The sequence below is a fragment of the Megalops cyprinoides genome, chromosome 6 (assembly GCF_013368585.1).
Source record: "Megalops cyprinoides isolate fMegCyp1 chromosome 6, fMegCyp1.pri, whole genome shotgun sequence".
Classification (NCBI taxonomy): domain Eukaryota; kingdom Metazoa; phylum Chordata; class Actinopteri; order Elopiformes; family Megalopidae; genus Megalops; species Megalops cyprinoides.
In genome coordinates, this window is record NC_050588.1 from 27710262 (window position 1) to 27845275 (window position 135014).

At 41.5% G+C, this 135014-nt stretch overlaps 3 protein-coding genes across 3 annotated transcripts; 1 reads left to right on the forward strand and 2 right to left on the reverse strand.

The window, feature by feature from the left end:
- Positions 1 to 1151: 1151 nt before the first annotated feature.
- Positions 1152 to 50017, reverse strand: iars1 (isoleucyl-tRNA synthetase 1). The gene is made up of 34 exons (XM_036531362.1): positions 49976 to 50017; positions 49056 to 49179; positions 47643 to 47799; positions 47372 to 47491; positions 45913 to 45995; positions 45135 to 45252; positions 44714 to 44861; positions 42797 to 42884; positions 41578 to 41638; positions 41069 to 41164; positions 39544 to 39666; positions 37227 to 37318; positions 32235 to 32333; positions 28005 to 28131; positions 26247 to 26320; positions 25015 to 25209; positions 24818 to 24904; positions 24485 to 24568; positions 22375 to 22519; positions 21781 to 21901; positions 21382 to 21473; positions 21011 to 21088; positions 20678 to 20796; positions 18681 to 18783; positions 18262 to 18345; positions 13700 to 13874; positions 12226 to 12338; positions 10546 to 10641; positions 8535 to 8711; positions 8330 to 8450; positions 7873 to 7998; positions 5510 to 5653; positions 4204 to 4356; positions 1152 to 1868 (listed from the first exon to the last, which is right to left on the reverse strand). The coding sequence occupies exons 2-34, from the start codon at positions 49172 to 49174 to the stop codon at positions 1786 to 1788; spliced, it is 3801 nt and encodes a 1266-aa protein (XP_036387255.1). The 5' UTR covers positions 49175 to 49179; positions 49976 to 50017; the 3' UTR covers positions 1152 to 1785.
- A 1764-nt stretch (positions 50018 to 51781) lies between these two features.
- Positions 51782 to 56098, forward strand: LOC118779369 (troponin C, slow skeletal and cardiac muscles). Its single transcript, XM_036531439.1, has 6 exons — positions 51782 to 51878; positions 53632 to 53662; positions 54583 to 54729; positions 54991 to 55105; positions 55192 to 55328; positions 55875 to 56098. The coding sequence occupies exons 1-6, from the start codon at positions 51855 to 51857 to the stop codon at positions 55904 to 55906; spliced, it is 486 nt and encodes a 161-aa protein (XP_036387332.1). The 5' UTR covers positions 51782 to 51854; the 3' UTR covers positions 55907 to 56098.
- A 5044-nt stretch (positions 56099 to 61142) lies between these two features.
- rpl29 (ribosomal protein L29) lies at positions 61143 to 62917 on the reverse strand. The gene is made up of 4 exons (XM_036531440.1): positions 62869 to 62917; positions 62336 to 62387; positions 62158 to 62222; positions 61143 to 61347 (listed from the first exon to the last, which is right to left on the reverse strand). Exons 2-4 carry the CDS (start codon positions 62370 to 62372, stop codon positions 61252 to 61254), a joined length of 198 nt encoding a protein of 65 aa, XP_036387333.1. The 5' UTR covers positions 62373 to 62387; positions 62869 to 62917; the 3' UTR covers positions 61143 to 61251.
- Positions 62918 to 135014: the final 72097 nt, after the last annotated feature.

Consider the following 135014-nt stretch of genomic DNA (forward strand, 5'->3'; position numbering starts at 1 on the left):
ACTATTTCATAACATGCTATATTTGTTGAAATATGGAAAGTGGAAACATTACGTTTAGGTAAAAAACAGGTATGTGAAATTTGGATGACTTGAATAAACAAGGAAAGAGGGCTGACAGTTGCAGTAGAACTTACAGGCCTCACCACTGCTTAATTATTTTTGATGCCTGAAGACTGGACACAGGAAGAATGAAAAGGTGGTGTGGTGGGTGGAACAGCAGATGGTTGACTGGTCGTTCGCTGGCCTGTCGAATAGGTCCAGTGTGTGTGTGTATGTGTGTGCACGCGTGTGTGTGTGGTGCATGAACAGATGGGGGAAAGGTGTAGTTAATATTCACTCAGCAGCGCGCAGCCATGGTGGTGAGGAAAGGCCAAGTCATCGCTATTCAAGCATGTTCTCTTAGACAGAAACAGTGGGCTTTGTTCAGACTCCGTGTCCTGACAGGACAAGCTGCTTCTGACCTTACAGTGGGATTTTAGAGGTGAAATGTGAGAGACAAGACAGGGGGGGAAGAAAAACACTCAAGCCAAAGAATGTAATGTGCTCAAACAGACCATTATTAATCTATACTGTAATTAATTATAGCAGTGTGAAAGATGCATGTTAGTTGTGTTCCACAAACCTGTTCATTTTTGACTTGCTTTCTCCAAGATGTCCTCAAAGATGTCTGCACTCAACCTACTGGCGTTTACTGTACCCTCTAACAATGTGAACACAGACCCTCTGCAACAGCACCACCAGCTGCAGCACTGATGAACTGCTGAACTGGCTTGCACTCATCACTCCTTTCAATGTCAAAAAGGTGAAACACTGAAATGAACCTTAATCACTTTACGTAAACAGACACTGCAGGCTTTTTATGTATTAATGCAGAGACTGAGCATGTTTGTGCACTTCCCAGGGAAAAAAAGAATCACAGCTAAGACTGAAATTGTAACTACAGTAGCTCAATGACCTAAATTCTATTTTGAGTAGATCAATATTTTATGCTATCTGGGAGTCAAATTAACTGGCCACAGGGTGTACACTTAACTTACCAATGAGAACATTCCTCTGAGCTGGGAATAAGAAAAAAAATATCAAAGAACTGAAAAAACATCACGAACCACCATTAGCTAGATTTGATCTTTAAAAGTAATTTTATTGTGCATTACCACCATAGAACAGAACACCACGGGTGTGCTTCTGTTGCTTTTGAATGAACACGTATCAGTTATGCAAAGGTACCAGAGGAAGAATCCTAAGACACAGACACCTGTTCTATCTAAAGGACAACTTAAGAACTGGATTCCGTGTCCCTGGGGAAACAACATCTGGCAACCCATCTGAGTTTGGCTTTATATGTAATGGTATCTTTCCCCAGACCTTCAGTATAAATCCCAAGCAGTGGAATGGTACAGTGCAATTCCCTTTGTTACTCTGAGAAGTTAAGTTTACAAGAGTTGCTTGGAGGAAGCTAACCATATTCACCCAATTTCAATTCCATGTAATCATACTCAGATGTTGCCATTTCTGTAAGTGCTTCACAGCAACAGTCTGAACACAGACAGAAAGAGCCCTTTACAACTTCCAGGCCACATCTGAAGTGTGGGAAGTTCTACAGTAGGAACTGGTTTCTTGGATTGTTGAGACAGTTATTTCAGGTTATAAAATGAATAGTAGGATGACAGGTATTCAAGGATCCAGGACAGACAGTGAGGATTTGTACTTGAATTCTCAACACCTATTAAAAGTTTTGAATGGAGTTGCAAGCAAGGCAACATTTCTTCCCAAATCATCAACTCCTTAAGCTTCCGCTGTTGTCGGTAAAACTTTAACGTACAGCGTCTTCGTGTTCAATGTCTTCACAGGAGAGTTTTCTGTGACCTCTGAAATAAATACATGCAGAAATATGATAGATTACATCTACAAACTGTCATTGGAAATCACAGCAAAGGGCATACAAATTGGCATCCAAAAATGGAAAAGGTTTCAAAGACTATACTACTCAAAAAGGGGACAGATTGTCCTATTAACAGTGCATTTGAACGAAAGAAAGCAACCAACATTAAGGCTTTGCTCAAGGGTTAAACTGCCATTAGAGGGGGTCAAACTGCTGTTAATGCAAACATCAGCCGATGACTGATATTGAAATGATGCACAGTTGTTTTTGTGACAGAGGCAAAAAAATCCTTGGCAGAGCTGCTCTGGCTAAAAATAAAATGGAAGATGAACACCTGCCATTTTACAGGAGTGAAACTCTGAAGTGTGTGAGAGCCTTCTCTAGCATGGCAGTGCCACTTCATTGTCTCACATGTCAGACAGGAGAGCTGCAGAAGCCTCAGGGATATGACCCACTTTCTGTGAGTCTGAGTAAACAGAAATAAACTATTAGGTAAATAGTTTGGACAACTTTAACATGTTTTTGATGGCGTACACCGAGCCGAAGGCAGCAATCGATACCCGTCAGTCTTGGGAGAGGCGTCTACTCGATTCATTTCTACACAGACGCGATTGTGTACACTTCTTTGTGAGACACACAGACACACCCACGTCAACTTTTAGTACAGATTCTAAGAACAACTGTACGTACAAGTCCAACTGTTTGAGACTTTGAAAACGGCAAAGAAAACAATATGAAGCAAAGATAAAGAATGTCTGAAGCAAAGCCTGGTCAAATGCTTCATGTTTATCCCTGTGAGGAATTCACACACGAGTATGAAATTGTTTATTTATGACTACTTGAAGAAGTGAAAAAAAAAAATACATTTGTCAACACAATAAACATCAAGCCCTTGATGACATTACTCAGTGTGACAAACGCTGCCAATGTGGATGGGAGGGCTGTAGTGTAACCGGATTCACTCAGTGTGATAGGTGGAGACAAGCTTTTCAGCACCTGCAGTGCTTTCTACAGGGAGTGCTCTCAAAAACTGAAGGCAAGTTCAAGAGGTACAGATGCCATGAAATTACATAAAATGGTGTTATTTACCATAACCACAAAAAATCTTTAATTCTCTTATGTGTAGGATTGGTTGTTTTTTACATGAGCCCCCTTATTACAGGACAGTTCTTCCCTTCCCATGAGAGTATCTGACAAAATTCAATAAAATACAAACTCTGATATTATACACATTCTGCATAAATATTAAATATTTTCAATTCTTACATATGAATTGAAAATTAAACATATTTTGAAAGAAATGTATACCAGGAGACCTTTTTTGCAGTGCACATTAATTATGGATTGGACTGATGTTTATAACTACACTGAAGCTCACAAGTCACAGAAGGTTAGTGGGCTACTGCGGCGCAGTGGGCAGATTAAGTGAGTGGAAGAACACTCTTGCAATATTTGTAATTAAAATCCCATTATGCATGCAAACAGCCCACCAACGCCTCAATAATTGACCTACTCTGCACCCTTGGCAGGAGCATGGAGAGCCATCAGCCACGCTAAGGCCAAACCCAGCGCTCTTTCCTTTTTTTTTTTTTTACATCTTTTTCCACAACAAACGCACACTGAGAGGCCAGAGTTACGCCGAGGGCTCACAAACACGCACGCAAAGTCAGACTGAGAAGAGGACACGATGTTGACACTGCTTTAGCCCGGCATTTGCGGCAGATAATTGGAGGGGGATTTATTATCTCACAGCGTTGCTCAGCGAGGTTCAAGGTCAGCGGTGCAATCTCCCATCAAGAGATTAAGAGCCAGGGTTCACTCACGCGGAGTATGTTTAAACATGTGGCGGTAAATAACCTCTTGCCTGCAGTGGCAAACTACGCGCGGCAGTGCTAAGATTGATGGGAAAAGGTACAAAGTGCCTGTAATGAACCCTCGGCTCTCGTACTATGAGAGATGAACAGCCCAGGCTAACACTTAGCTTTGACGGTCCACGTAAAAAGGAAATCATCATATTCACAAGTTACTGGACCGTTCTGAATGATGTCAGAGATTACATGATTACATTGCACTTATTTCAGGTGCAACTTTAAAATCTGTCGCAGTCAGGAGAAACTAACGAGCCTAATTTCACAAAAATATTGTAGGGTTACATCACAAGTCTATTTTCACACCCACTGAAAACATTCCGGTTTGCACATCTCAAGAGAAATAGCAAAAAGGATCTTAAGAGAAAAGAACATACGCACAGACAAAACTGTTCCAAGGACTCTAAAAAGAGAAAAAGAGGAGGGCTCTGCCAAAGGGAAAAAAAAGCTCACCTTCACTGAGGGCCTCATCCAGGTACAACCGGAGTCTCCTGCCCCTGAGTCCAAACAGCTTGGCAGTCTCTTTCAGAAGGTCTGCATGCGACAGCCCATTCAGACCCACTGGGTTGGCTAGCAGCATAGTGCCCACATCGCCGCTCTGGCATTCTGGCAGACAAGGAAGGGAGTTCAGTCCACATGGCAACTGAATAATTCAGCACCTTCCATCATAGATGTTTTGGACAACTTCGGTCATCTCCCCGTATGGGATCGCCTAATACTACGTTACCTGATATGACCTCCAATTAGCAGTAGAAGGACAGCTTTCATTCTATGCTACACAGAATGTATATGTATAAAGTGTATGTGCAATTTAACAGTGCAATATAATTTCTGCAATCCCAGTACAGAATCTCAGTACAATTCTCATTTTGATCACAAGAACTGGTTGAAAGATTACAGCTTTGGAGTCATCTGTTGGTCCTAGACAACTCTTTAATTAATACTAATTTGCTAGCTGTGGGTAAGGTTATGTCTTTTAGGACTTTTTGGTTTCAGTTTTCTTGAGAGTTTGATGAACATTTTTATAGTTAGCACAGAAATTAGAATCCCTACCATCACTGAGATCTTAAACTAGTCTCACTGTTAATGGTATAAATGGATGCTTTTGAGAGGAAAGGACATTTGCCCTCTGAAAAGCGGAATCATTTAAGGTAGTGATGATCTTTAAAGAGAGAAGTGACCCCCAAACCATCACCCCTGTGCAGTGACATTTAAAATCTCTGGTGTTGTTGAAAAGGACATGTTAATATGACCCGCAAAACTATGACAGTCTGGGTATTAGGGAAAAGATGAGGACAGCATTTTAGTTGCATCCATCTTTGATTTGCTGTAAGAATACAGTGTCTTACTGATGTAAGGAACAGATGAACATTAATAAAAACAATGGGTGTAATGTCTTCAGTTTTCCAATAACATGTTGATTCTAGTGCAAAAACTTGCAACATGACCAATACTTTTCCCATTATTTCACTGAAAGATTTCCCACCTCAAACTTGACACTTAGTCACTTGTGGAAGTGAGACATTCTGCTAAGTGAGAGTGCAGGGCAGATGGAGGTGACAGTGTTTCCCAGCACCACACCATAGAGCAGATTACACCGGTAAACCACACAGCAAATCTGTCAGCGCCCTGCTCGTTCTCCACACAGTCCTGCTATGGGTTGTGGACATTCTGCTGCTGCAACCAGATCCATGACGCTGCAGAAGCCCCTACTACAGCAAATGTAGCGTTGGCATCAAACACGCAGGCGGAAGCCTACCGGCTGGCTGGGCGTTGAGCAGCTGCAGATTGACGTAGGGGCAGAGCAGCGGTTCCCCGCTGGGGGCTTCTGTAGGACTGCCTCCTGAGGTCACAAACAGTGTCTGTCCATTCAGGGCCATGAGGTCGCTTTTCCTGGTCAGCTCTGGGAAAAAAAAAAAAAAACAAACACAGAAATTATTTAGCACGGTAAAAACGACTGCAACCAGGGACAAAAAGGACAAAGGCAATGTTAAGCAGCACACAGAGGAGAGGGGCTGAAATTAAGTATAAACTGAGAAATGGGGTATAATAAAGGTGTGACTGGCCATTTCAATCTGTGCACTCCTTTCCAGAAGCTACATATCACACAGCACACTCCTTTCCAGAAACTACAAATCACACAGTGCACTCCTTTCCAGAAACTACAAATCACACAGTGCACTTCTCTCCAGAAGCGACAAATCAGCGTCAAATGGTAACTGGCAGGATTTTATTTATTGAATTAAACTGAAAACTGCGATTCTCAACATCAGTTCTCAACATATATTTTTTGGTGTTGAAAACACTGTAAACTTGGGTTTGCACTTCTGTTTACAACAGCACAGTGTCAAAAACCTGGCCCGCAGATTTGAGTGCCTCATGGACTTGATGCTTGGGAATGGTTAGACATAATTAATGACTGAGTTAAAAGGCATCCATCAAGTTTAACGCCAGACCATGTCAACATCCCCCCGGAATCACAGCGATAAACACCAAATGATTCTGATCATGTTTATTTGGATTAACTGTGCCTTTCTGTGATTAGCTATTGATGTCCTCACATCTGTTACTGTTGTTAGATTCTTGAACAGATTTTCGAACAGGTCTTCAATCAACATTTCCAGGGTGCCAGCTAAAATTCCACTCCCTTCCGAAAGGTATCAGATGCCATGAGGTTGCCTTTTGAAGTGCAGGGTGGCGGGGGGAGCGCTTCTTGGAAAGGAAGAGTGTGACAGATTGGGACGGGGAGGAGTCTCCTGAGACGCTGCTGCCCCTCCCCCGGGTGCACCAGCACACAGCTCTGCCTATCCGTTTCACTGGAGCAGAACAGTCAGCAGCCAGTCTCGGCGCACAACGCAAGGCCAAAAAAACAGCATCTGGCCAGCAGAGCCGTATCCCAACAAAGCCAAAGAGCTGTGCGATTGGAGGGAGCGCGAGGGGTACAACATGGCCGACTCACGAAGCCCAAGGGAAAGGGCGAGTTCCTGGAGAAATGCGCCCGCCCACTGCCGAGGCTGCAGCGCTACCTGCCCCAGCGGCCCGACGTCTCAGTCTCAGTGTAATTTCAGAGACCAGTCAGATGTGGAAAGTGCCATCTGCAGCTCAGGGGTGATTACCGCCTCAATCAGTTCGCCTGTCTGACGCTCCCCCGGCACGAGATAGCGCCACAGGCCTCCGTCTTGACCGAGCGGGCCAGCGGTGACAACAAACACCTGGAGAGCCCGGCTCGCGGCTAATCTCCTCCCTCACACAACAGGCACCGCTGCGCTGCTCCAACAGCCCTTCACTCAAACCGCGTGGCATTATGATGGGCCCGGGGGCTGCGGGACCACAGATCTCACTGTCACGGAGGGACACTGCGGTGTTTAGTCTCAGCATGTGTTTCATTCTCTCAGGCCTTGAATGAACCCTGAAAACTCCCCCCATATTGCCCTGCATTACCTGCTAAATCTAAAGCTATAAACAATCTAAACTCTTTAAAAAAAAAAAAAAAAAAAACGTACAGTCTCTCCCTGACACAAATAACCACTGGGTCATCTTAACTGTGTTATTTGGCAGTCGATGGGATAGTCTTATCAATTTTGCCGTGTCACGGCAAGCTGGGCAAACAAAAGTTAAAGTTTGTGAGCGATTTTTTTCCACTGTGTTACAGAGTGGCTTGAGTTGGTTAACAATACATAACAAGGATAAACAGTCACACTCAACAGCGGCGTGACTGATCAACATTCATGGAGTGCCTCTGAACATTCTGTCTCTACTGCTTTGTCACTGAGTAACGCGCAAAGAGTCACACTTCCTGTAAATAGGACAGCAACATCAAAGGCAAAGGCCTCCTGGGGAAAAGCATCATTTAAGCAGAAATCAAAGCCTCAAATTAAAGTATTACCATGAAACTGAGAACCACTATTTCCAATGGCCCTTATGTACACTAGCAGGACACTGTTAGAGATTTTCAGGGCAGATATGCTTTGAAAATTATGGGAAGACCTATCTGCCAATTTCGATGCCGGTACCTATGCACCAGGAACCTTCATATTCAAATGCAGTTTTCATTTTTTACTTCCTTTTTGCACAAAAAAGGAGTTTTTGCACTAAAAATATCAGTGTCAGTTGGTCACTCACCTGTCTTCCCATTGAACACAGACAGCCTGGTGTTCTGAAGGCCAAAAACACTGGCACACACCACTTTCAGCCTGTCCACATCCAGCTTGTTGTCTCCCTTCGGATTCTCCAGCAGAATCACTCCCTCTTTAAAACAGGGTAGGAAGTAGGAAAAAAGTATTCAGACGAAAATTTACACATTACATTATTGTCACCTAGCAGACACTAAGAGCGACTCACATAGCTTACAATGCATACATGTTATTCATTTATACAGCTGTATATTTACTGAGGCAATGCTGGGTTAAGTACCTTGCCCAAGGCTAGTGCCCCCGCAGGGAACTGAACCAGTAACCTTTTGGTTACAAGCCCTGCTTCTTATCACTTATGCCACACTGCATTCCTTCCTCTACTCTTTAGCATGGACTACCCTCCCAAACATACTCAATAACATGTTTCACCCTGAAGCGCAGCTTACCTTGAGGTTTATTGTTCACCTGCACCCTGAGATTCACATAGGCACAGGAGGGTCCAGAGAGAGGGGTGCGGGAAGATGACCCCCCCTTTATGATGGTGAGATCCAGATCAGAGCCCTTCAGCTGCAACCGCATGACAGGAGGAAACGGTGAATAAAAGCACCCTCTCAAGAGATCTGAGGCGATTTCAGCAGAATCAGAGGTTACCTGGGTTTTCTCCTGTACGATGACACTGGCATTCTTGGCCACAGGATAGGGACTGAGAGGAGCCTTGATGGTGGCCAGGATGAAGTCTGTATGGGCCTGGATAACCTTGTCCAAGTACTCTCCAGCTGGCTGGGAACTGTAGTACACCGTTATCTCATCTGAAGGAACCAGGTGACCCTGGCAAATGAGAGACACATACACAATGTTATGCATACAATGCTTCTTGTAGAGGGAAAAACTTGAAGACTGATGACAAAATATACTTGTGCACCCTTAATTATAATTCCTGACCCAGTTGGGTTTATGTGGCAAAAGACTCAGTAAGTCACAGAAGAGTGATTGGTTTGGAATGTATCTTGCTTAGAGGCGCACACAAAGGATAAAGATGTGAGAGAAAATTCATACAAAATCCCACGCTTTTCAGTGTAATGTACTGAATAGAGTCATACATCCACAGCACTCCCATTTTGAAGCCACCTTATGAACATTAGGCTTCGGAAAACCTTATGCTGTTCTCCATGATAAAACTTGCACTGGAGAGGGCTGACTGAGAGCATTTCAGGGCAGAAGGTCACATCATGCACCCGCCTCTTGATGCTATCTTCCAGATTCATACCTGTGGGGTGCCCCCCCGGGGTGCCCCCCCCATTGCATATTCCAGTGGCAGGGCCATAGCAACGGTTGCCTCCTGTTCGGGCAGCCCTAGCCTTGACACACTAAAACACATTGATCTTTTCTTAATCTACTCAGGCACCAATTACAGCCTGACTCAAGGGCAAAAAATAAATAAATAAGTACGCTCAATCAATGAAGGAGGGGTTTTATTGCCTTCTTGCCAATTCAAGGTAGTGACCCGAAAGCTGCTGAAATTGCTTCGGAAAAAAAAGCAGCGGCATGTGTGTGGTGCACTCCCTATCTAATGAGACAACAGCTCCCCTCATCTCACATCCCTTCTTACCAATGCCCCCCGGTCACCGCCACTCATCGCAAATGTTAAAAATTAATTCCCAGAGATGGAAAATTCCTCCCAATTTCAGTTTTTCAATAAGAGAAGAATTTACCCTGGCAGCCAGCCAACCCCTTTCTCTACACATATACCAGGGCCATGGCTCGGGACGGAAAAATGTTTGTTTATTAAGAAAACCAGTAATGGAAATCCTTCTTACTTTCTCCTTTCCGCCATACTTCAAAGTCCCCGTTTTGTTTGAAATCTTGTTCTCAATGATTAAGCTTATTAAGCCTGATTTATGATTGAACCATTTCTCAACGTACTTGTTATTTCAGGGCAGAAACAATGTGAGACAACACAGACAGGAGCCCGGGACACTCAATGACTTTCCTGCCTGATCTGCCTACGAGGGGAAGAGGACCTGGTACAAAATGTGTGTATGGAGCTGCCACTCCGTACACGCAAACTCCAGAGCCTGGTTATTTGGTCTCCAGGAGACAGGGGGAAGATGATGAGTCCAATTAAGATGAAACAAACCTTGCAGCTATGTGGAATCACTGTGCTAGCATGACCTTAATGTAAGTACACTCAGCTTACTGACAAACAAACACACTTCATGCAGAACCCTGACACAATGCGCCCCGAGCCGGGCTTCAGAATAACAGTTTTCAACTAAAAATTGGGCTGCAGTGCTGGTTAGGGGGTTGGCTAGATTTCTCCATTAACAGTCCAGTCAAACAAACAGCTCCCAAAGTTACCTTTGGGAAAAAGAAGTGCTGTCGAGTCTAATGAAAAGTAAACATCAGTACAAAGAGGAACACAGTGCATGGATTAAACAAGAATTTTGCCTTCAGTGAAAAACGTACGACTTTTATGACTACTGAAACTTTATATGGCCACCTACAAGCAACAACACAAGGTCATCCAATGACAAAATGGACTATGGACAAAATGGACTCTTATAACTGTGCTGAAATTACCATTAGTCCAGTACACTTCTCATTATAGGGAGCAAGAAGACCAAACCTTTCTTGGACCACTGCATGGGTCACTTTATTTTACCTTTTTGCGCAGTTTTTGGATACGATTGATCACTTCGCGGGCCACACCCTCATCCACCATGGACTGGTCTGGAGTGATGTCCAGCAGAACGAGGACCTGGGGAAACACATCACAGCATGCCACACCTGAGCTTAAAAAAACGGTACATGTGCTTAGTCAAGGTCTAGCTGCTTCACCCTATTGTTAATTCTGGCTTTCCCAAAACAGGGGCAGAATTCAGCTGCAACAGATTTTGCACAGGCCAGATAATGGTGAGAACAATAGCAGAGCGATCAACTGAGCAGAAAGCCACCTTATGTGTCATAACTGCAGACTTCCAAAAGGCATGACCCAGCAGTGGCCGAAACACAATTTAGAAAGCGCCTCACACACCATTGTATTCTGACAAATGGCGCTCCCCTTATCAGCGGTCTTCATAAAAAGTCATCACACAAAGCTTGTCCACAATGGCATGCTGATAGATTTTTTTTCAGGTGCCAACTGGCATCCAACAAGGAGAACTCCTGTCTCCTTTTTCAGTTTCTGTTGGCTATGGACTGAAGCCAAGACATAAAAAGGATACCCATTTGACTGAAATAATAAATTTATAATGCAAATAGAGTCCTTTTTTAGTGGACAATTGTCTGGGGTCCAGTTATAAACTGATTATATCACTGAGGATTCCATACAGTGTGGAAACTAAATGCTCTGTAAAAATATAATACACCATATATGCAACAATGAAAATAATTGACTGTTAGGATTACATAATAATAGCAGTAATTTTGTCATTATAAAAGCTGAATGTCATCATGATGAACATTACTGCCAATGCAGCTAAGCTCATTGTGTTTTTGAATTGGCTACAGACGAGCCCCTATGTAGTTAAACGTCCCCACCACCTCCTCTCTGCTGGACATGTGGTCAAATGAGCTGCCCAGAGTGGTGAGGACAGGGACAGGACCGAGACAGTGGTGTGGCCATCGTCCATCACAGACTGAAGACCCACCTCTTCAGGTTGCAGCTCCACTACCCAATCTAAACCGTCCCTTACTCCCTTATCTGTATGCCGTTTTGGTGTATTGCTCATTTGTATTTGTGCAATGCAATTACAACTTGACTGCAGCATGTATGCATTGACATTACATTACATTGATTGAGCAGACACTATCATCCGAAGCAACTTCCAGCACAAAAGAGCAGAAGTGTATCCATTCAAGCTGAATGAGCAACAGTGTCAGACCAGGCGAACAACACTCCCAGACCAGTGAGTGTGAGCATTTACGTTAGCAGTAGTTATTGCAGCACTGTGTGAGGGATCGCTGCATGTTCTGGTGTGGTCGATTGTGCTCAGCGTGTTATGTTGTTCCTGCCACTATATAAGCACGTTATACTCCTATACTGTAAATCGCTGTGGATAAGACCGTCTGCTGAATGAGTAAGAATAAATAAGTAAATAAATGTAAATATATACAGTACCAGTCAAAAGTTTGGACACACCTAATCATAGAAAGGTTTTTCTTCATCAACTTCACTATTTATATTTGTCTAATAAACAAATCTCAAGGATTTAAGCATAAGTCAATATGTCACTGAATGCATGTTTCCCATTATCCTAATCAGGTGTGTCCAAACTTTTACCTGTGCTGTACGTAAATGCAAATGCAAATGCAAATGCAAAAGCTTCGGTCCAGTGCGCACCTGTGCATCTGAGTGGGCCTCGTACTGCGCGGCCGTTCCTGACGTCTGATCGAAGGTGTACATCAGACGCAGGTCCTCCTCATGAAGCTCATGTCCTTCCACCACAATGGATCCTGGAGAAAACCAGCAGACACAGAATACAGCAGATGCAAAAAAAAAAAAAAAAAAACTAACTTTTCAAATCAATACTGCATTAACAGCGGCCTCTCTCATCTGTGTAGCACCCCCCAGATGCATATGCACTTCTGCACAATACTTTGATTTCAATAAGTCTGTCAAATCCTATATTCGTCATTATGTGTAAAAGTGTTTTAACGTTTTATCTCCGACAGACACACTTACCATTTCAATGCTCTAAATCAAAAGCATGGTATTGCTTAAAGCCGAGGGATAGGTGGAACATGGCTGAACACAACGATCAGATCATCACACTCTGATCCAGAATTTCCACACTTCCCTTTCTTCCTCTTCACTCTCACGCCTGGGGTCTCCGGTTCAATATCCCAGGTAGTTCACGGGCATTAAAAGCTACCGCCCACTTCTGCAAAACCTTAATGCTCTCTGCCTACAATCGAAAAGCATCCTCCTCCTCATTTATTCCCCGGACATCAAAGATTCTCACATCCACCTGACCCCAGAGCGAGGGCCCTTTCATTCAGCGGAACACATTAAATAACTCAAACCACAGCCAACTCCGAAGCCGAAAAAAGCCACGCTAAGAATGCTTCCAGTGCAGACCTCAACAGGCTACGAACACCGCCGAGAGATCAACAGTTATATATGGGCACGCATATGGAGAAGGGTACTTAATTTAAAGGCAACAGTTAAAAGTTCATACCTTTGCGTGAATAAGTGAACTTAATCCTGGTCTACACTGACTAAATAACATTCTATCAAGCGTATTATTTACAGCACCATTTGATACTTGTGTATTCAACGACCACTTTCTCTCCGAGAGTTGCAGGCTGAAATGTGGAATTTATTGTCACTTCAGCACCTTTAGAAGTGTGTTTGTACGCAAAGGTTCTGTTTGGCTCCTTTGTTTGGCACAGTTAAGTTTGGAAGATTTATCCCTCTCTAAGGAAACAAAAGACAATGTTTTTCGATTGGTCTTTCTAAATCCAAAAGAAGTATTTACAAATGAAAATTAAATTCACCAGAGAGGCTCCAAAGCTAGGAATCACTACCACAATACCCAAAAACAGAACCATACCCATTTTCCGACATTGTTTTTATCCTACCTACCCCTATTATGCCTTTTCTTTAAAGGTGAAAAGGTAATCAGTTCTCTTCACACATAACGAAAAAATACTGACATTTACCCAGCAACAAAGAAAGACCACGAGACAGAGAAGAAAACGGGAGGAAGGAGAGACAAACATGCTGCATCTCTCTACAACTGTGCAACTTCCTCAGATGGTCATCCGTGCACACACACACACACACACACACACACACACACACACACACACACCTGTCTTCTGGAAGACCTCCAGCTGCTCACTCTTCAGCTCCTTGATGGCCGCCATGACAGACTTGAAGGCCCCCTTCAGACGCTTGCCCAAAACCATGTGATCGGGCTCCGCCCTCAGTCTGATGCCGTATTTGTCTTTGTCTGTGGACAGAGTGAGCTGGCGAACGTTCAGTTCCTGGTAGACAAAAAAAAAAAAAAAAAATCAATTAGACATTTAAAATTGGTTTTAAAGCCTCTCCCTCCGATTCACAGCCAATTTATAAATGGCTAAAGTTGACTAAGATAAATTATTGGCCTCAAACTGGCAAATCACTTACTGCCCATTAGAGGACAAACTGTATCTAAGCAAAGACTGTTACATTGCTTTAAGTGCACTTCCTGCAGTATGGCTGGTTAATCACCCGACTGTGCTTTAAGCAGTAGCTGGTATACAGTGCAGAATGTCTGAACAGTGCAATTCTACCAATCCCCTAAGGAGAAGAGCAGCTAAAGGCCCTAACTGAATCCTTTATGAGACATTCCCGATTAGACACTTAAAGCACACCTCAGACAAGCTGACGGGCCCTATTGTCTTGGGGATTTTTGTTGGAGAGAAAAAAATAAACCCACTGCTTTAACAGTGAAGGCTTTCGCCCTGCCCACCAAACTTCTAGGACAAATTTCTAAAATGTCAAAGTCATGTTAATGAAACATAATCACTAATGAGCCCACACCATGGATGGGGCCTGCTAGAGAAACTCCAATAAGCTGCCAGATCACCCTTTCATCTCTTCGTCAATGGAAAACACACAAACAAATTCATATGCAATTCCATTATCAATTCAAGACTACCAGTGAAGGGGAATTCTCCTGGCGGTGAGAAGTAACCCAGTTCTGCTTCTCATGAACAGAAACCAACATGCTGACAATACTGACTTTGCCTGTAGTATTACAGGAAGGTCCTAAAGGAGCGGTTCTCTTCTGCTTGTCTACTTCAATTTGACATGGAGTGTAATTAATCAGAGAGATCATTCAAAATACCATTCAAATAAATGCACATTCAAACAAGAACACTGCTAAAGGTTTTTTTTCCAGTGTTGTGAGCATTGAATTCCTGAGTGAATTCCTTTATTTTTACAATTCATTGTGTTTTACTGTGGGCTAAAATCATAGATGATTGCTGGCAGCTACTCAATATACTTGGTCACATTGCCGCTTGTTTACAACACATCTGATCATTACCCCAAGTGTCATGGCAACAGACACATGCAGTGTTCCCAGTAATGGAAAATAGAGACTGTACTTCACACAACAGGTACAGTACAGCACTAATCTGAGCAGCAACCACTTGGAAACCACTGCCGGTCCGAAGAGTTTCCTCTGGCCTGAAAGGTATTATTTTTAACTGAAGCTCAGCCACAGAAACTCAGATGATTATTAATCCAAAATAAAAAGTGTAAATAAGTCAATATTTACAAAACAAATATTTCCATGAGTAGGTTACCTATATCTCTATCTACCTATGTTATCTACTCCTACACAGTGTATGGCAGCATTATTATTAACTTATTATTTAAATATATTAGTAGCAGTGCATTTGTCTATTTCTGTTGAGGTTGCCTTGGTTTAAAAAGCCAAAGGAAAAGCAGCTGATTGTAAATTTCAGAATTAGACCGAACAAAAAACTATGTTCTGGAATGCTTTGATAGGCTCGATGGTTATTCTAGTTGCTTTGATGCAAATAGTAGCAGTATTGCACTCAGTATGCCTGTACCTACATATGCTTGAAATGAGTAATTATATCTGTCACTTGATAATTGCAGAACCTCACAGGGAGGTGCAGTATATTGTTTACCTATGTCTATCATTAAAATTAATTTTACTTCCAAACAGACTCATTACTACAAATAATAGCTTACTTGCAATTTACTGCTCTCTACTTACGATTGCAAATTTTTTGCACTAAACCATTATGCAAGGGAAATTAATGGTACGTTTGTCCTTTGCTAGTTGCAAATGTACTCATCAATTCATTCTCGACTGACAGGCACAACCTTGTCCTACCGTAGCCCACGTATTGAAGTATGTATCAAAGTGAAGGTTTTCACCATTGCAATTTACATGGCTTGACACTGCAAAAGCTTTGCTTGCTCTCTGCGATGAGAAAATTTAAATGCTATGGTTAGTCAGGCAGATTTGCTATTCTTCTGAATCAGAGAACAAAAGAAGACCTGCAGGCAAAAACTGCAGCCGGATTGATTTTGGAACACTGAATTATTACGTACATGGAATTGCATCTGACTTTCCCTGTCTGTCCTGGAGAAAGCACAAATTGTGTTTTAAATATAAATGAGCCTGGCTGTGTGCTGTGAGCACCTGTGCTGTTGCCCTCTAAGATAAGACAGAAACAGTGATCAATCGCGGTCATGGCTGGGAGCACGCCCATCCCTGGCCCGTTTCCTCAGTGGGGGGGGGAGTCAACCATGTCTGACGTAGCAATGGAGGTGCTATTTTTAGCTCATCGCCCCGGCCCTCCCATCAATCTCCCTGTTCATGGCTGGGGGATGAAGGACAACAGGTTGACTGTCAGCCATGCGATTCCTCAGCCCCGCCTGTTAACCGCGCTGAACGCCCATCATGATGAAGGGCGATGGGGTGGAAGTATTTAAAGCACTGCACAGCCACAATTTAGACATCTACATGCGCACACAGGCATGCACTGCAGGTGACAGCCAGGGAGAGCCGAACGTTCCTCTGCACAAAATGAAAACAGAGGAAGACCTTCACATTTTCTGATGCACACAGAAAACTGCAAAGTACCTGTTTGAAAGAACAGGTCTGCACTGCTGAAGCTGAGGCTTATTTGTTTGTTTGCTTAAAGCTGAAATTGCCCATCAGGTTTAGTTTTTTTTTTTTTTCAATGCTAAAATCCATCATCAGATCCAAGATCTCGGGTTGGTTACGCGCCTCCTGCACCACAGGGTAGTTTTCCCAAGGTTTACATAAAATACAATCATGTTCTTCATAGTCAATTATGTGTTCCACACAGCTCCATAAATCATTTTCCCTTGTGCTCAATTGCCCAGCTTCGAGCAATTTCTGTCCTGTTGCTTGGCAATAGATTAGACTAGACAGACAGATAGATAGAGCCAGACCCGAAGGAGAAACTGGGGGAGAAGACATTTGGTGATTCCCTTCAACATGAACACCACAAAGCCTGTGGCTGCCTTCTCAAATTGTCCAAAATTCATTGATCTGTGACCAGTAATTTACGTTGTACTGTACTGTCCTGGCCATAGTGGTTTTGAGGTCAATAAACCCAGCTGTTTATTAACCAAAGCACTGATTGACTTTCAACTTGAAATTTCCCCAGAGACTAAATGATTTTTAAACATACAGTGTGTATCATCCAGGACAAGAAGCAATGGTTGTACTGATAAACCTTCATATAAGAATGTATCCCAAAGATCCAAAAGAAGCGCTTGAAAAGCAGGATATTTTTTCCTTAGAAGTCAATTGTTTCCTTTAGATAGTATCATCTTGGGGAATTAACAGAGTCTAAGCTCTTCAAAAGCTGCGTTACCCACTTTGTGTTTGGCTGTTAAATAATACAACACAAAATTGCAAAAAACAGACAGGCTTGGCTACAGGGGTCAATTGCAGGTTTTCAAGGCACCATGCACAATAGTGAACAATCGAAGAAGGAGCACCAGGTTTCAACACATGCTGCCCATATATATCTGATTAATTACATTTTCAAATCACTTAGCAAGGTTCATACTGTGCCATATACATACAACAATGAAATCATAGTAAATGTAGAAGTAATGTGAAAACAGATCACTCTGTGTAATCAACTCAACTTTGGCATAACCCACTGTGTACAAATTTCATGTTTGTATCTTAAAGTTTGAATAATTGAATCAGTTAAATGCTGTCATCACTTTCATAGTCAGGCTTCATTCAAAGACTTTTAAACAATTGTTCTATAGCAAGCAGTCACGGTTTTGGAATCTCACTAAAGACCATTGCATTCCTCATTATATTAGGTGATTCTCAGGTCTGTGGAATGTTTATATTCATCGGTTTAAATTTTGGTGAAATTTACTAATTACTACAAGATGTAAGACAGGCCAACAGGTTAATTCACTATTCAGTAAAATTTATTTCAGTTTCTCATATGGGGCAGCACTGTGGTACTGCGGTTGAGGAGCTTGGCTTGTAGCCAAATGTAACAGTTTTAATTGCAAGGTGAAATAGTTACAGTATGTTACTGTACTGAACAGTAAGTTCAGTACAGACTGAACCTGTGCTGTTCCATTATATACCCATAGGTATGGATAATATAAAAAGGAAAGTACAAGGTGAATAAACAGCAATAACAGGTTTCTACTCAATCTGCTCAAAGCAAACTGCATTCCTCTGTCATATGCATTACTTTGTTAGCTCATTTTTATTTTCCATTGTCCTACGCTCATATTTCACTGCTCTGTAAGGGGATGGAGAAAGTCTCCCACCTTTCATACAAATAAAGAATACGCTACAGGAAGAGAGGGTCCCTTCCGCTGTATAGCATCACTCACCTCCAGAATGTATTTCTGCAAAGACTGGATATCGCTCAGAGCCTCAGGGTCCTGATGGATAACCACCACCTCCTTCAGGGGATACTAAAAATACCAACAACATCCCAGCTGTTATCTCACAGAAAAGAGCATCTACAATGACACAGAGAAGGCAGGAGAACCTCTTTGTGTGTGCCGTCTCTTACGTAAATATCCCTTAACATGTAATGTTTGTCACAGGGAACCAGCAATGCGAGGTCCAGGAGTCAGAGGAAAAATGTGAGTGATACGGAAATATGAAAACAGTAAGACAGCAAATAAACCCTTTTTTACTCCTTACGACAGAATCTGTGGCCGGTGGACATAATACTAGGACTGACAGAGGTGTGGCACTACAACAGTGCCCTCATTAGGAGGGGTGTGGGACAACGGCCCCTTACCTTGACGGGGAGGGTCTTTCGGTCCCTAATGACCCGGCCCAGCTCAATGACCGACTGCATGCGAGACACTGCGTTCTCAATGCGCTTGTCAATCAGTGACTCTCTGAAATCAAACCAGATGGTTAGGGTTAGCAGCACATCCAAAGACAACTGGGTAGAACGCACACTTTTGAATAAAGGCAAATGAACATATTAGTTGTACTAAGAAACACTAGGGTCAAATTCAGGATACTCACTGAGGCAAGATAATATGGACTGTATGTGATTGATAGCACTTCTCTAGGATATAAAAAGATTGCTAACATAAGATCATTATTGCATGTATGCCTTATTTAAATAGGTAAGGAAGTCCTGCAATGTCAAAATGTCATATTCTTTCACACCACACATTTTCTCAGACAACTGCCACTGTTTATCTTTTCTTAGTGTTTTGAATTGGTTCACTGTAACTAAAAATTCATAGCATCAAACTTTATTCAGTTAAAAAAGGGCAGAAAACTGAGCCAAATCATGGATTGCTAAAATCGTGATGAAATCCTGTGGAACCTGAATTCTGTATCTGGGTTATAATTAATAATATATGAACAAATATAGGGTCTGTATCTTTTTTAATTAAATAAGCATCTGCTGCTGTTGAGGCAGCTCGGGCCAATTTCGCTCTTTCAGCCTCACTACTGCTGAATGATTTCACACCAAATAATCCTACACCAGGCATCTACTGGGCAAACAGGAGGAGTGGAACTGAGAAGCAAGCTCAAAAAAACCTGCAATAACCAACCGCAAAGCGCAAAGACATGGAGAACAGCCAATCCAATAATGAGTTTATTTCTAAAGGGCTGGTCTGCTTGCTTATGATGGAAGATGGAAGGTCACCTTCGCAACACCTCCAAGTTTTGTGACAGGACACTAAGTGATACAGACAAGCAGCACAATATGTGGTGCTCTACATGAATTCCCTGGACAGGCAAGGAATCGTAGGATGGAGGCAGAGCTTCATAACCCTCGGCTCTCGTGAGAAGCATAGAAATTAGCTTGAACATGCAGCTAGGTGAACATGCTGTAGGCTTTCAGGCTAAATGAGTTTCAGAAAAGGGTAGTATACAGTACCACAATTCTTATAAATCTGTTCTTATAAATGTATTATTTGATATAGGGAGTTAATCACAATTTTACCAATGTTTTACCAATTAATTTTTTTTGGCTTTTGGATCTAAGAGTCTTAAAGGTAGAAATCTACAATCACGACATCCGTCAGATGTTTATTTTCACAGTCCATAATATGTACAAATGACAAATATCAAATTTATTTAGTCTACTCAAAATCGGTCTTTAAAAAAGATACTAATTTATTGGGTTTTCTTACATGAACAAAAAATGACTGCCGTTTGATCAATAAGCTTGTCAGTGTAGCACCACTGTTGGACAATACTCCAATATCCTTTACTAATTATACAGAAGTTTGCAAAGAGCCTTATCTAAACAAGATCTCCATGCATTTTTCATCGATGTGCCAGAAAATAAACATCTGCACTTCTAAAAAAGCTTTTCCTCATGACTCAATTTAAAGTTTTAATGAACCCTGGCAAGCTGTTTTAGAAGTTTTAATCAGAATGCTCAATATTATTTGAATATCTGTTTACCTGTAGGGGGGGAAGGAAAAAAAATTAATTCCTCAAAATAACTGAATTCTCTTGCATAATTCAAAAGTTTATTGACAAGCATTTGGAAACAATCTAACTAGTGCTTCTCTGTAACTTGTTTGAATTGTGTAAGATTTTCAAGCGTGACAGAAAGGGAAAAAACAAACAAAAAGTAAACATCATTTCAAGCTGGAACTGCTGAAGGCTCCAGTGTTCAAACAAAGGTAGTGCTGGCTGTCACATTCAGCCGCATTCGCATTCAAAACAAGCCTTTCCTAAGCACCAAAAAGTTAGGGAACTCCTCAGGAGGAAGTAACAAGCTGGAAGTCTGGCAGGCAATAACCGGGCTCCGCTCACCTGACTTGTGGAAGCATTAGGTAGTGGATGCTGCCGCTGTCCTTCTCTGAGGAGGCAGGGTCGATCAAGTGCTTCAGGTTCTGGTACATCATCTCCGTGATGAACGGGGTGAAGGGAGCCTGTGGAGTCGCAGATCTAAGTAAGCACACCACTGCAGCCTGCTGTCTACACCTCCAACTTCCCACAAGTTTGAGAACTTAAACGAAACCATGTGAGCACAGAGCCCAGCTCTTTCTGAAACAGCACGGCCCATCAGCCAGGACCATAAATCTGAGCAGGGCAGGTGAGGTAGGTATACCTTCTCTAAGGCCCAAGCGTGCAGGTGTGACTCACCATCAGTCTGCACATGGAGAACAGAACACTGAACAGGGTCTCCAGAGCCCACACGCAGTCCTCGCTTCCATTCTCACCCTGAGAGGCGGAGACACAACACAGCACGTCACACTCCTGGACAACTCCCATGTGCCAGCACACCCAACGCAGCAACTGCCTCAGGCCTCTCACTAATAAACCTCCCATCACGAATCAGGCCCCTTTGTTTACGTTCAAATTAATACCGAAGATCTCCATTAAAGCAATGAGTTTACATATCGCTTGTTCCGGCTGTATTTCCCAACAAAAATAAATGCAAATGAGGTGCTCCTCTCGCATACCATTGTATTACACTTTCAAACGGTCGGTCAAAATAACTGCAAACGGCATACCTTCAGTCGCCGGCGGTTCGTCCTCACATACCAGTTTGTGAGCATGTCGACATACTTGACCAGTTTTGGGACAACAGTGTACAACCGGTAAGCTGCAATGAGAAACTCAGATATTGACTTCTGGAAAACCAAGTGAAATGCAGTACTGCTTTATATCAAATAAGGAAATTCCGCTGTAGCACTTGACCTTAACTTCTCAAGGCTACAATAACAAGGAACTTGGCTGTAAACATCTCTAACTAGTTTGATCTAAATCTACATCTGTACTTGAATACAATGGTGACAAATGTGCCTACTTATAGACAGTGCCTATGAGGACTGTATTCATGCTAACATGTCATGAAAAGGTATGTGAGGTACATTCTTTCCTCCCTGCACACCCTGTGACCTGACCCTCACCGTCCATTTCAGCCTTGAAGAACTGGATGAGCGACTGTGTGAACGACTGGATCCATTTATCCATGATGTTGTCGCTCGCCTTGGCCGTGTTCTCATTGTACAAGAACTGAATATCCTCCTCCTAAAAAAATAAACGAATACAACAAGCAAATATTTACACTGTTACGATTAAACTAGCCATACAGTGACAGCGGTCACAGTCAGTTCTAAAACAATGACATATCCCTTTCTGAAAGCTGTGATCCTACACCGCCTTGGCATTTCCTACTGTTGCACTTGCGTACGTAAACTTTTAGGCTTCTGTGCATGCAGGCCATTGGAATAATAGCTAATTACAGCAGCAGTTCTGTTTAAGTAAGCAGGGTACATCAATAAGAGGGATAACAGTGAGCGTGTGCATGCATAAAGAGCGGGACTGCAGGAAAGAGGAGGTGCTCGCCCTCTCCTCCATATGCACACGGGTTGCCTGCAGTAATCAAGGCACAGCCCCAAGTGGCTGGTGGCTGCCAGCAGCACAGTGCGCATGTGTGCTGCGACTGAAGCCCTTCCAGCGCTCCGGCCTGTCCAGATGTAGGGGGAGGGAGCCCCGGGTACCTTGTGCAGCCTCTGGACGTTCTGAACCAGGAAGCGGTAGGCGTTGTACCAGGGCAGGAACACGTCCTTCAGCACGTCGCGCACCCCCTCCTCTTTGAAGCGCAGGTTCTCCGCTCGCACCACGGGGGAATTGATCAGGTACAGCCTTGGAGAGGACATGAAAGGGAATGCGCTGAGTGAACACCGCCTTCTTTCCGTCACCGAGACAGGGGAGCGCGGCAGACTCTCATCAGGGTAATGGTGAAATAGTCATGGCATTCACAGAAAAGGCGAAGGAGTTTCATGGTCAGCTGCAACACAGGGGCTATATTCGGAAGCGATACAAATTTCAAAGTTGTTCAATTACAGTTCATTAGTTCAAGACAAGCGAGTTTAGTAATTGGACACCAGATCAGTAAAACTATCCCTTTAAGAGAGCCAATACTTTTTTTGTTCTGAAACTGCAGCATAGTATTCCAACAAGCTCCTCCTCAGATGAGTAAGGGCTATAAAATCAGCAGCATTCTGCAGTACTAGAGTCTAACGTCACCACAGCGATCAGGGAATACCATTCCCTGGTGAGGCCCATCCTCGTCTATGACAGTCAGTCCTGGGCCACCCCAACCATATGATTTCACTCCAATGACTGCAGACCTGGCACAGGCAGAGCCAATGCCCCAGAATGTAGCAAGAAAACAGATGGGAACAGAACATAAAGCAGCCAACGACACTGGCAAGTACAAAACATTGCCCTGAAATCCCCGCCAATGGAGAATCATGACAACTGCAGATCTGGGAGCAAAGAACAAGATTAAAATGGCTGTTTCCCGTGTCTAAAAAAAAAAATAGGCCAATGCAAGTTGTAATTAAATTTGAGAGTTGTCCTTGATATTGTTCCCCCATTTATTTTGACAGCTTGACAGCTGCTGAGAAGCAGGTTCGTCAGAACTCAATCGCACACTTTGTTTCCAGCAGGAAACATTGCTGACAGCTGTGCTGCTAAGCAGCTCCATGCCATTTATAAACAAACACACGCTTATGACCCGAGTGCAGCTCGGGTATAACGGCGTTCTGTTCTGAATCAGCAACTTCTCAGCGGTTCCGCTCGGAGTGCCACCAACGTACCACTCTGGTGTCACCTCAGAACAAGTCACGGGTTTCCATTAGAGACTGATTAGGACCAGAGGTGGACACCCCAGCTCCAAAAAGTAAAAGTCCTACCATGTATTTGTTCTAGCCATTCACTAAACAAGGCGATTTCACAAATTAGCTCCTCTACCTGGCTGAAGAGTTGTGCTAATAAAATTCAGCTGGTGTAGTGAGTGGGTGGAACAAATACATGGTAGGACTTTTGCTTTCTGAAGCCGGGGCGTCCACCTCTGATTAGGACTGCAGCAGCACACCACTCAACTCAGCGCAGTAATGCAGACAGAATGTAGTCAGAAGTCACCAAGACTCCAATTACAGTAGCCTCACAGGACACTGCATATCATGTCATGATTTAAGTTATGATTATTAATTGCTCTGAAGACGGTTATGGGGCATTTACACTGCATTCCAATTTGCAAGACATCACTGCATCCTGCTCATAATTTCAGTAACTCAGTCCCACTAGAAATGCTTCCTGTTATGTAATTTGATTTAATACATAATGCACAAGTCGACTGACATCCTTGATATTTACTCTGATCTCAAATGGACAATGAACATCACCAAATGAGCTGAAAGTATTTAGAGATTAGAAAATAAAAAGTAATGTTTTAATACGGTAACACTATCCACACCAGCTTGTGAGATAAAAACTGTGACAGCTCAGATCCTTGCAGGCAAAAAATGGTTAATCAGATATTGTTCAGAAGAACTGCTTTGACCATATGGATCAATAGTACTTTGTTCATTCACCATATGGCTTGTTTCACTAGCGCTTCAGGCTTGTAACTAAAATGGAAAAATATAATTTATCAGTTCCAATTTTCAGACACAATGCCTTTGTGCTGATGACATGTTAATTGTTTGTAGAGCAACTGCTATTTTTTTTTATATGCGAATGTGTTTCCCATTATGCATGGTTGTATGTTAACAGTGGAATCTGTGCCTGCAGAAGGAAACTCTGGGTCAGTGAGATGCTTACCTGAGGGCATCAGCACCATAGTTTTTCACTATCACATTGGGATCTGGGTAATTCTTCTTGCGTTTACTCATCTTCTGTCCATCGCTGCATGAAGAAGCACACAAAGAGATACGTTTGATATTTAAAGTAGCCAAGTTCTTCCAGGTCACTAGGTAATTAACACGTGAGCAATAACAGGCCTCCGTTTAGCCTGGGGTTCAAACACCATTCTATACCATATGAATGGCCTTGGGGTAATAGTCAAAGGAGGTTACATAAAAGAGGCTTTTGGGCCACTAGTCTCATCGCAATGAATTTTACAGGACATTAAGCTATAGAAAAATGGTGTCTTACCTTGCAAGGACCAGCCCGTTTACGATCACGTTCTTGAATGGTGGTTTACCAAAAAGGGCTGTTGACAGTACCAGCAGTGTGTAAAACCTAGAACACAGCACAAGGGAGCCATCAGAAACTTAGGAAATTAAAAACAAGCAAGCAAATGAAGTCAAAGAGGGTGGCTGCTCTGGGCTTAATGCTGCTCAACTCCTCACCATCCCCTGGTCTGGTCGATACCCTCCGCGATGAAGTCTGCCGGAAAGGTGTCCTCAAACTCCCGCCGATTTTCGAAGGGGTAATGCACCTGGGCGTAGGGCATGCTCCCGCTCTCAAACCAGCAGTCGAAGACCTCCGACACCCTGCGCAGCTCGCCCTTCCCGGAACGGGACGGGATGGTCAAGTGGTCAATGCTGCAAATTCGAAGTTGACAGGCCTCCTGTTACCTCTCCCCCATCTTCAGTGGTGACTCACAATTCAATGGAACTTACAAACACAGACTCTGAAGTCAGCCCTCCAAAAAACAGCATAGATGCCTTGGGAGCCTTTGGTTCAATATCGGAGTATCAATTTTGAAATCATTTCTGAATAAAAATTTGACAGAAAAACTAAAATATTCCTAACTCTATCACTCCACATTGATCACTCCATGTATACCATTTATTTAAAATGAATACATCACAGTAACAGAAGCTGATAATTTCACACTGGAGGAGTGCTAAAAAAGTAACTCTATGCAGCATATTTGTTTGTATGCAAACCCTTTTCAATGTATGGTATTCACTAAGGGTTAGTTATTTGTATGCAACTTTGTATTTGTATGTTATTTGTATGTTTTTTTACAAGCTTGAAAATCAAACGAATTACAGAAATGTACTGGTAAACATTAATGTGCACAATATAATCCAAATGAAGATGAAGCTGGAGGGTTTTTGGAAGGGTAGCACAGAGCTCCATTTCCCACCTTTCTAGTCTAGTTCTTTTCCTGTAGTTAAAAACTTTTTTCTTATTTCAGAAATTTCTGTTCATGCTCTGACCTTTATACATTATGCACCTTTAGTGGGCCATTCTTCTCAAGTGTCTCATTTCCGCCACAGGCTAAAGTACAAGCTGAGCATCACTCAGTATTAAAAGTTCTCCATCTGTTCTTAAAAAATGCGGGGAGTCTTTATACATGCAACGTTGCTGTGTACACATTTAGCACAGTGATTCATGCTACTCCAAACAAGAGGGTCAGACAGCGGAGAAATCAGTAGTTCTGTCTGCAGGAGATTAACTGTTCCCTCCATTTACCGAATGAGGGTGGCTGGTTCTCACAATTAATTAAGGATAATTAAGCGCTGAAAGCGATCCCGTTGGTTTCCGGACTCGCCTGTTGGGGTTACCGAGTAGTTCGGAGGAAAGGAGACTGGGTGAGGAGCAATCTGATGGCAGACAGCGGATGACTCACCTTTCCCGATGAAGATCGGTTACTTTCACTCCTGTGAGCTCCTCCAGCTCAGCCAGTGACCCCACGCACACCACCTAAGAGGAAGGAAGGGCCAGGCTCTTAGTCACAGCACATTATGAGGGCGTGTCTCACCGCATTAGAACGGCGGCTCCTGGGTGCACTGAGAGGGAACTCCAGCCCTTGCCTTCTAAAGAGCCTACTGACAGAGACATGCACTGAAAATACCCGATTACTTGATAAATGAGGTCATTTTTACCAGCAGATGAAGAAAAATAGATCACTTAGAGCTTCTCGGCTGACTCACTGTCTAACTGGGTCAATATGGCCACGTATGTAACGTCTCCACTTTTCATGAACAAAGAACATTAGAACTACTAAAGCTAGCCATGGCATATTTTCAGAGGAAAACAAAAAAATATCTCCAACACTGTGCCAGTGTCCTCTTTCCCAGCTCCATCCTAAAAAAATGCTCCAATTTTCTACTGCATTCCACATGCTGACAGCAGTATGAAATTCATCTAAATCGATATTCCATGTTAAAAATACATTTTCTAAAGTGGCTTAAACATAGTTCTAAATTTTGCCTCAATTACATTCAAATAAGACCACTGTGCCAGGTCTAGGTAATGAAAAGCTACTGAGGTTCCAGTATCCCACCCTGTTTTCTGAGCAATTTTCTATGTGGTGGACACCAATCTCAATTAAATCTGAATGTTTCTCCCACACCTGTGATTGTCCTTGCGAAGAAAATAAAATGCATCTTCATTGGCAAAGCTTCATGAGCAATATATTTCACTGACCAAACAGAAGCTACCTTCCTCGAACGGCTCCCAGTGAATTATCTAAGAAATCCCTCAGCTCAGTGCTTTTAAACTCTCTGGTCCTGGACTGTCTGCAGAGGAGAGCTCAGTATTGAGCAGGGGGGAAGCTCAATCCTAGATCACAGGGAGAGGAATGCAGCCAGCAATACAAATCAATCTCAAACTTATCAGGCAGGAACAAAGTTATCTGGCACTTTCGCAAAAGAGCGTGTCACACTTCTTCGAGTAAAAGCAAGCCCCCCGTTCTAATTCGGTGACGGGCTCAGGTAGTTGTCCCAGATACGGCCGCCACGGCGACTGGAGAGCAAGAGATCCATTTTCCTGGCCCTGCACAAGCTCAGGGAGTCAGGAGGCACTCAGGAGACCGCTGCCTGGAAACAGTCATTATGCTATTTCCAGGAAGCAGGTCACTGTCCTTCTTTATTCAGTCGTTCATTTCATTTTTCAAAAGACTGAAACAACCCAATTCCGAGGGCTATATTAAGTTTGTCTTTCATGAGCTCCACGGCTAAATGGAAATTTCTGTAGTTTATCTTCATATGAGATCGGTGGGCCAGTCCAAACTTTGTCAGGTTTCTTTCAAATTCTTGTTCAAAAGAAGCACAGCTTCACTGAAAAGTAACTCACGGGCTCCTTTAACAATATTTAGTCACCTTTTGCATTTTTGCAAACATTCATTGAGCAATACCACTGCACTATAACACCATATTATTGTATCATTACTGTTTGTATGTAATAGCAAAACAGCTGCCACATTTGGTGCTCTGTTTAATCTGCTAATAACAAATTATAGTAGTTGTAAAGATAAGAGTAGAAAAACAAAGACATCTTATGAAAAACAGCAGCACTTCTCCACATCCATAGAACAGGCATTCTGTAACAGCAATGCCAGGGTAGCCCTCTTTCTTAAAGTTTGAGAAAGATGACAGTCACTGACCTCCTCAAGGTCATCACTGACCCACAGGGGAATGGGGGTGCCCCAGTAACGGTTCCGGGACACCGCCCAATCACGTGCGTCCCTCAGCCAGTTCCCAAAGCGCTTCTCCCTCACAAACTCAGGGACCCTGAAAGGGATGAGTCATAGAAAAGAAAAGAAAAAAAAAAAATCAGTGCTTGTAACTTCGTTGGAGATCAATGATAAAACTGAAGAGCTTCAAATTTAAACACTGAGTTATCCTGTGTCTAGGGGGGGAAGGAGCAAAACATTAAACATGAATCTGGCAGGAACAAAGTGTTATACAAGACAGCTTATATAATATCCTTTAACACGCCGCACATCTGTCAGAGAGAGCCGTTGATGGGCAAATTATTCCAAGGAGGGCGAGAGAGAGAGAGGCGAGTGCCAGCAGCTCTGCCCCAGAGCTGGTGTGAGCGAGAGGCTGGAGCTCAGGGCTGGGCCCGGGCCAACAGTAGAAGCCATGTCCACCCCTCAGCCACACCCAGCCTGCGGACAGCGAGGAGGCTCTCCCAGGCAGTTTCAACCCCCCTGCATAAATCACTGGGTAAGAACAAACACACACAATGCCCCCGACCCCTCCCGGCAAGCTGGTAATGTGCCTGCCTGGCTGTGGTTACGTAAACTCCTCTAACCTGACAGGTGCTAATGACAGCCCGCCCACAGAGCAGGGGAGGGGAGAGGGAGACCGGAACTCACCGCGGCGGGAGAGACAGGCAACCCACCGTCTCAAACCAGATGAAGACAAACAAAGCTTCCCGGCCCGCCGTTATTAAAGGGGGTGTCTGCATCCAGACATTTTGCTTATTGTGACACCAGCATCCACTACAGAGTTTCCTCTCGCCTGTGTTGCCGAGTGTAACTAAGGAAACAAGCCTCGCGGTGATTCCGAACACCAACCTCAATAAGAGCAAACTAAAAGTAGGGATAGTAATTATTAGGTAATAGGAAATGCTTATATGTCCAGTTTTATGTGATTTTCTCTGGGTTTTTCAAATATTCCTGTCAAAGTAATTAGCATATGATCATTATTCATGATTAGGAATAACAATGTTGAAAAATAAATCCCATCATTAGCTGCATCTTTTATTTATATTTTATTTATATTTTTCTACACTTTTATATAATTTTGTTGATGCACAGCCGACTTTCACTCTGAGACACATACATAGGAGGTATGTTTATGAGACTGCATTACTTGACCACACTAGCAAAAACAAATGTAGAGCAATCAGAGACTCAGCTAAATTATATAATTATAATACTGTTATATATGTAATGCTATGTATATATCAACACTTCTGAATAACAATGCTCAGTTCCGCCAAGGACGATTTCTGCAATTAGCAATATGACAAAGACCTTCAAAAAAATGTAAGCATGTGACAGCAAACTAGAGTGCGCTACTGCTTTATTGAGCTGGCCTCTTATTTCTTGCCATTTCTTGCACTAAAAATAAACCGTTGTGCCATCTCTAATAAGTTGGACCGCAAAGGTTAAATCTCCCTCCAAGGCATCTGCCTCCTTTTTCCCTCCATTTTCCTTTTTTTGGGACACAACGCCACCTCTGGAGAATACCTCAGTATAAATCGCAGTCAGGTTCCACCAGCCGAGCAATGAGTTCATCAATTCCCATTTGTGAGAGAGGCATTTCTATTTAGGCACCCAATATATCAATTTAATGATTTTTTTCCCCTAGACTAAATGTAGAATTTAAAGTGCGCTGTCTTGTGCTAGATGTACAGGGCTATTTAACAATCCACGTGTTTCTATTATAAGGCAGACACGGAGCTAAGTGGCTCCATGGTGACGCTGGGGGTGAGGTGGGAGGGGGGCACTTTTTCATCTCTGAGACACAGGGTCAAATTAGGCTAAGGTATTGTAATTAATTGGCATCAGCCAGTCTTACTTCATGAAAATGAGGGAGCAACACAAAAGGCCTGTCAATTCTTACATGTAATAAAATCTCTCCATCTGTACTGAGGAGTGAGGTATTTCCAAGCAGAGTGGCATGCTCAAACCCTCCATAAAAACAGAACGATTCAAAATTGCACAGACTTACACAAAAAAAAAGCAATACTTTTTTTGCCCAAAAAATTTCCCCACACAACCCAGGTCCTTGATATTTAGGGCTTTTAAAGCAACACATTTTTAATTGAGAGGCAGCATGAAATTTCATAATAAAAGCATCAAAAATAAATGAGAAGGATCCCTGGGTACCCTGAGCAGCCCACCCACACGGAGCCCAAATCATGGCAAGCGCTCATCAGGATGTTCTAAAAGCAGCACTGCAGCCCACAGGATTTGATGGAACACATTAGAATAATTGCGCTTCCAGAATTTCATTAAGGGCGAGGGTGCCTGGGACTCAAGATACGGTACCAATCTCTCACATGGCAGAATTCAGTGTGGCAGCAGAATGATCTTCTTTGTGAAAACAGTTTAAATGTTACCAAAAAAAAAAAAAAAGACTGCATATGATGACGTGTGTGAGCAGGAAGGCAGGCATCCAATCAGAGAGGGTGAACAAGTTGTCAGTTACGCAGGCTGCTTGACAGACACGTACAGTGACCTCTCAGCGGTCAAGCGAATGTTGGTGTTGCTCTTATATGGTTTTCTCAAATATTATTCCTAAAAGGTAACTTTAGCGCCTAGGCTACGATAGACTAACTTGGATGAATCTTCACCTCTAAGTAAAAGAAATATCTTGACTTTTCTATGAAGTATTAAAGTAGTTTTAATATTTTCATATTTCAACAAAAAAGGTTCCATCTGGCCGGTTATGCTGTTGTGCACACATTTTGATGAACTATATTTCTTTTCAAATTCAAAATGTGTCCCTTGTTAGAAAAACTAAACCACTACGCTTTGATAACAATACAAGGAAGAACACAGTACTTAAACATTACATTTACTAAAAGCAATTCCTCAAGTGAGGCTTCATTTGAAAGTAAAGACTTGTTGATCTATGTTGTGCATTTAAAGTCAGTGATATAGACCTATCAAAAAGGGCTTTGATTAGTTTAAATCTGTTAAACAGCACATACCCACACAACAAACAAGGCTTATGATACTTCACTCCCATAGTGCCATGTAGCAGAGGGGAGAAGCAATTAACAAAAACTGCTGCAACCATATCCAATCACAGCATGAGTGAGTGAAAGACAGCCTGATTGCTGGTTTTATGTAGTGTACGCGTTCACAAGTACTTAACATGGAAATGAAAGCACCATTTGCTGTGTACATTGCATGCTCATGTTCATATTAGTAAGAAAATACAAGAACAGTAGAATATTTGGTTGTGTAGCGATATCTTTAAATTAGAAACCCCCCCCCCCCCCGCCGCCACACACACACACACACACACACACACACACACACATACAGCTCAGGACTCACATTACAGCTACTAGCCCCAACCCCCCCCCCTCCCTCTACCTGCAGGTGATTCATCTCCAGGTGACAGTCGCATTACCACTGACTGCTTCACTCCAGAGACATGGGAATACACGGACACTATGAAACACCTGCAGTGCTATATCAACCCAAATGTACCAGTGCACAAATAAATCACGACACCTCATTAGCTGTGTGAGCAACCAAAAGCACCAAGCACATAAGCTCAAAATTAACCTAGGCCTCCGTTTAAGGACCCGCTTTAACTGAACGTACACACTTCCTCGCATTTATTGATCCCAGATCCTCCAGTGCTGCAAAAAATATGCAACATACCCTTTTATCATTCTGAGATATGCATATATGAAGAAATCCAAAGAATGACACCTCTTGTTAATCTCTAAGATCAAACATTTTAAGCACGAGGAAAAAAGGGGACTTTGGTATTTGGTATTGGTGCAGAATGCGCTAAATAAAAGGTGTGCATACTCATTTCATATTGATATGAAGGTCTCCTGAGAGCTGTTATGTCCACAGATCCTCCATCTTGTCTTGGCTGTGTAGCAGAGGTAGAGCCCGCCTTTCACATGTGATGTGGATATAGCCCCTGTGTCTGAACGCATGTGTGTGTGTGTGTGCGCACGCATGTGTGTGTGTGGTTCATGCACAGATGGGGAAAGGTACAGTTAATATGTGTGTGTCACAAGACCCTTGCTTCAGTCAGTTTTAATATCACACATTCTATCAAATTTCATTTGAAAGGCCACAGTGTGGGTTACTATTACAAAAGCGTAGAAGACCAAAGCCAAGCCTCACCAGTAGCATTTGCCATTGTTGTCCAGCAGTTTGTCCACCATGTGCTCCACTCTAACAAACCAGCTGGGTACAGCCTTGTAGATGAGAGGGGTGTCCGACCTATTTAAAGGAGGAAAAAACAAATACAACATTTGTAGTTCCCTGCCAAAATCACAGGGAAAGACCACACTGTTAAAAAAATCATATATACAAAGCAGATACTCATCTCATGATCAAAGGTACTCATCTTGTGATCAAAGGTATCAAAGGCATTGTTGTGATTGTTTTGAATAGTTATATTACAGTGAAGGCTTTCCTATGGTGATGGCATTGCATGTATTAAAAACTGCATTAATTAATCTTATGTAAACTGGGTCTAAAATTCTATAAAGTCTTGAGGACATCTGGGGTGCTTGTTTCCCTGTAATAAATGACCGTTTATTGTGTTTTGGGAAAGCAATCTCACTGAAATTCTCTTTTATGAGAACTTCACAAAATAAATCATTCTTCTCCTGGCAGAACATTGTTCTAAGCATGGCTGGCAAGCTCAGCCTTCTTATTTAATTCCATAAACACATTCTTTCCCAATTACAAAGGAAAACCTTTTAACAACAGGATGGCATTTAAAAATAAAAGGGGCTTTCTTTGGTGACGGGTGTGAGGCTCTAACACACCCCAAATGGGTAGAGCAACCATGTGCTGTTGTGATCTGCCATAAACCAATAAGAATTTGCTATCCACAGCACAACACTGTGATTGGTTAAAAGCAGTGCACCTTTGATAACCCCCCATTAGCTCCACCCAGTGGGAGTTAGAGGGGTAGGTGAAGCCTAACTTTACTCACTTCACTCATCACTAGATTTCTTATTAGCAAACAGGATGTTATCGATGTACAGTGGACCAGCTGATAATTCCAGTTTTACACCAAATGCCTAATGACACAGGTACCACACAGGTCAGCCTAAGGGAGGTCCAGAGTATTGTTTGTGCACAGAATGCTGATATAGCAAATACATAAGCACCCTGCAGCTTGAATGAAGTTTTGTGAGTCACAGCTAGCTAGCTAGCTATTCAGGATGTATACATGTTCTCCAAATTGGATTCAGCAACTAAAATAATTCTGATTTTACAATGGCAAATGCCAATGTGCTAAAAAGAATAAAAAAAGTCATAGTAAGAGACATATAAATGTGCTATGAAATAATCCCATCCAACTAAATCTTTACAATGTTGTAACGTGTGACTATTTAAAAAAACATAGCTGGAGACCAAGGAATGCAGTGGACAGCGTTTCCTTATCTCACATCCAACTGACATAACAAGGTCACACACCCGGGTACTACAGGGTAAGAGCAATATCGCCTGTTCTGGAAAATGGCACAGGGTGATAGTATAATCAGTCAACAAATGAAATTCATATTACATTACTGTCATTTAGCAGACACTCTTATTCAGAGCAAAATACATACAGTAGTTACAATTTTATAATTTATACAGCTGTATATTTACTGAGGTGATTGAGGGTTAAGTACCTTGCCCAAAGGTAAAACAGCAGTGCCCTAGTGGGGAATTGAACCAGCAACCTTTTGGTTATGAGCCTGGCTCCCTACCACTACGCCACTTAAGACTTAAGACACCACAATTATAGCTTGCTAGTTCACCTAGCCTGCTCCACTAATCATGGACACAAGCTTTCTTATCCAGGGTTCCTACTCAGGTTAGATTTACTCTTTTCACAGCTATTTTCACAATGCCTTTTTAAGAGCAGATGTGAGAATTTTAATGATTTTTATTTATGACTGCAACAGTCACATTCCTGTTAAACTGGGCTACCTTGCAGATGGAGCTGCAGGGGGATAAACTTTGTGAGAACTGTTACTTTCAAAACATTTTCCAGCAGCACAGACACACACCTTTGGGTGCTCTTGGCAGGTGAACACCAGCCTGATGACCTTTGGTAGGATACTACCATCTAGCCCATTTATTAGCAATATAACCACACTGAGACTGTTAGGTACTAAACGACAATAAATAACATCAACATAGCAGGTTAGCAAGACATTTCACAAGCTTTAAATTGAAATAAACTTTTACTTTTTAATCACTTTCTAATTTTCCGTGCCAAGATACTGTGAAGAATCATGGGAAGCCTGCAAGGTAATTTCCTCACAACTGTATTGTCAGCATTCCGAGGAACTGAAGCACTTTTGCCCTAACCAAGAGGAAACGTGGCCTGGAACACATTACCAAGCTTCCTCTTACAGTCTTGCGAAGGAATGTCAATATTTAAACTCTCCATCTAGCTGGTGTCATTTCTGAAGCTACTCTGGCACTGCAGCATCACCACAGTGGAGACAGGTTTTACTATAAGCTGTGAGAGCTTTGACCAAACTGAACAGACTATTTAAAGACTACAGAAAAATGCCAACAACAGAAGGGAACAGAGGGAGTAATTTATAGATAACCACTCCAGACTTCAGTGCAATAAAAAAAAACAAGCTATGGACTTAGCTCAATGACATTACAAAACCTATCTAAACCATACACACTTGTCCCCAAAATGTCCTGAATCAAAAAAAAAAACATTTCTGAAGAATTTATGTATTTCAGAGGCCAAATGCTGGGAGTTGTTATGGGCTTTGGCTTCTTGAATATTGACCGAATACTACAAGCTGTTAATGCTCCAATGAGTCCTCACAGACTAACTTCAATCATATGTGGGATTCTTTCCTGGATAATTCCTACTGGTTTTGTAAAATAACCACAACAGTACACAATGCCACCCAATGAAAACATTTCCACTGGCAGCTGTAAATAAAACTGTACATTATAGAGATTTTTCACATCATAAAATAACTTCACACCAGCTGTCTTTTTCTATGAGGGCAAACAGCTGTACTTCCATCCACTGAATCATAGTAACAACCCAAATAGTCAAACCAATTCAATTCAAGCTTGTGGAGAAAGGAGAAAGATATTTCATGTCCCAGTTGCTGTTATTAAAAACCTGAACAACAGAAAAAGGGGAAAATACTGGCTGCAAACCTTTCCTAAAGAGGGTGTTGACCAGTGTGCCATATCTATATAACTGCTGTTTTGGCATTCATAATGCAGTAAGAGAACTTAGGTTTTCTAAAGAGTGGAAACTGAATTATGAAATATAAATACTAATTAAACATACTGTGGCCTATATTATGACCAAAACCAGCCAATTACAAGTAAGGAAATGTTCATGACTTGGCGGCATCACAGGGATTTATTTTTTTCCCTTTTAAGCCGTATAAGGATTTTCAGTGAAACTTCAAACCTTCCTTATGTTTTCATATTTTCAGCTCTAAAGGTTGTCAAGATACCAGAGACACTGGGTGCAAAAGGACAACAAACATTTTAAAATGCTCTCAGTGATAATAACAAATAAGTGGAAGATGAAATACAAGTTAATACAAAATAAATTAATGAAGCCAACTTAAATTGTCTTTCTTCCAGAAAGCTGTAACAAGACACAAAGTTACAAACTGACAAGTGTAATATAAACACTCACACAGTGCAAATTAGAGGGAAATTAGTTATCAACAAATCAAACCAAAGGAAGATTTACTAAATGCCTGCTTCAACAAGCTAGGCAAACATTATGTGAAATAAATAAAATGCATAACACCGAAGGGCGAAACTTGAAGAGAAAACTTCAGTTTCCATGGGGTAGCTCGCTAGCCAAAATGGTTAACTGTATATAGTTTAGGACACTTAGAGAACGGAGTGAATTTCTGAGGTACTCAGAAAGCCTCATACCTTGTTAAATTTTTCAAGTGCTTTCACAACTAGTTCAACTGTGGTATAACAACTTCTGTGCAACACTGCCTCTACTTTCTCAAGGGGGAGTGACTATCTTTTATACATCTTCTGCATATATACATTTACCACATATAAAAGAACACTGAAGAGTTAGAGACACAGTTGATCATGCTTCCACAGAATAACACTCAAGCAACTAATCTGACCACTGAGCTCTTCCATTCCCTTTCTCAGAAATGAAACTGATCATGGTTTGATTTCTCAGTAAGAAAACTTGAGAATGGCAGGTGCGGAAATGGGGAGGGGTTACATAAGAGTTTCCAACTATCTATCAATATGTTTATGTGCAGTCATCATTATTCCATCTTCAATACCTGTTGTCATATACAGAAAATTACCAAATGTCCAATCAGTTTAAGCCTGTCTCATTCCAGCAATATGAAATGCAGGTTCATCAAAATAAAGGTTGTTTCCTGAAGCCAATGTATCCACCTGAACACATTTAAAAGAGTGCAACAATGACCAGACACCTGGACAGATGTTCAACAAGATATTATCTGGAACCAGTCAGACTCAAGGTTCAAATTAAGCCAACCACATCATCTATTTCTATAGTAAGACATAGGAAAAAATGTCTAACCCTATAATTCAGTTATTTCACCAACTCACTGGCAAACAACCAAACTACAAATTCCAAAGTTCTTTTCAAAGGCTTACAGAAGCAATAAAATTAGAATGTGAGAGAGCTGGAAAGACAGATGGAGCCTAAAACTTAATCAATCCACATTAGCCAAGGTATCATCAAGCCAGGTTCAGGAAACCTTTCAACTGCAGGTCCCAGCGTCGCACTGTGCTTATGAGACAACCACCTGACCTTTCAGACACCGATCTGCCGATTGGGCAGATTGCTGAGCCAGCACAGGAGGTATTGACGCGATATGCTAATTTTGACAGGGATGAATAAAGTCCTTCTGTCAGCTTCTCTTGATTCCCTCCTCACTGATTTAATGCAGCAAGCACTTTTCCTGAGGTCAGGAGGAGCTGGCTCCTGAGAAGCTCACAGACCTCACTGTGAAATCTGACACGTCAGGCGCATGACAGAGGTCAAGAACCCACCCCCCCACCCCACCGAAACACAGGACTCAGGAGAGGGGAAAGACAGGACACCTGAGGCACCGCTGGGAGCCACGCTCTACTCAAATCTGCTGCAGAAGCACTCACCTCCAACAGAAAGGGTAGCTGTGCTTGAAAGTGCTGGTGTTGACCAGGCGGCCCCTCTCCTTCAACAACTTGATAATGTTCTTGTCTGCATCCTACAATGGATAGAGAAAAAAAAAAACAATGGTGGCACAAGCTTCAGCTATTTGTCTAACACCCAAAACATGACCACAACACTAAGATCACCACAGAAGTATATTTTTCTCATCCAGATTTCATTGGGTGTAGGGCATTCATTCAAAACATATTAAAACAAGTGCCACTAATTGAACAGCACCATATGTTGACTAACAGTGTCATGTCAAAAGGTGGTTTAAGAAACACATTTAACAGCTAGTAATTTACCAGGAGCTGCCATTTACATATGACCTGATTTGACATCAATCATTCAGATGGCAATTTCAATTTATACTCAAATGGTATCGTACACAGGGTGTACCACAAAGTTCATCACCCTTACCAGTGAACTGAGCAATTCATTACCATGAGGCCTTTTAGACTGTCAAAAATACCTTTGAAGTAAAATTCTACCCAATAATAAGATAACTTGAAATCTCAGAGGACGACAAAAAGGGGTTTCACTCAAACTCCGATGTCAAACCTTATTTTTCACCCCCTACTTGAGGCATTTGCTTCCAGAAATGCAAATGCAAAAAAAATGGAGAAAATGATGCCGTGAAAGCAAGACCACAACACTTCAGAAATGTTACAATGGTGTAACATTGGGGAGATTGGGTGAAAATATTACTTTGAATTAATATGCATTCAGGCAAGTATATCTACATTTACTCCACCAGCTTGTGTCACATTTTAGTTGACTTTGATTTTTCTGTGCATAATATCCATTTCATTCGGCTTGTGGCATTTCTTTTGAAATCACCCTTCCAAAGTCAGATAAATTCACTAATGGAAACATGTCCACTGTGTCCTTGCAGTGGAGACCTGAATTGGCTTCCTGTCTCATACATAATTGATTTTATAAACCTTTTCGTAACCTATAAAGCCATACATGGCATAGCGCCCTCTTCTCCTTCGTTTCTGTTAACCCCCTACACACCACCGCATCCTGTCCTATCCCTGGGTTTCCTTCTTGGAACTGTCCCCAAAACCTCACCTGAAAACAGGTCATACGTTTTTCAGTGAACTGGCTCCGTTTTGTAGAACTCATTACTCAAGCCCATCCGAGAGTTGACTCAAATCACAAGTTCAAGTGCGAGCTCAAGACTCGTGTCCTTGGGATGCCATTTTAACTCCGATTCTGTGAAGTGCCTGGCAGTCACCTCACAATGTTGCTGTTCCAGAAGTCCATTACATCAGTGAAACCACCACAAAGGGAGACTTTTAATCAATATGAGCAGCAATTTAACAGGAGTAAAGAGGGAAGTGAAATTTTACTTGAAAAAATGCATTAATATTCCCTTGTAAAACATTGAATTACTCATTTTACACCCTGAACAGAGATCATTTAAAGACTGCACTGGACTGGATACAAGGTCACCTCTGACATGGTCTGTACAGCATTGTGCAAATGTATTCTTTTTACAGAACTGCAATAAGCTGTCTGTGGACATTCAAAGGAACTGTTCAAACTGTTCAGTATTTTACCTTACAATTAATCCTGTAATATGCACATCCAACAAGATCTTCAAAGTTATTTGTAAATTTCCATTAGAGAATCATTATACATCTGACTTGCAGCACCACAAATCTGGTTCAAGCATGAATTACATGTGCGTGTATTACTAGCAATATAAGGGATATTCTAGAAACAATTGGTTCAACTGCAGTAAAAGCCGCAGCAAAGATGGACACACAGGTAGCATTTCACAACACGGACTTAAAAGTTGTTTACAGACTAGACAGCTCCTTTAGAGTGGAAATCAAGGAAACACACCCCCCCCTCCATAAAACTGGTCAGTGTTATACTGGCTGCAGCCTGATCAGGATTTTGGCACTGCTGCGAACACCCTGCTGTCGAGCACTGATGTAAACGAGAGCGGGCACCGTGGACGTCTCCCAGCTCGCAGGCTGAGCGCCGCCTCAGCGTTCTCCCCCGTCAGTGTACCTTACCGAGAGGCACCTCTCTGGGGATAGGAGTTGTGTTTCAGGCATCTTGTTTCAGCTTCCCCCGGCGGAAGGGCTGACACGAGCTGTCTGCTGAGTCACAAACTCTCGGAAGTTCCCCTCCCTGATTTTACGCTCCATGCGGCACCCGCAGGTGCTCGGCTCGTGTCAGCTCGGGGAAATGGAAATGGATGAACCGGGGGGAGGTGAGGGAGAAGTGTCCGGGAAAAAAAGGGGCTGCTGCATGAACACAAACCTTGACATACTGTCCCACGAAGTCAGTGACCTCTGGCGTGAAGCATCCAGAAGCATCTACTGGGCAGATGGGGGCTGAGTCCTTCTGAATGATGTCATAATCCATGCAGACCCTGTAATCGTCCTGCGGGGGACAAGACAGAGGGCTCATAATACAGATTCAGCGGTTTTCCACTGACAGCAGCTGTCCTAACAGGCCCATTGCTTGTGTCAGCCTATTCGAAACATGGAGACAACTGTCACCAACCCCGCAAAGACGAGTCTGATAAGAGCAATGTAACATTTTAAAAAGGGCCAGGGACGAACATGTGACCAAGTTCTTTCTTCGCTCATCTTGTTAACATGCATGACACACTGCAGTAAGCTTCTTCCGTTGATGATGAAGTCTTTTTACATTGTCGTTTCATAACATGACATTCAGAACAACTATTCATCTTGTATGCTCAAACAAAGTGTCATTATTGTCAAGAAACACTGTGATGACTGCATATTGATAACAAACATTAGTCACTGGCATTTTATGCATCATCAACCAGTATCACATTAAAAAAAAGGCTTCTGAACATGATTATTCAATATTTAATAACATGGTGCCTTACTCCCAGTGTGCGCCCAGGCATTAGCGGATTACATCCGATGACTTCAGTTTCCCTTTTTGCACGGGTAGCTCATTAATACAGTGGCACAGGGAAGAAAACAGAATTCTGCTGCTGTACCAGGCCAAGAGAATGAAACAGAAACACAGCGGCCTTCCAGAATTTCCAGGGCTGACCCACGCAAAGTCAATAATGCAAGAGTCCTCTCCACCGGCCCTTTCTGGTCCCACTAAACCTGTACGCCACACTCATTACGGGCTGCTCCAGTTCAGACACGGACAATTGGTGATGGCTGACACTCACTGTAACACGCAATTACTGCAGCTCCTACCAAAACGCGTACCTCCCCTCCACTCTCTCTACCAGCTCCCCAGAGCCTTAAGACACACAGCAAGGGGTGTGCTGTCACACTGGCTCCTTCGGCAGATGCGTAAGTGGAGATAATTCCGTTTGTGGGGGCAGATACATTTCTCCTTATGAAGCAGCGGTGGCAGATTTTAACAGGCAGCACCCAGAGACATTAATCTGTAAAGGCAATCAGGGCCTTTCTCCACAGCAGGCCCACTCGCCCACACAAACCCAATTCTCTCCGCTGCTGATCCCCCCCCCCACTTTCCGTCCCTGGTGCTGGGAGCCCGGAGAGCCACACGGCCAATTTGCTCACCAGGACAGAACATGTGAAGAAAGCGCCCCTGAGAGGGCTGCACCCCTCCGCTGCAAGGGCCAGTAGGGGGTGCTGTCCTGCCCTTATGAGGGGGTAATGTGATCCACGATGGCCCTCCCCACACGGCACCGATTTCACCCAAACCCACATGAGGAAGGCACACAGCGCATGAGCAAATGACACAGTTGTTTTCTGTCCCAAACATTTTTTTTCATAATAAATAAAACAAAGACCCCTAAGTGCAGGCTGAGGTGAGGAGTACTCACAGCTCCAAAGTAAGGGGCCTGGTGGACAACCCCCGTGCCCTCCTCCTCCCGAACGTAGTTATCCACCACCACAGTGAAGGCGCCGTTGTCCTTGCTCTAAGAAAACAGGTTCGAAGAAGACCATCAGCATGGACAGCTAATAAACTTCCCCCAAAACAGGTAAGAAGCTGTTAGGTTAATAGGGTTGAGGGGAGCAGTGAGAAACTTTGTGAATGTTAGTATACTGGAGTTTACATTTTAAAAGAAATGTTTAAAAAAAAACAAATGAATGATCTGGATTGTACTAGGGACATAATGGTCATTTTCAATTATTTATTGCTACCTCACGGTACTTGTCATATTAATTCATAGCTGCAACTAGAGTGCAAGCTGGCTAGTGTTAGCTTGCCACCTGAAAATCTCACTGGCATCTCCCATCAGCCCCTTCGGGAGATGCTGCGTAATCCTGCCTCGCACTAAACCAGCTTGGTTTTCTGGGGAGTCTTCCAGAGCCAGTGCTCTTTGCTCACCTTGATGAAGTAGTCAAAGAGAGGTTTGTATTTCTTCCCCTTCAGCATCTTGCCAGGGAATCTGCAAAACAAAATTAAACATGCTCAAAAGGCCGCTAGCTCTGCCAGCTACTGCGCCATAATTAAAATCTGTCTGTTTAACTAGCCTCTGATTTCCTCCCGTGACTTGCAGGCCTGAGCAGTGGCTCTGATGGGGGGGGGGGGGGGGGGGGGGGTGGAAACCCATTACACTTGTTGCCCGCGTATCACTTGCTTGTCCCAAACCACTGAGCTGCATAATAGCGTCTGTCTCTGCCTCGTCCCTGCCTCATATTTCCTGACTGCAGTACATGGTTTCTAATTCCCCTTTCTATTAGATGCAGTCCAACACCTGGAGCCTGTGAAGTTATGCTGCATTGCAACAAAGGTGAACTGTTTGGCACAGACCATGCCACCAAGCATAAAGGTAACATTTCAACAAAAAAAATACCAGAACACTTGACTTAAAGTTCAGGACTGCGAAACACGAAAATGAAATCACAGAAATCACTGGGAGGGGGGAGGGTTGGGGGTTAGGGGTGCAAGTCCAAATCAGATTTACTGTCCGACCTTTGCAGTCTAGTGTAGCATTTTAGCACCTTAACTTTACACCTCACCAAGGAGACATGGCTCTCTTCTGTACAGATGTTAAACATATTTTACTTTGATAATATGTCATGTAAATTATGAAATGTTTTGCACTGCGCTTGCATCAGCAACACAAATGAAACTCCCTTGCAGGTAAAGTAACAGACTTTCCAACTGTTACACTTCCTTTCTCAATAGCACAGTGCAGCAAACTTTTTCTAATCTTTCAGAAACTCGAATTGAAGTAAGCGATGAGGGTAAAAAAAAAAAAAATACACACACACACACACACACACAAAATGAAACTCCTAAGCATACTAACTGCTGCTCACACCGCCAAAACGCGCAAGCCCTGAGGAACAGCAATCAGAACCAGGGAGATACTAATCAATAAGCAGGCCAGGGCCACATCCAGCTTTAATCCCTCCAATACTTCTCACAGTGTCAAACCACTTATCTCGCCCAAACAGAGCAAAAAGCTTTACTTCTCTTTTAAAAGTGAGAAGTTGGGGAGGATGCACAGACAAATGAAACAATGCGCAAACAGCACCGGTGATGAATACGGCTAATGCTGCCCATTAACAATGTGCCAGGGCGAGGACTCCACACTCACTTATCCACAACTGTGTACTCGTCCTCGGATTTGAAGAGTGCCCCTAGCCGCGCCTCCATCATGACGTAGACCTTCTTGGTGGCGTTATCTGAAAGGTGGGAGCGAAAGGACAGAATCAGGGCAACTGCAGAGAGATTTCAAGACAAGACTCATCACTGGAGGAGAGCAGGTAAAAATTAGGTAGACCAAAGAGCACCATCTGCTCAAAACCCGGAGGTTTACAACGGCGCTGTGTCTGAACAATGGGCGGCTTGCCACCCTCTGAAATGAGCCCCATTAGTTATCCCGGGCAGTCCAATCTTTCAGCTGGCCAGCCTCTTAGAGCCAATCATAAAGCATTCTTTTTGGTAAACACAGGTAAAACCAGACTGTTTGCCCACAGAGACACAAGAATACTGAGGTAATCTACTGATGTGTTTTGCATGTTACAGTGCAGTGCTGTATACAAGAATAAGGTATACACACGTTCACTGCAGTACTCACTGCAACCACTTTAATGCTCAATTATCTAAACAATTTAATACAGGAGAGCTTCCTTTTTTTGGGGGTGGAGGGGGGAGGGCAGCATTGACTTAAAGGGACCAGCAAAATAACAGCCCACAATCAGCTGTGAATAATAGGGCCCAAACAGCCATGAGAGTGAGTGGCCATCAATAAATGATGGCCCTTCCCCTCTGTGGGGAGATAAATGATTGTGCTGCTCAGACTGGCTGCTGGGCAGACCGGTCTCCGATAGCATCGACACGGAGAGCAGGTAGGCCGGCACACAACGCATTGGTATTCTGCGCTGCTCTCCCATGCAGCACAGCACAGCCTGTTCCCGGCGCTCACGGTGTAACAGTGCCCCCCGCTGGCTGTTCTGGACCACTGCGCGGTAGTCAGAAACTAGGTCAACCATTTACCACAAGCACCCTCACAGGGATCCAAAGCAGACAAAAAAAAATCTCCCCGTGACTTTGGATGACTATTTTTACATTAACAAGGAATCCTGCTACCATTTTACCACACCCCCACAAATTTTAATGTGCCCTGCTTTGGAGTTTGGTTCCCTCCGTTTCGGCCGAGAGAGAAGTATCACTTTTAGCCAGTGAAGCGCCATGAAGAGTCAAATAAATGTTCGGCCATTGTAACACAGTCGATATTCAAGGTGAATCTCAGAGTATCATCAAGGACAATCCTTATCTTTATGGTAACATTCCTCTCAGTAACAGCAACTAACAATGGCCACATCATCATCTCCAACATGTGATCATTAGCTGTGTCCCAAAACACATGCCAGCATGAGGTATACTGACAATAGTAAATCTTTTATTACATATTAATATGCATACAAGTACAACGGATGGATCAATTGTGTCACATCTGTGTCACAATTCTACAGTAATGAACTCTACTGTAATGACCTATCTATCCCAGACCGGCTAGCTACAGTATTTTGCCAGTGTAATATATACCATCAAATGGCCAGTGAATTTGTGCGAAATACCAGTTGAAAACAAATCTGGTATTTAATATATACTATTTATTGCAAAATGATTGTTCGCTACCTAACTGCTTGTATACTGGCTCTTCAATATTAACCCATTTTGATCTCTACTAGTAAGCTCTACTGCCTGCATTCTGCAATGAATTCTGGGAGAGTGAATATGAAATATTTCCTGAATAACGTGCTGCCACTGAATGCAAGTGCATGCAAGTACAGCATGATATATCAGCATTTTCATGCATACTACACTCTGTACTATCATGACAGCCAAGCATACTTACTAAGTGACCTACACGGTGCACAATTTGGGACAAAGCCATGGTTTTACACGGGTTTGCAACATGTAACTTGCTTGGCCATCTTTTGAAATTAAACCGTTTTACTTCGGTGGAGACAACCAAAGGGCAAGCTCTGAGAAGGGTGGTGCTGACCTTTGACTTTGACATACTGGAACTCGGGGTTTACACACAGAGCAAGGTTACTAGGCAGGGTCCATGGGGTGGTGGTCCAGGCGATCAGACACACACTCTCATCCTCTTCCAGGGGGAAGTTGACAATGACAGACGGGTCTTGAACATCCTATGGGAAGAACAGTAGCGCTCGTTAACATTTTACTAATATTTTAATCTTCAGCACGCACCAGTTCAGCCTTTCAGATCACAGCTAGAATAATTTCCATGATGTGGAAAAGAAGAATGGAGAACTAAGATCCAGCATAAACCTGTTTAAGCTAAATATTATCTTTACAGTACAGTCTGACAAAAGATAAGCTTGGGGCGATTAAGTGACACAGTTAGTGCTGTCTTAATTAAAAGATTTTTATTTTGTTTTTCTGACTAAGGATTGGATTACCTTATAGTTTTGGTGGGACTCGAAGTTGGACAGTGGGGTGTTGCAAGCAGTAGAAAAAGGCATGACCTTCACCCCTCGGTAGACCAGGCCTTTGTCATACAGCTGCTTAAAGACCCACCTGTGAGAGAACAGACCCTGTAATCTATGCACACTCAGCAACACACAAGCACATGCACATGCACATGCACATACTATTGAAGGAGTTGATTGTTTTCGTTTCACAGGGGAAGTGTACATATTTACAAGACTTGAAACTAGCAAATACAGGGGAATAACTCACACACCATCTCTTACACACACACACACACACACATACACACTTATCTTTCAGACAATAAATACCATGTTCACCAACATTATGCTCATATAAAATGCTCATATTGGCTGTACGGTGACGCTATCCAAGACTTTCGTTTTTCAGATCAAGCAAAGCTACTATGGTCAATAAAATAGAGGGAAACTACAATGCAGTGCTACACTGCTGTTTATTTCCAAAGTTGCATTCAAGAGAAACAAGGAAATAATGACTGCAATGCAACAGGTACCCAATGACTAAACCTGTCGTTCCCTGGTTAGGCAAGATCTGTGACATTGTATAGCCATGTTGCCAAAACCGGTTAATTATGCCTCTACACCAAGTCATGTAGGCATCCATTCCCACCAGCGGGTTTCCCAAAGTGTCAAGGGATAATGAGGGAAGGCTGAGCATGAAACACCTTACAACATTAAATAAAACCATTCTGGTGTCCCAAGTTGGTCTCCAAAAGCAAGAACTTACCACACACTTTCCATGAAAGTGGGGTACAGAGTCTTGTAGTCGTTCTTAAAATCAATCCAGCGTCCCATTCTGGTCACAGACACCTGGCGTACAGGGGGGAAAGTTAATTGAGCCTCTATATGCAATCACTCTTACAGCAAACTAGAAATGTTTCTTACGACTATAGTATACAGTGCATTATTACTGCCTGCTTATATCTGTCTCCTACATGATAATGCTTACACAGAGTCATCCTGAAGACAGTTATCCACTGAGTACAAAAAACACCACACTGCTCATTCAAACCTGTCTGAAGTAATGATATTCCTACTAACTGAAAATATTAGCACATATCACCTTCTCAAAATAAGGGATAAAACAGTATTATTTCCTTCCCAACAAAGACAAAGTGTGTGCACACATAATTAGGGACACCTATGTATTTCTTCCCATTTCAGGTGGTAGAAAACATACAATTTGTATGTACAGTACTGTATACTGTATTGTATCATACTTTATCACTATTACAATCACAATGCAGTGACTATGTCACCAGATAGAAATTACAATAATTTGTTCCTCTTCACAACGCATGTCACTGTGTTAGAAGTCATGGAAAAAGAAGCAGACTTGAATAATTTCTATTTCAGCTGCAGTAAAAGACTATCAGTGCATGTTAAATATCTTAATCATGCTTGATAATTTTTCCTTTCAGAATGGGAAGAATTGCACGATGCAATGTGCGGAACTAGCGTGACGGACTGTCAGAACACTCACAAATGTTATTTGCCAACATTCCATACTATTTCCTGTTGGCACACCATTGTCTGCCATAGCCTCGCCTCCTGTCAGTGAGACATGCTGAAGTCATGCCTGCTGTGGCACTTGCCTCTCCAGAATTGCAACCATTTCATCTGGGTTCTGCAACATGCATTTCCCCAGCTTTTTCAAGACATATTTGCGACTCAAGTGCGGAGTAGCACTGAGGAGAAGGCCCTGCCAAACCAAAGGTTGCTGGCTAGAATCCCAGATGGACACTGCTGTTACACCCCTGGGCAAGACACTTAATCTGAGTTGCATCAGTGAGTCTCCAGCTATATGAACCAAATGTTGATACTCATTCACTCTGGCGAAGGGTGTCAGCAAAGCAAATGCTAACAAAGTACGCTAACATCCCTTTCCACCTTCCTCAGGGAGCCTGTAGAACACAATGTACACAATGTGCTCTCCTTCCTCATGCCTTTCTAGTTTCCCGTTTACTAAATGCTTCCAAGCATAATTTTCCTTTCCAGTGCACAAACTGGCGTTGTTAACGGGTGCTGGGTGCTCATAGTGAAGTACAGCAAAATGTACAAAACAACACACGATACACCAAGCGGCCATTTTGGAACCAGGGCACAAAGTGTGGAAAGGATGAGGAAGATGACCTGCCGCTGACATCACTGACAGAGGTTTCCACGGGTCACAGACAGGCTCTTACCTCCCATTCGGTGGAGTACCTCATCACAATTTTCCGGCACTGCTTGTTGTACTCTGCAATTCCCATCTTGGCAACATCCTCGGGCCCTTTAATGTCGAGTGTTTTATCGATCTCGTACTCCTACAAAAACAAATCCAGAATGTAGGGATCGAGAACCTTTTTTTTTGTTTTTGTTTTACCAGCACAATATTAACATTAACTTTACGCCCAACCCCGAAAAAGAGCAATTATAAATGAATACTGAAAATAAAAATGTTGGAGGTTAAGTTACCACAGGCAAGCCGTGACAATCCCATCCAAATCTCCTGTCCACATGAAACCCACTCTGGTGAGCAAACCGAGTGACGATATCCTTGATGGTGCCTGCCAAAATGTGGCCATAATGGGGAAGACCAGTGGCAAAGGGAGGCCCATCATAGAAGGTGTATCTGTGAAGAGGGTAAGAGCAGTCAAGCCTGTGCAGTTAAGACCACTACAAGGCCCGAATATCTGTGCCAGTTCCCCTGATCTTATCTTGAGATGCACTGTGTGCTCTGTATGCAAAGTCGTGCAAAGTGTCACATAATGTCACAGTGACGCCACATTATATACAGAGTTTCATCTGTGTTATTAAAACAAAAACCTCCACACAACATGTTAGGCTCTGTTCATCACCTAATTAAGATTTTTGACCACAGTAGTAATGTGATCAGGAGAGAGACAGTTTTGCTCTACCCTCTTCATTAGCTCTTTATAATGACTTTTAAAAGCCATTAACAATCTACAGCATTACCCCTCGATGCACAATTGCAAATGCCTTATCCTGCTGTAACAAGCCCTACAAGAACAGGCCACATGCAGGCCCATGTCGTTTAATGTTCATTAATATCTATATGCAATATCATGACTCATTGATAAGTACAAGGTTTTTACAGGAAAGGAAAACCCAGACAAAGCCATCATTATGAAAGGTGGCTTTAACATAACCTGATGAGCTGGTGTTAATGGAGCCTGAGGGACCTGGAGGGGATTCCGTTAAACCACAACTTCACCAAAGCATCTCTGTACAGGTGTGGCAGCATGCAAATTCCTTCTAACTAGTTAATGCCCAATGATAAAAATAACTTCATCTGCCAAGGACTGAATTTCAGGACCAGGTGCCAAGTCAAGTCAGTGCCATGTGCTTATGAGTTGGCACTTATGTTTTAAAGGTCCTGGTGGATAGCAATAATGCAATACAGCTATGTTTATTTGTAAACCACAAAGAAACTGAAACCAAAATGGGATCTGCCATTTTAAGTGACCTCGGCACTAACACGGTCCCATGCAAAATAAATATTTCCATAATGCAAGTTAACCCCCTCGAGCTCTGGTATGCTTTTGACGGATTAGAGTTACGCAAATATTTTTCTGACCTGACTGGACAGAGTTCTGATTTTTAGTTATTTAACAAAAATCTGCCATATGGCAACCCTCCAGGACAAGGAAACAACTATTAAATCCAGAAAAAAAATTCCCTTAGCAAATAACAAAATAGATTAAAAACATTTCAATCAGCTGCACTCTGACTCAGGTTTAAAAGGATGTACACAGTACAACACTTCATTGGTACAAACCATAAAGTCAAGATACCTAGAATGGCAAAATGTGGATTATGTACAACAAAATGTACTTTTAGTTTATAATTGTACAGCATCATCCTCACCTTGGCCTGTTCTTGGACTGCTTCAGACACTCCTGAAAGCAGTCCTTTTCATTCCAGAACTGAAGGATACGCTCCTCCTCGGTGGGAAAGTGGATGAATTCAGGGACTGGTTCCACCATGGTGTCTAGAAAGGTGTAATGTTAACATTTCTAAATAAATTACTGCTTATACATCAGCATTTGTTCAAGTGTTGGCTTGCTTTCTAACCGAGAGTGCGTTTGTAAGCAAAACTTGCTTAATTGGAACGCTCGAAATGACTTTTTGGGAGACTTGCTTGACAGTGGACAGTACCCTTGGACTTCAAGCTGACATTCAACACCATGTCTGAAAGGCTAGCTTTTAACAATGGCATTAAGTATTTGGGCTGGTGACTGTGAATATTGCTGGTCTCCTAGTTAGGTGACGTTAGGTAACAAGCCACAAAAACTGGATGAGACCAAAAGACGGAGTAACAAGTTTGCTATACTAGTTACATGCAGCGACACAATAGCCACGCAGCGCAGCGAACCTGCGGTCAAGATGTTAAACTTAGCTAACGTGTGAATCATGAGCTAGCCAGTTGGCTATTCAACCGGCTAAATGAAACATCTTTCAAAGCATTACATAATCAAAAACAGCTAGGCAGTTACTGAATGTTCATATATTAGTCAGTTAGCTATACATTTAATCGTAGTTTTCCTATTTCAATTCAAAAGCTTTCGCGAGCTTTAAAAAGTCACAAAACTGACGTATTGACAAGTGGCTGGTTAGCTAACGACAGACTAGCAGCGCAAGGAAATCTCGGTATCTAACAAGGTAGGAATGCAGGCTAACTACGAGATATACCAGCTTCAAGAAACGTGAATTGTACTTCGCTGCAAGCCAGATGAGGATTTTGAAAATGCCATTTTACAAGCCCTAAGGAGACAGTGAGCACTCACATGTTCCTCGGCCGGTCTACCGGGCTCCTATGATGTTGAAATGATGCAACTAGTAGAAAGCGTGAGCGGAAGCGGAAATAGGCGTCCGAGACCTACTACCACCAAGATTGTGAATATGAAAAAAGATATATCACTCCTATTCAAAGCCGAATGAAGAGCTTGTAGGACTTTACGGCATCACAGGCGATGTAGTGTCCTAGGTAGCGTATGGAGCTTGTTATTCAAGCAGTGTGTTTCAAAGCATGAAGAACTGCAAATTATAACAACTTGAAAACCATATTAGGACATCGCCTGTATTGCTTAAGCCTGAAATCATACCCACCATCTTTGTTTGTAAATGAACGATTAAAAAGAAATTGTCTGTATGAGTCTCTGTATGAGTTCACTAGATGGTGCTGTTTCGACGTACAAAGTGCTAATATATTTAGATTTGTAGCTTATTTATTTATCTATCTATCTATCTATCTATCTATCTATGTGTTTATGGTGTAAAACCGTATGTGATTGTCCTGGATTCAGGAGTAACTGATGTAAAGGGTGTATATGTATATTTCTAATGGCATTAAATTGATCATAAAGACACTTGTCAAATATATAAAGGGTTTATGGCTCCTGGTTACCATTTCAACATTACATTGCATTATCGTCATTTAGTAGACACTTTTATCCAGAGAGACTTGCACAGGTTACAGTCTACAAAGTGGTTAGTTTACTACAAAGCAAGTGAAAAGCGAGATAAAAAAAAATGGATTACTTACATAAATATTACATACCTTTGACATACCTTGCATACCTAAATGACTTTTAACTGACATCATTTTATATTTTATTTGGATTTTTGCACCTTAAAAATTGCATAGGATCACAAATACTTTAACCCTCCAGAAAAATCTGGAGGTTCTATAACCTAATGAAATGTACCATACAGGGTTAACCACCTTCAGAGTTTTTGTATTTTTGTACATCTCATTTCAGGTGTTCTGTTTTGTTTTCTTGTTATTAGGGTGAGGGAGAAGGAGTCTAAGTCAATAAATTAGCCCATATAAATTACACCTTTCCTAGCAAATTTATATAGGGTCTTTGTGATTATACTGCAGTATATTTTACATATTGTGTTGTGTATTTTGTAATATAGTGCAATGGTTCAATAGAACTGATACTGTGACATCTTGGAGGGTGCTGATCTGGTGGCCAGGTCAATGCTGTCCACGTTAAATAAGTTCAACATCTTCAACATTTTAAGTTATTTAAGTTACTTACGTTACTTTTATGGTTTGTATTTGAACACACCCAAACCTGTGTTAGGTGTCTGGTACAGAACCAAAAAAAGTGTTGCCTTGATTAGCAACCCTCTCACTAACACACCAGGGATTTCACTTGCCTCTCCTCACATGAATAAGCGGCATCTCATTTTAACGTATTCTGCACTGGGAGGAAATTAAAAGTATAGCCCAAAAACAATAATTTCAATGAGAGAAAATTAAGAGTAGGGTAGGCCTGCGTGCTGTAAGCTGGCTTTAAATGTTGCCCTGACTCTCCACTGCGAACATTCATGCCTGTCCCTTTCAGCTGTGATACACACGCTGGAATGTTGAGTGTCTCCAGCCCATCCAGGCACGATTAGGGGCGAGGGCCGGGAATGGCTCTCCCTCCACTTCATTCCACTCCAAAGTATTCCCAACAAGAGTCACCGCATTCTTATCTGAGCCGGGCGATTGTGATTGATCCGTGGCACTGGGCAGTGTGGGGAGGCTGGGAGGGACCAGCCCGTGCCAGGATCCCTCTATAAAACCCCAGCCGGGAGCACACTGCCCTGTTCCGCTGCGTGCCTCTCCCCTGTGCGTCCCACGACTGGGGGGTCACCTCACAGACTCCAACTATGGATGACATTTACAAAGCAGCGGTAAGTCCCGACGCCGCTGTGATGTGAGTGACTCTGTGCGTAAATGTGTGAACTTAACAACACCCTTTTCGCCAGGTGCTATTATATGAATAGGAATAACAGTGTGGATTTCATCTGTAATGAAAATGGGTGGATGAAATTGAAATGATTAGGTGTTTTAAGACTTTTACTGAGATTCTTGGAGTTCAATGAAAAAATTCCAACTACTGTGGGTAATTGGCTTTGGGGAACTGTAAATGCATGCTTCTTGCGTAACATATACATGACAGAAATTATAAAAGGGTAGATGAATACAACTACCTCAGCAGTAGAATAGAGAGTGTGGCATCAATACTACAATTTGTGGGGCAATGAGTATAGAGTGCTAGTTTTTGACCATTCATACTGTAGTACAACTTGTAATGCTATAGTGATCTATGACTAAGAAATGTGCCTAATAGTTTATCATGGTTTATAATAAAAATAGATTAACAGGAGCCACAGATTAACAGTTATTCTCCCTCACAGAAGATCGTGTTATAACAACGGGGCACTGTAACTGCCGAACGTAGTGAAGCTCACTACAAAGTCTGGCCAAGCCACAGTGAGCAAGTCCGAACGTCAGTGAAATTACCTTTATGGTCTGTGCAGTAGACTGACACGCAATGCCATGGAAAATTCCTGCTGAAGCAGAATAATCTTATTGGCCATGGAGTCTGATGAGTGAAGAGCCTGTTAAGTGTGTAGTGGCCTTAAAAATTTATCAGAGGTGGGAGAACTCACTGACGTTGTCCTGGCCATGATGGGACCGCGGTCCACGGCGCGACTTCACCCCCTGACTACAAATGGAGTGATCTCCTCCAGTGGCTAATTTTGGCAAACCCCCTCAGACACTCCTGCCCGTGTTCTGCGTGGTGCCAGGGAAAGAGGCTCTGGTTTAGATGAAAACCTCCAGGCTGGATTCCAGCGCTATCTGTCAGAGTTACAGGGACCTGATTACATTCATCTCCCTGTCACTGCCTGCTGCTGCATCTGTCTCGCTCTGCATCAGAGCTAAAACAAACAGACAAAGAAAAACATACAGCCTGGAATCTCTGACAAGATGCTGGGATGGGCATTGCTTTTTTTTTTTTTACTCCTCCAACATTGCTGGAGCTTGTGTTTAATCGGTGCAAGACCCCCAGACAATAACTCTTACATAAGCAGCTGTCTCTCTCGCTCATTCCTGCCAGCTTTTCCCAGATTACTGTCCCATTGTTGAACCAGATCCATAGCTTCGCTTATTTAAAGTGCTGCATATTGTGTCCTTTATCTGTGGTTTATTAGCCTCCTGGACTTTATTTTTAACTCATGTCAATCACTGGATCAGGCTTCCTCTATGTAATGTGGCTTTCCTAAAGCGCTCAGATTCCACCATACTGTCCCATGACTCATTGTGAAGCACTTCCAAGAATGTTGAGTCCATAAATTACCATTCCTTAAATAAATATTCATTAATATTTATGCCGTGTATATTTGGACGGGGGAAACAATTTATACTCTGAATTTTGCTGTTTTTTTTCTACACGGAATATTATTTACGTGATGATGGTGATGACAATAACAGTGACAGTAAGAGTATTATTTACAATAATTATGGTGATTTGTGGGGTCTTGTAGAGAACACATAGGGGCAAAATCAATGTGAAAAGTATCTATTTTCAACTTAGACTTGTGGCATTTACACATTTACAATGTGATACATATGTCATATTTTTTATGTACTCCTCCACAGGTCGAGCAGCTCACAGAAGAACAGAAAAATGGTATGTGTAATACCTCCTTTTTAGCCATCAGTAAACTGTCCATGTATTTGAAGTGAAACTAGACACTGTGGGGCACTGCTATGTTATGCTAGCAGACATTCCACCATAGCATTGAACAAGCAGACACGGGTCATGGGTCCCGCCAGGGGAAAAGAACAATGTTCCTTCATCTATTAGCCCTTAAGTGGATAACTGTGGCTCCAGGGTATGTCTGAAGAGCAATGGAAGATCTGACCCCCAACCCCAACCCCCCCCCGACACACACACACTCACACACACACACACACACACAAAGTGCTCATATTACACAGCCTACTTGGCTGACTGGAGCCTGAAACGGTAAACAATCAAAGCTGGCCACACCCACCTCCCCAACAATTCCAGAACATTCTCTAGGAGCCCCAGCTGTTCTAGAAATTTCTCCAGACTACTTAGATGTTCTCCAGAGAAGAAGAAAAAGTAGCCTATGCTCTACCAACCAGGATCCTAAGTGACATATCAATAAACTACTCACATGTCCATTACCAGTCAAATGTTTGGAAACACCTACTCACGGAAGGGTTTTTCTTTCTTTTTTTATTATTTTCCATATTTCAGAATGTTAGTAAAGACACAAAAACTATGAAATAACACAAATGGAATTATGCAGTGACCCAAACAAGTTAAACAAACCAGAATTATCTTAGATTCTTCCAAGTTGCCAAAAATATTTTTTAAACATGTTTTTTTTTCCTTTTGGAAAGAAATTCATACATAGGCATTAAAATCACTATTTGTATACTATTTATATTCGTCTGAGAAACAAATTTCAAGCATTTAAGCATAAGTCTTTAGATAAAAGTCTTTAGCTCAAAAAAGTCAAAAAAAAAAAAAAAAAATGTCTGCGGTTTCCAACCGTTGTCCGCCCATCTGTGCCACAGAGTTTCGGGCTGCGTTTGACATCTTCGTGCAGGACGCTGAGGATGGCTGCATCAGCACGAAGGAGCTGGGGAAGGTGATGAGGATGCTGGGACAGAACCCCACTCCCGAGGAGCTGCAGGAGATGATCGACGAGGTGGATGAGGATGGTAAGGACACCACCCATGAAGCCAACATGCTTTTGTGTGTGTTGCCAGGATCCACCTGTAATTTATGTCATGGAGGTATATGGTTTACCAAAGGTCTACTTTCCATACATTTGTAAGTAGGTGTAAAAATTGACAATATGGTGTTTTTGTACTGAGAGAGTCTATCTAGAAAGCCATCTAGTGTGTCATTTCACACAGAATAACATAAATACACTGTTCTGAGGAGAATTCACTGTGATTTTGTGGATATTTGTTTCCCAGGGAGTGGCACAGTGGACTTTGATGAGTTCTTAGTCATGATGGTGCGATGTATGAAAGACGACAGCAAAGGGAAGTCTGAGGAGGAACTGGCAGAGCTCTTCAGAATGTTCGATAAGTAAGCCACACCTGAGAGTGGAAAGTAAAAAGGAAACGCACAGGTCCCAGTACAGTTAAACACAGCAGTTTAATGTGTTACTCCAGGAACGCAGACGGCTACATCGATCTCGAGGAACTGAAGATGATGCTGGATTCCACTGGAGAAGCCATCACTGAGGATGACATAGAAGAACTCATGAAGGACGGAGACAAAAACAATGATGGAAAGATTGATTATGATGGTAAGGCACATGCCTTGAACCTCAGGCCAGACGTGTTCATCCCTCAGAAACAAGGCATCCCCATGTCCCACATCACTACACACTGCAGACAGACTGTGAGACACTCACATCTCAGCAAAGTCTGAAAGACAGGAGTGAGGAGATAGAAGTGATTAGGTAGGCAGCCTTACAGTTCACAGACACATGAAGGGAACTGAGGACTTTTATGTCACCTTCCACTCAGCAATGCTAGCAGCATGTGCTGAAATTAAAGGTGAGAAAAACAACGCATTAGCAATCAATAAGGGGACAAGGGTGGGACAGGTGGGATAATTAACTGTGCATTTGATGTAATATATACATATTTTATTGCTTGGAAAGAAAATCTCACATAAACTGACATTGAAAACCTCAAAATGAACTAAACTGAAAACCAAAGACACCCATAGTAAGGAATGCAAACAGATCTTTATTTTATCACTTGTAGATAGAAGGTATTTCAAATGGTTATGTTCCCATAATCACTGTATCCAGCTGACCAGATCCATCTTTTTTCTCTTGTCACAGAGTTCTTGGAGTTCATGAAAGGAGTTGAATAAATGTGACATGAAGACAAAAATCATATTCCCCGCAAAGTTCAACATGTGGTGTGATTTTTGTATTTTGCCTTTATTTGGTTGTCTGGACTGGCACAGAGTGACAGGACTAAATTTCAAGGCCATCACTGGCTATCAACAGAGCCATGCAGCAAAATTGAACACTCCTTCCAAACTGATCCCAAGATAGATAGTGACTTTTTTATTTACTTTCTTGTCAATGTTTTATTCTGTTACTGTACATACAGCTTGTGGCAAGATTTTGAAGTGCTGAAGTATCTGAGAAGTTATCTAATAAAACACTGCTCAAAATTCAACTCTTGTGTGTTTATCTCGACAAAATCATTTTCTTATGCAAGCAGTGTTATGGATTGACACAAACACAATAACGATCTTGCTCAAAGTCATTATTTTACAAAGATATTCAGATGTTCCATCCCATCAACATCCTATCATCGTCTGCCATTCTGAGGGAAAAATAAATGATAGCCTTAGAATTGATCATGTGACAATGAAGCAATTTCACAATAAGAACATTTCAGTATGCTTATTTACTTCATTTGAAAATTTTCCTCCTCAACAAAACAGACAAAAATTGCACAGAATATGTGATACATTAATACATAAATAAATGCGTCACTGTACTTTTCCACAATGAATTATCAACATGCTCACACTACATGTAGTAACATTATCGTCAGAACCACATATGCAAGCCAATGCAAGCATCAGAAAAAGCCACGGCATATATGGTATTTATGATATCAAACACAAATTGCCAATGAACTGCAGTGAATCAAACAAATAACATGAGCATCATTATTTTTACAAAACCAAAAAGCCAATTTATTCTACTGTGCAGTGCAGTATAGTATAAGCTGGGTGCAATGTTACATGGCAGTAACCAGCCTTGCTTTTGGCTCAGAACACTTTTCCCTTTCAAAAGATTTTAATTGGGAAGACATAAAGTTATCACATTGTGTCTCACTCTGAAGAAACTGCACAAGGGGACTACTAGCTTTTTTTTTTTTTTTTTGGTAATGTCCGTTCTGTTTTTTTGGTGATGTATGGTTACATAGTTTTGGGTGGGTTCCTCTCAATGTTGTAGACAGTTCAGCTTGACCTCTGCACATAGGTGTGAATCCAATGGCATTTGTTTTAAGAAATACAGCCTTGTAATTCCTTTGTTCAGACACTTCACAGTGCTGTGCCAAAAAGGGCTCTTCCCTGGCTTCCTTTCCCTGCTTTCAACTTTGCCCCATACTGTGTGACTAAACCCTATCTGAGCACTGGCTTATCACACAGCACTCTCCCCTACCAACTCTGCCCTGTGTCCAACACAGTCATTCTCTCTTCCTACTTAATGCTCCCCTCATACATTGACTCATGTCCAATACTCAGAAGACCTGCATAACTAAGCCGGCTCCAACACTCTCTCCCTCTCACTCAATACTGAAAAACTGACATCACTCAAAACTGCAACTTCCCTCTCCACATCCCGCACCTCACAGAAGCAGCTTAATCACACTGCTGCCTCATGACCTGCACCCCTCAGACCTGACTGACTGTCTCCCATTGCCTGTGGTACTTGCTGTAGAACTAATCTGGCAACACAACTATCTTTGCTAACCACACTTTGCAGAATTGACCAAACCACAGTACAGACTCTGAACCCTACTCCTCTCAGGGCACAGAACTGATGCAGACATACTTCTTCCTCTGTGAAAAATGCTCCTCAGAACTTACCCAAATGCTGTCTCTACACTGTTTGGGTTCTCTGTCCCTGGGAACTGACCAAGCCCAATTACTCTCTACTCACCCTACAGCCAACACTAATAAAAAGCAACACAGCCGCAGCGCTGACTTTAAACTTACACTACCCAGAGCAGACCCAGTTACACTTCTGTCTATAAGCCACACCTCTCACATCTGACCCAACTAAACCACTTTCTCTACACCCCTCAGAAATGACCCAGGCATATGTGTGACTCCTCACCCCACTCAAGCCCAAACTTTCACCCAGCTTTACCTCTCCCTCCCGACAACCATCATTCAGAAACAGTTTGCCCCGGTACTTTCTCCCTGTACTCTAGACAATTGGACCCAGTACTGTTCCACACCCCCCAAGCCATGAGGAACAAAGCCTCTGGTCTCCCCATCCCGCAAGCCCATGGAATGCCCTCTCCAGACTCATTAGCATGTCTATATACTTAGCGCAGTTGTCAAACGAATGACAGCTATGAATAGAACAGGTGATGACAAGTTTTCAGAAACTACAGGGTGGTAACGCATGTATCTCAGAGCTCTCCGCTAATCTGAGAAGGCATGCCTTTCATCACACGCTCTTCACACAGTCTTCTAATTGTAAAAAAATATATACTCCAGTATGCTCTTGTAAGTTTCCTAATTGTGAAAAAAATTACCATTCAACAAATGTGCTCTTATAATCTTTCAATAATTAAAAACAAATTTTGGTTGTTTCTCACAGATTATTTCCCAAAAAAGCAGTTTTGAAAGTATTGGTTAATTAGTTTTACCTGAAACAACAGTATGTATGGCTGGTTTGTGAAATGTAGAAGAGAAATAATTAATCCTAAACATTAACCTATTCAAAAAACTATTTGAAACGTGACCCTATTTGAAAACAATGCGTTGTTCAGATTGGGATTTTCAGATTTAATGTTGTCACTCTTATCTGTCCTCAGTAACTACAGAACAGTGTTTAGTAGTACATCCAACCAACATCCTATCTCCATGTTTAATTCTCCAAGGTAGCCTACTATACTCACCATCAAATACAAATACAGATTAGACACGTTTTTAATGTCATCCATTGCAACTTCTTGAGTATGTATGCACATTAGTGGCCTCAGCAGCAGCTTTGATAAAATGCTTTAAATTTAACAGGAGAGTGCTAATCAGAGGCATGTTTCTTAGTACAGTGTTTGGGAGTGAAGTGATGAATTTGAACAAATTACCCAAATGTTGCATTCTGAGGGAAATACCTGGAGATCTCCGTAGAGAGATTTGCCAAGACCATTTAGCACTCACAATTCCTTTAGAAATATGATAAATCCGATACCATTGGAGAAGTCCTTTTATGCTGTGAAATATAATTAGATGAATTACTCCCCTATTTCACACTGAACTGAATTAAGAAACATGGGTTTCCTTGTTTTCCATGTCCACTATCCTACAAATGTAAAGGAGGACAGGCATGAATTAAAATAGACTGGCTGTACTGCCTGAAAGGTATATAAATATTATATAAATTACCCAGGTAAATCTTGCCTGAGCCAGTTTACCTTGAGAACTGGATGCAATAATTTCCAGAGAATGAAATCAGATGGAGAATGATTCTGGTTGTTCTGATGTGATGTCACTTTTACAGCAAAATGAAAGTCCCTCCTTTTCAGGAAGAAACTGTTTTTCTTCTCAACAGACTGTTTAACATGCAGTGATACTCATATAAAATACAAGCATGGAGGCAGGCAGAATAACACTATTTTACAAGAAATATTTCAGATTCTGCAAACCAGGGTGAGCAGAGCATTTGTTCTGATACACCGCAGATTTGTATTCCCCTTCAACTGGCAAGGTCATTGTTAATTTTCAGTCTTCACCACACCGCTTATGAACATTTTCAACCCGGCTGGCGGGCTATTGTGTAAAATGCTAGATATGTGGAGTAAACATTTCTTTCCTGTTTCGAACATTTAAAAAGCACATGACGAACGCAGTGTGGGATTCCGGCAGCTGGAGCTCACAGCCCGGGCTGAACACAATGGAAAGTAGTCTTAAAACAACACAACAGCCTAATCCAGCCCAGCCCTCAACCCACAAGCTCTTCATTCTGCTCTCAGGCCAATAGGAAGGTCACTCCCCACTCTACGCGTGTGCCAGGAGCGAAAGCTGGACCACTCCCAATGAGACTCTGGTCCAGGTGATGTCATATAAACATTAAAATGATATACCGGAGGATCATTCCAATCCCATTTATGACATGACCATTCTGACCTATCAATCAACCAAGCACAGGGCAGAACAGGGGCAGAGGGAGTCTGGCTGCTTGCCTAGCGATAGTGGACCTACAGAGTTCCACACTGACCCAAGGACATTTGCTTGTCTTTTCAGAATTGGGAAGTTATCCCAGGAATGCAGAGCTACTGACTTTCAGACTAAGAACAACTTGTGCATATGATTGATAAGTTATCAACTGAGTGATTGTGCTGACATTCGACCGTACTTGAATACTTAAATCCAGGAAAATGTACTGCCCAGTCTTTGCCCTGGTATGTGCAACTCCAAATGAACAATCATCGCACCTGTATCCAGGTATGGTAAGTGCCACATGTTGTCAACTGGAATCCACTTAGGGAGAGACGGAACTAAGGCAGATGGTTGTCATATCAACCGTTTCCCTCTTTCCGATTGTAAATGTCATTCTGCACAGCAACACTGACATACTGGTGCACTGATGGTACAAAGCATTTATACTCTAGCTGCCAACTATTTGACAAGAGGATTACAGACATGGCTGCAACCTACAATTTATGTAGAGGTTACCCACCAGGGTTCATTTAGATCGTTACCAAGCGCCAGGTAAATGGTGAAATGTCACTAGCCCTTGTTTCATGCATTGAAGGATTTCATATTGTGAAGAAAAAGAGCCAAATTCTACATGAGCAGCTACACATTTATAACTTCCCTTACATTACACCAGTTGTCTAATAAATCTGACTGGTTCTGTTGTGATGTTTTTCCACTGTTTTGGGCTACCCTGTACACATTTTCTCATTTCACTGCCACAAAACCTCTGATCAAGACATCCTAGGAAAAGCACAGGTGCCAATGGCAGGTGATAGAAAGTACTATTTTTACAATCCAAAGGTCATGGGATGGACTGTCAGCAAGCTGCATATCAGCCACCACCATTTCAAGCTGGGTATGCATTAAGCAATGCCCTGTAACCCCAAAAATAAATCGGCAGCTTTATCAGATCGCAACCAAGCAAAACATCCTACCAACCCCTCAGTGATCAAACATGCTTTTAATAAAGAACTAGTGAACTAAAACCAACTTTGATTGCCTAAAATGACCAGATAATTTTGTTGTACATATGTATCGCATTTAAGAATCATGTGTTATCCTGTATTTAGCTAACAGATTTGACTAATCAAATGTAATCAGTCATCACACTTTTACAAGAGAACTATGGTGTACAAGAAAGTGATCCAACTTCCATTCAACAGGCCATGGCTTTATTCAAGTACAAAACTTGTGTCAGATGTTTAAGTCCATATGCAACACAGTGACAGAGCTGGTTCTTCTGTGACACTGCCCACTGTTTATTTAGGAGCCTCCTTTGCTGCCAAAGCTTTCTTCATCCCTTTCTTGTTGTGCTTCTTGGCAAAACGCATGTTCCTCAAGAATTTCGGGTCAACCTGGGAGAGAACTTTGAGTGAGCCATACTGAACTTCATTTCCCACAAAAACACGCACAGCTACTGCAGCTAAGATGACAAGATCATCAATAACACACAAAATAGCTTTTCTTCTGTCAGCATAGTTTTGCAAAGGCTTTTCCATGAACTAAACCTGAACCTAAACCCAGACTGAAAGTAGAATGCCAACCAATTTTGTCATTTATGAGAACTCCCATTTGTACTATTATTATTACTGGCATTTAGCACATGCCCTTATCCAGAGCGACATATCGGTTAGTTTTTTTTTTTTTTACAATGTTATCCATTTATACAACTGGATGATTACTGAGACAACTGTAGGTTAAGTACCTTTCCCAAGGGTACAACAGCAGTGCCCCAGTGGGGAATCGAACCGGCAACCTTTCGGTCACGGCAATACAGGCAATGAATGCTGTTATTCAGCCATATTAGGGCATACCTGCATCTTTGTTCATCACAACTACAGGGAAGTCTGATTTGATCATCATTTCACAAGTATTTCATTCTACTTTAAGATACAATTTCTACATCTGGCCATGCGTTACAATCTGGACCAACGCAAGGCAATGACAAGCCCCACAGTTTAGTTTGCATGTGCAGTTTCACTGCATTCCATGGGAGACACATGTTACAGCAAAGAGTGATCCATCCAAGCCTTTCCCCACACACAACTGAAACAGTCTACTACAAACATACTGTGTCCCACTAACTAGCCTGTCAGTGCACTACATGTGTGTATGATGCATGCAACTCTCATGCATCGGGCTGTAGGCAAGGCAACGACACTTACCCCCTTCAAAGACTCGTAGCGGTTTGACCTTGGTTTCTTGATTCCATTTCTGTGAGCTTTGCGTGCTGCAAAAAGAAACAAGAACAATAACGTTGTCTATCTTCACTGCATATTAGAAGGAATCCCAAATTCACTTACCTAACTTAAGTTAAGCGAACGGTAGAAGCTGCATACTTACATTGGTTGTGGGTGGTGTGGTTCTTCGACTTAGCCATTTTGGTTCAGAGGTTCTGTGTAAAGATAAACAGGTAAGTCCAGATTTCCAGCCGTCGGTCATTTCATGTGATGATTATGTGACCGAAAAGATAGCGATCCCGCTATAGCTTCAGATAACTAACATCAGCTAGCTAGCCTGAGGATATAGTGGTGGTACACTGGTTAGCATTTCATTCGCTCGTTGAGTTATGACCAAAATAATTACATTGAAACAGTGAAAACTACCTATAATGGATAATCTAAACACAACAAAAGCACTCCTGATAAAACGTGAAGAGAGTAATCATATGCATTTAGCTAGCAGGGTCTGGTAAGATTGTCAACTTTTGTTACATATTTATTACCGAAGCAGTAACCCTTCAGGGTCAATACACTCTTCCCTCAAATCCTTATATGTTATTAATCATCAAACAATGTTAACATTTGAATCTATGCTTTCACAGTTGTAGGATTGACACAGGTTTTGTGATCAAATTATTTGAGGAAATTCTGTACCTTCCACACGTATTGAGACTCAACCGGAAAAGAAAGAACGAACGCTGAGCACGACGGGAAATATCAACCATAGAGGATTGGGGGTGGTTTGTTTTGGGGTGTGAGAGTACTTTCGCCAAATCAAGCGCGCTGCTGCCATCTAACGTAGAGGAAGTCAACATGAAATAACAGTTGCATTTAGATACTCCATCAGTACTTGTAAATTCTACATTGGGTTGATGTGCGTGCAAAAAGTGGGTTTGCATGTGATTAAGTTATGGAAATATTTTTAACATCAGTACTCTGATTTCTGAACCCCATGGATAACTTAAGCCATCCTTTTGTCTCTGGATCACAATAAAGCAGCACCTTACCCGGCAATGACAGAATCTCAGTCTAACAACCCCGTTGCCCTCTTTGTATCCTGTGCCCTGTAGAGGACTGTATTTTTAAATTAACAATAATGTCTCCTTTCCCCCACCTAATTCTGACTATATCTGACACATTCGATGCAGCCAGTTTTGTGAAGCATCCCTCATCTTCCTCTGATGCTACGTATTGTTAGAGTTCAATAGAAGTAATTATATCCCTCATTTTCCTCTGAATGGCCATTATCTTTATCAATCATTCGATGTGTAAACTTGCTTTTACTCGACTGTTAACTGGACAAGGCTGAGGGCACTCCGCTGGGGTGTTTAGAGTAAATTATCTCACTCTGATTTGTGTTAATCAGTTGACTTTCACTTCATAACGTGTATGTCCAGAATAACATATAGTTGTCTTGCTGTATTAGTCGACCCTTAGAAACTTCAGCCTTTTGCTATTGTCCACTGGACTCATTTTGATTGTCTGCCTTACATAAACTGTCCACCGATCATCAGTACTATTATTGTTCATATTGTTTATATTTGGATGATATTCCCCAAATTATCTAACGAGAATATTATGGTAATATACATTAAATGTATGTTATGACAGTGTCTAAAAATTATCTTTAAATAAGACCAACATACCCAACATGCAACGACATACCAAATGTTGTCTGGTCCCACACAATGGTTCTTAAGAGCAGGAATATCTTGAATTATACAAACATACTCATTATACCTGTCAATGACCCGTAAAAGTATTATATTATTTCAGATTTGAATTAGGGATTGGAAAAATATATTTGATTTTATATTTTATGGTAGGCGTCCAGCATATCCAGTTTCTGCAGACCGAGCTGAGAACTGCACAAGCACGTTTTTAGTCGCTGACGCTGTTCTAAGAAAGTGAGCTTTTCTGCAGTTCTGATGGTTGCAGGTACCTCATTCTGCCACTAGGGGGAAGTGAGGAGACGAGTTGAGTTTGGATGCCCAACCAAATAAGATGGGAACATGCATATGACTGGAGTTTCTAACAGTATGACGAATAAACATAGATGATCTGAAAAAAGATGCACAGTACAATGCTCCCTAGATTGACTATGATTAGATCGTGTAACAGATCAGTAATTTTCAGAACTTTTCCTCTATATGTTATTTGATGCTGCCAGCACCATCTCTAGTATAATGACTTGAATCAAAGCAGATGTCATCCTTTCTCAGTCATTGTCACTAGATCCTCCAGCCTACCGATAGTGAGCTCAGGCCTCTTTGCAGTTGTTCCTCTTCCAGTCATACAATTTTGCTTATATTTCCTAAAGAGTTTCCATCACAACTAACAAGCAAGCCTCTTTCAAATGGTATTACTCAAGATGCAACCCTTATCTCCTTGCTGTTCTCCATCTAAAAAAGATTCCTGTGTCCTGCCTGGATGACTTAACGACTCATGACCCATTTCCCCAGAATCAAAACATTAAAACCTGTTTGCACCATTCTCTTTCATGATAAATGGACCCAAAAAGATTTTTATAAAAAGTTTTCTCTGGACTAGAGCCGTACTCGTGATATTACACACTTCCAATGCCATAACGGTAATCACATCACCCCTAAAACTGAATCATGTCCTCCTTGTCCCAAAGGCAAACATTTCACCAAGTTTCAGTCAAATCCATTCATAACATTTTATATTATCATGTTCATAAACAAACAGTCAGACAAATGAATGCACAGGGCAATCATGTAACTTTCGTCCTATCCAAGTGACAGAGGTTATAATAAAGACAAGCTGGAAATCTGAGGAAAAAATGCACCTTTAGTGTTTGAAATAATTTATTAATTTACGATATACACACATTTTACTTTCGAGTGATTGATAGGAAACATCATTATGGGAGCTAATTGAAGTCAATGCATTATTTATGGAGGAGTATTTGCTTTGATAATGACAGAACATTGATTATCTCACTTTTTTACTACTTACATAAAATGAATGGATCTTTACAATACCAAGCACTAGGTGTCAGTGCTAGCTCACTTAATCTGAGCTCAGAGACACTATAAGGCAGCTGTCACGTGTGGGATCTAAACCATTGTTTTACATTCAGTGAAATCACATGACATGCAAGAAATAACCACAATGACACATTAAATAAAAAGGGGGAGAGTTTCCTTATCTGTTAGCGGTTATCTGTTCTATTTTCCACTTTTTAAAATTATTCTAGGTTAAAAAGGTCTGCTCTGACACCAAAACACCTGCCAGTGAATTTTTTTCCACAAAGACCGTTCTTTGCTGTATTATCTATTATCTGTATTATCTAACTGTATTTATCATCTCTATTTTCTGTTTTGTTATTTTCTGGGCAAAGTCTTTATTCTTTCCTTTACTAGTTTATATAGTTGAATATTTACTTAATCAGTTCAAGAAATACCATTGATTTGATCTCACATCCCTGGTCACAGCTTCAGTGCCTTAAATGCTTGTTCACAATACTGCCCATGAAGTGCAAATGTACATGTGTTTCTAAGGTGATTGTGTCGTGTCCCCTAACCCCCACCCCCCGCTCTCATTTCTGCCGTGGCAGTAGCTAGAATGACTTGCACCTTGGTTATAGACGCACTTGAAAGGAATCTTTAGCTATCTTTCCATGCATTGAAAAGGGAAAGCACTTCAAATGATTTCTTGTCAGCTGGGCTATCAGGAGTAGGTGATGGTGACAGAAGACAGGCTGTGGGACTGTTTTAAACTCCTCACTGCTGTTATCAGTGGGCTGGGGTCCGCACCATATCCTTTTTAAGCTCAATGAAGCTCCAGCGCATGAAGAGTGCGTGTTAGTGTTATGTATTGTCTCTGTAGACATTTGACTGGAACAGAGTGATCCTTTTACAGGTATTTGTGAGGCAGTCAAGATCCAGCCTATCCTCAATGAATCACAGCAGGTGAAAGGTCTGCCCCTCCTCACTTCAGTCCCTGTAGTCTTGTCAATGTGGCAAGTCTCCCATTGAGAAAATGTTACCCACCGCAGGGTGCTGATACCAAGACAAGCTTACACTGCATCATAAAACAATATAGGCATCACAAAAGGAATCTATTGGCCCCCCCATAACTTTTCTCAGGGGAAAAACCTGCGTCATTCAGACCTCCGATTCTTGCTACGATTATACCGTCGAACTGAGGAGAGGGCAATAAACCCCACAGGGTTTCATGGCCACTGTGAGGGTGGTGTGTTCTTTTCCTGCTAAACGTGTTGTAAAATGGAGTGGAGTAGGTGGAGGCCGCTCCCCTTTTCCCGGGGATGTGGTACGGTACGAGCCATGTGATGTGCTGCAGCTCTCATGCAGCAGAAATGGCACAACCTGGAACACCCCCTCCCCCCCCCGCCCCCCCCAGACACACGCCCCCACCAACTCAACGCCCGCACCCCCCCCCCCACCCCCGCCATGTCATCTTCTACTCTTCTCCACTCCCTTGTAGCTCAACCGTGGCAAAGCTCCACTGGAGCAGAAGTAATCATTCTGCATCCTATATTTAGACCTTTCCTTCACCAAACAGGCAGCGATAGCTACATCCTCACCATAATGATATCACTTCGTCTCGAGTGTTGGCACCATTCTCTTGTTCTACAAAATACTAATGTCTCCATTTTCAAATAAAAAAAGGATTTCAATCAGTCCTCAATTAGCATTAAGTAAACTATTTTACCCTCTGGGAAAATATGTAATGATCATTTAATGATTATTTTGCATTCATTTTTTGAGTTTAGAGTTTCTTCCATATCAAAGACGTAAAACGAATATTATAATAGTGTGATAAGTTATAATGTTTATATTGGTCTCTAATTACCATCTTTAATTTTACTTGGCACATTGTTTACTTTTCTAACAACTGTAGATTACAGAGCAGATTAAAATGTAGATTGATTTAAACTGTTAAATATATAACACAGCAATTTCATTTAATTACAGCTCTTACTACCACCATTCAACACAAACTGAATTCCATCAAGATTTTATTATGTGAATGGTAATGTTTCTTAGTAGACTGCTATATTTTTAAAACTAGAGACCATTTCTTGATTTGTTTCTCAGTATTTAAATGAAGGAAAGAAAAATAGATGTTTTTTGTTTGCAGAAATCAAAGTCAAACTGACCTGTCAATGTAAAATGCTGGTACAACCATATTATTTAAAACTTATTTTAAAACTGGGGAATATGCAGAAAAAAAAGATTTCAAGGTGTAAACACATATATAACATACACTGTATAGTTACATAATACTGTCAGGCTGTAATTTCTCTTCAAGGACTGGACAAGTAACAGTCAGAATTGTCCTTATAGCATTTAATGGGATGGAATCCCAAAAATAAAATATAATGAAAAATATGTTTCACAGTTTATTTAAGCGATTTCTTCATAGCCTCGATGTTCAACATAATGGCAGATCGGCTCCCTTCATTTTTAATGCAAGTTGGATGGTTCAAAGCATATGCTCCACTGCCACCACAGCCCTGACAACTCATGTATATTTAATTCAAGTCAGAAGCCAGCTACTTAGGCCCTGCTTTGTGTGTTTGCCATGGGTGCGTGAGGCAATTCTCCAGGACGGCTGCTGTCGCCAGAGGAAATGAGGTACAGATGGTGTCCACCCTGAGGAAGGCTTGTAAAAATGTACAGTAAAAACCAGCCCTCCACCGCCCATGCCATATAATTACCCCAATTAAAGTGCGCCCACGGAACAAAGCCAAGACCGAAGAGCACACATACCCTTTAACCTGCCACAGAAACGCAGCGCACAATGCGAGGCGGCTCACGCTCTAAAACAAGCGATCCCTGGCCACGCACGTGGCCCACATTAGGCCGTCCTCTCGCTGCCTGCTTATGCAGCGTATTGTTTCACATAACAACAAGCCTGAGATTTGACTAACGCACGGGCAGGGAAGGGCGCGCTCACACGAGCAGCGAAGGGCATTTGGAAGATATTAAGCCCAGGCACTTTTAATCAGTTTCTCCAGCAGGCTGCTTTAATCAGTAACTGTAAAGTCTCCCACGCCACACTCTGGCCTGCACCCCCCCCCCTTCCCCACTGCTGCCAGGCTACTGGGCTCAGGGACTACAGACCAGCGCCGCACTCACACACTGTCACCAGCTTGTCAACACTCTGGAGAGGCACGCAGGCATGGGTTCACATCAGATCTTTTTGTGGGCTGTGGAAGCCATTCATCCCAGGGAGGGCAATTATTCTGGTGGCTTGCAAAGGGCTAAAATTTAAGATTCTCCAAGCTGAGATTCAAAGTCTGATGCCACAAAAAGCATGTAGTGGGCTGTAGCGAATGCTCCATTTTGGCATTGTACTACCCCTGGTATTCCCGTTGAGTATCTGTTTAGTGTCAGTGTCATTGTGTCAATCCCTGTCCTGTACTTCTCTGCCACCATAGCTCTGCAACTGGCTCAGGTTCCCAATTGACATCTCGTATATTTTTTGTTGCACTGACCCATGTCAGCTCATCTCACTGGCATTGCTGGTGCTGACCTACTTACAAGGGAGCTGTTGGCAACTGTGTAGCTACACTGCTTCAGTCAATGTAAGCTCCAAAAACACAGAAAGGAGAAAGGAGTAGGACGTCAATTGCTGACCACAGCAAACAATAAGGGGGTACACAGCAGTAATATGGAGGGGGGTTTTTTTGGGCAGTGGGAGGGGGAGCGTTAGCCCTGAACTGCAGATAAAGTCCAGCCAGACATCTCAATTTGGGCAGACCCCAGTCTTCAGCGTGATCTCATTCGTTACAGCTCCCCTTTGCAAGCACTGCAATGGAAACGCAGTTGGCTGCGCCATGGCAGCCGGTTTTGGCTCCATTTCACGCTAGCCTGGTTTGAGTTCTAAAGTGGAAGGGGGTTTAAGTAACAGCCTGTGCGTCTGCTCCTGCTGTGCGGATTGGCTGACAGCATGGTTCAAACAGCCGCACCAGGGGGCAGTCAACATGTTTAGGAAGGGGGGAAAAAACTGTTTGGCAAGATGTAGAGGGAGAAAGAAAGAAAGAAAGAAAGGGAGGGAGAGAGGTGACAGGAGAGAGAGGAGATCGAGTGGGAGAGAGGTGGAGAGTAACGGGAGAGGAAGAGGGAGAGAGAGAGAGGGAGAGAGGTGGAGAGAAACAGGAGAGGAAGAGGGAGAGAGAGAGAAGGAGAGAGGTGGAGAGAAACGGAAGGGGAAGAGGGAGAGAGAGACGGATTGAGGTGGAGAGTAACAGAGGAGAGAGAGACGGAGAGAGGTGGAGAGTAACGGGAGAGGAAGAGGGAGAGAGAGAGGGATTGAGGTGGAGAGTAACAGAGGAGAGAGAGAGACGGAGAGAGGTGGAGAGGAATGGGAGAGGAAGAGGGAGAGAGGTGGAGAGAAACAGAGGAGAGAGAGAGGGAAAGAGAGAGGAAAAGGCAAGGCAAGGGTGAGTGGTGGTTATTTTTTTATGGCCATGTTCTCCTGTTGGCTGGCAGAGGGAGTGAATGAAAGCGTCTTATCTGAATGAGCGCCAGATGTCACAGCACATCAGGAGCTGGCGTGGCCGGGCCCTCTGATGGCGGAGATCCGGCATGAGATGTGAGTCATTCACTCGCCCCGTCACTGCTGGGGCAGCTGGTGGAGGCTGGCTCAGACCTCTCTAATTCAAATACCCATTCTCTCATGCCATCCCTGCCTCCCTCTGTTGTTTTAATGACCAAATATGACAAAGCATGTGAGCATGCACAGACACTAAAACAGACATTGAAAAAGTATAAAGGAGGATGTATCCATGCTGACGCTAGTTTGCGTAGACATTGCAAAATTACATCACTAGGATCTTATGCACAATCACTTATAATGAGAAGTGATTAATTAGGCAGTGGAGTATGAACCCTGAAGTGGTTTGGAATTCATGAAATGAATCGGTATTCATGAAATAAGTTTGAGATGTAATTACGATTCAATGTAGTGTCTCAGTACAAGTTCCAGTATGGATTTCATCTAAGGTTTGAACGAATGAAGATTTATTGTTAAATGTGGTAAAGGTTACAGCTATGATGTTTCTTTTTTGTTTCTCATTTGTGGAATACAGAATAAAAAAGTTTGCGTTTGTGTCTGTATTACTATGAATCATTCTTCCACCATTCATTCTACCAGGGTCAAGTTGCTAAACGTGCCACTGATACATACCGTTTGCTTTCATAAGAAAGTCCTTCACATAAAAATATGACAATAACATTCACGAAAAGATGCACTTCACAAATTAAATAACAGTATCAAAAATGTGTGGAATAATGAAAGGAATACGTATTGACTGGGAGCTGGTGAGACAATCAATGCACTAGGAAAGTGATTAAGTTATGTAACCATCACCGGTGACTCATGCTCCTTGTCACAAAAAAACTGACTGCAGTAGTATTTTTAACATGGCCGTGTTGAGTAATCTGTGTCCCAGGGACAGCTTGCTTTTCCTGACCTGGTTTCTGAATGATGCTACTGCTCCCCTTTCATTATAATGACCTTGTGAATTTCTGCAGCCCCTGAGAAACTGAGGGACAGAATATAACAGACTTGCTCAATACAGGGACCACTCCTCATGCGCTCCTACTAGTGGATTTTTATGGCATGAAATGACATAGTGGTCTTGCACAGGGGGATTAAAAATATCCAGGACAAAATAATGCGATGACTAGCAAGTAAAATTTAAGAATGTATTTAGTTATATTCACCGAAATGATCTCGTTAACCTGCCCATCCATTTCTTCAGCTGACTGGTTGACAGTGGAAATTGCAGTAACAATGAGAGAGGTCTGTTAATTGGGTTTGGCTTTTGCTCTGTTGCCTGAGCCAGAAGCAAGTGCATTTTTTAAAGAGTTGGAAATGACTATTTATAAAATAATAATGTGTGAAATGAGCAGTCGTCGGGAGACTTGGCACCTTGCCAGGATGAAAAGGCTCAAGCATTCAGCAGGAAAACGTGCATTAATATTACTAATTACAGGCTTGTTGTGCTTTGGAATATCAGAGGTAAAACCATGGCATTTTCACATGCCCCCCCATCCCCCCTCCACCCCCACCCCTGTCTGTGTGGTTGAAATGCTCTGTGAATATTTCCCCAATTGATGCGTTCTTTCACACTTGTGGATCATACTCTTTGTCTCCCTGCAACTCATCATGAGTGCAGCTACGGGACATTCCTACATAGATGCATTTGCATAGATAGCAAATCTAATTACAGGTGCTTACAAGAGAAATACAATAGATTAGATTCAACGGTAACAGGCCTTCTGCACACTACTTTATGAAAAGCATTACTTTTGAAATAATCGCTATTATTATCTATTTAAAAAATTGCAAGCATTCCAGTCACATGGTCTTCATTATAGCAGTCAAATTAAATCTCTGCTCTTTCAAAGAGCAACATGCCATAGAAATTGATAGTAAATACCTGCTGATAATCAACAGCCAAACTAACATGACATTCAAAAATGTGAGGCATGACAGAGGCAGACCGAAGTGCTTAGGGAAGCGAATTAGCCACATCAGTTTGGCTCTTTGCATTTCAACCTTGGGTGCTCTGACGTCACGTCGCTGACGTCTGGTGTGTTAAGGGAAAGCATCGGAGAAGAGTGGTGGAGAGCAGTCACGGAGCCACAGTCACAGAGACCAGCCTTCATCCCTGCTGTAAACACTAGGAATTTGATATGAAATTCAATAAATAAGTGCACATTCATCCCAAGGGTGTGCTCTGTTTACGAGAAGGGGCATTTAAGGGGACACAGAGTAGGAAGGAGGGGGGAAAAAAACCTGGTGAAGGGAGTGGCAGATCATTTCCGGCAGATATCAGAAACACTCAGTGAATTCTCCAAAATCGGCCGCACCATAGCAATTGGCTCTATGTTTTCGTCCATAACAGTATTTAGTTCTTTACAGGCATGCTTTACCAGGGAAAAATAAAGTGATGACAATTTTACATATTCCGTACCCTGTCTGGACTTGAGAAACTCAGGCTGAGAATATGACTCAAATGCACAGATAGACTTAATACCTCCACCGTGGTGCAGAATCTGAAAGTAAATGTACCATTTCATAGAATCGCCTGACACTGTATTTCATTGGAGAAACCCCACTTTACATGTAATAGAAGTGAATACTATTACACTAACAAGAATACAGCTTGAAGTTTGTATGTTCCCTCGAAAATAAACTAGTGTGTAATGCTGCCTCCCATAACTCAAAAGAAATATTCATTGTCATAGAAATCTTGGCTTAATCGCAGAGAATTGAATTACATCTCCAAGGCCAAATAGCTGGTTATTTGCAATGAATTACAGTGCACAACAAAATTTTTTGCCTATTAATGTTTCACTCCAATTTAGAATGAATACTCTTTAGGGCACAAAAAAAAAACTTTAAAACCATGTTTGAAACCTTGAACATGGTTTTAAATTGAGGACACAATCTATTAGACAACATGGTTCATTGACCCTGCCTCCAGACTGCCAACGACAAACAGAAGAACTGATAATAAATACACAGTCAGGTTTACCTTTTGCTGTTGGCAGAGCAATAGACTAATTAGCAAAGCTTTCATTAATCTGCAGGAGCATACCTGTGTACCTCCTAAAACAAAGAAAGAGACAGGCACATCTGTCATTTGAAGGATAGTTTCAGGGTTTAGGGGTAATAGGGGTCATTGATGCTACGTTCCTAACAGACTAGTGAACAGAATGTTAGACAGTGTGACAGAATATCTGTTAATCATAATGGAAATGCAGGTAAATTGCCTGGCATTATCATATTTTAGCAGGCACTCTTATTCAGAGGGACTTTTAGATGTGGGTACAAAGTGCATCTAGTAAAGTGGCATGAAAATTTGTTGAAACAGGATGCTACTAACCACATACTAACAAGCATCAGTGCCCTGCGCAGTGCTGAGATCACAAGTGAGTACCCGGCTCAACGTGTAAGTGCAACACAATATCACAATATACATAACAGAGGGACTGTAGCATTCCATGGCACACCCTGAGGTGAAACCTCCGCATATGAAATTGCACACGATGGGAATGACAGATTACGCTTGGGGAGGGGGGCTGGGTTGCAGCCTGAAGTGGTGGGTTTTCAGTGCATGACAGATGATGGCTCTACTGTTCTGACCACCACAGCAGGAAGCTTGTTCCATCACATATGGGCCAAAACAGACAGAGGATGCAACTGGGATAAGCAGTTGTGGAGGGGGCTGTTGGCGGAGGGGGGGGGTTGCAAGCCATCCTGAAGAGGCTGAGCACAGCAGCCTGGCCACTGTGTAAATTACTCACCAGTTTCATGTATTTGAATATCCATCACAGATTTCCTCAAAGTGAATTCACTTTACTTGATTCTTTGTTCTCCAAAGGCATGTGTCCAGTTTCAGTTACGAGGTGTCCAAACACTCAACACCGAAATTCATCCAGTCCATCAATCAGTCAAATGATCAATCAAGAATATGTAACATTAACTTCTTTCTAAAGGCATTGCCACAGACCACATTCTACTACATCAATGCACTAGTCGTCTGATAATGGTTCTCACAGCACAATGAGGCCATAAATAAACGTTAAATATTTTTGCTTCATGACACATTCATATCCGTTTCTGTGCAGATCAATGTAAATGTCTTAATCAGGCTAGAGATCTATGAACACTTCAGTGCTCCCAGGTAACTGTAGCTTCGGTTGGAGTGAAACCTCGCTGACTTGGGAAACCCAGGCCCAAGTTCAGAAAGACCTGGGTTATAAATGCAGAGAGCTAGAAATTCTAAGAGGAGGTGGATATCCGATATTAGCCCCTGCTCAGCACACTGAGAAGAGGAAGGAAGGTGCTGTGTGGCCGGACAGAGACTACAGCTCTGGTGACTCCGGCGCCCATGAATTCTGCCGTCAACAGGAAGGATGAGTCACAGAGAGGCTCACGATCAGTTCTTCAGATTACAGGGTTCCAGCCTGCACTTCCCTTCCCAGCATCCTCGCCTACATGGACATGTGGGCCTTGACAGCTCTAAAAATGGCCCAATTTCCTGTCCAAAGTCCGGGGCTGAAGCCTGGGTAGTCAGATGTGAGCAAACTGTGAAGGGAGTCTGTGAAGGGAAAAACTGTTAATATTGTCATTCTCACTTGCATTTGCATTTATTTATTTGGCAGGCGCTCTTATCCAGAGCGACTCACAAGAAGTGCATTCAATAGGGTTAGGCAATTAACCATACAGAAATTGAATCATGAGTGCCATCCTTGAACATCCTCAAACAGACTTTGCTCTCAGCTGGAAACTGTCTCATTGTGGAAATGTACACATCCTGTCCCTGTAGTGTCGCTATACTTACTGTATGCACTTTTGTAAGTCGCTTTGGATAAAAGCGTGTGCTAAATAAATAAGTGTAAATGTAAATGTAAATATAGTGACATATTGGGATACATGGTCACAACAGGAGCGAGTGCTGTAAGCGTAGTAAGGGCTGTCATATATTTAATCATAATATATGTTTAGATTAGAATGTGTTTCGACTATTTTTTTCTTTTTAAATCAGTTGAAAATGGTGTAAAAAATTCAAACTGGTATATGTTGATATAGATGACATTTTCTAATGTTATCTAAAATGTAAAATGTAATAATCCCTCTTTGTTTCAATTCTCTGTCTTCTGTTGCAAAATGGCTACCATACATGACCGGATGGGTGTTACACTTTGGTAGTGGCTAAGGTAAGGGGAGTCACACCCCTATACCTCCAACCACAGCCCCACACAGACACACACACGCACACACACACACTGAAAAGTGCTTTAATATTTAGATTATAATAATTATTATTATTAATAATCATGTGTGTAGCATTACGTATGAAATTCTCTGAAATTGTAGAAATGCAGTTCAACACATCAAGACTTCATAAAATGGAGAAAAATATCAAAATAATACCATTAAATTAGACATTAATAGTGTTGAATATTCATATTCTATGATAAATATACAGTCACCTAATGCAAATAATGCAAAAGTAGAGATACAGGGCTTGCAGAGGCTTTTTCCAGTGCATTACTAAATCTCTCTCTTGTAGCTAGGTCTTGGTTCAGCTTGTGCAGGCTGAGTTTGTCCCTTTCTGCTGTTCTGCATCACTGAACTAATTGGTATAATTGAATCAGTGGATGAATGAACAGAGACACTCTATAAAAAAAAATCATAGCTGGCATACAAGTACTGAATGATATGTTGTATAGCAGTGTGAGAAACCGCCGACACTGGTGTGCACTTCAATTTAATCTAGTCACAATGTGTTTTATCCTTAATTTTGAGCTACAAACGTAAGGCAGCCTTACTGTTTTGAAAGAGTGATTTTATAAATTCTGTCTGCAGGATACAGGCATGCACTATACCTACACATTGGTCACAACATGAAAAGGACAGGACAAATGGACAGGACTGTTCATACTTGCATCTACCTGCATCTACCTTGCATCTATGTGCATCTACCAACCATAAAGACAAATTATTGCAGGGAATTCATATTGGTGCATGCACAAACTAGTATTTATGAGTCACAGCTATTGATGGAACTGTCATTTACTGTATTCCTACTGATTGTGAGCTCTTATTATATTGCACCACAAAACCTGTGAAGGGTGAATCACAACTCATTATAAGATATTTTCAGTTGGCTGTTATTACTGACCTGAAAAAAATCCCTTGGAAATGTAGTTGATATTTTAATTATGATTATGGTCAATGGACTACTAAATATAGTATGATTATTGATAATGTTACAAAAATTATGTCAGGATGTTCTTTCATTCAGGAAGCAACATGTAAACTGGATACTGAAGGGAATGATACGCATCTTTTAAAGTTTTATTCCCTTAATGTGGGATGGGTACTGTGATCTGAAATTACACAGCAAATACAGAGCACCTCAAACTTTTCCAATGCCTATTCATTTTCAGCTGGAAAAAAATTCAGGATCAAAGAATGCAGGGTAGTATTATGGCAAGTTTTCTTGTGAAACGTACTTGCTGTTAGTGAGCAAAAGGGAAAGGGGGCACTAACATGTATAAATTATTTCCTGTGACTGGCTTTTGAGTGGAGGAGCAGAAGCAAGAGATAAATAACTAATAATAGTGTGACCCAGTAAGGAGGGAAAAGAGCAGTGCATCCTGGGGGATGGATTTGTCCAAAGCCTGAAAGAAGCAGCCAGGGTGAGAGCATTCTAGAGACGGTGCTTTAATCTCTGACATACACACTTGTTCTTATTTTCTGTATTTTTGTGGGGTTTTTTTGTCGCACACATGAAATGGCTGTCCTCTAAGGAAGCTTGAATATGCTGGGGTTCTGGCAGATGACAATAAAACGTGTGCCCAGGGGGCAACAGGCATCAACCCATGCTTCATAAACAGTTGAGGTTCCTTTGCACCACGTGAAGACGTCGAATGTCAAGTTTCTTGGCAACAGTGCACTCAGCCAAAGAACATTGATTTTCAGTCATCCATCACTGCATCTCACTCCAGCTAGCAAACCTGTTTAACCTTTATTAAGTAATATTGTCATCTTCTATATGTACATATGTTATGGCTTTTAAATATTATGATTACATTGAGATGGTCATGATAAATATTACACGCTGAGTTGCAACATTTCTCCCCACTCATTCACCTGCTGAGAATTTTCTACATAAGATATTACAACATTATTGTTTGTTCCCATTGAAATATCAATTAATAATTGTCCTTTTATTTCAAGTACTGAAGATGGCCTTTGATAATGTACACCAGCGTTTCTCAAACCTCTCCTGGAAGACCCCTTGTCCTGCATGTTTTAGATCTCTCCCTGCTCCAACACAGCTGATTCAAATGATCAGTTTGTTATTAAGTAGCTTCAGGAGTTCATACCGAGTTGATCATTTGAATTAGCTGTGTTGGAGCAGGGAGAGATCTAAAACATGCAGGACAAAGGGTCCTCCAGGAGAGGTTTGGGAAACGCTGATGTCCACATTTCAGTCAGAAAATGTGAGAAAGGGGTAAGTATTATTTTTCTTTTGCAGGCATCGTCATGTTGTCTGCCTTTCCTTGCTCTGCACGTGTTTCCATGGCCTGGAGACCTCCCACAGTCAGTCATGTGCTCCTGCAGAGAGGACATGTGATGCGAGCACCATCACGCCTAAGTGCAGGCCTCTGCGTCTGACCCCCTCCTGCAGGGCACTCTCGCAATGCCCTCACGGCACGCTGTGCTAGCAGCTCCTTGCTCACCGGTTACAGGGAAGTAGCACAGAGGAAGACAGAGGAAAAATAAAGGAGAATGGAAGACAGTTAGCGATATAAACCTCAGGTTGCAGGAGGAAAAAAAAAAAATCAGTGACCAAAAATGGTCTTGGAACAGAGGGCTGGTGAGACTGAGGGCTTGGATGCTTTTAGCACATCGGTGCATAGGCAGGGAAGATTAGTGCTGCCTTTGATCACAGCCGCTTCAGAAGAGCACAGTTAGTCAAACAGCAGTGGTTACCAGGACGGAGGGGGCCGGAGCTTTCTCATTCATCTGCTGCACTGCTGGTTATCATTCAGCTTAGAGAGAGGGAGAGAGAGCACAAGAGAAGGAGAGGCAGAGGCATGGAGTGAGAGGGCGAGAGAGAGAGAGACAGAGGGAGAGAAGAACCAAGAGAAGGGGAGAGAGTGAGAGAGAGAGAGAGAGAGGGAGCAGGGATAGAGAGAGAGAGAGGGAGAGAATGAGAGAGAGAGGTTGCCGTGGAAAGCGACTCCATGATCAGCATACATTTCCACTCCATTGATCGCCCCGGTATGAATGGAGCAGCGCCACAGGTCACGTGATGGGAGTACACTCCACAGCCGCAATGGTGACAGCGGCAGCAGCGCCTGGAACGCAGCCCAGTGTCATTATGTAGCAATCAAGTTGCTGGATTTCTGACAGGAAGCCTGCTCCGCTAGAGATAAGATGGCTTAACAGGAACTAGATCTAACCGGTTTTTGCCTAGGAGGGATTTTGAAGCAGCAACAGAATTGTGGGGCAGGAGTTAGCGAATTCTTTCACACACAGAAACCCCAGAAAAGGGAAATACACTACTTTGCCTCTTTGCTTTAATAAGACAACAGCCAAAGGTGGTGCTTGCCTGTTCTCATTTCTGACAAAGACATTGGAAGACTACTTTCTAGCATTGGTATTTCTTATAAGAAATTAAACTCCTTTTCTAGGATTTTTGTGTTTTCCCTTAAAACTTGTTTGAAAGGAATTGATGTGTATATATTACAACAGAAAGGTGTTACAGTAGATTATTTAGTGATATTTCTCAGAAACTACAAAATCTGAAGGAAAATATAAGGAATACACATCAACTTTATGTTATGCTAATATAATCTTCAGAACTGATATCCAGTTCATGTGCAGCATACTGGCTTTTTTACAAAAGCCTTAGTATATACTTTAAAGTAAGCAAGTGTCCTTGCAGACGTTTTCTTACATCTGCTTTGGCACAAACTTCTCTATCACATGCTTTTAGAAAACAAAATGAATAAAAAAGGTTTGAAAGATGTGAGAGAGGTTATCTCAGGAGATAAGATGTCACATGACAGAAGAAGGGGAAAATACCTCAGTTCCAGTCAAAAAAAGGCACCTCTGGTTTTGGGTGGTCCTCTTGCCTCATTGCTGCTGGTTGTGATGGGAGCAGAAATAGCTATGAGAATAAAGAGTGGAAAGCACCTGTTCTTTTGAGCACTCTCAAAACCAACCATCCCCCATTCCATCCACATACAAAGAGAAAAGAGATGCTAACTGAATTGTGTGTGTAGGGGGGTGTGTGTGTGTGTGTGTGTGTGTGTGTGTGTGTGCGCGTGCGTGTGCTCGCGTGCGTGCATGCTTTGTATATGTGTGTGTGCGCGCGTGCATGCATGTATGTGCGCATGTGTGTGCTTGTTTGCATTCTGTATGCATGTGTATGTGTATGTGCACATAGTGCATTTATGTATGTGTGCACCTGTGTGTGCACTTGTTGCAGTTAGTGCATTTAGGTGTGTGTGTTGGGGTGATATCTAGCCTTGCATTAAGACTTTCTCACATTGATCTTCCACATGCAGCAAAGGTGAGAGTAAAACCAGAGGTGGGGTGGAGCACACAGCTGTGATAACTCAAGCCAAATGGCCAAATGTGAAAATGTGAAAACTCCACTGGGCTCTCACAGCTAACTCAGCTGCCCCAGGGAAGGATGAACAGAGAGTGGTCAGCTGTGAGGTACATTCACAAACACTTCAAATTTAATATACACATATATTTACACTGTTGCATTTTCAATAAACGGAGAGAGCATTCCACTCTTGTTATGTGTCATCTGCCAACAGGCTCGAAATTACTGGAATTAGACATCGATGCAGACTCAAAGCTTTTTCTCTTCCTGGAAAATGCAAACAAAGGACACCGCCAGCCCAAGTTGGAAATTTGCAGGTGGAAAGACGATGTGATGCCCATTTCACTCAAATGAGCTCCAGAGTACCTGAGGGCTGCTATTTCTGAAACACGAAGACAAGGGTCTGCAGCAGTTTGATTGTGCAGGGCTGAGGTGACTCAACACCAGGGCGCTGGGTCTCAGTTCCTTAGTCTGGAGAGCAAATGCATCATCGTCCATTTCTATTTTAATCCAGTGAGAAGAATTCATTTCAGGCAAACATCCCCTTTCCTATTCCTCCCTAGGGAAAGACCCTGCCCAGAGCGCACCCCTTTCACACAAGACAAAGACAGGACCAGGACCAAGAAACAGCATACATAGTCCTACATGTTTTATAACTCATTTGATGCAAAGGAGGTTATGGCAAATCAAATCAAAACAAACATAAAACATAAAACACATACAATTAATTTTGCAAATGTATTAATGCAGGACACAATGTTTAGTTTGAATAACACAAATTGTGAAGATATTATTCATTAGTTTAAATACCTGTCCTAAAGTTGGGAGAAGTTTTTTTATGTTCTATGATACTTCTCCCAATCAGTCCATCAGTTTAGAAAACAGAAAGAGAATAGAAAATAGATAAGTCAGTCCTAGGCAATAGAAAAGAAATAATATATCCACATGATTAATGTAGTCACATATGTTCAGTGTATTTTATAGCATGTTTATTTATATCTATATTTAGTGGGTGTAGAACTCCTAAAGCCATAACTTTCTCATAACTCTCAGGCAGTTTAGACAAAGAGGGGAGTAGCACCAGGGTAACAGACAAGAGATTTGCCCCAAGAGTGTCCCATTCTTTGACATGACAAAGGGAGCCATTCAGGTCCTTGACTCTTAATTGGATAACATGGCAAACTTCACTGCACTGTCCTGGTCGATGTCAACATAAACAAAATACAAAGGACCGATTAGGCCGTGCGGGATATTGCTGTGAAATAAAACAACGAGGACTGAGAGGGAGAAATCAACTTGCTGACCCGTAATGGAAAGAGAATCAGACTCACAGGAGCGAGGCGGAATTCAGCTGTTGTTTTGCAGACGGATGTGAAATCGGCTTGCGATAAATTGTAAGAACTTTCCCCATAAGCAAAGTCATAATCTGTCTAATCTGGAATTTCTGGCTGACTAATACGCTCTAAATCTCTAATGCAGACTTCCTCCCCGGGCACAGAGCATGGTTAATTGGCGAGTCCAACCTTGAGCTTCCTGGGAAAAGGCTGCAAAGCGACCCCTCTCTGAGCTCCTGTGTGGCCCGCCAGATCTGGGGCATGACAGACACACAGCCGAGGCTGTATGGCCAAATCTCTTTAGGTGGCTTTGCTCTTTGGAGCCAAACACAACGTTTCCTTGACTACCCCAGGAGCAAGCGGGAAGCTGCCCTGACAGAAACACCAAGTTAGAAAACGGAGGAGAGGGAGGGGGGGAGAGAGGGGGATAGGGTGGTGGAGACTGTGTGCTTTGGGAGACGGGAGGAGCGGACCCACGTCCTTAACACCCTCAGTAGGTTCAGGATAGCGCTCTTAAAAGCCAGAGATCAATGAATACCATAGAAATAAACTTCACAACTGCAATGGTTTAGTTCATTGATACAGAAACAAAAGCATAACTTTACTTTTTGGGAGGAATAAGAGGGAAGTTGTCATGGTGAGGTTATGTATGCACACTTCAAAATGCATCATTTTTGCTCCATTTTTGGAAAGGAGGTGTAATGCAATACATCTATGCTTGCCACAGTTCATCATCAATTACCTTTTAAGACACAGACACTTCCCTCACAGTCATCATAATTACAATTGTTACTATTGGCTTCAGGCAGTGACTCCTCACCTAGCTAGGTGTAACCCAGTGAGTGACCCCATAGGGACAATGCAGAGGAAGAGAGTGTAAAAATGGTAAGACACCATAGAAGAAGCACAGCTAATATCTACCAGGAGTCCCCAGGTTACTAAGGATAACCTGGGGACTCCTGAGTGGCTCAACTGGTTAAAATAAAATTGTTCAACCCCAGTCGGGATAAGAGGTGTGTCATTTGCTGATAATGTCTGGGATTCTGCCTTGGCACAATCTAGTGGCTCATTAGGTGCCCATTAGACCCTCCTTCCTGACATCAGTGGAAATGTGCCTATCCTCCAATCAGCATTTATTACACCATGGTGCACTGTGGGACCTGTTGTATGACAATTCGCCATTAGCTGTTTGTGTGTGCATCAGAGGATTACATGGCTGAGGGTTTTTTATTTGTATAAAATGTTGAGCATCAATTCACATCCAATTTAAACAAAGTAAAGGCACGAAATTAAAGGTTGAGGTCCGTTTTTTGTTGGAACTGTATTCAGGGTAATAATTATTTCATGCTGTATACCCAACCTTCTGTGTGGGGAGTGTAGTGTAATACTCAAGCGTTCCTTCATACAGACAGGGATTGTGTTTCAGCCTTAACGGGTTCACTGTGCCCCTATGGTTCTGTGGGTGAAAAGCAATTCCACAGTTCTGTGTCTCTTGATTGGGTCTGACTGTTCTGCAGCAGTTACCATGGCCATGTCTCCAAAATACAAAGTCCAGAACATAAACAAAACAAAAGACTAAGTAAAACCACGTCAAGGCGCTGTACACATTAAATAAATCAAAGCACATTCGACCACATACTGTCGTACACAAGGGTGCACACATGCTTGCATGCACACGGGCACACGCGTGCACACATAAGGTGTCCTCACATACTCTGGAGACAATGTGGCAAGCACCACGGATTCTGAGGTTGTTTGGAAAAGCCAGGTTTTTCCCATAAAAGAAATGTTTATTAACTATGGCATTCCATTTCATTTGTATTTATTGAATTATTAAACAAACAAAACCATTTCGGATCTGCTTGGGGACGGGAATATTGTTGTACAGTCACAATTCACAGGGTGTTTAAATTCCACTTTCGCTCCTGTGTGAATGAATTAGAAACACAGTAAATGTAGTTAACATTATTGTTTAGATAAAATGCCTTGCCTCGGCCAGAGGGAACAACTTTGGATAAGTGACTGGAGGAAATGAGAGTGCCGAAGCTCCTGGGCTGTCTGAATGGAAACTTCCTGTGCAGATGCTGTCAGTTGGCTTTGATGGTAGGGGCTCGGTGTGACTCACTCTCTAGGTGATCTAGCTGCCCCTCATCTGTTCATAATATTTACTTTTATATTTATTCATTTGGCAGACACTTTCATCCAAAGTGACTTAAAAGTAAGGCAGAGTACAACACAAGCAAAAGCCATACAAAGCACACACGGCCTACAGGAGAGCCTCTCACCACCCCGGCTCCTGCACGGTTGCGTGTCAGTAACCAGGGCTCGGATGACTAATCAACCTGCCTAAACCTGTTCCCCACACCTGCACCAGGTGCAGCCATCCCTGACACCCAAAGAGACAGGGTAATTCTTTCAGCAGAGAAAAAGAGGATGTTATTTAAAACAGAAGAAGGATAAGGCTTGATTGAGGTTGTCTGTCAGGCAGAAGGAGACGTGTTGATGCAGTGCAGAACAGCAAGGCAATGCAGGCCAGGCAGGTGTGGTCGCCTGGGAACATAGCACAACATGTAGGGTTAATACTGTAGGGGAAGCCACATACGATGTTAAGAGTAAATTAAGATTTACAGTCATGAATGGCTTTAAGTCAACCAGTGAACAATGTACTTGACATTCGTCCAGAATTTTCTGGCTTTTAAAATTGCACCTCAATTTCAAGGAATGCAATTCTGTCTGTCTTGTAACGCCTACAAATGAAATACCATAGAGAAAATTTTCTCTGAGTTTTAAAAAGAGATACTCTCCATTTGCTGTGGACACTGTATACTTCCCGGCAAACACTGCCTCTTCCAAGGTCACAGGAATTGCTGTGTGTTTTGCTTTTGATTTTCAGTTTCCTGTTCATGACTTCTGTGACCTATGTTTTACTGCACCATACATTTCCTGTTGTTGCCACTTCACATTGAATGTGGTTAGGTTGAGACGTCATACTATCAAAGCTATCTCAGGCCTATCTTAAAGTGTAGTGTTTGGAGACAGAGAGAGCAAAGGCTAATTGGTGCCTACAAAATGAATATGTGCTATGGTTTGATATGGTAGAACAGAAACTGATCCTCTCCTCAAAGCACTTGCTTACAGAACAGTGGTAAGAACTGGAAGCGAGTGATGGTTGAAGCTATTTTTTATAACTATAATTTTGTAGAGACAGTCAAGTCACCTCAGTGCCTTTGACCACATTATGAAACATGAGATCTGAACACAAAAACTACATAATGTAAAAAACTAAATCATGTCTGAGGAAACAATGGTTTGTTAAGATAAACATAGCTCCCTCTCAGGATCCACAAGTTTCTTCAGTAACACAAAGTGGCCCTCAGTTTTTGAAAATGAGTTTGATTCAATTCAAGGAGAAAAGCCTCGCTTCTGGGACAGATGAAAAGATTATCATGTATTTATGCAGACACTGTCCTGTGAGGTGCCTTTACACATGAGTGCTAAGGAGTCAGAGAGAGCCTGTTCAACCAGTGGTGTACCCTGAATTGTGGGTCTATTTCTGCATAGTCCATGGGTCATCCTGGATTTCATCAGAAGGACTTCACCTTTGAGGGAAAATTTCATTCAGCATTAATTTTTAATATTTTTGTGCTTACAATTAGGCTTAATCTCTACTTGTACTATTGGCTTGTAATATCAATTTGCTCAGTATCTTCTTTGAGGTCACACAGCTGGTCCAAACTCAGATTTTATATTAGAATAAACTCAAAGCAGTAAAATGGCCTTGAATTCTCATTGGTGTGAATGTGAGTGAAGTGTTGTGTGAAGTAGCTCTGTGATTCCACTCTACACCTCCACTGTATTTTGCATATTTGATATTGCAGGTCAATGAGACCATCAGTGGCAATGAATTATTTATTTTCTTCTTCAACGTCATTCCCATGCATACATTATACTGCATTGAACAGATATTTTATTTATAGTTACTTTTTTTCCAAAGTTTTAATTAAACACATTCTGATGCTGGCTTATAGTTAATTTGACGCATAATTGAGCTGATATATATATATATATATATATATATATATATAAAATATTATCTGGCTCATAAAATTCATGTCAAATGTTGTTTAAAAAAGCAAATAAACTAAAGTGATCGCAAATAGGTAGACTCAATATCCTTCAAGTTACTGTGTAGTAGTTGCCAGTGTCACACTGTGACTACTAAATAATGACTACTAAAATAATCAAATTAGATTGGAAGGTAGACCAAAGAATGGAAATGTGTGGAAATTTGCATAAAATATACAATAAAGTGGACAGAAACGCTCCAAAACATTGTACTTCCTCAAACCTTGATCGTAAACACGTAAACACTGACTGACCCTGGATCAGTTTAATCTATTTTCACAAAGTGATTAGGTTTAGGATAAAGGTGGGAGAAACTGGACCTGGACTGGTTTTTGGAGCCAAAGCATCTAAAGCTGCCAAGTAGTATGAAAAGCTCACACCTTTAAAGCATTAACATTCATATCTGGGTAATTGCTGTTAGGGGCTTTGTGTTTAATGGAAATTGATCATGCAGTGTGATGATATTTTAATCACTAGTATTTTGATGTCTAAAAGCAATTTTAGTATCTTATTATTTGTCTTATTCTATATGTAGTATGCCTTGTGCAAAATACAAATACACCTATACATTTAAAAATGAAAACCGCATAAAAATCCATTTTTTTAATCAAGATGGAACAGTGCGTATTGAGTCTCTACAAGATACAGACAAATACAGCAACTGTAACCAGTGCTTTTCCTCACACAAATGATGTTTGTGGAAAAATGTACTGTTACCAGTAAACAGGACAGCAAAGCCATGAGCTTCCAAAAGACACCAAACCAGCAAAATAACCCTCTTTTTGGGTCATTTGTTTCTTCTTAACTACTTTGCTTACAGTTGGTGGGGAGTCATGCGGTTGATGAATAAACAGGGGTTACATGAAGTCATTGAATGTGACCTGTGACCAGACACACACACACACACACGTTTTACACACATATAGAAACTACGATCAATATGTTTTCTAAATTTGAGCAACGTTAAGCAATCCTGGCAAGAAAAACACAGGCCAGAAGATGTTGGTTTTTGGTTTTGGATCACCATGATGAGACATGGTCTTCAAACCAAATATCAGCCACATGCCAACCTTATCTTAGTTCTATATGATGTAGTAAGTACACAACCTACCATCTTCATGTTATGAGTAGCATGCAGGTGTCATATTCAGTCATATTGTGTGCAGCCTTAGAGTACCAGCTCCCAAAAGCAATATGCATTATCAGACTATCCCCAATATTCACAGCACAATTCATCCACATCTATAATGGTTGTGATAGGGTTTTGGCATCAAGAAAAGCACAGAGGAAAAATGAGCTGGAGCAGTGGCTCGTGGTTTGAAAGCCTGAAAAACGAATGATTGGTGTACAACAATAGGCTTTCAGCCATATTGGTTTGAAAGCCTAAAAACAAAGAACATGAGCCATGACTCATTCGGTGCCAACACCACGAGCACCTTTATTATTGATTTTAGAAAGCACTTTATGAGACACCAAATTTACTTGGCCCCCTATCTGATGTTTGAATGCTTTCTGGGATTCCAAAGTAACTGGAACATATTGATTTTGCCTGTATTATCTCATAATAAGATAGTTTATTACAGCCTGGTTATTTGCTTGATTGTGTTAAAGTCAAGATTCATTTTTTGCCATTTCAATGAGCTCAGGGAAGATGGCCCGTAAGGAACACTTGATCGATACACCATCCGGCTTACATCATCATTTTGCTGTGGTAATCTGACATGATGCTTGGCATTTTGACAGTAACTGCTAGAAACCAGAGATCTTTTAAATCATTGATGTCCATCTTGCTTGAATTACAGGACAACTCCCAGGCAGAAACCATATACAGGAGCACCTTCTGTTCTGAGCAGGGCAATTATATTCAAAAGCGTACAGGAAACAGCAACACATCTTCACCACCTAATCCAAAACAGCTACCTGTGATGTCCCCTGGGCATATGTGACCATTAGCTTTTTTATTTTTATCTGTCATGGCTAATGTCACAAACCTGTAAGGGGATTGAGTACAACCACTAAATGCTCAATAAACAATTGAGATTCATTGTATCATAAATGAGACAGAGTCTCATTGCAACATTCAGTCAAGAGAGGTGGGGGACCATTCACTGATGGAGGATTACATCAGTTTTAAGATAATTGTATTATTGTATTGTATTATTCATGTAATTGTATTATTCATTTCCCTCTTATTAAAGGCATCAATTTATTTTACATTTGTTTTAAAATTTATTCAAAAAGACCATTATAGTTTGTCTTAAGCAGATATGCTCAATTTATTTGTGTAAACGAATGACACGATGCATAAATATATTTAATATTCACAAAAACCCATTCCCTGTTTAACAAATACATAGTGTATTTGTAATTGTGAGGGAGGAGCAGGAATAATATCAAAGGATGTTCAGATAAAAAAAATAGATAGCTTTACATGATAAATAAACACCTTTAATGTCTTTAATGTAATTGTCTTTCTTGCGTTGATCTAAGCATACAATACATATTTTTGCAAAGTATTGGCAGGATATCAGTTTGTTCGTTCCATTACTTTGAGAATCAGTGAAATTATTGGACAAGTTTATAGTTTCCATCTTAAAAGCAACAGCAGAGCAACAACCTATGCGGTAACAAAGGAGTAATTCTTTGAAAACAGCCAGAACACAACATGAATTTACAAATAATATCACTGTAAGTAACACTGTGAACAAAGTTACTGCAGTTTACTTTCATTTTAAGTTCCACAGACTTGAAAGATAATGTTACTGAAATACCTGATCTGTTCTAACGATTAAGTCGTCTAAATTATTAACTGGCAGTGTGCTGGTCATGACCAAGGCTGGAGAACTGTTTAACTCATAACTTCAAACCATACCTCAAACCCTGTGTCTTGGGTTCTAGAGCCTGCTCCCTGGGGTTTGTCTGGTGAATTTAGTCCCGTTTGAAAGACACTTTGTTACAAAGTGCCAAATTTTCACGGCCTTAATGCAATCGGCAACCGCACAAGAGAGGCAGGCGCTGAAAATGCAATCCTGAGTACATAGAGAGGACGGGCTCTCAGCTGACTCTATTAGGAACAGGGCTATGGTCCCCTTCACATGAAGCAATTCAATTACTCTTTCTCCCATTCAACGCATCCTGTTCCTAACAGCCTCGCTATGCAGCACTTCAGAAGAATCGGTTAAGTTTTGAGGAATCTGGAGCATTCCCGTTGAAGCTGAATGTTGTGAGGAAAGGGGACGGTGCTGCGACACAATATCTTGTGTGCTGTACTGTATGAGGCCTGGCTTCGCTACTGTTTTCTGTAAATAAACGTCTTGTTACTTTTGAAACTGAAGAACCCATGTGACAGAGCGTTAACAGTGTGAGCATTATTTCACCCCCACCCCCCACCCCTTTCCTCTCCGTCCACTTCCTTTTCTGCCTTGCAGATCTCTCATTCCTACATTTTCTCCACCAACGTCTCTGGGCCGCCGCCAGCACGCCTAACGAGTGGGATTTGGTGTTATTGTTTTAATGAAGGGCTGAAAAGGACCAGTGGCCACTGAGAAACTGTAGGAGGTAACCCAAGCCTCCCCACCCCCAGATCCCCCCTTCACTTGCTCTCATTCTTTCCCCTTCTTTTTCTTTCTGTCGAAAAGTGACGCACAGGACAAACCCTCCTCCAGAACGTGTTCTCTTTTACAATTAGCCGTACAGTTTAGCATTTCAGCTCCGTCGCTTTGAACGTAATTACGGCGCGATCAGCTCAAGCAGCCGATGTTCAAAATTCCAGTGGAGTTAACCTTGTTTCTTTTAAGGTTCTGTGAATGGTAACAGAGAATTAATTAAATTAAATCTTTTCTTTTCTTTGTGCAGAAAACGACAACTTACTGTGAGGCCGGTAAACCATTCTATTGCAGCCACTAGCCATGGGCTTTGAAGACATGAATAATCCTGTCCTCCATAAAAGATGTAGGTGACCACCCAGGTGCTAGGTTGTTTTTCACAATGTATAAAGGCCTTTTTTTCAGAAAATATTGTCAGAGGTCCTAATATTTGTGTCATTTTGGTTACTTTAAAAAATAAATTTTGGGTTAAGCAAAACTAAAAGTTAAATGTCGCAAATCTTGGAGATGCTGAATGATTTTCTGAAAGAGCAAGTTGTACTTTGTTGTACACAAAAAATTGATATAAAAATTTGTTCTATATCATTCTTCCTAGCATTAAAATGGTCAGAAATCTATTTGCAGAAAAAACAACTTTCTGCAACAGGGTTTTGTATTTCTCAGTTAATCCCAATGTGAAGCTCTAGCCAGATATAAGGCTAACTTGTGTCCTTTGCTGAAAGAGGAGAAACAGGTTCTAGGCTTATTGGACATGTTTAGGTGTGCTCGGTTATGCATGTAGGTGCTTGACACATATTTAAAAATACATATCAACTTTCAATTTTCAGAGAAAACCTTTTTAAAATCATTTAAATTTGGCGACCAACCAATAACTTCCTGAGAATTATATTAATTTTCCAACATTTCTTCTATAAAATGTAATGATGCCTTTTACCCGCATACTTTTAAAAAAGATATATTTCAGATAAGCAACATGATACAAGGAGTTTGCCGGCAATATGTTCAAATATCTTGAAAAAAGTCTATTTATTCAAACACAGGGAAAACAACAGCAGAAATATCTATAAGAGTAATTATATTTTTGAAATTCATAGTGTCCCATGTTGTTTTGAGTTGCAAGGAACACTGTTGTTGCTTTAGATCCAGAGCCAAGGGAAACTCCCTCATTCCCTCTTTAAAGGCCTTTAAAGAGCTCTTGACATGCATTTAGATGGGTATGATAAGCTTTCCATTTGGCCACAGTCAGCGAGGTACCTCGCAATGAGTAAACCATTAATAATTATTCACTGAAACACAACCCTGAACTGTCTGGGCTCTCTTCCAGTGTCTTATGTGCAGCAGCGCTGTCACATAATGGCATAATTCAAAAACATTGTTATGTTATTGTTGCCCATGTTGTGCTTTATTAGCAGGCATATTAGAGGAGGAAAGTCCTATATACTTATTAACTGTATTCCAATAATCAGTTCCATCATCTGTACTTTAACTGTAGTGAAAATAAAGCAGGAATGATAAAACATTACCAGCTGCGATTTACATCTATTTTTTATCAACTCTCCCGTTGCATGACCTATTCAAATGCGGGCCAGAGGAGGGAGCATAGGGACATTTCACGTGTATGCGACTTTTAAGGATACTAATTAGGAGGTAACAGCTTGAGGAATCGCACAAGCCTTGGGGTGCTGGGACCTGTATTATCCCCCATCAGCTCAACTCTCATCCGTCAACCCAGGAGTGGCGAGACATTTCCATTCCTGGAGCACTGGACCCAACTGTGTGGTTTATTGATGGGCCAAGGACAACCCGGAACTTTACACCCTCATCTGTATTAACGTTATGGGGTGTAGAGTTCCTCCCCTGCTGCGTTTCCTGTGGGGTAATGTCACACCGTCTGAGCTGTGACAGAGGAAGCCATGGTGAAAATATCCATCTGCCTTTGATTTTCTTGTAGCCGAATTGGTTTGCTTAGTATGTTTGTGAGCGGCAAGCCACTTGAAGATACTGAGGTCTAACAGCTGTCTTTCTTTTTGTCACGCAGATTAATAAACACAGAAAACATAATTTACATTAGTGTATTTATACACATATTCTTTTGAGTGCTTTGTCCTTTTTTGTGAATGTGAGATAATATGTGCAAGCATGATTATCGAGTTATTGGTTTCAGGACTAATGTTATAGTATATGTTTTATATTAGAAGGACAAGTGCTCTTCATGGAAATAGAATCCCTTTTCTATTCAGAAGAAAAATAATACTCTTTCAGAACACACTATGCCTTGTCCATTAACAACTGGAGAAAAGAAAGCTGCTGTACAGAGAGAACTTCCTGAAAAAATGGAGCATCTATGAATTCCCTCAGTCTGGTAGGGCTGCCATGGAAAAAAATATATTATTGCGCCTTCTCAGATGTTGTCTACAGAGTAGGGTTCAAATCATTTGATAGTGTGCAGTGATATGCATTCTTAATGCCCTCTGCCACCCTGGTGACCTGCAAGTCTGTCTTAGCCTCTATAAGGAGAGAGGTGGGCAGAATGTCTCCCCTTAGAAGGTCACCCAGTACAGGGAACAAACACCGTGGGTATAGAATGGTGAAATATATATATATACACATACATACACACATTTAGCATCATGCTAATGGCATGTCTAATGGCATATGTCTGCATTTACCATAAAAATGTTGAGGGTAATAGGGCACTTTTCAATGAGAAATTGCATATAGGGAATTCAGCTGAAGTGCCTTTTTCTATGGTTTTATGGTTTATCTTTGTTTCCAGACTCAAGTAAACATCATTAATAAACACTGCAGCATAATATCAAGCTTCAAAGTGAGTATGCCCTGAAGATATGGTCATGAAAAGGTTAAATATGTGTGTGGGCATAACCTTTTTTCTTCCTGACTTCATGGTATGTTGTTTTCTGTTCCCATGACTATTTCCTTTGATGTGTTAAAATAATTTTTCCTCATACACATAAGTGTGGTAATTTCCTTATAAAAAATATATTTTAAAAACAGCTATTTGGGGAAGTCACATTATACACCAACCTTTATTTAATTCATTTTGTAATCCAGCAACCTCAGGCTCAAGTTTATCGGCCTTCCATTAATCCCCTTTCCCCCACTCCCAGCTCTGAGCCCAAACCGCCCCAGTCATGCCTGTGACACAGTATTTGATACCTTGGATCTAATTGGTTGCAGCGTTCCCGTGAGGAGCTCCAAGGCCGTGACTTGTTCTTGAGGAATCCCAGACATGTGACCCAGACACATTCCGCTCCGTGACATCATCAGCGCAGAGGGCCCGGGGGTTCAGCTCCCACGGCCTGTGGCAGGGAATCCTCAGCACCATCTCAAGGCCGCTGCGACCCTCTGTGTCAGCCTGAAGGCTCTGAGGGATCCAGGCATGGGACCTGACACTCCTCTGATTGGCTGAGCCAGTGTGGCACAGGGGTCTGCTCCGCATGGTTGGCTGTACACCATTTTTGGGTGTCCTATGAGTGAGGTCAATAACTTTCATGATTCTTCATAATCAGGAGTATAGAATAAATAAATAAATAAATAAACTAACTGAATGAATCAAATGAATTAAACAGTGAACTTACCAAAGGAGCACACAATCTGATTCTGACAACTCATGTAAATAGTGCGGTCCTGACTCAAATCACAAACTTAAAAGGAAGGGCAAACTGTTGCAGCAAAGTTTTAAGACAGTGGAATATTATCCTTCTTCCATATATATATATATATATATATGACCTTTGTATTAATTTATTCTTTAATCGTTATTGTGGAGAAAAACTTACTGTGATCTTGGCCATTGAACATGCACGGTTCTGACACTGACCCCGCCCTGTGCGATCATCTCCAGGCAGCAGCAATGTAGTGGAGGCCGGGGAAAGATGGGGTAAAAAACAACACAATCACTAAATATACATCAATTTAGACAGCCGCTTTTCTCATGAACCAAAGTGCGACTGTAAAGTGACTGATGAGGAATGCCACTGCTGGCATGAAGACTCTCCCATAACATTGCGATTTGGACTTGATGTTGAAGTCATTATGTCAGGGACCAGGAATGAACACAGCTTCCTTCAGCGTCCTGGCCATCAGCTCGCATTGAAAAAGAAACACTATTTTTATTCTTAACAGTAAGAAAAGCTGTTTCCGCATAAATGGATCACAGTTAATGAGCTGGGAAACAATTTCTTTAGAGTTTACATGGAGCATCTGTTTATGCATTAGCGGTAGTGGGTGTATGAAATGAGACAGAAGACAGACGGACAGACAGACACAAGAGACCTCTCCTCCACCCACTAGTCTTATTCAGGCTGAGAATGGCTTTGCTAGATGGGAAAAATCATCCCACAGGAAACCTAGCTTCAGAATTTTAAGAACTGTCTCAACCAAATGTGGATTTCATTTAAAGTCTATTTCTTACGGTGCTCTCAGAGCTACAGTTTCAGATGAGGCTAACAAGAAACCTCAGGTGGGAGTCAAGTGGTTTTCACGAGCAAGAGTTTCCTCTTTCCTGTGAGCTTGTTATATTGAAAAGACAGCCAGTCCCAAACCTGCTACACAGTGTCACAGTTTGCTGCACGTGAGAGAGTACTGACATGCCACACTCATTAGCATCCCAGGAGAATCAGGTTAAGATCAAAGGCACAAAGTCAAAGCAAAGACAGCAGGGAAATTAGGAATGCGATTCAAGTCCCTGGGAAACAACGCTCTTCATAAAACAAGGAGAAATTCATTGTTTGTTGTTAAATTTCATCCATGTTGCAGGAAAAAAAAAAATGTTTCTCTGTGGGGACTGGAAACCGAATGAGAGCACACGAACACGTGAAACGATGGTGCACTCATTTGAAGACTCAAAAAAAGAAAAGATTCAGTTCTCTGATCCATGTGATCATAGAGTTCCCGTTAGGTTTCCCCCTGCAGAACACTGATTGGATCCTGGGAAATGCAACGGAGCGGCACCATGGCAACACATATCCTTTTTTTCCCCGCCTCACGTGAAATTCCTAGTGATAACTGTCAGTGTTTGTACCTGTGAACTTGATGCTGTGAGAGCAGGAACATGGAGGTGCAGCTGTGCAGCAGAGGGCCTGGTGTCGTACCCCCCCGCTGCATGTCCTCACAGCCCTGTGCCCCTACAGCCGTCCAGCTCCGAGGGAAACAGGAACAAAGGGCTTTCTTCAGAGCGCTCACAACTTCTCCTTTCGGTTCAGCAACTCAGGCGGAAAATGATTGTGAACCACAGATATAGCTATATATATCTGGCTCCCTATGCCGCTTAAAATAGCACTCAGGCTTTTGGGGCTTTGCAGAGAGCAAGGATACCCCAGTGCTATGGGGAGAATGGAGTCTTCGAACGCCACAGATAACAATAATGTGTATTGTACTTCACAACAAGACATTCCAGCACATGTTAATGAAGGAAAGCACGAGGAGGCGAGAGGTCTCATTTTTTTCATTCTCCGTAGCAGATTAAGACAATGGCTATACTGGTCAGTTGATGGAAACTTCTGGCATTTTATTATGTGGCACCATTCTTGTCGAAAGCGAAAAGTGTTAAGTGTGACTTAGAACTGAAATAATTTGGCACCTGGAAAAGATTTCCAATTCAAAAGCATAGTTTTTGCTTCAGCACATGATAAATAAATTAAAATCTTTCTTTTCAATACTTTTTTTTTTTGCTGTCGCACAAATAAACAACCATGGGTGTGCCTGTCAGGTGACCCACGCAGGAAGCACTTACAGACAAACGTCTGGTGAAGGAAGCCTAGGTTCGCTGAACGTGGCTGTACATGGAACCATGACTAACGCTCCATAATTAACTCAACTGATCTCAGAAAGAACAGCAAATAATATCCTCACCTTCTTCACCCTGAGGCCACAGAAGTCATCGAGCTCCAGACACTAACTCATATCCTTTACATCATGTATATTATTACTAACAAGACCATCACTGTCCACTAAAGCTAATTCCATTCTGGCAGATTGCATGTTATTGAGGTGCATTCCGATAGTGGGTCTTACGCATTAGACAGAAAACATTGCAGGAAAAAGCATTGCAAAATATCGTTTGTAGTCATAGTCCTAAGACACAGACTGACAATTTGTATTGAAGATAATATTATATGTAAATTGATTATACTTTTGAGCATGTACAATCAATACTAAGTTGAGTAATTTCACAAGCAGTAACATTAGGTCAATTAGCACCAGATGGTCAAGCTCCAAATGAAGTATGAATCATCTGTGGTTTGTGCACAGCCACATTTGCAAACTCAGAAAAAAAATACAGTGAAAGCTTTCAAGCAGGTGATTGGGTCAACATCAAACCAAAGAAGATATGTATATAAATGAGTAAAAGCATGACTGCATTTTACAGTTTCTAGTATCAAAGAGTAGCATGCCACTGATTGATTAAAATTCAATACTGTAAATTCAGGGTAGCCTACATGTCAGTGCATAGAGAATTTTGGCTACAGAAACTGGGGCTTTTCGCCCTGACAGATGGCACCAACCACCTCTCTGTGCTCCTCAAAATCCACATGGCCTGCCTCATAGACGACCTACTAATCTGCCTGCCAAATTCTGGCCTCCTCGTTCCACAGTTCTGTCTCATTTCAAAACAAACATTGCTTTATAAGGTGGTATGAGGGAGCTAAAAATGCATTTTAAAAAATAAATAACTTTTTAGTGATGTAATCTGTGAGGATATTGTATACATGTGTGTGTATAGACTGCTGTCATTATTCAGAATTTATATATTTATTTAGTGAGTTAATTCTTTGCAAGTGTTATCAGCACAGTTTGAGAGGACCAGGCAATTTCTGCTTTTAAAAAGGTTAATACATTCTGTGCAGACCTCCAGTGACATTTTTGGCATTTAAGGCCCAAAACACACATCTTTTACATCCCACAGAGGTGCTTTGGCTTTAAAATGTTGCAATGATGATTAATTTTCAGCTTTTATCGATATCAAAAAGCAATAAGCAACACCCTCACTGTTGTGTGAGTCAGCCTTCTAGTGACAGTCATGGCAGCATAACGCATGATTACATGCAAAAAGAGTAGTGGAATAACTTTAAGCCTTCTGTTGAACATGATCTTTTTCAAGAAGGCTTTTGCAACTGTTCTAACACCCTCACACAGTAGTTTGCACTTGCAGAGTACTTCCGCCGTTTCTGTTATAATGGCCTTTAAGATTCATAGCAGCTTCCAGTTTTAATTTGCACTTGGTTGTGGCGTTCTCTACACTTATGTGCTACAAATACGGGGGGAAGGGAAACAGAGGTAACTTAACGACACTATGAAAAGTCATGTTAAACACTCGACTGGCCATGTGGATGGGCTGACTTTTTCTCATATCTGATTAACAGGTTATCTCATGTCTTGTTTTTTTGTTTTCCTTAAGTGTGCTATTTACCACAGCTCAATAATTCCAGGGAATTTTCCAGTACTGAATAATTCAGTGTGTTGTTTTAGTCTTAAAATCTTATGAAGTGCTGTAGACATACAATCCTGGGAGCACTTGTCAGCAGGTCAGACATGACACTCCAGCTTTCACATGAATTTTTCATGCCATTATCTCAATAGCTCATCTGGAATAAACCTCATTATCAGTGCAACTGTGTGGTAGTGACTGGGGAAATGGGCCTGTGGCCAGAAGGATTCAGCCTTGATTACAGGTTGTTGAGCATGCCACTGTTGCACCCTTAAGCACCATGCTCAAAAGAGTCACTTCAGTGCAATATCCAACTGTATCAATGGGTGAAACGTGTAAAATTAAATCCATGTAAGTGACCCTGAATATGTGTGCCTGCTGACCAGTTTCTGTGTGCATATGTTATCGCATAAGTGGCCTCTGCTTCAGCCATTGACTTTGTGGCACAGACAAATCATTAACAAGATTTGGTTCAGCGTCTTACAACTGAGGGCTGTAATACTGAGCCACAGGAATTCCTTTCACAACTAATTTTCTACATATGTATTTATTTTGCAGTCACTTTTTGGCCACTGAAACTTACAGGGAAAATATTATTATGCATGGAATACAAGATCAACAAGACAAAAAAATACGCACCAAACGGAAAAACAGTGCTAAGAGGAAAGTGTGTTACAGTAAAACATGGTGCTCAACAATTATACTGAAGAGTAACATGCGTCATACTGATGTACAAGCAGAACCATACAAAAATCAACACAACAGAAAAGCAATATTACCCTCAATCACAGTGAAAAACAGGCATACATAAAAGCAACTTTTGTTCATACTTTTCGTGAAAACACCCACACACAGGGATATTTTCTTTGTATATACTTTGCAGGGCAAAATATTGGTTCTATCCACACCCATTATTCAGCACCAGCATAGGTTTTGAATGAATAAGGTATAAGGTATGAATAAGGTGAATAAGGTATCGTCCTCACTTTAACACACAGAAAAGTATATGAAACCAGAACAAAATGAGAAAAGACTAGACCTGATGATACTAGCCAAAATAAACAGCCAACAGATCCATATTGTAGAATATCACTGATCCTATTTTTTTTTTATCTATTCCGCTTGACTCATCTTTTCAGGAAAGTTTGAGATGTGTCTCCCAGCAGCAGCTGCTTGTGAGCACCCAGAGCTGCTGTTTTCACATGCTTCTGCATTTAGCACAGACTCATCCTGAAACTGATAATTAATTTCATCTCCTCACGCTGCAGTCACTTTCAGGCCTGCACTGGGGTCTGATCCTATCAAGGGTAATTGCATGCTGTGAGCAAGCAAGATCAACACATTTTAGCTCTGATTTCCACTCCATAAGTGTGCATTCAATGGGCGGATGTGGGTGGGTTAAAATACTAGAACTTGCCATCTACCTCCAGAAATAACAGTGGAACCTTCCAAACTAGATAAAGGACACTCTCAGCTCACATTCAGTGTCCCAAGAGTTACCAAGACAAAACAACCCTTGGACAGAAGTTGTGCATTTGGAGCTTTGAAGGCTGGAATTTAGAAGTAAAAGCAATAGGAAATAAGTGTCAGGTATGCAAACTTGCATAGTCGGGTCTATATTTATTGCAGTAGTCAAACTGTTATTTGAATTTTCTGTCTGCGGTGAATGATGCAGTTGGAAACATAAACAGTCTCCACAGTGAGAGCGGTGGGTTGCTAAGTGATAACTGGACAAATGGCTGTAAAAATGGCCCATGCTAAATTAGTTATATTATACAGCAGTGGTAGAACAAACTGTGAGAGCATGTCGACTCTGTTTGGTACACCCGCTCTCACCCCAGTAAAAAAGAAACAGCCACACCCTAGTAGCACGGGTGACTGGTTCCCCAAACTTCTCCCTATCTCTAGACAAAGCATTGACCTTTAAGTGCTTTGGATTGTGCTAGCATTATCAAAACCACAGCAAGCAAAACTGATAAATTATCTGGAGGACAAGGGATGACCCAGGGCAAAACGTGCTGGTGTGTCTTCACTAGTTAAAACACAGCATTCCTACTCTGATACAAAATTTAGTAGTAGCAACTCAGAATTGAAGTCAGATATCAGATATTAAATACAACTGACACCTTTTTCTTCACAAACTCAGTTTGGCAAATTCAGATATCACTGAAATTAATGAAAAATTGCATTTGTAACACTTGCATTTAGTTTTGCATCATCGTTACAGACAAATGTTGATTGAATACAAGTGTGTGATTCATGGTTAGTCATCTTACAAAAATGCATTGCGTTCTATTTTATGAGGCTGTGACTCACAGATATTTCCTTTAAAAAAAGCATTAAAGAGAAATCTCACATTCATTCTTTATGTTCATTGATGAGTTCACCTTCAGCCATGTTCCTTCTTTCTTTAGTCTGAGCAGGCACTTCTTTTGACTTATATCTGTTAACTGGAAATTGGCTTTTGGGTCATCAGGAGATAACTCAATTCAAACCTTTTTAGTCCTTAGCCACCAAAGCCACTAAAGATGCTCCTCCTTCATATTCTATTTTGGTCCAGTTTCTTCAGTTCTGCCTATGTCTATTAGTCATCTTTTATTTCAGAATAATTATTTGTTGTTTTATTTGTTTCCCAAATATCCTCATCTCTGGCATGCACACCGAATGGATCCACAATATTGTTTCTTTTGTTTATAAATGCTTGACGTTTACACTTACGTCTCCCCTTGTCCTCCTCCATGCTATTGCAGGTTGCCCAGATGTGACTATCTTAACCATTAGACCAACCAACACAGTGCCCACTTTGTCTTAAAAGAAAGAATGGAGAAGACAACTGAGCTGGTTTGGTAGCGATATTTGTAGTGGAGGGCAATGTAAGGTGCACACTGCTGACCACAGAGCTGTGTGGATTTTGGCTCCTGTTTCTTCAGCATTGTTTCATGAGCATCTGTAGTGTGCTTTTGTGTAGGCAATGGAGGGCTTTCATAATGATATGAGGCAGTGAGGGGAGGTCCTGTGGCCTGCATATGGTCCCTCTTTCCAGAGCCCTGCTTGTTGTTTTCCAAGTTGATTGTCCATTACCACCTTCAATATTCCCAGGATGATGGTTCAGAGGGTCTCCTATGCTCCCACAATTACTATGAACACTCTCTCCAGATACTGTTGTTGGAAACCTTAATGAGATGGCCTCGTTCATAATTCACTTGTATTTTGTCTTCTGACCATCTCAATGAGGTTTTCGGGTCATCTTTGCTGGTCTCAGGAGGGATACACTGTACTAACAGAGCCTGGTGTTATTCCATACAAGGCATTTTGCAGATGGAACAATAGCTAATTCATTCAGCACTGGTCTCTTTGGTAGAGTGCTTAAGTGTTCTGCTCATCTTTTGTTCTTCTCAGTCGGTGAGTATTTTTCCATATATGGCCGGAGTGGTTGCTTGGGTTCTAGCAGTGTATTACTTCTCCTTCATGTTTAGTTGAAAGCATGTTTTGATGAATTATCACTGAGGTGGCAGTGGACAAAGGTTCAGTCTGAAGTGGGTCATGGGCTGCTCTCATTTATCTTCCAGTACACTTTTCCTATGTACATCTACCCTCTTTAACTAGTGCTTTCCACATGCTGTGCTAGACTCCAGCTTTTCCCCTGCAAGTGCTCTTTCTGACTATTTGGGTCAGTCTAGCATATTGGTACTTAAAAACCCACAAGAGGAAATGTGTAACTAGTCATGTTAATACTGTCTAATGGAGCACTACATAGTGAATTGTCTTTTTTACTTGCTTTTAGGAGCTGTTGTCTAATGAAAATACCTGCTTATACTGCTGACAGCTGAAAAGCTAATGAATGTCCTTGGTTCAACTGTAAAACGAAGACGTTTGTAATTGTAACATTACCTTAAGTGACTGTGACCTACCTTTATGATCGATAGCCAAGTCCTCTGTGTCGTGTCATTGTGAAGTCATTGGGGGTGTGACAGTGCAGCAGTGATGGTGGATGACAGGGTGTATGTGGTGACCTGTTAGATGTACCTCACCCATGCCCATGTGTGTCATGGCTTTTACGTCAATTTTTTTATCGGAAAAGGGTCTCATCAGGATGAAGAGGGGCCACTCACCTATGTATGTCAAGAGAGAAAAAATCCACTCTATTACATCAGTAACTCTACATATCTGGATAACACTAGCTGTCACCACTTAAATAGATCAGAATCAGAACAGATCACAGTGCACCACCTTAATATGGCTTCATATTTCACATGTCAGTTTCATGAGACACACACGCACAGAGTTATAGAAAGAGCAACTGTTCTCATTTTAGGCCATCAGTACTTACGTCACTGTGTACGTGTACAGACATCAGCTATATTTGATGGAAAACATTTCTGAGTAATGGCCTCTCATTGTGGTCTCATTGTCATGCTGTGATTTTTATTTCTTTCAGACATGAGACTCATGTGTAACACATGTATTGCTGTACATTTTAGAAACCAAATAACAGGACAAAATGGTGTAACACAAGTGACACATACACAGCATTCTCAGACTTGGAAAAGAATTCCCATTGATGCGTCAATGGATTCAAGGGTCTCCTGTGACAAATCCTGGCAGCATTTTTTTCTAATTATAATAATGAGGCATAAACTGAAAGGTGTCTTTCCATTTGGGGTACTATATCCCAAAGGCTGCATGTTTCTCCAGGCATTTGTCACATGGAGTCCCATTCTGCGTAGCTCAGAGAGAGGGTGAGTGTGGGAGACAGCCAGCCTGCTTACGCACTGCAGGAAGCTAACGCAATGGGAGGCCCAGGAACAGACAGCATAGCACTCACCAGGAGGGGCTTGGGGTGTGGGGTGGGGGTGGGGGGGGGGGGGTGTCATGACCCGCAGCCAGTTTGTAACAGAAGGGGGGATTTAGCAGCCACCCAGGTGCCACCTTATTTTACCCATAGCTGAATAAAAAAAGAGCAAAAATTTGATTACAATTTCACACTAAGCCTTTCGACAGTACGATTTGAATGTTCTCAGACATATACTTTTATGAAATATCAAAAGAAAACAAGCTTTATCTGCAGGTGACAATTCATAGTTTTGCTAGTCTGCAGCATGACAAAGGAAAAAATGATTTCCCATTTGATAGTCTTTTAGATTAAACATATTCCCTAAAGCATCTAGGAAGGTGATAATCAAACGCATGACCTAAGCCAACTACCTGGATTGCTGCCATGCATTATCATGAAAATATTACAGCTGTGTATTCTTATTTGCATATAATACCCAATATGTACACAAAATTTTGCACCAGAAATTCCAGGAAACACCTCAGATGAGGTTTGTCACATATATGTTGGATGGCCCTGTGCTCAGTGCACATGTCCATTCCATGTGTCATTATATAATATAATATGTCTGACTCTGAATCACTGTTTCAGTCCAAAAGTGACACCCATTTTGGCATACCACAGTAACTCATCACACAGAATTACATATGGACAACACTCATATCAGGTATTAATATACTCAGAAAGTACATGATTTTCTTTAAATTTCAGAAATGAAAAATGCACATATGTGATATCATTACATTAATTTTTAAACCTCTCTTTAAATCAGGATCAAATCAGGATTCATTCAGACAGATGTTGTCAGCAGTAAAAAATGATAATGCCTTCCATGCATACATGCCTTACTGTGTATTGCAGCAACTACATAGTAGTTTTCAGGCTATTTTTATATCTAAAAGCAGAAACAATTACATGGTTTTTATATTTCAGTTATTTCAATTGTAACATTATCAAAAGTACACCCGCAGTGTGTCGACTACACAAGCAACAGCATGCATAAGATCCAGACGCGATAAGAAAATTCTGATGGGTAATCTTGGCATAAAACGTGGCATGCATCAAAGTGGATATTCACATCCCTTTAATCCCATTCCAGCATGGCTGGGAATTGTTCTGCTGAACAAGGACACTCTCAACATGGATTTGTTATATTCCTCTTTACAAGCCAGATATTTCTGAACATATTAGCGAAGATGTGAGAAATTTAACACATCAAGAGTGTTGATAAACAAACAAGCCTCATCACAGATTTACCAACCGACACATGGATCTCTCTGCATGCTGGTTGTGAACACCATGGTATTGCACTGCAGACATCAACTGCTTTGAAAATAGGGTATGATATCCATAATTATATGATCCAGATATTAATTACAAGAGTGCAGACATAAAGAAAAACATCACATATAGTACATGGCATCCAGACAGCACTATGAACAACGTTTTTAAAAGGTGAAGGATATGGAAAAAAAGGATACAAACAAACAAAAAAAAAAACACCCCAATGTCTTGTTTTCCTTGAGAACACACTGAAGGGATGGCATGGTGAGATGAGGGGGTCAAATCTAGACACAGATCTCTCCAATATTCTCAGAAAGATGTCAAACCTGTGCTTAATTTGCTGTGAAAATAGAGAAGTCCTCCCCATAAGGTTACCAATTATTCAGCAGCAGTGGATCCTGTTCAGCAGCTGTGTGCATAGGCTTGATTACAGAGAGTGTTTGTGAGCACTGCAGGGAAGCAATTAGCGGGGAAACAGACTTCCTGTTTCTCTCCTTCAATAAAGCTGATTTCTAAAGACTTTTCCTACTGTCTAACAGAAATGGGATACTCTTCTCCCATGAGCGGAAGAAAGTAAGTGCACAGACGCTCAACAAGCTTAGCAAATTTCCATAACTACCTAATGAAGAGCCTAGTGATCAATGGGTACAGTACATAAGTACATAAGCTGGATTCCTCTGACATGACTGAAAGTCTATCCATGCATCCATATAGCTCCTTCTGCTCATTACATTACATTGATTATATTACTCATCACTCATTATCTCACATTCCCAAATAAAGAGATGCTGGGAGTTATTCTGAATATTCTTACACGTGATACACACATGCAGTATTTCCATTTAATATCGCTTACACATGGAATGACTTTGGACTGTACAGTATAATATAGATTCAGCATTCAAAGGATATGGCCCCACTCTCCAGGCCAAATTAAAGATAAAAGCATGATGAATACGTTTGAGGCAGAGAGTGCAGTACCTCAAAAGGGATCTTTCATTATTTCATTATACAGGTGATATTGTTGAATATTGAGGGGATGCACAGTCTGATAAAGATATTGTTAGAATCAATCCAAGGTACCGGGAGTGGCCGACTGTGATTCATAGAGAGAAAACTCTCTGCCCCACCACTTATGATAAGACCAGCTCTAATAGGTTGTGACTGGAGAACAAAGGACAGGCAGGCATCAAATGGCTCTAAGGCATCTGCTTCATGGAGAGGAGTCATGACAATTAGTTTAAGTCCACACTAAGCTACCATAGCCAGGGGGGCTGCTGTTACAGTAATGGCTCACTAATGCTTCAGAATGGATATTGATCCATGCTGTAGATTACTGACTTAATTTTGACTTTGTTTCCTGTACAATATGCGTCCTGCAGCAAGGTGAAACCCAGAGCAATAACGCAGTCCAGTTGCTGTTGCTAACCTCACCAAATAGTTCTCCATAATGCAATATTCCATATGCAAATCAAAGACATTACAAGGGACTCAAAACATCCACTTAAGGACCTGTCACAAGATGAAATCCTGTTCTATGACCAATCTAGAAATGGGGGATATAGAATGAAGTAAGGTCAGAGACTGACAGCACATATTTTTGTGCAACTGATGCAGATATGACTCTAATAAATCATCAGTAAAATGTGAACGGCTTGTCCTAGACCCGGTGGGTTTGTTTGTGCCAAGCACAACCAGCTCAAACGACCATCTTATTTATGGGGAAACCATAATGAGAACATCTTTATAACAGCATACGGTAGTATTTTATTTACATTTTGACTTTGCTCAAATCCCTCTTTAGCTTGGCACAAGTAATGAATCCCCGGAAATATAACATATGAATACATGTAACACTGTGTGTTACAGCGAGTTCCTGGTATGTGCCCCCAACCGTAGCACCGGCAGTGTCATCCAGATGCTATTTTAAGATTATCAACTTATAAACACTTGCAGTTCCGTGGCCTATCCAAGAAGGTACACACAAATGGTAACTGATGTCACAGCACACATGCTGTGAGCTTGCAAATGATTCAAAGTACTCTTGACGACAGTAGTACAGGCACATGGCTGCCAAAGCCTTTAAGCAAGACAGAAAGTCCTTGTTACAGGAGAGTACGGGGTGCTGGGGTAGGATATAATTATACCACCATAATGAGACCATACAATTTTCAAGTCATCCCAGGCAAGGATTGTGCTGTTGTCAGAACAAGCCGTTCTGCCCATGTTTTCAAAAGATGCGCACAAAGATCTGTTTTCTTAAAAAAAAATAAAACTCAGTGGTTTAACTCTGCTGATTGATTGATTTGCCGCACAGAGGTCTGTTATCTGTTAGGACTGACAGTCAATGTATGTAGAGTGGTCCCAAGGCAGTAACTGTAACTGGGCCAGCTCACCCTCGCAGGTCACTGAGGACAGAAGTAACTCCAAGAGTTTCTGAAGTACGCCCACACATTGCTTAAGAGGTTTACAAACACATGTGACTAATAACACAGCATATGGTATAGATGTAGGCTTCCAAAAATCTTCCTGTCTGAAGATGCCCTTTGGAGCATCATTTCAGCATCTGCTGATGGATTTGGTGCATAGCCTCCGTAATTCTGGAGATTCTGTACAGTCAAGCCCTGAGTGACTGACTCCAGTACTAGCATGGGACTGGTGAATCCCAGCACACACCTTACACCACAGTTAACTGTAAAACCTTGACATGTGATGTGATGTTGAGATGTCAGAGTGTTGTAAAATGAACAATATGGTGTTGTGCTCTAGTTGTGGGTAGAACATATGTGGTCTGTAGCCTGCACTTTGCCACTTTGCATGACATTGTCAGTAAGCCTTGTTTACTTGACATGCATTTTGACATACAAAGGTAAGTGGTGCATTTACAAATATTCAGTCGACAACAGGAGCGTGGGGGTGACAGCAGCCATCAAAAGGGCCAGACCTTGCCAAGAATTTGGTTTCTGTAACTCCAGATCTGGGGTTTCACAGACAGGAAATGGCTTGTTGACATGTTGAATTTTAATGCGGTGGCTATTTTCAGGTTCAGTGGTGCAATTCGACTCCTCTTCACTGCTGCAGTCAGGAAGCCAGGGCGTTAATCTGATCCGTCTGATAGCTGAGGACTTTGTCACTGCAGATCGCATGTGACACCAGGCAGAGGTTCTCTCTGTCCTTTCCCAGAGCAGGATAGCCAGGGTGGCGGCCTCATAGCCTCGCCGCCTCCAAGAATATTTTCCTCATCAAAGAAACAACTTCACACCTGTCAGGACTGACTACGATGGATAATATTCAGAGCCAAGTATGTGCGGACCCTTATGTGTCTACCTGAAACACTCAACCCACTGCTCAAAGTACCCTGTTTATTTGGAAGTTTCCTTGAGAACTGCTGTGATATAGCACTTATTAGTGAGTCTTAGGTACAACGCCGGCTTTGAGTGTGTCATATTTATTACAATTATTTATTACAAACCCCCTATTTATTTTTTTTTTCCCAAATTTCACTTGCAAGCCCCCATCCAGAATTCATACTGCGGGCTCTCAAATGTCCACCGAAGCCTTCTAGGTCACCATGTAACCCTAATTGGACTGACAGAAAATGGAACATTTTGGTGTGGCTCATCAGCATAGAGCAACGTTTTGATGGACTTGTTTTCACTGATCTGAAAAGCTTGTGAAATCTCCTCTTGCCTTCTCACTAATAACAGCCATATCAGTGAGGATGGCAGGTTCAGTCTGACCCTGTCAAAAAAACTGGGAGAGCCAGCGCTCTTCTATAAATACCATCACACACAACTGCCATCATTGCAAACCAGACATTTCAGCAGGTATATCTACAATGCAAATGCAGATTAAGATATAAATAGAACACTGGAATGCAAAGGAGGAAAGATTTTCTATTCGTCTGTGCAAAAACAGCAATCCAGAAGGAGTGACAAATATAAAAAGTGACTGAATAAATCTGAAATGTATGGGGGGGGGGGGGGGGGGCAGACGGAAGCAGAATGGGTACACACTGGCACTGCAGTGCAGCTAGTTTCCATTTACACATCAGTGCAGAGGCTTTCTCAGTTAGAAACTGGTTTACGAGGTGAAGAAAAAAAAAAAATCAATTTCCCACCCAAGCACTGTACCCACAGTTCGCTGGCACCCGGGCTGCAGAGCCCAGCAGAGAATGCCACCGCTTTTATAATTAGATGGCACAGCATCTCCCACACAGGAAAAGGGATCCACTGTGCCCAATAAGAGAGGATCCACAGCCTTGGTTAAGAGACAACAAAGGGCGCATCAGCTGAGCTGCTGCAATGCTGAAATCGATGGGTATCCAGTCAGGCTGCAGAGCTGAACACTGCCAGCGATGAGAGGATTTGTAGCTCATTAACGGAGCCTGGACGAGACCCTTTCTCTCCCTTGTCGTATTGCTTACGGTAACTTGAGAGGCAGGGGTGACACTGGCAGGAAATTACTTGTTGACATCTTGATTTTTAATGATGCTGCTATTTCTCTCCAAGAAACTGATACCGTGGCTGGGGAGAGGAGGCAGGAAGGAAGGAGGGAGAGATTGGATCATGGTGGAAGCGTTAACCCTCAGTTTGTTCCATGTTGCATATGGAAATGGTATAACCTTCTAAGAGACTTGTGACTTGGGTCTGCTTCAATGTGCTGGCACACATCACAGAGTTGAAATTCTGAGGAGGCTGTGCCAAGGAAAGAGGACAAGGAACAGAAAGCCCTGAAAAAGGAATTTGCCACTCATACGAACACTATATCCATTCAATGACCGCATCTTTAAAAGAAATAGCAGCCCCTTAAAAATAACGTTAATTTAAAAATAAAGTAGAAACAAAAGAAATATTCACTGTCACACACATACAAACACACACATTAGCAATATACCTGTACCATCCAAGTTATAGGTTTTTATAACTGTATTTGTGGCTCAGAGTGGGGACAGAGGCAATGAATTCAGGGCCCTGAAGATCCCTGAAGGTACACTATTTAAGGCTGTGACAGTGTCTTAAAACAATCGTTTCCAATGAGGTTGTAATCAAACATAATCTTTTCATTTGAAAACGCACAATTCAGACACAACTTAATATGGTCACACAATAAATATCCAAATAGACTATTTTGCCCTTTCTTCCTTTCCTTCTTCTACTTCTGATTATTCTGCCCCTTAGCTTTTCTACCACATTATATCATAACAAAGAATTCTCCAGTACCCTTACTAACACTTCTCACCATGGCCCTCCTCTCATATTGAGCCAATAGCCACATCCGTTGACTGAAGCCAATTACAAGTTATGTCCAATTTTACAACTGATATGGCAGTGCACATGTGATGTTATGTCAGCAAATGTCAGACATCAAAAAATAAGTGCCTGCCATCTTTGTTACACATTAAACCTGTTATGCTGTTAATTTATTATGTCCAGAAAGCTAAAAATATTGCTTGTATGACAATGTTATTCCAATGGTCAGCCAAAAGTACATCTCTGCATTACACAGTATGTTCACTAGCACAGATTGCTGGACTACAGTATAGGCCTCATATTCCCTGGTATCATTGCTTAGACACATATAGATGAAGGCTTAGCAAGTTATCACATAGGCATTTCAAATTGTGAGTTATATGTGAATTATCCAGCAGCCTAGCTAGTGCACTTTCAAGCTCATCCGTCACCTGTATCTAATGTTAATTTTACCTATAAATAAAATGTCAACTGTTGACTGTTACTCGTTACATTTCAAAGCACCCTCTAAGTTCTGTTTCCCAATTTGCTGTTTGTGCTGCTCTTTGCCAGCTAGCCACCTAACGTTTAGTGTTAACATAGCTAGCTAAGTAAGTTCATTAGCAAGCTAAGTAAGCTTAATCAAGTAACTTTTTTCTTACTTAGCTTACTTTCTAGATCTGCATTTGCCTACATAGTAAAATATTGTTTCCATTTTACACATAGACTTGTTTTATTAATACCACTAGTAGACCCCCTAACCAGCTTTGGTTCTTGATAGCTTCTTTATCCTTACTCTGCTGGTACTGCTAGCAGGCAGGGAAGAGCAGGAATTATATAGCAGTGCACTGAATGAAATTACTACAGTTAACTAATTTTCCCTTCAAAGCCTGCAAATTTTGCTGGCAGACAAGCTACCTTGCTTGCTAGTTACCTAATTAGTGAGATGGAGTTTTCCCCCACCAAGTGTAGGGGCTAGCTAATGTTTCACTTCTGACAAATGACAAACCTGATTTCCTGATACAATGGCCTGCTATACACATCAATAACTTTGAGACTGATGCTCTACTTTTCAACATGTGTATTTACATTACACATACACTGAACTATAAATATTACAAAGGTAGCAGGCTAAAATCAAATAGCTAGTTGGTTGCTGTATTTATTTAATTCACCCAGGTGCATCTACACTTTCATCAGCAGCCTTTTCATCTAAATTGTGTTCATCCAAAATGATGGTAGTAGCTGTTTATGCACAGAAGCAGGTTGGCATATTAAACCACGCCCCTCTTAAGTTTTATTTTTTCCTCTCTGCTGAAAAGTAACAGCAGTCTGTTAAGTCAGAGGAAGTTCAAATCCATGAACAGAATCTGAGAAACTCTGCCACTTCTGTTCCCGTCCTAAATGAAATCTGAGGACCTACTGCTACTCTATGAATCGACTGCATGTCATTATGTCTCAGTCTAACAGGACTGAAAAGCTCTGTAGAAGCACATGCAGTAAACATTTTATGGTCCACATATGGTCATTTTACAATGTGGAATTGTCAGCATTAATTCTGTTTTTTTTCCCCTAAGCGTACATCCTAAGGGAGTGTATGCATTTGATTTATACAACAAAAAAAATCTATTTAGCTTTTAAATTTCTGTGTTCGTGTGTGCGCGCACGTGTGTACGTGTGTGTGTGCGTGTCTGTCTGTGTGTGTGTATTATGGGACAGAGAGAGGGAGAGAGAGAAAAAGAAAGAGGGAGAGATTCTAGGCCGTGAGTCATACTTTGCTGTGGCCAGGCAGGATTGGTAGTGAGCTGTGCTCACTCAGGCAGCTTGTGAGACTTATCAATTATTCACCTCCCTGTCCAGGAGTGTGAATGAGCCAGAGGTACACATTCATAAATCAGGTACTTCCTTTTCTCTGGGGCCTGGGCGCATGTATGTGGCTGAGAGAGAGAGAGAGACAGCAAAGAAAAAAGAATGAGAGAGGGGAGAGCGAGAAGGAGAGAGATTAAAATGGAAATAGAGGGGGGGCGAGCTGAAGGAAATATGAAAAGAGGAACCACTTATATGGAAAGTAAGTCACAACGAGTACTTATACTGGAACTGAAATAATTTATAGCTGGATTGCTACTACAGGATTTATCTCCTTCCTGAACCCATTTGAGGAAGTTGATTCACAAACATATTTCAGGTCTACAGAGCATTAAGCATATAAAATGATAAGTATAATCTTTGTACAAGAACAATATGTATTTTAAGCAATTGTGATTGAACAAGCCCTATGTGAAATTATACCAATCACACTAATGGGCTCACATGGTTTTTTCCTGTGCTGCATTCATTTACATATTTTAATATATCCCCTGGGAAAACGCATCCTGGATATAATTACATAATTTAATTTTTATGAGATCCAATTTTAAAAAGAACGCACGAATAAGAAACATGCGGTACGCATCCCTATATGCCATTGGCCTTGGAGCCGCTTTGTGCATTAACGCTGCAGTGATAACGTGGGCAGTCCATGCGTGTGGTCCCTACAGACTCGGAGCCGTCTCCTGCTACTGCCGCAGCACTTCTCTTTGTGTCACTGTTCGCTGCTCTATCTTAGGTAAGCCGCGCCTCACATCCGAGAAGCACAAGGCGCATAACGGAGGTTTTTTATCTAATTTAGCAGTGATTTTGGAATATTCATCTGTTTGTTGGATTTGGGAGATTTGTAAGCATTTTTTTCCTCTCCGATTTATTAAAAAAAAAAAAAAGTTTTCAGAATCAAAAATTAAGAATCCGCCCACAGCGCCCACTTCCTCCACAGCCTATATCTTGGACCGCACTCTATTCTTCCTTCCCCAGCTGTGTGGGAGAATTAATGCTAATCCCGTATTACCAGCCCCTGCTCCATCCATTACACAGATGGGGACATACTGCTAATGGCTTCAGATATGATTCATGGCATTGGGTCATAATCCACCACAACAGGAAATGAAACGATGAGCACTACTAGTAAAGATCAAGTAATGTATTTAACGGCTGGGTGCATGGCTTTCTGAAAGAGAGGGGTTGTACAGTCAGAAGCAAGAGGATTTGTTAATTGCTTATTCCTCCTGCAATTGTGAAATAGCTGCCAGGCAAAGAGATGACTGCAAATATGCACTATCCTGTTTCTTTTCCTTTGATTTTGAAGAATTCTCAAGATGGACAGTTTATTAGTGGTTAGGTTGCAGAAGGAGGGATTAACGTTGTCCCATCATCTCTGAGCATTTTATTACTAAGGGCTGGGGTTGGGGGGGCGTGGGGGGATGTGAGAAAAAAATGCAAAGGAATTTCATCTCTTCACTTAGGTTCTAGCACGTGTTGACTGCCAAACTGTAAGAGCAGGATTACTGAATGTAGCCACGGGAATAGAACATCCGGAAGGCAGGACGCAAAGCGTGACAGCAGGGAGAAAAAAATCTCTCCCCAGTGAAGATGAGATTAATTTGGAATTCGATACTTTTTACACAGCAAAAGCTCACCATCTGGAGCAGGGAGCGTGAGGCAGAGGCTGTGTACCAGGAGACAGGACCTCTCTGTTCGTGTCTAATTGCATTCATAGATTTCATTTTGATTCATGAGGACCCGGGAAGAAATTCCAAAAGCACTGAAGTCATTTGCGCCTGGTGCAAGTCTGAGGGTGTATCACACACATTTTTTTTTTTGCGGAATTTGTTTTTCGAACAAGTCAGTCACATTGGTTCACGAGCAGCTGTGAGGCTGTTTAAAATGGCAGCGAACGTGTTAAAAGTTCCTGCAGTAAATGAGCGTGTAACCTCAACAGATGTGCAGAGAAGGGGGGGTAGGGGGTGGGGGGGGGGGGGGTGCTGCTCTAGAACAGTACTGATGTGTCCTCAGTGCTCCACGCTCTGTGTTGAACCCAGCGGTTGGAAAATCTCCAGTCACTTCTGCTGAGGCAAGCAGTGACTTGACCTCCACTTCCTTCCCTTGGTGATTACCAAAACAAGACAACAAAATACCACGCTAATCTGTTTTAGGGCCAACCCGTTAATGCAGCGGAAATGAATCTACCAATAACAACAAAAACAACAAAAACGCAGAGCATGAATGTGTGCTTGTTTATTCTTGATGCAATATTCCACCTCCAAAATATGTAAACAATATTGGCATCTCATCATTTTAACCTGTTGGGCCATCGTTCTGTTAGGCCACACGGTAAATCGGATGATGCAATGGATTTACTTTTTCAATTAAATTTCTAGAGAGCTGCAAACAAACACATTGTTTAATTGTTTTATTATCTGAGCGCTGTGGGCAGGCCCACCACACAGGGTTTACAGTCGGTGTACTTTGGCTTGGTCTCGTGTGCCTGAATGGAACCACCGCATGGAACGGAAACAGGGAAATTCCAATGTCTGCTCTTCATTGCATTCACCAGTGTGTCCTGTGGGTCTGCAGTTTCAAGTAAACCACAGACCTGCCACATTCGTTTAAACTAAACTACATAGCATTTACATATTGTTTGTGTGTGGCAGGGGGAAACTTTATATTTGATATAATTAAGTACGCTCTCCAAGGTCTAATGAAGTAATCAGGCCATGAGGAAAGATGTTGTTTTCCATGACTATGTGGTGTGCATCATCTTTTTTCTGTCCATTCTGAAGGGCTTTGAAAACACTGTCACATACAAAAGAAAAGGAGCCGGAGGTTGTGGATAGAATGTTCAGTTATGATTGTTCTGGTATTTTATACACTTAATTTGCATAATTAGGCAACTCCTAATTATACCAGGCTAAAATCTGCGGCCAGCACCAAATCTAACCAGGGTGTACTGTATTTTGTGTTTTGAGTTACAAAAAAAAGCATCATGTTTTGATTTGTTTTTGGTTTTGTTTTTTTGTTTCTGACACATATAGAGTGACATGCCAATAATTGCTGTACTAGACTATGAGTCTATTCACTGCTTAGTCTTTAAGAGACATTTATTTGGTATGATTTATGCCCCCATATAATCATTTTCATCTGAGAGGCTAAGTTCTATTAAAAAATTCAAATGTCAGTTTTCCCAATGGTATACCTGGGCCATATAAGAGCATGTCTGAGGAGTGGAAGGCAGAAATGTCTGCCTAATACTGTATAATCACGCTAATGGGTGATAATTCATCCCTTGAGAAGTGGATATGAGATCATAGGCCTCGAGTTTCACGGGGCCATTTGGGAGGTCAATTTAGGCTACCATGAGCCAATTAGAGAGACCAGCAGGAGTGTAAATAAAAGATAGGCTCTGATTACAAGAGGCAGAATATTGCAGAAGGGTTTTTGTACCTCCATGAAGACATCTGATTGTCTTCTGTATTGTAAGTCACACAAAGTGCTTTTGGGTTTATTCATCTCTAAATGTGTTTGACCTGAGTGTAAATTATTTTGACTTAAAAGATCATCTTACATAACACTGTCCCGTGAGTGTTTAGAGGGAGAGAAATAAATGCATCACCAGTAATAAAATACCCGGTCTGCAATATCATAACGATCACATCTGGCACCACGTGTAGGCAAGTATTGGGTAGTTTGATTTGAGCCATCCTCAGATGAGTTTCACTGCACCCAACAACTAGCTTGTACATGGCTGTAAAAGCTTAGGCCATAGTGGGCCATTTGTGTGAGCCTCTTGGTTTCAGGTTCTGGAAATGGCCTCTTCATCTCGTATCCCAGCAACATATTTAGACCACAAAATGCAGAAAGACATAAGAGTGATGTTGCATCAAAATAAAAGGCCGACATCAAAACAGGAATGGACCTGTCCCAGCAGAAACAAAATAATGATGCAAACATTTTTTTTGGCATGCTTTTTTGTACTTTTGGAGAAACCCCCTCTTAAAATGCTACTCATACTATTCAAGCTAAGAGGGTCCATTTGGATTAAGTGGACTTTATGGCCAAGATTTCAACAAGAGAGAGACAGAGACAGAGAGAGGGAGGGAGGCAGACTGAAACAGAGAGAGATTTACATGTTGACTATGAAGAGTCAGTTCCAGGTGCTGAGGAAACTACATTGCTGACACATTAGTTGTGTTCTGGTCTGGTCAATTCCCTTGTCCTGCTATCAGCAGACGTATGTTTTAGGGTGGGATGTCGTTACAAATAGAGCACATCTATTGTTCACACAGATGCAAAGCAATATCCTAGACCCACAGGCATATACAGCCAAGGAAATTATTTCCCTGAAACACTAATGTGTCACACCCCCCTCTCACTATGACTGAGATGGAAACCTAACTGAAGGCAAACAGAATAAAATGACATCATCCTCTCTCTGGTTTTACTTGAGTGCACTACTCATCTCCTGGCTCACGTGCACATCCCCCTGGGTCTTCTGTGTTCTGGGATATTAGACTGTTGGTAGATTTCCAACAAATGGGCATTCAGTAGTTCTTGCAGAGAAGGCAGCAACTACCCATCATGAAGAGTTGGGTATGCTTTTGATGAAAGTCTCATTGCATAGATTCAACGAGATACTGTTTTCTGCCCAAACTGCAAAGTGATATCCAAAATCCCCCATGATGTGTGAACATGCACCAAAAATAAAAACAAGCAATACCTGCTGAAAATACAGTCAAACGATATAGGCAATCCCCCTTCTTTCCCTCTCTATGATAAAATAAATGCCATCAAAGAAGGAACATATGAGTTATTCACAGTTCTGTATTTAAACTACATTTGGCTCTTTACTGTGCTCTCAGTAAATACTAAAATTAGTTAAAAACTAAACACTGAATGTAACAAAACTGGAATCCTTGTATACAGATCAGTATTATAAATTAACTGAAAATGAATGTATTAAAATTTAAGCAAATGCTGTATTACAAAAAATTAAACAACCTGACCGATATATACAGGCAAATGTGACAATCTTGTTAGCAGTCAGTTCTAGTGGTGCGATTTGTCTCTTCTGTATGTATTCTTTCTGTTTGTGCTGTTTCTATGAGCTACGGAAAAAGTCAAGCAAACCTCTTCCCTTTTGGGCAACGTCTAGGGAAATTGGGCATTGATCCACCTTTGTTGACAGTTTCCAGTTTCATCTCCAAAGTCCCTGTGAAAAATGACACCGATAACAAATTTGCAACACTGTCCTCTTCACCTGACATCATCCTCCATCAGAGGAATGCTTCCCCATCTCTGTGAGTACTTTAAAAATTCAAATACATTGCCATCCCACCCATTGTTTGCACTGTAGCCTGTCCAAATGCCCACCTTCTGCATGTGGTAACTCTTGATAACATGTAGTTTCTCATTTCAAATCAAATGGTGCCTGGATGATTACCAAGTCATCTGCAGAAAAGTCATCCTCCACACCTTTGTTCTCTCAGGACTGGTAGCTGGCACCCAAGCTTGCTTGTTCTCTTTGCTCTACCCCCAAGACCAGCTCATGAAACAAATTGCGATTGGATGCCTTTTAGAACTGTCAATCAGACATTTATATTCGTTTTAGTTGGCTAGGAGACGTCCTAGGAAAACTAGGTTGCTGCTGGAAGTGGGGCTTGATTGGCCAATAGTGGGCAGTCCCTCTTCTGGACCTAATAGGAAACAGTGTGCCAGGCCAGTGACAGGGACACTGTGCTATACATCATCTTTCAGATGAAACATTAAACCAAGGCCATTGCTCTCTGGTCATTAAGATCTCATGGTACTTATTGGAAAGGTTAGGGGCTGCCCTGGTGTCCTTATTAAATTCCCAACTAGGCTCTTTCAGTCTCTCTATCCAATAACGCTCCAGGTTGATTGACTGAATAATTCCATTCCCAAATCATTCCTGTGAATGCTTCTCTGTTTTGTTTTGAGATTCTGCTGTAAACTGTAAGTAAAGCTTTGTTATGAAATATTATTCCTGCTGACATCTTGCAGGAGAAATGGCCACACACCCTCTGAGAATACTAGGAAGGGTATGACAGTTTGCCCCTGGGAATAACTATATAAAGAGTGGGATGCTATTAATAAAAGAGTGGTAATTATGTAGTTATTTTTATCATTGCTATCATAACATACTGGACATTTGATACTCACTGTGATTTAAACTTGACTCTTTGCCTTGAGTTCTTAATACCTCTGACCACTTGCAGAAATGTCTTCATTAACAGCATGTTTTAGGTATTAAAGACTATTTTTCATGTAGAAAAATTAAGTGGCTATCCTTCAAATAGTTTTGATTAGAGGCATAAAATCAGTATTTAATGTATTTACTTTGTCTACTGTAATGTCAAGACCTTCCTATGTGTGTCTCTGATCCAGGCCATTGCCCATAATGCACAAATAGGGCCCTAGTGTCACAATTAAAATCCTCATAGCACGTATGGGAAAAGATAGCAGTGTCAACCCCAGTGTCCTGGCCCAACAACAGCCACTTTATCACCTCCCAGTCTTGGCTATAGGCTGATGAAATCTTTGCTTTTCCACCTCAAATGATGTACAGCCAAACTTCTAATCCATGATGGCTGCTCGTGCATCATGGTGGGTGTCACACAGTGGTGGATGATGCCATTGATTTATTCAATTACAAAATTCCAAGAAAAAGAATGAAGGTGAGTCCCACACACATACACACACACACACACACCGGTACTCATCCTGAAGCAAAGGAGATAGCCCTCAAAACAGCGTTTTTCCCCTTAACTAGTCATTCTCCTCTGACTTCCGCTATAACTCCATTCCACATGATCAGTCTTTGGGGATGAGGGCAAGGGGATAAACCAAGGGGGACCAGCGACAAATAAAAAGGTCGGCTTATCAAAACCCTGCAAATTTGCTGTGCATTTAAATGGATAAAGAACACAGACTGCAGTAAATGAAATTGGAACGGATCTAAATCCACCCACGAGGCAGCTTGCTTTGGCAGGGCCCCTGCTCCCATACTCAAACAAGACGGTTTCTGTCATGTCGTCTCAATAATCTGCATCAGCCGTCTGAATGGCTACATTATTTATGAAGCGTCCTCATGCTTACACGAGTGTAATGATAATGTTCCACTACTACGACTCTCACCACTGGCAGCCTGGAAACCACAGTCACAACCACAACTACCAGTAAAAATTAAAAATAATATTTATAATGATGGCAAGATCATATAAAAAGAGTATTGCAGAGGCGCCAAAACAAAGTGAACGAGATTTTTCCAGAAAGCTGGAAAAATCCATCTTTTCAAGAAACATTCACAAAAACATTACACAGGGAACTTGTTTGGATTTAGTCCTCCATTGCTTTTTTTTTTTTTTTTTTTTTTTTTTTTTAAATTTTGTATTTAAGACAGCAAAAAGATAGTAATCAGTGTCCTGTAAAGGAGACATCCAGGCTTTTATTTCATAACAGCTCTTCAGGGTTACCATCTCAACCGATAAGCCCCCCTGTCTTGCATTATCATTCAATTCACACTGAAGACTAAAAGGACCTCCCATTACAACACGCTAGTCTTCAAAGCAGCTCGGTGAAGAATGGCAGAGAAGAACACCAAGCAAATGATTATGGCCCAGCACAGCGAAATCACGAGTGCTGAATGCAGTGATAGTGAGTGATCAAAATAAGGGTTAATGACACTCAAATCTGTTAGCACTATAGGAGTTATGGAAGACTCTGTGCTGGTGTTATAATATGGCAGGGGTGGCCCACCTGAAACAGAGCAGGAGCCAAAATGTAGCAGTGGAATTTTTTCAAAGGCCACAGTAAAAATGTTTTCAAAATTTTCATACCATCATATGGATCAGTTACTCTAATCAGAATTGTCAAACACTTGTTCTCCAATATTATCACTCCATATACAGCCATGTATCGCTTAACGTCCACGATACATTCTGTGAAATGGGACGTTATGTGATTTTGACGTTGTGCGAACACCATACTATGTACAGTATATGGTATACTATGTACTGTACCATTATACGCCTGGTAGCACAATCGCTTTATTTCCATGAGACACGAGACACACGTGTTGCGTGCGGGAAGCGTTGCCTTCACTACGTCCGGTTACGTCCGCTACATCCTGTTCTGCGATCGGGATTTTTAAACTTTATTATACCCTTTTGGGACTACGGACATAGATGCGAATGGACATTGACCGAATGGACGTTAAGCGGCATATGACTATTAATTTGTACATGAAATCTAATTTATTGTAAACTTGACATGAGGGGGAGGTGATGGTTTTGCCAAAAATACATTACAGTTCTACTGTTTGTTGCTACTTTTACAGCATTTTACATATTTCACAAGACCCAACCAGAACATTTTTAATCACAGCATTAATCCAATTGTTTGTTGTTTGACTGCTGTTGCAAGTCCATTATTGCCTCAAAATATGAAATAGCATTATCATTGTAACAAACTTAACTGTATTTACCCATGATATTCTGATGGTACCCAAGGTCTAAATTTATGGTTACCCATAAAGAGCACAAGAGCACAAGCTTGTGGCTATCTATCATTGTGGGCCTCTCCCATTTGGCTTTGTGTGTGCATACAGGTAAAAATGAAAACAGATGAAAATTCAGTAAATAAAATAATAAATAACACAATATAGGTACAAGTTATGAACAAACCAAATAAGGCCAAGTTCTAACTGTCAATATATTTTTAACTCTGTAAGAGTTATCATGGTCTCACTGTAGGTGTTGATTTTTAAATCTGCATGCAAGTGTTGAAGAATAACACTTAGCATTTTGGGCAAGTGCTAGTATTTAACGATACCATGGAGTGCGTGTTGACAACTCTATAACACTGTTAATAAAATAACACTTTAAAAAGAGTGGAACTAATGCAAACAGTTTGTTAGTATTGCACTGAAGTTTTTCCGCATATCTGCCACGATGTTTCCAGCTGATTCTATCCCTCAGAAATGCCCCGAGCCGAGCTGTTCTGCCCTCTTCCTGTGTGTGCTCTCCTCTCATGACCCCTTCTTTTTAATCTCGAGCGGCTCTCTGGCTCAGAGCATCAGGCCGGATGTGCTGCCACATACACTATGAAAATAGCTTCATAAATGGGGATTACGGCACAGCACTGAAACGACGCAGGGAGTGAGGAGATACAAATCTGGAACGGCTGTGTACTCCTGCACCTTCGTTGTCATTCATTCCGACCTCTCCAGCTTACATAATATATTACCACGTCGTGGTGACAGTTTATTCTTCTCTGTAGTGGATTGTATTCAGTTGTGTGGCTATGGTATCCAGTTGGTTTGAGCTGATGAATAGACAACTCAGTTCTTCTACATGTGGCAACAGAGAGAGCATGGCAGCAGCCAAGTTGATGCACCAGAGCTCTCGTAGTATGAGTGTAATATGAATTGCAGACAAGATGTAGTACATGCATTTATTTCTCTGTACATTTGGCTCAAATAGTAAGAAAACAGTCCAAGCGATTTGATATGGTCACCATAATTATGTGCCATTTACTCCCTTACTGAAATGTTTGTCAGGATTATGGACGCCCCATAGAATTCTGCAGTAAACTGGCCCATCCTACAGCACAGTGTTTGTGACTGATTAAACGATTAATCTATGTAAAATTAAAATCTGTTGATATTCATGATTTACAGGTTATTGTGACAAGCACGAATATGCCATCGTCACGAAAACTTAAAGCTTCAATTTTCCTTGGGTAGAAACATAACCAGCACTGGTTAATATTTAAAGAAAATGTCTATTTTAGATATGACGTGATTGGAAATGAGCCTGAGGGTTCCCGATGTGATATTTACACAGGGATATCAATTATATAAGCAATCAGCGGGGCACTAGTAAAGGTTTATGGTGCAGCCATAAAGTCTGACAAACGACAAGCAATATCCGTCCCTCTTCTGTCTGCGATCCTGCGTATACGTGCACTGGAGCAGTACCGAGGTTCAACCTCCTGCTTTATCGGCTGCAAGGACTCGCCAGGGTTAAGCACATGCTTAACGACTGCTTGGAACACTCTTAATAAGCATGCTGGATTGCTCAGTTTCCACACAGCCCCTTGTTAAAGTTTAGTCTTGAGAGCACTGTACTTTGCACCTGTTACTCTTTAACCAGCCGCCGGATGTTCGGGGTCTTATCTGCCTTCCAGCTGGTTGGTACACAGATTAATTTTCCACAGGAGAGGGTTATCTGCCCCTGAAAGAGAGGTGGTGTGGAAAGCATAAGGAGGGCAGTCAGGGGGGCCTGAGACGGCCGTCACTCATACCATGATTTCAGAAGTGAATGGTGAAACGGAAGATTGAATTCAGACTGAAGACTCTAGCTTGAACCAAGATTGTGATTCTAAACTCTATTTTTGAGCTAACAATCACAGTGACATCACAATGGCCAGAAGTTGTTTTGGCTGATGATGAAAAAAGATCACTTGTTTTCCGGTCATAGTTGACAAAAACAACCATTGAATGATTTTGTTTCAAATTATTTGAATTATGATCTAATTCGCCCAAGCCAGCTGACATTTGAACAGAATCATAAGATAGACACCATATTTGTATTTTAGTTTTTCCTGCCTAGCACATGGAGTCCAACAGAAAACTGAAAATTTTAGATCTTGCATGCTGAATTAAATTTGCTGTAGTCTCACATTTTAACATAAGGCCAACCTCTGCTTTTTAGCCACAAGACAAGCTGGGAGATATAACATTTGGAAGCCATTCTGCCTCATTACATGTCCTCTTGCATGGTGTTTCTACCACTTGTACAGCACTGTCAGTTGATGAAAAAAGAAACAGTGCTTTTGAGAAAGATGAATCATTCCCTAGTTTTTCAGCAGGGCCTCCATATAAAGCAGAGCTGATTATAAATTGACTGTCAAGAGGCAGTCATAACTCCATTAATCACCCTGTAGCATAGGCAAGATATAGTTCCACTTACAATTCCTAAAAAGCACATGAAAAAGGCTTGAATTACTTTCTCTGGATAAGAAAGTATGTTCACGTCACCAAACTCCACTTGAAACCCAATATTGGCAAGTCATAGAAAAAAAAAACATATGTCATATCTTTTTGAAAAAAGTATTTATGGTAACAGGAGTTCCTTCCACCTGTGACGTTTCATACTATCAGGCGCCTGGAAAATACATACAGTCCACTGTACAGAACACTTTGTTGTGACTGCTTTGAAAATGGAAAGTCTTCCCTCTTGAGCTTTTTTGACATAGTATAAATCTGACTTTGTCTGGAGGGTTTCCTATTGCTTCAAAGACATTGAGGGGTAGGGAGGGGAGAGACAGGGGCTCAACTGATGAGAATTGTGGAAAGAAATTGGTCATTTAAGGACACCATGGCGGCGGGGGGGGGGGGGTTGGGGGGGGTGCAGGAGGTAGTGTGGGTCATCAGACAACACAGACGGAATGTTTAACCTCACAGACACACATCGAAAAAGTGTACCTGCTGTAACCTAGAGAGGATAGTGCCCTAGCATGGTTTGTGTCAGTGTTACCAATTTCTACAGTTATATGCCAATAAGCACTTCCGAAAAAGGTCAAAGTGCATTAGATAAGCAAATTTGTCTATTACTGTCATCCAGGGAAGATACAAAGTCCAGTACAATTCAATAAAGGTTAACTGTGGATTATGCTGATTCTGCAATGTACAAATGTTTTTTCAAGTCAATGTTGACTTGATGTGGACAAAATTAAGATATAAATTGTGGCTCATACTCTTCTACGGCTTATTAACTTTTAAGAAATATTTTTCCACAAAATATATGCCACTTTTGATTTGACTATAAAAATCATCTTCCTGTTGTTCCTATGTTTTTAAAATCTAAAACCTGACTCTGGAACCCAGTCAAAATCTTAATGTCATTTCATGACGCATCAGAAACTCTAAAAGTAAATGGAAGCAGTGTGAAATAAACAGATATAATTCAATCAGGTTATCAGGTTACAGATATAATCAAGACAGGTTAAATATCCAAATCATAAAATATTGATTTTAAAATGTAATGTATTTTATGATTACTCGTGAACGTTTATATCAAATAGTTGCTTCTATAATTCTGTACTCTGGTCTTTATACATAGCCTTTATTCAGGATCTGCAAAAGATTTGTTTTGAGAGGCAAACATGCATAATGAAACAAGTAGTTTTATGGAAGCACAGTGGTAGTAACTAAACTCTTATTTAGTGGGTGCAGTTTCAACACTGTGATCCTATACAAAGCTGTATGGCACCTGTTTTGGGTCCTGACCCATAGTTTAAAAATCACTGCTATATCTGTTCTGTGATGTGATGGGCAAAGACTAGTATTTTTGGCCAGGAGACAAAGAATGCAGAAATGTTGTTCTGTTGAAAAAAATTTACATTTGAGCTTTAACTCTTGACATGTAGTCCCTCCACTCATAACTCCTACCAATGATTGCTTCCCCTTTTGCCATAACACTTATTTAGCCATAACCTTCTTTTTAACAATCCATTGTCTTTTTCACCTGGCCAGAAAACTGTCTCCTGTCTCCTCTCCCCTTGCTCTCCAAAAATATTGAGTGGACTGTTCATTAACAGCTGTCCACGTACAGATGGATCTCCAAAGCCACAACCAGTCTGGAGCCACTCGCCTCACAAACACAGCCCTCCTTGTTCTGCTCAAGACCACTTACGATCCCCCAGGATTCTGCTGCCTGGCATGGCCTTTCCATAGACACCCTCTCAGGCCATCACAGTCCTCACCTCCCTCGCGCTGGCTGCCGGTTTCAGTCTACATCCATTTCAAAAGCCTAATGTGGCTTCAGCCGCACCGCTCTTCACATACAAACATCTCATACACTCTTGTCTCTCTGCGCACACCTGCTTGCTCTCCTCTGCCATTAGCCAGGCAGTCTGTTCCTTTTCTGAGCAACCCTATTGCACTTTCATTTCTGGGACCTCAGGAAACCTCAAGACCTCAGAATGTCAGAGTCATTCGCTTCCACTGTATTCTGAAAAAGCCATGTTTACACCCTATCTGGTTTCCCATAACTTGGAACTCTGTTGAAATTGTACATTTGAACTGAAAATTTACAGCATTAGACCATTTAAGGCTTTTTTATTTAAAACTGTCCTGTGTTTAGCTTTGAGAATATTATTAGAGTATTATAGTTGTTAAATTGCTTTAGATATTGTCATTTGTAATACTTCATAGTTGTGTCATTTGTATGCAAGTTCTAATTTGTGCTTTGTTCTGCACTTGTATCTGCTAATGCTTTGGACACTGACCTGTGGGAATACATCTGCTAATTAAATACCTCACAATTCAGACAGAGAGAAAAGTTTGTGGTGTTCAAAACAAAATGTGTACACCAATAATTGAATATTCAATCGCTTGTTTTTTGATATTATGGCCCTTTAGCTCATTCTAAATATTTCATCTATTCTACATTGGTTCCCTTTTGGGGGGATTGCTTTGAAATGCCTGTTTTTGAATATGAATCCAGCTGAGGTCAACTCATCTACTCGTCGTCAGATACAGCAGGTGCCAATCTTAAGGCATGTCACGCCTCAGAGTCGAGAAGCCATCTGATTCTGCCACCATCTTAGATTTCACACTGTGGCAGCTGAGGTACTTCCAGAAAGGAAGTGCTACTTGATATCTGTCAATTACTCAAAGTGTCTCTGTAGGAAGGTGTAATCATTACACTTCCTGTAGGGGTAAAACTGGCTGAGAGACAAGACTTTTTTTTATCTTTTTATCTCTCTCTCTCTCTCAGATCTGCTCATCGGCTCTTAGCCACAGACCCCCGCACAGGAATGCGGGCCCACAGATATCTCTTCCTAGGCTCGCCTCTTCAGTGTGCATGTCTTGTGTGTACCATCGCCCTCGCAAGGCACCCGGCCTTCCTGGCACAAAAGCCCTGTTGCCTCAGGCAGAAGGAACTCACTGGTTTGGTTTGCTGGTCTTGAAAGCCACAATTACGAGCCCTTCTCAAAGCATGGCGGCCCTCCCCTGCCTCCTAGGCATGCAGCCCTGCCAAGTTCCACGGAGCTGGAGAGACCTGCCTCACCCAGTCGTCATTGTGTTCGAGAGGCGTTGCCAGACAAGTACTGTGCAGGTTTTCACATAATTGGGAGAAGGGATATGTCTCTTAGGCATGTTGCCAACTTTTTTTTTTCAAGAAAAATACAGGTGCAACTACACCTCCAAACACTCTTTCACTGTAATTATACTGAAGTATGTCAGATGTCATATTAGGACATGTGTTATATAACAATACGGTTCTCCAATACCCTTTTGACTCTTTCATCACAGTGCAGGGGTGTGAATCATGTCCCACTTCTCTGGGAGAGAGTAGGAGAGTTTCATTCTGAGAGCTGGGGATGCCTTTGAAAAGCAGACACATTGATATTTCAAATGAAATCGAGCTCTGAACTGCATTGTCAGACATGGAAGACATTACTTCAGAACATACGCCTGCGGTTGAGTAAATCATTTGACTGAATATAAGTACAGCAAACACATTGTAATGAACAAACTGTAACCATTCCCATTCTTTAATGCATTTGTTGTCGCTCTGTGGTCAGAGTAGACGGTATTTTTCCATATTCATTTTGTTGAAGTAGAGATCATTTAAACTCTGATTTTTTGTTTGACTTTGTCTGAACTCATCACTCATTCCACTCGTCTGCTGTGTCCACTTTCGGTTCAAGGTTCACTGTGATAACATATCCCTGGTGAGTTGTCCATGCCATTTTCCTTGTGTGGACAACAAATGGCAACATGAAAAACGAAATCACTCATACTTTCATAGCATTTGACACAATACCATAGAATTGGAAGAATAAAAATGATACAGAATTTCATTATAATAAATTAACAATCGCTAAACTCATTTATTGACTTGAATTTCATTTAGCTATGGTTAAAGAGGGAATGATGAGTTTGTTTTAAAAATCATTCAAGTTACACAGAGGATATTGTAACCAGCACAAAGATTACACTTCCAGGATTTTAGTACTGGAGATTAGCATATTTATGGATATTGTCACATTGGCAAAACATTAGACTACATCTCCTGTTTGGTTTGTACTCACCTGTCAAGAGCAGCCAAATACACCCACAGAAGTACTAGGATATGCATGTTACAGTATCTTGAAGCACAGAATTTAGTGATATAGGAGAAATTCAAAATGCATTGTATGGAGGCTCAATGAGTGTGAAATCCTCAGAGATAGATTACCAGAGTGATCCTTCAATGTCAGAAAAACAGGAGTCTCTTGATCCTAATGAAAACCTACCTTTAAACACTAGCTTGTGTAAATCCATATATGGTTATGCTGTGAAGCCCGTCATCACTGCTCAACAAACACCATTATTCTAGGCAAATTGCACAGCTTACATTTCATCCATTCATACAGTTGGATATTTTAGGGATGCAACTGAAGCCTAATCCTCTGGTTCAAAGTCCGGTTACTAAATCTGTATGGCACCAAGCTGACCCATGCATTACTACCAGCTAATGCAGTCCACCAGACTGTCTCCAGGTAAATATTTCCTTGCACACTGAATGTCCATTTGCTTTTTCTGGATTTGGTGAAAAAGGCAAACCTTGGCATAATGACTGTGATTATGAGGGGTGACAGACAATTACAGTAAGTTCGTAATTGTTCTTCCTCTTGATTGAGTGGTACCTGTGATCTGTGAGACTTTGAAGGTCTGGAATGTAACACCTGCCTTGCTGCTACAAACACAGCATGCGAGCGTCATCTGCTGTAGCGCTTGATGGAAATTATATATTTCCAATACTTGTTAAGTCTCAGTTTTAAAATCCCAAGAGAAGGCTTCTAAACCCAAAATGGATGAAATATACAGTACAGGCCCAATTACAAAGTGAGAGGTCTTGTGCAATGATACTTAGACCTACATATTGCTTTGGTGCAGTCTAAGATATAATTCTCATAAATGAATACCTAGCCTAAGTGCTTCATTCATAATGGTTTTACTTCAATTTTGAGCTTAGGAAATCCATATGTAAGTACCCCAGTACAAAGAAGCATGTTGTTAAAAAAAAGTAATCACTCATTTAAAGGTTTATGGTGTGCTCTCGTATCTATGTTTGTGTCAGACCAGCATTTTAAAGCAACTAATGCTATTCCACTGTGACTCCACATTTATTAGTAATGGAGGTCCTCAGACGCCTCAAACTGGTATCCATGGCTATTTAATGTTGTAAGGCTTTATAAGGAGTTACAAGGGTTAACTAATGGTCGATTTACCATTGTAATGAAGACTTCAATATTAGTCCCCGATACCACACAATCACTTACCATGCAACTGCAAATTCTGAGAAAATCTTGGGTCAAGGTCAATGGCACAGAATTCCCCTTCATTTTCCTGGCAAGCTTTCAAATTCTCAGCACATGGTTCTTTGTAAATCTGAAAGGGAAAAAAAACCTTATCACTCAGTAAGCGACATTATCAAGCCATGACCTAGTCATTCCACTTTCATCAATCTGCCTCGTGTATTTCATTCCAACGACAAACTGAAGTAACTAAAGCCACCATGAGATGTTTCCTGTTCGTTCAGTTTCAGGGAGGTAAAAGCAGGCAGGAACTAAATGGCAGATGTCTCCTGCTAGAAATCCACTCAGCTGTAATTTATTATAACAATAGGAAGGAGATTAGGAGATGGTTAAACCCAGACTTACTGTACGGTACTTCAAGCAGAAGCGATCAGCAGAAATCAAAAGGACTCATTTACCAGCTGTCAGTAACCCTTCCTCTGCATTAGACCAGTGCTGTAATTACCAGAATCTATGTGCTGTACCATATGTATCCTTCCTTCTTGACAAGTCAACCCGATGAATGAATCCCAATTAAATGGATGCAGCAAATGTACAAATTAATGTTTTATGCATGCGGATTCTGGAATTATGGCTTGTGGGATTGCTGAAATGTTTCATGGAAATAGACTGGGACTTCACAAGTTTGGATGATGTTGTGCTCTACTGAACAGAAACAGCATTAATGTTTTTAACTTACACAAAGAGCAAAAGCTGCTTTTATGAAGTCCCCCCCCCCCCCCCCCAATATGCAGTAGGATGTCAATCCTGAGAGAGTGGTCAAGAGTGTTCACTCTACCTCATTTATGGCTTTCTTATCTGTTGAGTTGTGAAAGGAACTTCCATCTCAGACCCCTGAAGTGACCAGGACCCAGACGTTTTGTTTTCACTAAAGGAGTGAGGTCATTGTCTAAATCAGAAAGATTGTTTGTGTAACTGGCCTGTTTGATTTGGATATTTTACACCACCAAACACCACACATGTCATTTTGTTATTGTTGGCTTTGTGCTTAATATAGGGATATTCTTGAGTTTAATATCCAAATTATATTGTAAGGCATCAGGAGAGCTGATTATTTGCAGGATGCTATGGTCATAGAGGTTTAGACCAATTGTATAATGAATGTTTTCGTTTTTTATTCGAGGGGGCAGACGTTTATATAAAAGGCATATGTGTTCCATTACTATATTTGTCTACTTCCCTTCAAGGAAAACTTTCAAAACCAACCCACTGAAACAGGCTGCAGTTATATTTGATTATTACTTCACTTTGGTCAAATGAATGAAAAAAAATCCTTGTCTCATTTCATTCTTAGCTATTTTCAGAAACAGGAGTCTCTGGCCAAAGTATGTAAGCCAGCCTTTCCATTACTATTACCAAGTCCTAATTTGACAAATGCTTTTAAAACATTGGGTCTATCTGAGAACAGCACTTCCAGGGTCTACTGCCTTTTATCTCTTTCTCCACAAATTTAAATGGAAGCCTTTGACATACAGAAACATCACAATGATATGAAAGACACAGCACTCAGGTACAGATTCACAGGCAGGGTTCTGCACACACCTCTTCATTCGTTTATCAAAAAAAGTACTATTTATACAGAATTCAAATGGCAAGGTATGGAGGAACAGTGAGTTGTCAGCTACAGTTGTCAACAACATGTCCTCACTCGTTGTGAAATACGTGGTGTTTCACAGTCAGACGAGTCTGGTCTTGTAGTGGGGACAGCTGCAGTTTCGAAATTTTCCAAAAAAATTCAACCCACACAGCACTTGAGACATGATACTCAAATCTGCTCTTCCGCTGTCTTTCTTGGAAGAATTCATCTGGCAAGCCCCATCAAGTGTAGACCTTGAGTGACATTACATCACATCTAAAATGGAAGCAATGCATTGACAATGGGTAAAATCCAGTAGCTTGCAAAGGAGAATTAACGTACCACAAATTACTGTATCTCAATGTCACCTGGTAACAAGGTTTACCACCAAACAATTTTTTAATGCACAGATCTGACAGAAATATCAATAGCAGATCTGAGCTTCGCTCTGCGGTGGTTGGATATCAAAATGCGATCACCTTGCAGCATCGCGATTTGGTGCCAGCAAGTTGAGAACACAGCGGAAGTGACCTCAGAAAGTTAATCCTTGTTATTTGGGGTTTGCAGGCAAGGGGCTTGGAGAGTGCTGCTGTTGGTCTGGCCTCTGAAAATAGCTCTCAAATTGGTCAATTAACACATGGGCACCCCCAGGCAGGCCTGTCACTGCCAGCCAGAATCCTGACGGCAGAGTTGAGCTCATGAGCATGCCACTCAGTGGTAGAGAAGACACTGCTGAGGTATTTTTAGCTAGCTGCCCATAGTGCAATGTCTTTCAGGAGTTCTCTCTCTCCCTGCCTCAGTGCAGACATAGGTCACATGTATGCCATTCTCCTGAATGCGAATGCATGTGCTCTTACTTATACGAATACATACCATGCGCGCACACACACATAGACACATGGGCACACAGGCATGCACATACAAACCCACACGTACAAAAAAAAAAAAAAAAAAAAAAAAAAAACCATTTAAATGGTGTCTGTGTATGGAGTATGCCATAAAGTGATACATCCTGTGTTACAGTGTCATATCAAGCTGTGAATTTGCAGCTTCATAAAACAATTCCAAAGGTAACCAAAAATGCATTTTACTTTCTTTTTCTGCAATGACAGCTTTTAACCCAGTGTTATTTTTGTGATTGTATTTTCAATACATTGATCATTTGGAGTTTTGATGTGACATGAAACACTTTCTATCATCCTCCTCCTCCATCTTTAGCTCAGTTTTGCAGTTACTATTATCTACATTCTGTGGGCTATATCATTTTCATTAGTTATATTTATTTATTGATATTAGTTATCATTATAGTTATATATAGGCTATATCATTAGTCATCTTTTCAAACTTTTGTTTGAATTTGTCACTTTTTTTATTTCCAGATGGTTAGGGATGCAGCATTTTTGAAACCCATTTCTCAGTTCTACATGAAAAACATGGGGGGAAAAATAAACTGCTTTAGAAAAATCACATTGTGCATTTCAAGTGACATCCTTCGCAAAAATTTTGTTTCACCTGGGATCGGCAGAAGGTTATTATACAAACAGATTATATGCATCCCCAGGTATACCAAAATGAAGCAAACCATGCTTAAGTATGTTTATTGCACACAAATGCCATCAGCCCAAGTCATGAGAAATACATCAAAATAAATATTTGTGATTTTGATCTGAAAATCTACAGGACCCCAATCTATTACTGCACATTTTATGTATATGATAAAGCTCATTTCAAAACACAACCATTTTGAAAAAACTGAAAATGAGTAGTAGTATACTGTAGTATACTAGTAAATCTATATTTCATTATATCATTTATATTTTTGGCATTTTTGCAAGCAAGATGAACCAAGGTAAAACACAAACAAAAAGAAAATATCCGTTGCAGTGCAAATCTCAAGTACTATGAATGAATAATTTTTTCGCTATAGGACTCAAACATTCTAAATGGAGCTTCATGCACAATTAAGCAGCAAATAAATTAATTTGCTCCATGACACATAACCTGTCAGACAACAGCACCCAGAGCATCAGGGCCCTGTCTTCTTTACAGGGCTTCACATTAAAAAGGGAAGAGGTGGAAGAAAAGACTACAAACATCTGAGCATGTTATTGATTTCAGAATAAGTGAACAGAATCTAAATGACAGACAGTCATCTTTACAGACCAACTGGGCCAAACTCTATCCTGATTGGTACAACAGAAATCCTGCAACCACATTCCAGAGAATTTACCCATCACCCTCATTGGGGGGGAGATGAGAGAAGGCAACCTGGCTAATGCCTACAGGTATGTTTATGAATGTAGACATTTATGTTCAAGTCATTAAATTGAAGCTCAGCTGAATCAGTGGCACACTTTCTTTTTACATTATCTGTGTGTCACAGATGCTAAGATGTTCCCTGCAGTTAGAATTGATCTGAGCTTGACACACATTGTATTGTTGCTGTAGAAGTTAGCAGAGGGGAAGCCATGCCTGGGTTGGTCTCAGTGCCTCCCTCAAAGTTAAGGATAGAGCACTCTCACACATTTTGAGACATCTTATCTTACACTGATGCTTTCAGAAGAATATCTGAGTGTTGGTAGGTTCAGGGTTATCATCAACCCTTCTCCACACTGTGCTCAGGCAATAATGTTATAGTGGAAACCGGCCAGTTTTCCCTTTGCCTATATCTCATACCGTTCTCTGTAGACATCAACATAGAAACAGTCTGAAATATCTCCCTCAGATTCTCCAAGCAGGTCAAACATACGCCCACACACATCTGCAACGTCAGCTGTGCTCCAAAACTCAGCGGCAATGCATCCATCGAATTCAGGCTACCCTTTTAAACTCAGTGCTGGAAAAAGCCAAGGCTGTTCATTTTGCCCGCTGTAGCTGAGACACCCTTCAGCAGAGTGGCGCCCACATTTCTCTGAATGTTAGGTGGCAGGTGCCACCTGGTTACCACACTTCAGGGCCAGCTTCCCCTGCACCCATACTTAGTCCTCAAGCGTCCTTGGCAGGGTCTTACCTGCCATGATTCACGTGGCGTTCACCTGGCTACACCCCTCATTCCGCTCTTGAAGGACTGACCCTTTAATGACGTCCAACTGGTCTTCTGGTTGTGAGGAGGATCCATTGAATCTAGTATGATGGGAACATGGTTTTCAACCGCTTCGTGGCCCTAATGTTTCAAGTATTTTAATTAGGAAATATTTGAGCAAGTGTACTCATGTAAAAGACATATTTAACAAAGATCAGTGCAGTAACACAAGCAAGCCTACTGCTCTAACATATGACATGTCTCTTACATGATGTTGTCTGCACCATATTCTACTTGCAGTTTACTATATTTTACAGTATTATCATATGGTGCAATGCATCATACTTAGTTAGAACTATGAGCTATGGATATGTGGCCCCTGTAGAGAAGCTGCCCACCACTTCTCTCATAAATGAGCCAAAAACAAAAGGCTAAAAACCAATAATTTATTTTAAAATCCAAACAGACAACGAAACCAGCCTATGAAAGCCCACAACAGGGACAAAGGGAGCCTCCCTCCTGCTCTGCAGCCACACCTGTATTTAATCACGTTTCAATTAGTCAGGTGTGACTCATTACCCAATAGGCTGGCTCCCCAAACAAATTGCCAGCATGTGCACATAATTACAAATGATTGACACACAATTGACAGTTAACAATTAGGCCAAGGGAGAGGTAGTGGAGGCTCTCCTTCACAGCCCCCATTTACAAAGCATTTGTAAAATTGCTAGCTTTGTCAAACATTATTAGCCAATTAAAAGACAAAAAGTAACATCTGGAAATCTGTTCAGGGAAGCTTCTCCTTAAAAGTCTTTAAAAGATATTCTGTTCACTGTCTCAAATTTCTCTGCTAGGTAACAGCAGTCAAAACACAAAACTCACATCAATGGAGTGAAAACCTGACTTTACTAATCATGTTAAATCATAAATAGAGCACACAGAGAGTTCTGGATGTTTGTGCCTGAGGTCAAAAATGAAAATAAAGGGATTTTTAAAATCATTGGAATTGGAGATGTTTTCTGAGACCCTTTTAGATGTTGGAGGAAAGTATATGTCAGATGTTCCTGTTCATTGCAGCAATGGTGAATGGTCAAGAAAAAATGTAAAATATGCACTTTCCATCCAACAACAGATCATTTTTTGTTATTTCATCATTTATTTTAACATCTGTTCTACATGTCCATGTCATAACTTCCTTAACTACTTATTACACTGATGATCTCATTATAATATTTCACCTTTATATCATGTAAATGTTGTATATCAATTAATCGTTTGAGTTAGTGCCCTTCACAGCAAAATGGAGAATAACATTTTGGATTTCATTCAGAGTGTGCAGTTCTCCCTCCCCTGCGCTTTACAGAGATGACTGTGAGGGTAGAAAGGGAAGTGGATCAGTAGTAGATTGAGCAATCGGATGTAGCACGGTCACATGCCTTTTGCATCTGAAACCAACCGCAGAGGCACAGGAAACCAGGCCTTTGGGCAGACGGAGGGCGAGTATCACACCTCGCCCAGGGGCTGTCACAGAGTACAGCCGCAGCGTGTCGGTGCTTTTCTTTCTGGGTCTGCCTCTCCTTGGCAACTACTGAAGCCACTGATCCCATCTGATTTACTGATTTACCGCTCAAGCCTTCTCTGAATCACGCATTTCAATCATTGTCGTAGTCAGTTATTTATAAGGGTCTACAGACTGAGAGAAAAAACAGAGATGTCTGAAATACATTCCAAGTCTATTCTCAGTTCACTCATTAATAAATGCATTTCGTTTTGATGTTGAGGACACAGAGCTGTCGCTTTGATGGGATCGCTGGTGTTTGTCAAAGGAAATCACTGAACAGAGCACTTATGATGAGTGGCAGTTGCAAGCTGCCTGGCAGAAGCCCTGTGCAGTGCAGTGCTTGGCAGCATGAGGATGAATAATATGGCACTGGTGTGCTACAGATTATTTACCCAATGACTGAATTAACCCCGCCCACGCTCTATATGTGGGACACTGTCACGATCCATCTGGATCATCTAAGCACTTCCCAAACCCTCCTGGCGCCCAGGAGAAAGTATGGAAACAATGAGTTAAAGTCATCAGTCATTAGTGTCATCAAACTAACATCTTTTTTTCCCCACCAATCCAAACTGATACATGCAGAGAATTGCAAACAGTTTTCATCCTCAAAGGATTTCTGCCCAGGGATCAATAGGCTGTATAATCAATATTGCAGAGAGAGAGAGAGAGACAGTGTCTGCTTTCCATGACAAATGATGCAATTAGAACAATGCAAGTGCTAACCCCAGTGCTGTGCGAACAGTTGAAAATGAAGAAAAACAGTGCAAAAAACATTGAAGAAGAGAAAAAAATGTGATATGTGCTGGTTGTCAATTGTTTTGTTTCAATATGAAAAAAACATCAGGTCTAAAGTCTGGCAATGATGAATGACACCCCCCCCCCCCCATCACATAAGCCTGCTATGAACATTTACTGTTGTTGAGTGATTTATCAGGACGGATTTATGACATGAACACTGTATAATGGAGAAGTCACAAGAGGCCTGCCAGCCTGCGATCTGTGGCAGAAGGACAGCACCACGATGACGTAATGGCTACCGTCTGTCACCGCAGCCTCCCTGGATTTTCAGATAGAATTAACGAGGCACTCACCCTAACAAGCAGACTGCACATAATGCCAGCACTTCACCTATTTGGCCACATGTCCAGGTTTACAACGTCACGGTAGGGGAAACCGGGCACGCGTTTGGAAGAGGCTGCGAGGGCGGGGGCCGCGAGGCTTCAGACCGATGACCTGAAATCGGGCGTCACCCTGGAAACGTCTAACAGGGAGACGAGGCAGTGAATTAATTCAATTAGCAAAGAGTGAACTGGAGAAGGATGGCAGATAAACCACTTTGGTGCTGATCTCACAGGGTGGATTTCCTGTGAGAGTACCCTTTCACTTTCACTTATTAGCCCCATTTTGTTTTCTCACGGAGCTCCATCGATGTCGTGCAACCACTGAGCCTACCTGCTGCTCAGATGCCTTTTAACACCAGCTAGCATAATACCACTTCACCTTTATTGTGGTTCAATTGTTCTTAAGAGCGAAATGTCAATTACATCCCAAAGCCAAAGACTGGTTTACTCAGCAGGCATTTTAATGTTTTGCTATTCTAAAACACTGTACCAGCATTGAAACACTAAAACCACAATTTTTCAAAGAATGTTACTCATTTAGGGCAAGGACATATCCTCCAATAACATGGATTCCATACATTGGAAATGCTACATCATGAAATTTGAGAACACTTCCAAATATGTATCATTATTCCGGCCGTGAAGTTAACGAATGCATCCTTTATCAGGTGCTTTTCATCAGTAATGGAAATAAGGGCATTTTATATTTTAACTGAGGATGTGAATGTGCGTTACTGCCTGCCTCATTCGTGCAACACTCTGTGCACCTGGAGCGTTTCCAGCTCTGGCTTCCAAGCTGACTTTTCAGCAGGACTGCACACCACCATCAACTCCATCTGGCCCATCTGGACCTGGTATCACTCACCCCTCTTCCGCCCAGCAGACTCACAAGAGAGGGACAGGGTTAGATCCCCACACTCTCCACTCACGTGTTTCAAAAACATTGCTGCTTGCGCACCAAGTTACAGGCAGAGGTGACCAAATCTCAGGTAACTCTGGACCAATGATAAATACTGAACTTACACTGAGCCAATAAGGACAAAGTCCCATCTCACACACAGGTGGTGTACAAACAAAGCCAGAGCTCACCTTTTGGGGCATTACCAGATCCACTGAATGAGGATCGCCATCTGAACAAGCATATTTTGTTTAGGATCAGGGGACATATTGTCCCCCACCCCCACAAAATACACAGAATACAAGTTGTTTTAAAGAAAAAATAATTCAATATTTATTTGCAGTATAAACATGTCTTGTGTTGGTTTCCATATACTATACAATACATAGGGTCAATTTTATATCCTTCATAAATCAGAAAGTAGAACTGCCCTGTTACCAAGCCCAGTTTTATACACGTATATAGATTGCATCTTTAAAAAAATGTATACAGCACATATAAAACAGCTATTTGACGTATTTGAAGCTGTAACACGATGCAGATGCATTGTCAAAAATCCCTGAAAAATTCCTCAGTGAGGTAAGAAATACATTTTTTGTCATTCATTTTCTTTCTCTCACTCTTTCTCTCTCTCTTTCTCTCACACTTGCTAATTCACTTCTACCCATCTCATTCTCTCTTACCATGATGTAGCTACTAGAAACGTCACAGAAACAACTGTTCCTGTGTTCTGGCAATATACAAACAGAGAAAAAAACATTTATAGTTTCTCTTTTCATTGTTACAAAGACACGAACATTCCTCCACAAGAAGCAGCTGGAAATCAAAGACTTTCGTTTAAATAAAAAAAGCTCTGCACTGACATAAATTTCAATACTGGGGTGCAAGTGATCAGCTGAAGTCAATGTGTTTATTCACTGTGACAGCGTTCACACTTCAGACAGGGGAACTCGTTTCAAACACGGAATAGTCATCTTGAATGCTATACTTCACTCTGAGGTGAAGACTGCATATTAGCTCAAATATATATTCAAGGCCACAGGAATAGCATAACAGATGTTAGTATACTTAGCGAGTCCCTCAAGGAACTTTCCATTTAATCAAATAATCAAACAGAACAGAAATAAACATGCTGTTTCAGTGTTGTTCGAAATATTACATAGCTTAGATACTTTTTACCCAGTTGTTTAATGGGATATGGATTGCCCTGTACTCTGGTCACCCCAGATTAAAAAGTACCTCAGTTCCAAAGCAGTTGAGCTGTATTCCTTGGAATTCATATACAAAAGTAGAGGAATAAAAAACCCGAGGCCTTTATCTAAAAAATACTGCAAAAGGTGTCTGTTGTA

What these genes read in the sequence shown, in the direction of transcription:
- iars1 (XM_036531362.1), bottom strand. Translation starts at nt 49,174, where the DNA reads ATGGTGGAACCAGTCCCTGAATTCATCCACTTTCCCACCGAGGAGGAG. An exon ending in AGTCCCACCAAAACTATAAG is followed by an intron (nt 44,862 to 45,134) that starts GTAATCCAATCC and finishes TTCTTCCCATAG; the next exon opens with GATGTTCAAGACCCGTCTGT. An exon ending in GGTGAACAATAAACCTCAAG is followed by an intron (nt 7,999 to 8,329) that starts GTAAGCTGCGCT and finishes CCTGTTTTAAAG; the next exon opens with AGGGAGTGATTCTGCTGGAG.
- rpl29 (XM_036531440.1), bottom strand. Translation starts at nt 62,372, where the DNA reads ATGGCTAAGTCGAAGAACCACACCACCCACAACCAAT. An exon ending in CCACACCACCCACAACCAAT is followed by an intron (nt 62,223 to 62,335) that starts GTAAGTATGCAG and finishes TTCTTTTTGCAG; the next exon opens with CACGCAAAGCTCACAGAAAT. An exon ending in GCTACGAGTCTTTGAAGGGG is followed by an intron (nt 61,348 to 62,157) that starts GTAAGTGTCGTT and finishes GTTCTCTCCCAG; the next exon opens with GTTGACCCGAAATTCTTGAG.
- LOC118779369 (XM_036531439.1), top strand. Translation starts at nt 51,855, where the DNA reads ATGGATGACATTTACAAAGCAGCG. An exon ending in CACAGAAGAACAGAAAAATG is followed by an intron (nt 53,663 to 54,582) that starts GTATGTGTAATA and finishes TCTGTGCCACAG; the next exon opens with AGTTTCGGGCTGCGTTTGAC. An exon ending in TGGAAAGATTGATTATGATG is followed by an intron (nt 55,329 to 55,874) that starts GTAAGGCACATG and finishes CTCTTGTCACAG; the next exon opens with AGTTCTTGGAGTTCATGAAA.